Source organism: Ceratotherium simum, chromosome 34 (assembly GCF_057802395.1).
Source record: "Ceratotherium simum simum isolate JZ-2026a chromosome 34, ASM5780239v1, whole genome shotgun sequence".
NCBI classification, from domain to species: Eukaryota; Metazoa; Chordata; class Mammalia; order Perissodactyla; family Rhinocerotidae; genus Ceratotherium; species Ceratotherium simum.
Genome location: NC_141933.1, coordinates 710,935 through 828,858, shown reverse-complemented (window position 1 = coordinate 828,858; position 117,924 = coordinate 710,935). Strand labels below are relative to the sequence as shown.

The 117,924-nt window shown below is 57.1% G+C and overlaps 2 protein-coding genes across 2 annotated transcripts; one reads left to right on the top strand and one right to left on the bottom strand.

The window, feature by feature from the left end:
- Nucleotides 1-16,093: 16,093 nt before the first annotated feature.
- MUC5B (mucin 5B, oligomeric mucus/gel-forming) lies at nucleotides 16,094-55,571 on the top strand. Its single transcript, XM_087422932.1, is given in 57 exon segments — nucleotides 16,094-16,163; nucleotides 16,267-16,372; nucleotides 16,465-16,574; nucleotides 18,602-18,673; nucleotides 19,557-19,607; nucleotides 19,945-20,206; nucleotides 20,329-20,443; nucleotides 20,595-20,685; nucleotides 20,948-21,054; nucleotides 22,223-22,424; nucleotides 22,937-23,062; nucleotides 23,189-23,306; nucleotides 23,424-23,562; nucleotides 23,918-24,031; nucleotides 24,306-24,375; nucleotides 24,842-24,979; nucleotides 25,374-25,538; nucleotides 25,951-26,045; nucleotides 27,199-27,325; nucleotides 27,600-27,855; nucleotides 28,256-28,311; nucleotides 28,448-28,548; nucleotides 28,705-28,856; nucleotides 29,350-29,488; nucleotides 29,574-29,687; nucleotides 30,721-30,900; nucleotides 31,369-31,608; nucleotides 32,564-32,720; nucleotides 33,044-33,172; nucleotides 33,262-33,406; nucleotides 33,535-33,578; nucleotides 33,661-33,858; nucleotides 34,104-35,061; nucleotides 35,410-36,991; nucleotides 37,838-38,081; nucleotides 38,084-38,754; nucleotides 39,433-40,350; nucleotides 40,930-41,046; nucleotides 41,169-47,856; nucleotides 48,068-48,252; nucleotides 48,569-48,740; nucleotides 49,176-49,432; nucleotides 49,724-49,910; nucleotides 50,119-50,335; nucleotides 50,437-50,606; nucleotides 50,677-50,746; nucleotides 51,027-51,127; nucleotides 51,417-51,448; nucleotides 51,730-51,910; nucleotides 52,269-52,373; nucleotides 52,468-52,505; nucleotides 53,016-53,132; nucleotides 53,521-53,607; nucleotides 53,721-53,843; nucleotides 54,067-54,115; nucleotides 54,218-54,326; nucleotides 54,624-55,571. Coding segments are annotated over 57 exon segments (17,763 nt in total). The 3' UTR covers nucleotides 54,820-55,571.
- Nucleotides 55,572-69,465: 13,894 nt separating this feature from the next.
- On the bottom strand, nucleotides 69,466-101,631 carry TOLLIP (toll interacting protein). The gene is made up of 6 exons (XM_087422396.1): nucleotides 101,495-101,631; nucleotides 88,125-88,274; nucleotides 82,563-82,745; nucleotides 80,684-80,836; nucleotides 79,912-80,002; nucleotides 69,466-72,251 (listed from the first exon to the last, which is right to left on the bottom strand). The coding sequence occupies exons 1-6, from the start codon at nucleotides 101,525-101,527 to the stop codon at nucleotides 72,037-72,039; spliced, it is 825 nt and encodes a 274-aa protein (XP_087278522.1). The 5' UTR covers nucleotides 101,528-101,631; the 3' UTR covers nucleotides 69,466-72,036.
- Between the last annotated feature and the right edge of the window lie 16,293 nt (nucleotides 101,632-117,924).

The window sequence follows — 117,924 nt, the reverse complement described above, 5'->3', positions numbered from 1 at the left end:
CACGCCAGAGTCCCAGCAGCTGGCCCAGTCCTGGGCACACGCAGGCCGCAGCTCTGATCCCTTCAGCCACAGACCTGGGCTCTGGGCAGCGGGCTGACTCTCAGAGAGACCAGGGGTGTCCGGCACCTGCCTGGCTGGGGGCAGAGCGATGGACACAGTGGTGTCAGGGGTAGCCAGCTACACCCTGGAAGCAGAGACCCGAGAAGGATGATCTGGTTGCCGGGTGAGGACTTTCTGGCTTGGGGCAGGGGCAGGAGGGCAGGTGGCAGGCGCTGGCCAGCCACCCCGTGCACAGCTCCTGCTGGATGCTGGACACACGCATCTGCCCTCGCGGTGCACCGGGTGGCCAGGATGGCCTTACAGATGGGCGAGACAATGAGGGTCGCCGGGCTGGCAGCGGGCCGGTCCCTGCGTGAGGCCTGGACACATCTCAGCCCAATGACACACCTTGTGCGCAAGAAGCTGCAGGAGAAGCGACCGCCTGAGAAAGCTCCGGAAGCAGCGACAGCTGGCGCGGCCGGACCCCAGGCAGCCCCGAAGTCAACGCCGTTTCTCCACACCCTCTGACGCCACGGGAATGCCGTCAAAACGCACCGAGCTCTCGGAACAGGAGCCGAACACGGCAGGCGCGGCTCCGAGCGTCCCCGTGATTGAGCGTGTGCCCCGACGAGCTGCGCGGGCGCGGTCCTCCGAGGAAGCTGGCAAACTCATTGCAGAGTCTGCGAGGACGTCAAAGATCCTCAAATATCCGGGTCAGCTGTGACAAAGAAGAGCAAAGAGGGCGCTGCCTGCCAGCCGGCGGCTTCCCGCCAACCTGAGAAGCAGGGGGCCCTGGAGGTGTGCAACATGGTGGCCCCCGTGGACTGAGGGAGCCACTGCCCCGAGGGAGAGCCTGCTCACCAGGTGGTCGCCGGCTCCTGTGCCCCTGCTCGCAGACCCCGGAGTGCTGGGTGCGGGGGTCACAGCGCGAGCCGGGCCAGCAGAGTGGACAGATCACTCGGAAGAAGACCATGTGCTGGTGCCACGGGGAGTTAAGCGGGAAGGGAGAACTGAGAAGCTGGGTGGATGTCTGGATTCGGCGGCCGACCTATGAGGGCGGGAGGGAGCCCGGGCACGTCTGGGGTGGGAGGCAGTGGTCTGGGTGGAGGTGATTGAGCTCTGCCTTGTCCTTCAGATGACCTCCTCCCCAAGATTGGGCAGCTGGGGGAGGGGCTTGGGGGGGGACAGGAGCTCCACTGATCTCTAGACGTCCCAGTGGATGGGTCGGGTGGGCAGGTGGATGTGTGGGTCGGCGGCAGGGCAGGAGCCAGGACTTGCTGGGCTGTAAAGATAGAGAATGTTGGAGATACGTGGAGCTTACAGCTCTTCAACTGTGGGGTCCCCAGAGAAGTGAGTGCAGATGGAACAGAGGGAGGGGAGGGGAGAGGGGAAAGAAGGGAGGGAGGGAGGGGAGAGAGAGGGAGGGGAGACTCCGGATGGGAGCTGGGAGGGGAGGGGAGTCCAGGGGTCAGCGTAGGAGAGGTGGTCTGGAGGCAGAGCCGGGAGGAGAGGAGTGCAGGTGGGTGGAGCGGCCAGAGGGCAGGTGGGCCTCCTCCCGCTCTGGGCTCCAGGTTATTCAGGACCTCGGAGGGGAGGACCCGAAGCCACAGAGATGACGTGGGAGGCGGTTTCTGTGACCCGGAAGTGGGGAGCGCTCCCTTCATGGAGATTTAAAACATGTGCTGTACACAACAACTGCGGGCTTTAATGACGTAAGCCACAGATTTGTGTTCACGTCCCAGTGCGCAGGGTGACCCGGAGGGGAGAGGCCAGGAGCAGGTGTCTGCGGGGACGCTGTCTGCATCGGTGACTTTCTCACCGTAAGCTCATAAGTCACCTGGAGGCTCCCAGCCAGGTTTCCGCTTCTTTACAGACAGAATGAGAATAAAACTTCGGTGTCTCTGTTATAAAGCCTGTGTGTCCCGGGAAAAATGTATTTATGACTGAAGTTCCAAAGACTGTGGACCGCGTGACCTGGAAGATGTACAGAGCTGCAAATCAAAACTGACCTAAAACCACACAGAGGGTGCAATTTTGCACGTTTCCGATGGGGGAGCAGGGGCTGGGGGGTGACGAGATCGTGAGAAACTGCCTGACCGGTGACCAGCCCCTGGGGCTCAGGACCTCCGCTTGCCCAAGGTCCACCCTAGGGGCCTCAGGGGCCCAAGCAGGGAGCTGCCTGGGTGGGGCTGGCAGGAGGTGTCCAGGGAGGGTCCTCAGGACAGGTCAGAGCTGACGCAGCCAGATGCCAGCCGGCCCCACCTCCAAGGCAAACAACCTGGGCAGTCCCCAGTGGGGCTCAGGAAGTCGGTGCCTCGGGCAGAGAGTGGGTGGCTGAGCCCACTCCCCAGTCAACAGGCTCCGAGGGGGCCGCCCGTGACCGTGCCAAGCTCAGGGCACCCCTGTCCTTCTATGAGCACCCCATCCCCATTCAATGAAGGAGCAGATAGGGTGCCCTCAGGGCCCCCAGCCTGTCGGTGAGTCCAACCCACCCTCAGGGACCCCGTCTGAGCAGAGGACTCTGCCCACTCGCAGGCCACGAGGGGTCAGAAGTCCCCGGGGCATGGGCAGCCCCTCCTCCCTGCCTGCCCCCTCCAGCCCTGGGAGCACCACAGCTGAGCACTGAGCACGGAGCCAGCCTCACGTCCCCTAGACTCAGTCCCTCGGGGCCCACGTTGAACCCATGGGAGGGGGACTTCCTGCCCTGTCTCCAGACCTGGTCCCTTCCTGCACCCCCAGCCCTTGGCCTCCAGCCCCACGAGGGCAGCTCCTGGTCTCAGCAGGAAGCCGGGGCCAGGGGATCCACCCTTGGTATGGGGTCTGTATTTCCCGCTAGCCCCACCATGGACGAATTTCCTCTCGTTCAGTGGCCATGCTCTGCCCTCCGCTGGTGGCTCCCAAGCTTCCGCAGGTCCACAAGAGGACCGTTCGGTGTCTTGTGAAAACCAAGAACTCACATCCTGCAGAGAGCAGCCCTGGCAGGGACCCCCACCTGTGGGTGGTCTGGGAAGTAGCCCCAGTGCAGTGAGGTGGTGCCACGGTCCCCAGAGCGTGCAGGTGGCAGGACCTGCCCTGGGCCCGGAGCCGAGCCACGGTCCCAGTGTCTCGCCCCCCACAGCAGGCCGTGGCCTGTGCCCGACTCTTGAGGCCACCTGCAGCTCCCCCAGGACCTGCCCCTCCTCCCAGGGGGGCCACAGACAGTGGTCCCGGGTGGTCCTCGTTACAACTCTGGGCATCGGGGAAACCGAGTCTCTCCAGCAACGGCCGGATTGGGTTTGCAAACTCTATTTCTGGAAAAATGAGGGCAGTTGCTCACTTGTTTGCACCCGGGTGTGCACATCACTCACCCCAGTCCCTGGCCTGATGTGCAGACGTGGACACGGGGGTGGGGGCACCAGAGCCCCAGGAACGAGGGCAGGGGCTGCTCAGTGAGGCAGAAGCCCCTCCTCCAGAGACTCGGCCAACCTACGCTGGGCAGAGAGCCTGGCTCTGGTCCACCCACACACTCACACACATGCGTGTCCGGCTCACTGTGCACGCCCCTCGGGGCCTCCTCTGACCACCAGGACCCCGCCGTGTGCCGCCCCCTCCTGTGAGCCTCTGGCAGAGAGCCTCTTACTTGAACACTTACAGTTCAGAGTTCAGGTTTTCTGACCGCTTACCTCGGGCCACTCTGACCCCGGCCTGTAGTTTCATGGCCCAGGCACTGGGGTGTAAGCTCCTGTGCCCCCTGGTTCGTTCACCCCACACCCACTTACTGAGCATCGGCCACGTCCCAGACGCTGGGTCACGGCAGGGCCCTGACAGAACACACACAAGAAGGTATCCGGGCGCGAGGGGACCCCCGTCTGCCTCCCCAAAAGTGCAACAGAGCAAAGTCGGGGGCTGGGGGATGGCCTGCAGTGCGGGGGCTGTACCCTGCTTCTCGGCCTCCCCACCCTTGGGCCTGAACCAGGACGAAGGTGGCGTGGCCCAGGACGGTGCCATGTCCCTGGCCTCCCTCTCCTGTCGCTGGTGACCACTGGTCACTGGGCCACGAGGCTGGTGGGGGGGGCCGGAGGGGGAGGGTGTGGAACTAGGCGCCTCTCTCAGCACCGGCTGGGGGGAAGGTGGCCCTGGGCCATGTGGGGCTGCGGCAGGGCCCCTCTGCCAACCCTGTGGGTGCTGAGTCAACACTTGGGTTCCTGGAGGGAAGGGAGGGCCTGTTTGCCCACTGACAGTTGGTAATCTCTGCCGGCGACCAGGACATCACAGCCCCCTCTGTTTGTTCTCCCTCACACTGTCTTAATCCTGAGCAAACGTGGGCCCTGGGGCCTGCCTCTGACCTTCTCCTCTGTCCACACCTGCCCTGCCCACATTGGGGTCACACTGGGCCATGTCTGCCCCCATCGCCCAGGCTCTGCTCCCTGGGGCGAACCCCTGTGGAGCCTCCCAAACCCTGGCCCTGTAGGAGACTCACCAGGGCTGGAGGGGAGGGGGGGTAGGGGAGGGAGCACCTCTTGCACCTGCCTTAGGACCTGCCACGTCACGGGCCCCTGGAACCACGGGGCCTCTTGCACGTCTGCTGCCTGCTCAGGCTGGCTCTGCCCAGAAGATAGAGCCACTGCCCCTCCCCCATTCTCCTCCTCCCCCCTCCTCTCTCTTTCCCCTTTGCCCTCCCTCACTACTCATCGCCATGTCCACGTCCATGTCCAGCTGGAGCTGCTGCAGCGGTCCCCCACTGGCCTCCCTCTAGTCCATTCTCCAAATCACAACCAGCATGGAGCTTTCAGAGAACTTTTTATTTTGATATGATTTCAAGTTCATGGATAAGTTAGAAATAGTAAAAGAGCCCCGTCTGCCCATCATGTGGACTCAGGAGTGTCTGCATGTAGCTCCATTTGCATTACTCTTTGCTTTCGCACGTGTGTGTACATCCTCCCCCCCGCCCCCTGTAGTTACATGACTTTTCTGAACCACTTGTGTTTAAGAAGCGTGCCCTTCACTCCTAAATAGTGGGTGTATGTCCCCAGAAACAGGGCAGGGGTCACACTCAGCTGAGTCAGCAGTAACATGACATCACCCTCCAAATCGCAGCCCTCAGTGGTCCGAACCCCTCAGCCGTCCTGATTGTGTCCATTGCAGCTGCTCATTTTCCCAGTCCAGGACTTGATCCAGGACCCCATGTCACAGGAGCGCTTTCTCTTTAGTCTCCTTTAATCTGGAATCTGTCCTCAGCCTTTCTCCGTGTTTCTTGACCATGACCTTTTGGAGGGGTGCAGGCTGGTAATGTTGTGCAGCACCCTCAAACCTGGGTCCACCTGCAGTTTCCTCATTCTTAGGTCAGAGTATGCACTTTAGCAGGAACAACACAGAGTGAAGCTGTGTCCTTCTCAGTGCATCATGTCTGGAGGCACATGATGTCAATGGCACCCATCACTGGGATGTCCACCTTCATCACTTGGCTCAGGAGTGTCTGCCATGTTTCTCCACTGGAAAGTAACTATTTCCCCCTTGGAATTAATAAGGGTCTTGTGAGTTGCTTGGGGACCATGGAAGTGCCCCACTCCTTCTCGGCCTGTCACCACCAGTGTTAGCACCCATCAACACTTTCCTAATCACTTCCACTTTTCTTAGTTGGCATTCTGCTGTAAGAAGAGCTTTCTCTTCTCCCTCATTTATTTTTCATTTATTCATTTATATCAGTATAGTCTATGAACTTCTATTTTCAGAATGCATCTTTTAAAAAATAGAAATCAATCAGGAAAATGGTGGACTAGGAAGCGCTAAGCTCTCATTCCCCACAGAAACATTGAAAAAAATGAGAGAAACTGTCTGAACCAATTTTGTCAGAGCTCTAGAGGACAGTCAAAGGTTTACAGCAACCAAGTTAACATCCCATCAAGAAAAAGTCATCTTCAAAATGGGAGGAAAGTTTTGTGGCATTTTTACTCACCTTTGCACCATCCCAGTGCAGTGGCAGTTTTGGTCTTGAATTGCCAGCCAAGTTCCCATTCTCCCCTCCAAAAAGAACTCAGAAGGAGCAGAGAATATCATATGTGCAAATTATTGTGGACATCTGTTCTAACCCATCTAGTGGATAACTGAAGGACTGATGCAAGGTGCTCATCTCCGTTTTGCTTAACTTGGGACTCAGGTGGCAGAAGCAGCATGTACTGCTCATAAAAGCTGCTCGGTTACTACAGACCCACAGACTCCTGGGCAAGAGATTACAGGTGGGGACATACAGCAGTCCATCTAAGGCCTGGAGAAGTTGAAGCAGGACTCTTTGGGAATTTAGGACATTCGAAAGAAGCCATGTATATGCAGAATTTAGAAAGCCACACTCATGCCCAGGCAAAATTTCACCTTGGCTGATCCCTAGGCTCAGAGCAAGTCGACCTGAGCGTTGAACGACTGCCTCACCACAGAGCCAGGCTGTAAAGACTGAGAAAGCTTCTAATATTCAAGGAAACTCTGCAAAAACATTAGCTGAACAGGAGCTAAAGGAACAGAGACTTCAGTGATCACACAAGACAAGGAATATTCTGTAAAAATTGTTTGGAAAAGTCTCAGAAGAAATGGACCACTATGGCCTTCAACAACAGAAAAAGAAAGAAAGAAAGGCAGGAAGGCAGGAAGGAAGGAAGGAAGGAAGGAAGAGAACAGGAAACACGGGAGAAGGGGAGAATCTGACTTCCAAGGTTATCACATTACAATAGTCAAATCCTCAATTTTCAACAAAAACTTACAAGGCTTACAAAAAAACAGGAAAAGATGGCCCATTCAAAGCAACAAAATAAATAGACAGAAATTATCCCTGAAGAAGTCCAGATATTAAGCTTACTAGACAAAGACTTTAAAACAACTGTCTTAAGTATGCTCAAAGAGCTGTAGCAAAACATGGACAAAGAATCAAAGGAAATCAGGAAAACGATGCATGCACAAAATGAGAATATTAACAAAGAGATAGAAATTATTTTTTTAAAAAAAATAGAAATCCTGGAGCTGAAAAGTATAATAACTGAAATGAAAAACTCACTAGGGGGGCCACCCCTGTGGCGTGGCAGTTGAGTGCGCATGCTCCACTGCTGGCAGCCCGGATTCAGATCCCGGGCGCACACCGATGCACCGCTTGTTGGGCCATGCTGTGGCGGTGTCCCATATAAAGTGGAGGAAGATGGGCATGGATGTTAGCTCAGGGTCAGTCTTCCTCACACACACACACACCCTGAATAAATAAATAAATATTTAAAAAAAGAAAGAAAAATTCACTAGAGGGGTTCAACAGCAGATTTGAGCAAGCAGAAGAAAGATTCAGTGAACTGGAAGACAGAACCTTTGAAATTATTAAGTTTGAAAAGCAGGGAAAAAAAGAATAAAGAAAAGTGAATAGAGCCTAAGGGACTTGTGGGACACCATTAACCGGGCCAACATATACATGATGAGAGTCCCAGCAGAGAAGAGAAAGGGGCAGAAATGTTATTTGAAGAAATAATGGCTGAAAACTTCCAAAGAAGCTCAACACATTCCAAGTATGATAAACTCAAAGATATTGACACTGACAATTATTACAATCACACTATTGAAAGACAAAGACAAAGAAGATACTTGAAAGCACCCAGAGAGAATCAACTCATCACATACAAGCCATCCTTAATAAGATCATAACTGATTTATCATCAGAAATCTTGGAAAATAGAAAGGCAGTGGATGATATATTTGAAGTGCTGAAAGAAAAAACAGTCAACCAAGAATTCTACATCTGTCAAAACTGTCCCTCAAAAATGGAGAAATTAAGACATTGTCAGATAACAAAAGCTGAAGGAGTTCATTACAAGTAGACCTGCTCTACAAGAAATGCTAAAAGAAGCCTTTCAGGTTGAAATGAAAGAACACAGGACAGTAAATCAAAGCTGTATGAAGAAATAAAGATCTATAAAACTAAATATGTGGGCAAATATAAAAGCCAGTATTACTGTAATTTTGGTTGTAACTCCACTTTTTATTTTGTACAGGCTGTAAAAGACAAATGCATAAAATAACCATAAATCTGTGTTATTCGGCACAAAAGGTATAAAGATGTAATATTTACAAATACTATAAATATATAAATATATAGGAGCAGAGGTTTTGTTTGCAACTGAAGTTAAGTTGGTATATATTCAATAAGACTGTTATAACTTTAGGGTGTTATATGCAATCCCACATTAACCACAAAGAAAACATCTATAGAATATACACAAAAGGAAATGAGAAGAGAATCAAAATTTGTCACTACCAGACATCAACAAAACACAAAAGGAGGCAGTAATGGGGGAAATGAGAAACAAAAGCTAGAAGACATACAGAAAGCAAATAGCAAAATGGCAAAGGTAAGTCCATCCTTATCAGTAACTACTTTAAATGTAAATGGATTTAAACTCTCCATTCAAAAGGCAGAGATAGGCAAAATTGATTAGCAAAAAACATATATCCAACTATATGCTATCTACAAGAGACTCACTTTAGAACTAAAGACACACAGGTTGAAAAGTGAAAGGTTGGAAAAATATTCCATGCAAATAGTTACCAAAAGAGAGCTGGAGTGGCTACACTAATACCAGACAAAGTAGACTTTAAATTTAAAAAGTTTACAAGAGACATAGAAGGATATTATTTATTGATAAAAGAGTCAATTCAACCAGAAAATATAACAATTGTAAACATATATGTACCAAACAACATAGCCTAAAATAAGTGAAGCAAACATTGACAGAATTGAAGGGAGGGATAGATAGTTCTACAATAATAGCTGGAGACTTCAATATCTCACTTTCAGTAATGGACATAACAACCAGACAGAAGATCAATAAGGAAATAGAGGACTTGAACAAAACTCTAAACCAACTAGACCTGACATAAATATATAGAACACTCCACCTAGCAATAGCAGAATACACATTTTTCTCAAGGGCATATGGAACATTCTCCAGAATACGTTATGCTCCAAAACAAGTTTCAATAAATTTTAAAGGATTAAAATCATACAAAGTATCTTTTCCAACCACAAAGGAATGAAGCTACAAATCAATAATAGAAGGAAAACTATAAAATTCACAAATATGTGGAAATTAAACAACACATTCTTAAACAACCAATAGGTCAAAGAAAAAATTAATAAACACTTACTTGTGTGTGGTGACGGGTTGTAATTAGTACTTGGGTGGTGAATATGATGTAATCTATGCTGAAATAGAAGTATAATGATGTAGACCTGAAATTTATACAATGTTATAAACCAATGTTACTCCAATAAACAAAAATTAAAAAAAAAAGAAAAAGAAACACTTAGAGATGAATGAAAACAAAACTAAACAAAACAAAAACACAACATACCAAAATTTATGAGATTCAGCAAAGGGAGTGCTGAGAGGGAAATTTATAACTGTAAATGCTTACATTTAAAAAGAAGAAAGATCTAAAATCAATAATCTAACTGTATACTTTAAGGAACTAGAAAAAGAAGAGAAAACTAAACCCAAAGCTAATGAAAGGAAGGAAATAATAAAGGTTAGAGCAGACATAAATAAAATAGAGAATAAAAAACAATATGGAAAACCAACCAAACCAAAAGTTGGTTCTTCTATTTGTCCAAAGATGGGTAGCAATATTTGTTATCTATTTAAATACTTTCTGGAATTTTGGAAAGTGCATATCTATAACATGATATTTAAACTTTTAAATGAATTAATTTTAAGTGTAATTGCCATTCTAACTTTGTATGTGAAGTCAAGTTCATAATAAAGCTGTTACCATATATTAAAAAAAAATCAACAAAATTCACAAATCTTTAGCTAGATGGACTAGGAAAAAAGAGAGAAGACTCAAATTACTAAAATCAGAAATGAAAGTGATATTATTATCAATTTTACAGAAATAAACACATTATAAGAGAATACTATGAAAAATTTTATGCCATCAAATTTGATAACCTAGAAGAAACTCACAAATTCTTGGCAACACACACTCTAATAAAACTGACTCATGAAGAAATAGACAAACTGAATAGAACTGTAACTAGTAAGGAGATTGAATCAGTAATCAAAACCCTACCAACAAAGAAAATCCCAGGACCAGAGGGCTTCACTGGTGAATTCTATCAAAAATTTAAAGAAGAATTAACACCAATACTTCTCAAACTCTTCCAAAAAACTGTAGAGGAGGGAACACTTACTAACTCATTCTATGAGGCCATCATTAACCTGACACAAAAGCCAGACAAAGACTCTATAAGAAAAGAAAGCTACAGACCAGTATCCATTATGAATATGGATGCAAAAATCCTCAACAAAATACTATCAAACCAATTCAGAAGCATAGTAAAAGGATTATACACCACGGTCAAGTGGGATTTACTCCTGGAATGCAAGGATGGTTCAACATACAAAAGTCAACCAATCACCACATTAATAGCATGAAGGGAGGAAAACTCACATGATCATCTCAATTGACGCAGGAAAGGAATTTGCCAAAATTCAACACCCTTTCATAATAGGAAAAAAACACTCAACAAACTAGGAATAGAAGGAAACTATCTCAACCTAATAAAGGCCATATATGACAAGCCCACAGCTAACATACTCACTGGTGGAAGACGAAAGCTTTTCCTCTATGATCAGGAACAAGGCAAGGATGCCCTCACCCACCAGTCCTATTCAATACAGTCCTGGAAGTTCTAGCCAGAGCAGTTAGGCAGGAAAAAGACATAAAAGGCACTCAGATTGGAAAAGAAGTAAAACCGTGCCTGGTCACAAATGACATGCTCTTATATGTAGAAAACTCTAAAAATTCCACCAAAAAACTGTTCAGGCTTGTTGTGGTCTGAATACATCCCCCCAAATCCATATGTTAAAATCCTAACCCCCACAGGTGATGGTATTAGGAGGTGGGGCCTTTGGGAGGTGCCTACATTGTGAGAGTGGAGCCCCCATGATGGGATTAGTGCCTTACAAAAGAGGCGCCTGAGAGATCCCTCACCCTGCCGACTTTGCAAGAAGTTGCAGTCTGCAGCCCAGAAGAGGGTCTTCACCAGAACCTGACTTTGGGCACTGTTGGTGGGAACATAAAATGTTGCAGTTATTGTGGAAAGTAGTTTGGTGATTCCTCAAAAAGTTAAACATAGAATTGCGATATGATCCACTCATTCTACTCCTAGGTATACACTCAAAGGAACTGAAAGCAGGGACTCAAGCAGATACTTGTCCACCTATGTTCACAGCAGAAGTGTTCACGACAGCCAAAAGGTGAAAACAACCCAAATGTCCATCATGGATGACTGGATAAACAAGTTGTGGTCCATCCATACAGTGGAATATTAGCCTTAAAAAGGAAGGAAATTCTGACAGCTGCTACCACATGGATGAATCATGAGGACATTATGCTCAGTGAATAAGCCAGACACAGAAGGGTAAATATATATGATCCCACTCGTATGAGGGCCCCAGAGTTGTCAAATTCATAGACAGAAAATAGAAGGGAGGGTGCCAGGGGTTGGGGGAGGGGGATTGGGAGTTAGTTTCATGGGGACAGAGTATTTGTTTGAGATGATAAAAAAGTCATAGAGATGGATGGTGGTGATGGTCGTACAACACCGTGAATATGCCTAACACCACTTGACATATACTTAAAAATGGTTAAAATAGTAAATTTTATGTTATGTACATTTTACTACAAAACAATCGTCCCTTATGGTTTCCCTGCTTTAAATGCTCCAACACACCCCACGTCCCCAAATTCGGAGTAGACCCAAGCCCCTCTCCTCATCTGACCTTGGCCCTCCCAAGCCCTCTCTTCTCCCTGGGCCCCTTCCCAGCTGCACCAGGGGCCTACAGACCCTCCAATGGGCCATGTCCATCCCTGCCCCGGGGTCTTTGCACCTGTTGTCCCCTCTCTGGTGGAGCTGTTCCCCTAGTTTGCAGAAGCCTCCCCTTCCTTCCTCTCAGCTGTCGCCCCATCCCTCACAGAGCCATCCTCTCTCTTGCTTCCTTCCTTGCTGCCCTAACCCATCACGTGCATTGTAAGCTCCAGAGGGGCAGGAACTTCGTTCTCCTTGTCCATGTAGATCCCCACTGCCCTGGCAGTACCACCTGGGGCTCATCAGAATTTCCTGGAAGGAAGAAAGGAAGGAGGGAGGGAGGGTGGGAGGGAGAGAAAGAGGAAGAGAGGGAGGGAGGGGAAAAAGAGAAGGAAAGGGATCTGTGTGAAGACCAGGAAAAAGGAGACCTGGTGGGGTTCTTCACACGTGGCGGGGCATCCTGGGGGAGAGGATCCACGTTCCTGTGCCCCGGGAGTGGGGTTGGGGGAATGGGCACCACCCTCCCCACAGTGGGCACAGCTTCAGGGACTGGGTGCCAGGTGGAACATGACCTGCCCATCCCCCCCACAGCTCACTGCTCCCTGGGAGACGCGGCCCCCCAGTGGGGCTGTCACGGCCACCTCACTGCACCTCGCATCCCCGACACAGGGTGGAGAGCTCAGTCAGGTCTGTCGACGGACAAGCAGAGGGTCTGGGGGACCGTGATGGTCCAATGCATCCTCCACCTGTTTCTTCTGGAGCAAGCTGGCCCCCGAGTCTCATTGGAAAGGCCCTGAGTGTGTTGGGGGCAGGGATGAGGCCCTGCCATCCCAAAGCCCAGGAGAGAGGGGCTTGTCACCCACACGTGGGGCCTGGGTGCTTCCCCACCGGATTACCCTCCCTGCCTAGTCATACCACTGGGCTGCTCAGCTCATGGGGAGTGTGAGCCCCTCGGGGCATAGACCAGGGCTGCTAGGAACCCCATGGTTCCCACCTATCGTGGCCACACAGCCTTCTAGGGAGCAGGAAGCAGCAGGGGTAGAAGGCCCCATCTCCAGGACAGCCCAGGGTCCCCATCTTCCTGGACCCTCCACGGTGCCAGAGGTGGAGCTGGGCAAACAGCCAGCACTCAATAAATGCCTGAGGCGTGATGCATGCCAGGACCCTTGTCCTGAAATCTGCGCTGCTGTGGTGGGAGACGGAGGAGGCACGAGCTGAGAAGAGGCCCTGGTCTTGCTGGGTGATCCCCAGCACCTTCCAAGCCCTTCCAAGTCCACCAGGGTGGTGGGCTGGGCTGGGGCAGTCTGCCTCTGTGGTGAGGGGTCTTTGTCCACGGGTGGGATCACGTCTACGTCTGAGTTGTGTGGTCACGGGTCTGTCCACAGGTGGGATCATGTCCACCTCTGGGCTATGAGTGGTCAGGGGTCTTTGGCCACAGGTGGGATCATGTCCACCTCTGGGCTATGAGTGGACAGGGGTCTTTGTCCACGGGTGGGATCATGTCAACCTCTGGGCTGTGTGGTCAGGGGTTTTTGTCCACAGGTGGCATCGTGTCCACATCTGGGCTATGAGTGGTCAGGGGTCTTTGTCCATGGGTGGGATCATGTCCACCTCTGGGCTGTGTGGTCAGGGGTCTTTGTCCACGGGTGGGATCATGTCCACCTCTGGGCTGTGTGGTCAGGGGTCTTTGTCCACGGGTGGGATCATGTCCACCTCTGAGCTGTGTAGTCAGGGGTCTTTGTGCACGGGTGGGATTGTATCCACCTACGAGCTGTGTGGTCAGGGATCCTTGTCCACGGGTGTGATCATGTCCACCTCTGGGCTGTGTGGTCAGAGGTCTTTGTCTGTGGGTGGGATCACGTCCACCTCTGGGCTCTGCGTGGCGCAGTGCCATCCTCTGTCCTGGCCGCCCTCTGGACTACATGGGCTGAAAGAGGGACAGGGCGTGCCCATGTGGGGCAGATTCCTGGCACCGTCCCTGACAGAGCCCTCCCCGAGCTCCAGGAGGCCGCTGGCCCCAGTCCTCCTTCCCGGCAGCGGCTCCCTCCTTTATCCTCTGTTCTCGGCTCCCTCAAGTGTGAAGAGGTAAAGACGCTGAGCAAACAGGCTGGGCTCCCAGCCGCATCCGGGATGTCCCAATAGCTGGGACCCTGACGGCCCCACCGCCATCGCTGCCCGAGGATGTGCTCATGGGAGGGATCAGGGCAGCCTCTGCCCCGTGGCACTGCCGGGTCCTCTCCTCACTCATTCTGTGCATTTACTGAGTGCCTGCTGTGTGCAGCTGTGCACAGATGGGAGAAGCCCCTGCCCGCAGGGAGCTCTCCTTCAGGGTGGGGGTGGCGAGGGACGGGTGATGCCCTGAAGAGATAACGTACATTTGAGCCCTGAGACCAAGGCGCCCAGGGCTACTTGCGTGTGTGGAAGGTGAGGGCTGCCCCGAATGGGGCTGGTGGGTCCCTCTGAGGGCTTCGGGGTGCTGCCTGTGTCAGGCCACCAAAGCCACAGCTGGGGGTCCAAAGATCCCCCTGCTTCCTTCCTCTGGTGGAGGAGCCAATGGTCCAGGCAGCGTGCACTCCCCACCCACAGGAGGGACTAGGTGCCATGGCATTATCGAGCACCGGCTGTTTGCCCAGCCTGTGCCTGGAACACGGGCAGGAAGGCCAAGGAGGACAGGATCTGTCTGGGGCCCAGGCACAGCCACAGCTCAAGAGCACAGGAGGGCCGGGCAAGGTCTTGAGCCCACCCACCAGGCCTGTCCTTCAAGGTCCCCTGGCCCAGATCTCCCTCGGAGGCCCCTCCAGTCGTGCCCTTCTGCAGTGGGGACAATGGGGCTGGATATTGGGACCCCGAAGACCCCAGCCCCTTGGAAATGACAGTGACGATGAGGGGGGGAGCTGGCGGGTGGCCTGAGGTCCCCGGGGTCCCGGAAGTGCGCAGGGAGCAGTTCCACGACTGAGATCCCCGTGCCTCCTGCCTCAGCCCAGGGCCCAGGTTTGCAGTGCTGCGGACACAGCAGGCGTCCGGGCGCCAGGGAACGTGGGCCACCTCCAGTGCAGGGGCACCCTGCTCCTAAGACACCGGGACCCAAAGTGAAGAGCATGTCCGGGCCTCCTGCAGGCCTCCGAACACGTGCGGCCTGTGCAGCCGGCGGCCATGCTGAGGGGTGACAGTTGGCAAAACGCGGCAAAGCTTTTAAGAAGGGTTTTCCCTTTACCCCAGAAATTCCACATCTGCAAATTCATCCTCAGAAAGACGCAGGAGGAATACCAGGTGCTCCCCCAACCTGGAACCTGCCCGCGCCCGGGTTGGGAGGGGGGCTGGTTACAGCCATGGGACCCTGCGTGTCTCCCCGGCCATCCTGCGGGCTGTTCTCAGACACGCTCAGGAGTTGGGGAAGGATGCCAGCATCCCAGCGCACCACGGGAGGGGAAAGAAGACAGGCTGATGGTGGCCTCAGGGCCTCCGTCTCCCCTTGAACTTGAACTTGGTGACAGAGAGGAGCCCAGAGACCTGCAGGGGGCACTGCTCAGCACAGCTGGGGTCTCTGGGCACGGAGCCTCCTCCCAGGACCCTCATAAGCACCGCAGACAGGCGCCCCGCCCTCCTCACATGGCCATACGCTCCCCTAGCTGAGCAGGAGCCCCAGGGCCTCTGCTTGCCAGGACGAGCGATGATCTCACAGCCTCACGGCCCCCTCCCCACTCCTCGGGGACAGTGAGCACCTCGGGCCAGCTCCCCCAGGAGCGGTCGGCCCCTCCCCTTCAATCCCACCTCTCGGCCTGGTCAGGCTGCCCAGAGGAGCGCGACGCAGGGCCTGCTGACCACCCTCCCTCTTCAGTGAGCGGGGCTGCAGCCAGGCAGGACCCCGGGCGGTCCGAGGCGGCCCTGCTTTGTAGGGAATTTGCCATCTACAATGGGCCGCCAGCACCACCTTCCTGGCCCAGGCGGATGGCCTGTCCCCCCTCCCTTCTGATTCTCAGAAGCTTCTGGGGGCGGGGGTCCTGCGTCTCCGGGGCCCAGAGCCACAGATTCTTCCTCCTACAGGCCTCTTGCCTGCCACGGCCCCTCCCCAAGAGCAAACACACGTGGCTGGCGCGGGGGAGAGGACGGCGCCCTGCGCAGCCCAGGAGCTGGGCGCCGGGCCAGGGCTTCCTGCTACTTAAGCCCCAGGGCCCCCAGGGGAGCGAGCACCTTGCCTGACTCCCTCCTCGCCTCCCGCCCACCATGCCAGCCCCCGGGATGGGCGCCCCAGCAGGGTGCCGGGCGCTGGCGTGGGCCCTCGCGGCCCTGCTCTTGGTGCAGAAGGCAGGTAAGGCCGACCCCCCGGCTCCACCTTCAAGGGGTGGACGGCTTCTGCAGGCCACGCGCCTGGGGGTTTCTCCCGCTGAGAATGGACAGTGTGTCCTTGACAGGCCCTGCACAGCAGGGACACCCAGCCGCCGGGGCTCTCAGCCTTCGTCAGGAGAAGTTGTGTGCCCGAGGGAAACCACTCGGAGATGGGATGGGGGTGGGCGCTGGGTGAGGAAGCCGAGGCTGGGGGTCTCTCTGGTCCCCATGAGGTCCCCATATCAGAGGCAGGGACAGCACCCAGTATGGATCCCTGTCCACAGGGGCTGCACTTTCTCCACTCTGCCCTTCGAGAATGGCCTGGGGTACGAGGGCAGCCCCCACGGTGGCTCTGAAATACCTCCTGGAAATAGGGCTGCCATGGAGCCAACAGGTGCAGTGCCCACCTGGCAGCAGGGGAGCCACCCCTGAGCCCACTGTGGCACCTCGCGCCACGCCCACCGTGCGGCCTTTTCAGCGGCCTGTACCTGTTGGTTTTGTCTGTTGTCCCTCGGGCCCCAAGGCTCTTAGCATCGCAGGGAAGCGCCAGGAGCCCTAATACTTACTGTCAACACAAAAGATGCGGCCCCAGGGGCTGCCTGGGCAACACCCAGCAGGGCTGGCCTGGAGCTCTGGCCACCAGAGCCTGCCCTGCCCGTCCCCAGCCGCACTCTGCTCCTGCTCCCCACGGAGCCTCACCCTGAGCCCGAGGCTCTCTCCATCTGAGCACAGGAGGCGGTGAAGGGGAGAGGACCGTCTCCCAGAGCACGGGGAGACGTGTGAAGTCACATGAGTCCCCTTTCTTGGGGGGCAAAGGTGGTCCCTACAGCAACTCCCAGAAGGGGTCCTGGGACGCTGCCCAGTGCAGCGACCCCCAGCCTGCAGAGTGGTTTAGGACGCCAGTTCGCCAGTTTGCACAGCCGTGTCCCCGCTCAGCCGGGCTCTTTCGGGCCAGGCTGGCCTCAGCTCCGCACACCTGAGCAGTGGGCCTGCCTGTGAGCCTACCTCATCCTGCACTTGCTTCCCTCTTGTTGGGGACAAATCCCTCGGATGGGGGCGCATCTTGTCATGAGACACTGGTATCCCCAAGCCAGAGGCCCTCTCAGGGGTGGGTAAGGGTGGGCCCTGAGTGGGGGAGCTTCATGTCAGGGGGGATGTGCACCCGACCACGGCGTGATGGGGTGGTCGGCGGCGGGCATTTCTCTGGCCAAGTGATGGAGACCCAGATTCACTGGGCCTGTCACCCGCCCAAGGAGGGCCCTGTGTTTAACCAATTTGTGTGGAAATGGCCCTGATGGAGAGGAGGGATGCCGTGTACCCTGCATCTGTGTGGAACCCTCTGGTTTCTTCACGGTGGTGTGGGGCCAGGGGCTGGCAGCAGCTGGCCCCGGCCAGGCACAGGTGGGAGGGGCTGTGGGTCTGGGGTCAGGGGTGGTGAGACGGAGCGGCTATGCTCCTGGGAAACGCAGTCAGCCGGGGCCCCTGAGAGGAGAGAGAGGTGCCGCGCCAGGACCTGCGGTTTCCACGCATCGGCGTTCCCACCGGGAAAGTGGAACAGGATGCAGAGCAACCCAGCACCCCTCGCTGAGCGCCGGCCCCACCAGGGACATCAGGACACGGCCCCACCTCCCACTCCCCATGAAGCACAGGCTTGGGCTGAGCATGGAGACTCCCGGCAGACGCAAGGAAGGAATTCCAGGGCCGCGTAAAGGGGGTGCCCCTGCCCCAGCCCAGCAGAGAGGGGTCTGAGGGGTCAGCCTTGTCCACTGAGGCAGTGAGAGGTCGTGGGGGCCTGGCCACTGGAGGGGAGCACCTGGCTTGGCCCCAGTCAGGCTGGCGGATGAGGCCCTGCCTAGAGGTGGTGGACACACAGGTGACCTGTGGCAGCCGTCCCAGCACTAGGTCCCCAGGCCTCCCACTTGCCATGATTGATGGTTCTAACGCGGAGCTGGCGCTGGTCTTGGGTTTCTCCTAAGTCACACCTGGAAGCCTCCCCGAGTGCGTGTGCCCCTCTCCCCAACAAAGCTGGTCTTTGTCCTTCTCTGAGGGACGCACGGGATGGGGCCAAACCCTCTCTCTGGGGTGGCCGGGGTCATGGGCGCCAACGCCTTTTCCTGATTCCATTCTCCTGCCCTGAGCCAGCTTCCCTGTCACAGGGCGATGAGGCCCCACCCTGAATTCATGGACAGGGAGGGTGGGGGTCAGCGCAGGGCCACTGAACAGCTGCAGCTCTCTGCCAGAACCTTCCATCCCGGCGGAGGCCTTGCTCTCTCTCACACTGGGTGATGGGGAGGCCTGAGCCATCACGTGGCCGCCATCCTGCAGCCCACGGAGACCCGCCGCCAGTGCCCCGAATAGGCCGCCGAAGGAGGGGTGGCTGACTGTCTGCTTCTCACCGACTCCCGTCCCCTCTTCCCGCAGAGACCCAGGGCAACACGGAGCTGAGCTGGGCGAGCGCAGAGGCTGCCGCGGACGGTCAGAGGGAGGCTGTTGGTACGCGGCCCAGGCTCCTGGAGCAAGTGAAAGGGGCTCCGGGCGGCCGGAGGGGGCCAGAGCCCTCTCCACATCACCCACATGTCACACAGAGACCCTCCCCATCCCATCTGCCCAAGGAGGTGGCAAGGAGGGGCCAAAAACCACTGAGGTGCAGAGCAGAGAGGCTCACACGCTCACACACACTCACACGAGTGCACACACATGTTCTCACACACGTGTATGCACATGTTCATATTCACATGCATGTGCACACATACTCATGCTCACAGAGTGGTCGGGCACACATTCACACTCTTGTGTGCACACTCATGTGTGCACACACACGCATACCCACTAATGTGTCCAGATTCACACACTCACATGTACACTCACTCCCACACACTCATACATGCACACACATCCACACACTCAAACGTTCGCACACTCACACTTGCATGCATGTGGGCACACCCACACACTCACATTCACACACTCACACATGTACACTCACATCCACACACTCATATGTGCACACACGTCCACACACTCACACAGTCACATACATCTCACACACTCATTCACACACGTGTACACACTCACACTTGCAGGCATGTGGGCACACCCACAAGCTCACACTCACACTCTCACACACGTGTGCATACACACACCCACAGGGCAACGACCACATGGAAAAACTCAGGGCAGGAGCACGTCTCAGGCAGACAGGAGGGTCCAGCAGGGGACACCTTAGTCCTGGGGCTCCCTGGGCTGGGTCAGTCCTGGCCTGTGGCTCCCTGCTGCCCCAGGGTGGCCAGAGAGGAGGGTAGGGGTCCCAGGAAGGGGTGTCCCCAGCCAGTCCCTGCCTGGCTGAGTTCCCGGAGTGACCTGGTTTTCTCTGCAGCCCAGCACATGATCTTCATCCCACCCATCACTGTCTTCCCCACCATGAGCCGTAAGTGGACACCACCCATTGCTAACGGGGGCGGGGGTGTTTGCCAGGGGGTCACAGATCTGGATTAAAGCTGGCACAGTGTGGGGCAGCCGGCAGCTGGGTGGCCGTCCCTGTGGACAGTTCTCCTGGGACTGACTCTGGGGTGCTGGGCAGGCCGTCACGGGTCTTGGAGAGAAGCAGAGGAGCTGAGGGGAGGAGGCAGGTATGTCGGATAGAGGCGGCTGCCCTTCTGGCTCCCCTTTCCCAAATTGGGCACCTTGTCCTGGGGAAGGCGCCTGTGGGCAGCTGGGCATGGGCAGTGGCGTCTGGCGGGGGCCCCACCATGTGCTCCCCACAGCCGCGAACCCGGCGCACAACGGGCGGGTGTGTAGCACCTGGGGCGACTTCCACTACAAGACCTTCGATGGCGACATTTTCCGCTTCCCCGGCCTCTGTAACTACGTCTTCTCCGCACACTGCGGCGCCGCCTACGAGGACTTCAACATCCAGCTCCGCCGCAGCCTGGCCAGCTCCAGGCCCACTATCACCCACGTCGTCCTCAAGACCCAGGGGCTGGTGGTGGAGATCTCCAATGGCTCTGTCCTCATCAACGGGCAGCGGTGAGCCCGGGGCTGGGAGGAGCCAGGACTCCGGGGTGGGCTTGGGGCTCAGAGCCGGAGGGGGGGGCACTGGACGCCGTCCCACACCCCGGCCGTGGGAGGACCAGAACTTTCCGCCCCAGGGAGGACCTACCCTACAGCCGTGCTGGACTTGTGGTGGAGCAGACCAGCGTCTACGTCAAAGTCAACGTCCGGCTGGCGCTGACCTTCACGTGGAACGGGGAGGACAGCGCTCTGGTGAGGATGCCCCAACCCCAGGCCCCTCTCAACACAGCTGGGGGAGCCCCCGCAGGTGGACAGTGGGAGAGCCTTGCGGTCCCCCGGGGTCAGTGGGGATGGGGCCCTGCCTGGCCAGCAGAGGCTGGAGCTGCCCCTCCCATGCCCTCAGCTGGAGCTGGACCCCAAGTATGCCAACCAGACGTGCGGCCTGTGTGGGGACTTCAACGGGCTGCCTGCCATCAATGAGTTCTACGCCCACAGTGAGTGCTGCCCGGGGTCAGGGCGTGGCAGGCAGCCGAGGGCCAGACAGTCCCAGGGAGGCCAGGAGGGCCAAGGGGGGGTGGCGTCACCCAGGCCGTTGGCAGGGAGCAAATTGGAGTGGAGGCAACGCTCAACCCAGTGATGCCCCAGAATGAAGTTTCAGGGGGTCCTGGGCATGGGCAGGGGGTCCCCTGGCAGCCATGCCCCACACTGCCCCCAGAGCCCCTCAGCGCCCCCACACCAAGCGCCGCGTCTCTGCAGACGCCAGGCTGACTCCTGTACAGTTCGGGAACCTGCAGAAGCTGGACGGGCCCATGGAGCAGTGCCAGGACCCCCTGCCCTCCCCAGCTGACAACTGCACCGACGAGGTGAGCGCCTCTCAGGGGCCCGGGCTCCCTGTGGCCCCTGTCCCCAGGTGTGGGGATAGCGGGGCGGGGACTCACCTCCTGGGGGTGGGACCTCGGGTGTCCAGGCGAGAGAGGGTCTCCTAGCCCCGGGCGGCAGAGACTTGGCCTCCACTCTCGAGGCACACCCTCTGCACCCACACGCCTCCGCGTGTGTGCCACTGCCACACATGCTCAGCATGTGGGCCATGTGCTTGCGGGAGTGTGTGTGTCTTGGGCTGCATGTGTGTGCAAATCTGTGCCCATAAACACAGTCCCACCAAGAGTGGGCACTCAGGGGGCCCAGGGCAGGAAAGCCCTTCCAAGGACCCGGGAGGACCCCACCTTTGGAAATGGCCTGGAAGCTCCAGGATCCCCCAGAACCAGCAGAATCCCCAGGCCTGAAATCAGGACGTGGGCCTGTGGCCCACTCCCAGCCGGCCGGGGGGTGGGGAGGGAGGATGTTCATCAACAGCCAGCACTGACTCTACGGGGGCTGCCTGAGGGTGGACGGGCACCTCCGCCTCCCCCTCCTCTGAGCCACCTCCAGGCGCAGAGTCTGCACCTTTCCTGGTTGTTGACACCATGGGCAGGGGTGTCCTGGAGCCCTGGATGGGTGGGGGGAGTCCAGTGTCATGGGTCACTCCCCAGAGCCAAGCAGAGTTCAGCACCCAGCAGTGGCAAGTTCACAGTGGTTGACTGGATGGATGGGTAGGTGGGTGGGTGGGTGGATGGATGGATGAAAGGATATCTGGATGGATGGATGGGTAGGTGGGTGGGTGGATGGATGGATGGATGGATGGATGGATGGATGGATGGATGGATAGATGGACGGATGGAGGAATAGGTGGATGGGTGAATGGGTAGGTAGATGGACAGATGGATGGATGAATGGAGGGATGGGTGGATGGATGGATAGGTGGATGGAGGGATGGGTGGATGGATGGATAGGTGGATGGAGGGATGGGTGGATGGATGGATAGGTGGATGGAGGGATGGGTGGCTGGAGGGATAGGTGGATGATGGATGGGTGGGTGGATGGAAGGAACCCCAAGAAGAAGAGGCTCCCTGGCTGGGGTGGGGAATGCAGGGTTGGTGTCCCTGCACGATCCTGCGTGGAGGGCAGAAGGTGCCTAGCCTTTGTGCTCCCCAGGAGGGTATCTGCCGCCGCACCCTGCTGGGCCCGGCCTTCGCCCAGTGCAATGGGCTGGTGGACGCCGATGTGTACGTGGCCGCCTGCACCCAGGACCTGTGCCGCTGCCCCACCTGCCCATGTGCCACCTTTGCCGAGTACTCCCGCCAGTGTGCCCATGCGGGGGGCCAGCCACAAAACTGGAGGGGCCCTGACTTTTGCCGTGAGTGTCCCCCACCAGGGCCTGGGCTGGGGCCCCAATGGGGGCCAGCCTGTGCCCTGTACCCACGCTGGGTCCCTGGGGAAGGGGTGAGGGATGAGACCCTTGGGTCTGGCTGGGGACACAGGGCAGGCAGAGCCACTCAGGGGGCCCACCAGCAAGAGGGTGGGCTGGGGAGCAAAGGGGGATATGCAAGGCCAGGGGTGTCTGGGGGCCCTGAGGAAGGACCCGGCCGGGGCACAGTGAGCTGAGCTCACCCTAGACCCTAGGTGGGCATGAGAGGGCTGTCCCAGGAGACACTGGGCCTCGTGCTCCCTTCGCCTCCCACCTCACCCAGAAGACGGCTGGGGGCCAGGACAAGTGGGGCCACGGCTCCTGAGAAGAGGGGCTCCCTGGGCCCAGCTGTGGCTTTGGGGACCCCTCGTGGCACATGGAAGACAGGAGCAGAGGTGTCTGTCTGCCTGCCGGGTGCCTGGGTGGCCTCCTGAGGGCCCAGCGTTGCCTCTTCCCTGCAGCCCAGATGTGCCCCCTCAGCCTGCAGCACCAGGAGTGCGGCTCACCGTGTGCCGACACCTGCTCCAACCCTGAGCACTCGCAGCTCTGCGAGGACCACTGCGTGGACGGCTGCTTCTGCCCCCCAGGCAGGTCCTCCTGGCCCTTGAGGACTGTCCTCACCCGGGACCTTTGCCCCCACCCCATGGCTGCCTCCGGTCACTGTGTTTCCAACACCCGCCCCAGCCTCGGCTGACCCACTCCTGCCCCCCCAGGCACAGTGCTGGACGACGTCACCCACACGGGCTGCCTGCCCCTGGAGCGCTGCTCCTGTACCCACAGTGGCCGCATCTATGCCCCAGGGGCCTCCTTCACCACCAGCTGCAGCTCCTGGTAGGCCCCCAGCCGGCCCTGCCCCTGCCCCTGCTCCTGCCTAGGGCGGGGGTGCATGGGGTGGGGTCCGCCTCCGCCTCACTGTGCACCCTCTTCTCACGGCCTCTTTTCCCCCAGCACCTGCTCCAGGGGGCTGTGGCAGTGCCAGGACCTCCCATGCCCAGGCACCTGCTCCGTCCAGGGCGGCTCCCACATCTCCACCTACGATGAGAAACTCTACGATGTGCACGGAGACTGCAGCTACATCCTGTCCAAGGTGGGTCCCGCGGGGCTGCGGACATCAGGCCCCACCTGCTGGGCCCCTCGGCCTCCTCTGCTCCAGGGAAGGGCCCTATGATGGCCGTCAAAGTGGGTGAAGCCCCTGCGGCCCCCTCCCATCCTGAGAGAAAGGCCCCAGGCTCACACTCACGGGGGCTGAGGGGCCCCCGGCCCTGAGGAAGCTGCCTGGAGATGACCGCAGGTGCCAGAGGCCACCACGAGCCACTGGCCGCCTCCAACCTGCATGGGCGTTCCCGGGCACAGGGGCACCACACACACACACACATGCAGCCCCTCTCTGCCGTGTGGGGGCCGGCTGTCCCCCAACGAACTGGTGGGCTTTGCCTCGTCAGAAATGTGCAGACAGTAGCTTCACCGTGCTGGCTGAGCTGCGGAAATGCGGCCTGACGGACAACGAGAACTGCCTCAAGACGGTGACACTCAGGATGACCGGCAGTGGGGACACAGTAAGGGTCGGGGACACAGTGAGGGTCGGAGAAACGGTGAGGGTCGGGGCCGGAAGAAGGGCAGGGATGACAGGACAGAGATGGGGAGGACGGGCTCCAGCTCCCTCCCTAGATCCCACAGCCCCAGGGACCACCGCCCTCCCAGCCACACGGAGGTTGAGGGTCGGAGGGGGTTCGGAGGTTCGAGGTTGCAGACAGGGTGGCCAGCGCTCCCTCGTCTGTGAGCTGGCGGGCCCCTCCCCACACTGACTGCGGCCCTGCCTCCTCTCGCCAGGCCATCCAGATCCAGGCCAACGGCGGGGTGTTCATGAACTCCATCTACACACAGCTGCCTGTGTCAGCAGGTACGCGGCCCCTGGGGCAGCTGGGCCTGTGCAGCCAGGCAGGCGCCTCCAGAGTGACCGTCCACTCCCAGAGCCTGAGCAGAACCAGGCTGGGCCCTTGCTAGTTCTTTGTGGCCTCGGGCAGTTTCAGAACACCCCATGGTTGGTTTCTTATCTGCAAAGTGAGGATGTCAGTGGTCCTACCGAGGCTGCTTTGGGGACCCTGTGTTGAGCACACTTGGTGGCCGGCCTCTCAGGGAGCATCAGCAGTCACTCATGACCCGAGCACACATGTGAGCTCCTGCCTGGCTCCAGATCCCAGGGTGGTGGCTGGGGTCCACCAGATACCTGACTCACTCCAGCCCATCCTCTACGGGCCCATCCCCGCCTCCTGGGCCGTCCTGGAAGCACGGGGGCTCAGGCATCGGTGGTCAGCCTGGCCAGGCCTGGCCTCCGTGTAGCCTCTGACCACCCCCTGCATCCACAGCCAACATCACCATCTTCAGGCCCTCGTCCTTCTTCATCCTGGTCCAGACGGGCCTTGGGCTACAGCTGCAGGTGCAGCTGGTGCCTCTCATGCAGGTGTACCTCAGGCTGGACCCCTCCTACCGAGGCCAGATGTGTGGTAAGACTCGGCGGGAGGGCTCGGAGGGGCAGGGGCAGTGGGGATGACTCAGCTCCAGGCTGCAAGCAGCAGGGCGGGCAGAGTCTGGCAGGAGATGGGGATCAGGGAGGCAGCTGCTCCCAGAGACCCCTGCACCAGCCCAGGGCACCCGATGTCTGGCCCGTGGCAGGAGGGAGGTGGCCCTGGAGGACAGTGAGCAAGCCACGCAGCCCTCACTTGGGCGGGCTGTGCGCAGGGGCTGACGCCCACCAGGGCTTATCTGCAGATGGTTCTGGAACCAAAACCCTGGGTTGGGGCTCTTGGCCAGTCTGCCTTGTGGCGGCACCCGGAGGAACTGCAGGGCAGGGGGAGTACGGCCGAGCTGGACGGCCAGCTAACGTTCCCCCGTCCCCAGGCCTGTGCGGGAACTTCAACCAGAACCAGGCCGACGACTTCCGGATCCTCGGTGGCGTGGTGGAGGGCACAGCCGCCCCCTTTGCCAACACCTGGAAGACCCAGGCCGCCTGCCCCAACGTCAAGAACAGCTTCGAGGACCCCTGCTCCCTCAGCGTGGAGAACGGTAACCCACCCCTGGGAGCCCTAGGGTTACCCCGGGTCCGGGCCTGGGGGCTACCCATCTTCGCAGGAAGCCTCATCTCACCCGGGCTCCGGAACTGGAGGGTCTGGGGAGACCCCCATATCCAGGCGTGCATGCAGGCGGGAGGGCTGGGGGTGAGCAGGGAGGGGGCGCTGAGAGCCCGTCTCTGGGAGCAGCACCTTCCCGCCCCGTAAGCAGTGCCCACACGGCACGGTGGGTGAGCCCCAAATTCCAATTCAGTTTCCCAGGGCCGAGGGGCCCCCACAGGCCTGTGTGTTCGGAGCGGAGGCTGCTGGAGGTGTGCGGGTGCACGGGGAGTGAGGTGGGCACAGGGAGCCGGCGGCCGCTAAGCTGTGCCCAGTGACCATCAGCCCGCCCGCCTCCCCTCTTCCAGAGAACTACGCCCAGCACTGGTGCTCGCTGCTGACCCACCCTGCCGGCGCCTTCTCGCCCTGCCACACCATCGTCAACCCTGCACCCTTCCACTCGGTGAGACCCTGGTGGGCTGGTGCTGGAGCGGGACCTGCCCCGCCTGGAGCCGTCCCTCCCCAGCCACCCCTTCGGGGTCCCTCTCTCACGGACGGCCCCCGACACAGCGGGCCGGGCCAGTCAGTCCCACTCTCGGCCATGCTCTGGGCTCTGGGCTCTGGGCACCAGCACTGTTGGTGTGTTTGTTGCCGTAACTAAGGACCACACACTGGATGGCTAAAACCTGGAGACATTTATCCTCTCACATTCTGGAGGCCAGAAGTCCAAAGTCAAGGTGTCACAGGGCTGTGCTCTCTCTGGAGGCTCCAGGGGAGAGTCCTTCCTGCCTCTTCCAGCTTCCGGGGGCTCCTGCGTTCCTGGCTTGTGGCCACTGCACCCCAATCTCTGCCTCGGTCATCACATGGCCTTCTCTCTGTGTCTGTCTCTCCCTGTGTGACTGTGTCCAAGTCTCTTATAAGGACACCAGGCATGTTGGATCAGGGCCCACCCTAATGACCTCATCTTAATTGCGTCTGCAAAGATCCTATTTCCGATAATCTCACGTTCACAGGCCCCGGGGGTTAGGACTTCCATATACCTTTTTGGGGGACACAATTCAACCCACAAAGGCCAGGTCACAGGCCACTTTTCCAGAAGCGAAAGCCCTAAGTGCACATGACTCCAGCCTCAAGGAGTCTGTCTGCAGGTGGAGGACCCAGGCCACCTCTGCCCATTTGGGGGTGGCGCACCTCCACCCTGCCGTCCAGCCTACCCCACCTCCGGCCGTCTCTTGCCTTCAGTCTCTCCCCACCCCACTCCATTCACGCCCTCACATGCAGCACCACCAGTGACAGATCTAGAATTCAAGCTGGACCCTGCCCTGCCCTTCAAGACCCCTCCCCAGACCCCATCCTCAGCCCGGCTCCACGCCTTCCCGCTGGGCCCGGGCCCAGCCTCTCCCACCACAGAGTGTGCAGCTTGTCTCCCTGGTGGCCTCGCACAAAGCACAGGGGGCTGTCCCCCAGGAGGACCCACCGCCTTCAGTCTGCGCCATGAGCCCTCCTGGGGGGTGGAGCTCCCAGCCCAGCTGGCCGTCCCAGGAAGGACAGACTGGGAGGGGTGGGACCCTGGTGGGCTGGAGTCCCTGACGGCCCCCTGATGTCCCCGTCCCCAGAACTGCATGTTCGACACGTGCAACTGCGAGAAGAGCGAGGCCTGCATGTGCGCGGCTCTGTCCTCCTACGTGCGGGCCTGCGCTGCCAAGGGCGTGCTGCTCCGCGGCTGGAGGGACGACGTCTGCAGTGAGTGCCCCCGCGCCGTCCTGGCTTCACCCGGCAGGGGCGGGGGGCGCTGGGGACCCCGGGGGGCAGCGACCCCCACCCACATGTTCTCAGCGAGGGCTTGGCGCTTCCTCCTCCGGTCCAGCCAAGAACCTTGTGCCCTTACCATCCCGAGTTCCAGAGGGGGAAACCGAGTCCCAGGCCACTTCAAACCCAGTTTGGACATGGTAAAGCGACGCCAGACAGGGCCACTCAGCCACTGACCCCTGTGTCGCCCTCCACACCCCACCTCTAGCCAAGTACATGAGCAGCTGCCCCAAGTCCCAGACCTATGCCTACGTGGTGGACGGCTGCCAGCCCACCTGCCGCAGCCTGAGCCAGGCCGACGTCACCTGCGGCATCGCCTTCGTGCCAGTGGACGGCTGCACCTGTCCCTCGGGCACCTTCCTGGACGACGCCGGCGCCTGTGTGCCCGCCGAGGCCTGTCCCTGCTACTTCCGCGGCTCCGTGGTGGCTCCGGGAGAGGTCGTGCACGACGACGGCGTGGTGTGGTAAGGGGCCGGCCAGGCCAGCCCTGAGCCCTTCCGGGAAGAGGAGCCTCTCCCCTGGCCCGGGAGGGTGTCCTGAGGGCCGGGGACCACGGAAGGTGCGGCGCGTGCGCGGCGGGCGGCTCTCACTCTGGGGCCGGCCCGGGGTGCCCCCCATCGCCTCCCCGGTGGCTCCTTTACCAGCTGAGGCCACGTCCTCATCTTCGAGTCCAAGCTGCCTTCTTGCACACCTGTTGCCCGTTTACTCGAGCACCTCCGCGGGATTTGGGGCCTCGCTGCGACCCTGGCAGTGGGCACCGTCCTTTCCTCAGACGAATCCTGGCGGGCCCAGCCGGCAGAGATCCGGGTGGGGGTCTGTGGGCAGTGGGCAGCGGGCCCAGACCAGGTTGCCCATCTCTCATAGCTCCTGTGTGAGTGGGAAACTGAGCTGCCTGGGAGCCGAGGAGGAGACGAGCACAGGTACCTTCCTCCCTCCGAGCCCTGCCTGGGACCCCCGGAACCCCACCCGGGGTGGCAGGGGGGTGCTTCTGTTGGCCTCAGGGTGGGGGTCCTGCCCACACCAGCGGGCTCCTCCCAGTGTGCCATCCCTCCGCAGGGTGTGTGGCTCCCATGGTGTACCTGGACTGCAGAAACGCCTCAGCGGGCACACCCGGGGCCGAGTGCCTCAGGAGCTGCCACATGCTCGACGTGGACTGTGTGAGTTGGCCAGGGAGGGCACAGCCCCTGCGCTGCCTGGAGAGCATGCCCACCCCTAAGCCTGGGCACCCCTGGGTTGGGCAGCGTCCCCTCCCCTCGGTGTCCCCCGGGCCCCAGCAAGGGACGAGCCACTGACCATTTCCCACTCGTCCACAGTTCAGCACCCACTGTGTGTCTGGCTGCGTCTGCCCCCCGGGGCTGGTGTCGGACGGGAGTGGGGGCTGCGTGGCTGAGGAGGACTGCCCCTGTCTGCACAACGAGGCCACATACAAGCCCGGGGAGACCATCAGGGTGGACTGTAATACCTGGTGGGTCGAGGGGCTGCAGAGGGGAGGGCGTGGGCAGAGACCACAGGGACAGCGGGCCTGAGCTGGCCTCAGCGAGGGGGGTCCTTGGCAGGGAGCAGGAGAGGAGCTGAGGCCTGGTGCTGTCCCCACCCCTTAGAAGCCCTGGGCAGTCCCGTTTGTCCTCTGGGAGGTGCCCCAGGGGCCTGGCCTCCTCTGCCCAGCAGATGGCAGGGGCCAGTTAAAGCTGACACCAGGACCACCAGCCCTGCACCCCAGGCGCCAAGGGCTGGGGAAGCCTCAAGACAGAAGCGCCACCGGCAGGTGGTGGGTCCTGTGAGCCCCACACTCACTGCTTCATTTGACCCCTCTCGAGCGTGGGGGGGCACCCCATGTCCCCATTTTATGAGCAGGGGCTGGGTCCCCGTCCTTGTCATGGAGGGGACTGGCTTGGCCACAGCGGCCCAGGGGGTAGGCTCCTGCCCAATGAGCATCGTGTCCTCCCCTCGCCACGCAGCACCTGCAGGAGCCGCAGGTGGGAGTGCAGCCATCGGCCCTGCCTGGGCACCTGCGTGGCCTACGGGGACGGCCATTTCATCACCTTCGACGGCGAGCGCTACAGCTTCGAAGGGAGCTGCGAGTACACACTGGCCCAGGTACGCGGCCCCCTCGCCCCTCCCAAGGGCCGGGCTTGGTTGGCCGTGACCCATGTTACCCAAGTCTCACCTCTCCCCGTCCCAGGACCACTGCGGGGGCAACGGCACCACCAACGGGACCTTCCACATCATCAGCGAGAACGTCCCCTGCGGGACCACGGGCATCACCTGCTCCAAGGCCATCAAGCTCTTCCTGGAGGTGCGAGTCCACCAGGAACCTTCTCCCTTCCTCTGCAGCCCACCCTGGCCCTCCAGCTGAATCCCTGGCCCTCCAGCTGAATCGTGTCTTGGGGCCGCCTAATAAATGGCCACACCCCGGGGACTTAAAACCAGAGAAATTCATTCCCTCACGGTTCCAAGGCCAGGTCTCTGACATCCAGGTGTCACGGGGCCGCGCTCCCTCGCAGGCTCCAGGGGAGGGTCCTGCCTGCCTCCCTCAGCTTCTGGGGCTGCAGACGTTCGTTCCCGGGCCTGGGGCTGCACTCCTCCTGTCTCTGCCTCATCTTCCCATGGCCTCCTCTCCGTGTGTCCTTTCTCCTTCTCTTCTCTTATGGGGACACCTGTCATTGGACTTAGGCCCACCCTAAATCCAGGATGACCTCATCTCGAGATCCTTCACTTAATCACATCTGCAAAGACCCTTTATCCACGTAAGAGCACATTCACAGGGGCCGGAGTTTAGGATGTGGACATGTCTTTTGGGGGCCTCCCTTCAGCCCACCACACCTAGAGATGCCCACTTCCGGCAGAAGAAGATCAGAGTTCCCAGGGCAGAGAGCAGAGCGGCTGGCTGGGGGGCGTTTCCCCCGAAAGAGTGGAGGAGCAGGAGGAAGGCAGCAGCGCTCAGGGATCAGCGGAGGCGGGGGGGTGGGGGACAGCCGGAGTTGGGGGCGGCAGGGGGTGAAGTGCTGGGCAGGGGAGCAAGGCCTTGGCCACAAAGAGCCTGAGGCAGCCACGCGGGCTCCCGCAGCCTCGCGCTGTGCCCTCTGCCTTCCTCTGCTCGCCTGTGGCCCCCAACTTTCCACGCAGCCTCCGGGCTCCCAGCACACCCTGCCCAGCCTCTCGTCCTGCATTCGCCGACTGTACCAGGAGCCCTGCTCATCCGTAACACCAGCCCCATGCTGGTGCTCTGGGGCCCCTGAGCACCCGTGGAGCCCCTGCCCTGGGCCATGGGGTGGGCTCTGGCCCCAGAGCTGGCCCCTGCAGCAGCTGCTTCCCCTGTGCCCTCGCAGAACTATGAGCTGATCCTCCATGAGGGCACCTACAAGGTGGTGCAAAGGGGGTCGGGCGGAGACCCGCCCTACAAGATCCGGTACATGGGCATCTACCTGACCGTCGAGACCCGCAGTGGCATGGTCGTGTCCTGGGACCGGAAGACCAGTGTGTTCATCCGGCTGCGCCAGGATTACAAGGTGTGGGCAGGCGGGCTATGGGATCCTCTCGGGCCTGGACAGAGCCCCCACTCCTAGACCTGGCCCTGCGGGGACCGTCTGGAAGCTGAGGGTCTGCTGAGGGTCAGCTGAGGGCTGGGGCCAACACATGCACAATGTCAGGTTCTGAAAAGGGGCATGTTCAGACCAAACCAACAAATGGGTGCGTCAGAGTCCTGGTTGGAAAGCCGCTCTTTGCTCTGTGGTCTCCCCACTCAGCAATACCACACCTGCTGGGCTGAGGTTCTGTGGGGGAGCAGGTGCCCACCCTCCTGCCCCCTGCTCACCGAAGGACCCTCCGTGTACCCCATCCTCCTGCAAGTTCACAGGGACTGCCCAGGGGAACCGGGTGCCCTGAAGTCACCCCTCCTGGGCCAGACTCTGTGCTGCTCCCTCGGGCTGCCCCCTGCAGCCCCAGCCCCCATGACCCAACTGTCCCTGCATCTGCAGGGGAGGGTCTGCGGGCTGTGCGGGAACTTCGACGACAACGCCGTCAACGACTTCACCACACGGAGCCAGTCCGTAGTGGGCAACGCACTGGAGTTTGGCAACAGCTGGAAGTTCTCCCCGTCCTGCCCGGATGCCTCGGCCCCCAAGGACCCCTGCACTGCCAACCCATACCGCAAGTCCTGGGCCCAGAAGCAGTGCAGCATCATCAACAGTGCCACCTTCGCCGCCTGCCGTTCTCAGGTGGGCTGAGAGGCGGGGCCCTGGGCTTAGCGGGCAGGGGCTGGGGGCTGACAGGTGTTGGGCTGCCTTCTTCCCTCCGGCGGGAGCTGGGTCTGGCCTGGGCTGGGCCTCTGAGGACAGTGGGTCATGGCCTTGACCATCGCTCAGAGCACACCTCTGGACCTCCCACCAGGCAGGCGCCCGCCTCCCCAGTCCTGGCACAGAGTCCCCTCTGCTTTCCTTGACCACACTCAGCCTCATTCCCTAGAAACAGGGCTCCGAGCCCCACAGGCCCTCAGAGTCACCTCCCATCCCCCCCACACTCTCCGACCTGACGGGAACCTTAGCGGAGCCTCCAGCCCAGCCTCACGTGTGCAGAGGATGTGACGGGCCTCAGACTCTCTTCCCAAAAGTCCTTCTTGAACGAGGACATGGTCTCGTGATCCGGGACCTGCACGCTGACGGGAGGGCGGCCTGGTAGGAGCGGCCTGCAGCTGACCAAGGTGTGGCTGTGCCAGGCCCCGACCCCTCTCATCCACGGCCCCTCTGGGTGCCCTGTCCGAGGGCTCGGAAAGTCCTATGTGAGCCTGACAAGCCATCCTTGCCCCAGGTGGTGCCATCAGCAGTGGCAAATTCGAGACTTGGGTGCCCTCTGGGCTCTGCCATCTGGGAGGGAGGAATGTGGTTGGGGGGCTGCCCCCACCCTGAGGAGACAGGCAGCCCCCCCATTTGTCAGGACAGGGTCACCAAGCAGTTGCGGGAGGGCTGGTCCGCAGAGGCAAGGGTCAGGGACAGGGGTGAGGTCAGAGGCCACCAGGGGCAGGAGTGAAGGTGTCCCGGTGGGCAGGGGACTCTGGCCCCAGCAGTCACCGATCTCAGATCACAGATGTGGGGGTTGAGGTCCAGACGGCTGTCCCATGACCTGAGGGGCGCACTGTCTCTCCTGGCTGAGCGGTCCCTCGCCCCCTGCCCTCAGGTCGACTCCACCAAGTACTATGAGGCCTGCGTGAGCGACGCGTGCGCCTGCAACTCGGGAGGCGACTGCGAGTGCTTCTGCACCGCGGTGGCCGCCTATGCCCAGGCCTGTCGCGACGTGGGCGTGTGCGTGACCTGGCGGACTCCCGACATCTGCCGTGAGTCGGGCTCTGTCCGTGGTGCTGAACGGCAGGCGAGGGGTGGCCGGAGGAGGCGAGGCAGCACGGGCCCCAGTGCCTGACCGCACACGTGTGCACACATGCATACCCAACACGCATGCACTTCAGGTGTGTGCACACGTCCATGTGCATAAAAACCAGACAGACAGGTTGCCCCAAACGAGATGGCTCAGTGAGGGACAGCAGTTCCGGGCGCAGGGCTGAGAAAGGAAAGGAGCAAAGGGCGGGCCCAGACCCCTGCACGCTGCCCACGGTAGGGACAAGGCCTGCAGGCACCCTTAGCCTCTCTCCTCCCCGCCCAGCCCTGTTCTGCGACTACTACAACCCACGCGGGGAGTGCGAGTGGCACTACGAGCCGTGCGGGGCCCCCTGCCTGAGGACCTGCCGGAACCCGAGTGGGCATTGCCTGCTGGACCTGCCTGGCCTGGAAGGTGAGGCCAGGCCATCCCGGGGGAGCCACCGGGCAGCACAACCACCTGGCCCGAGGGAGTGAGTCCGCTCCTGCCTGTGCCCACCCCAGGCTGCTACCCGAGGTGCCCACCCAGCAAGCCCTTCTTCAGCGAGGACCAGATGGAGTGCGTGGCCCAGTGCGGCTGCTACGATGAGGATGGCAACTACCACGAGGTCGGCTCCAGGGTCCCCACGGCAGAGAATTGCCAGAGCTGGTGAGCACGGGCCGGCTGGGGTACAGGAGCCAGCCGGGGAATGGGGGCAGGGCTGAGGTCAGGCCAGGCCGGGGCAGGAACACCGGCCCTGGCCCTGCTGACCCTCAGCTTGTCTCTCCTCCTCCCAGTGACTGCACCCCTGGCGGCCTCCAGTGCACGTACAGCCTCACGGGTAAGGAGGGGCCTGGTTGGGCTGGGGGCTGGGGGCTGGGGGCTGGGGGCTCGAGTGAGCCCTGTCCCTGCGCCTCTCCCAGCCTGCACTTGCACCTATGAGGGCAAGACCTACGGCTACGGGGACGTCATCTACAACACAACCGATGGACTGGGCGCCTGCCTGACTGCCATCTGCGGAAACAATGGAACGATCATCCGGAGAGTCGTGGAATGTCCTGGAACCGTGTCCACGACACCCTTCACCTTCACTACCACTGCGGCCCCGCTGTCCACGACAGGTGAGCCTGGCGGTCGTGCCACTTGTCCTGCCTTGCTCTCTCGAGCCCCTGGCCCCGGGTGATGGTCTGGATGACGAGGGAAGACCATGCAGGTGCTCGGTGCAGGCATCCTGGGCACAAGGGACTGCCAGGGTTCCGCAGAGGCCTGGGGGCCAGCCCTGTGGGTTGTGTCACCCCTCCTCCCAGGCACGGCTGGCGAGTGGGCAGAGGAGGCTGACTGGGTCCCCTGCCCTGTCCCCCCACAGGCCCAGCTCCCACCATCTCCACTGTGTGTGTGCACAAGCAATGCCACTGGTCTGACTGGTACGACAGCGGCCGTCCAGAGCCCGGCATGGGAGGGGGAGACTTCGAGACGTTTGTGAACCTGAGGCAGAGGGGCCACCAGGTCTGCCCAGCCCCTGAGGGTGTCGAGTGCCGGGCGCAGCAGCTCCCCGACAAACCCCTGCAGGAGCTGGGCCAGAAGGTGGAGTGTGACATGGCTCGGGGGCTCACGTGCCTCAATAGCGAGCAGAGCCCCCCGCTCTGCCACAACTATGAGTTGCGGGTCCTCTGCTGTGACTACGTGCCCTGTGGCACCTCCCCGGCCCTGGGCACCAGCCCCAGTCCCTCCCCCGGCAGCACCACCTGGGTGTCAACCCTCAAGTCCCTGCCCACCCCCACCCAGACCACGTCAACGAGAGAAAGCCCCCTCGGGTCGACGGCAGCCTCCACCTCGCAGACCCCACCTGCCATGCCTGCCACAACTGAGACCCAGGAGGTCGGCAGCTCCTCAACCCCGGCTGCCACCACCTGTCAGCCCAAATGTCAGTGGACAGGGTGGTTCGATGAGGATTACCCCAAGTCTGAGAAGGCCGGGGGGGACATCGAGTCCTACGACAGGATCAGGAGTGCGGGAGGGGCCGTGTGTGAGCGGCCTCAGGAGATAGAGTGCAGGGCCGTGCTCCTCCCCAGCATGCGCCTGGAGGACCTGGGCCAGCGAGTGCACTGCGACCCTAGGTTCGGCCTGGTCTGCAGGAACGAAGAGCAGGAGGGCGTGTTCAAGATGTGCTTCAACTACAAGATCCGCATGCTGTGCTGCAGCGACAGCCACTGTGGGGAAGCTGCCTCCACCTCCACTGCCACCACCGCTGCCACTGCCACCTCCACTGCCACCACCGCTGCCACTGCCACCTCCACTGCCACCACCGCTGCCACTGCCACCTCCACTGCCACCACCGCTGCCACTGCCACCTCCACTGCCACCTCCACCACCGCTGCCACCTCCACTGCCACTTCCACCACCACTGCCACCTCCACTGCCACCACCGCTGCCACTGCCACCTCCACTGCCACATCCACCACCACCACCGCCACTGCCTCCACCACCATGATTGCGACCACCGCCTCTACTGCCACCGCCACTGCCTCCACTGCCACTGCCACCACCACCACCACCACCGCTGCCACCTCCATTGCCACCTCCACTGCCACTGCCACCTCCACCACCACTGCCTCCACTGCCACCACCACCACCACCATGCCACCAGCCACAGAAACAGGCACATGGCTGGGCAGCAGCCCAGGGGTGACCACTGTGGTGCCTTTCCTCTCGACGAGATCAACATCCCAAGCCACATCCCTAAACCCCAGCCACACGGCCACACACAGGACGTCTGCCACCAGGAGCCTCACGGCTCCTCCAGGTTCCACAAAGCCCACCACCCCAGAGAGAGCCACGTCAGTCCTTCCAACTCGCACAACCCTGCAGGGGACCACAGGGGGCACCTCACAGGGACCCACCTCCAGGGCTCACGCGACTACAGGAGCACCAGCCAGCACAGCCAGCACCATCTCAACCAGCCCGCCACCCACCTCACGCACCAAGACGAGCACATCAGGAGCAGAGACGCCAACAGGAACTCTGGTACCAACGGCCACGACCGAGGCCAACACCAACCAGGGCACAACCAGCTGTCAGCCCAAGTGCGAGTGGACGGAGTGGTTTGATGTGGATTTCCCAACCTCGGGGGTCACAGGAGGCGACATGGAGACCTACGACAACATCAGGGCTGCGGGGGGCAGGATGTGCGCGGAGCCAAAGAGTATAGAGTGCCGGGCGGAGAATTACCCCGAGGTGAGCATTGACCGGATCGGGCAGGTGGTCAGCTGCAGCCTGCAGGCCGGGCTGGTATGCAGGAATGAAGACCAGCAGGGCAACTTCAACATGTGCTTCAACTACAACATCCGCGTGCTCTGCTGTGACTACGGCCACTGTCCCAGCACCCCGGCCACCACCACAGTCACTCCCCCGGGGACCACCCTGGGACTGACCTCCCCAACGGCCAGTGGCACCAATGCCCAGTCCATGACCACCCCGAGCCCCAGCACAGGCCCCAGCACAGTGACCTCCGGGTGCCAGCTCTCCTGCCACTGGACCAACTGGCTGGATAGTGACCAGCCCTTTCCTGGCTACAATGGGGGTGACATCGAGACCTACTATCACATCGTGGGTGCAGGAGGCCAGCTCTGCTTGGAGCCAGTAGCCATCGAATGCGAGGCCGTCCTCTATCCCGAAATACCCCTCGGGCAGCTGGGCCAGGTGGTGCAGTGCAACGTGGATTACGGGCTCATCTGCAGAAACAGCTGGCAGAGCGGAGGCCAGACCTGCCTCAACTACCACATCCGCGTGCGCTGCTGTGATGACTACAGCCACTGCCCCAGCTCAGCTGCCTCCGAGACCACCACACCATCCCTCAGACCCTCCACCACCAGCACCAGCACGGGCACGTGGTCATCGGGAGTGACAGGAGTCAGGTCCACAGCCACCACCCAGATACACCTCTCCTCCACAAGGACCAGGGAGACAGGACCCTCCTCTCCCAGGACCACCCAGAGCGTCTCCATCCCCACCGCTGAGACAGGTCCCTCATCTTCCGGGACTACTCAGACTGTCTCCACCACTCAGACACCTCTCACCTCCCTCAGGACCACTGAGGTCACTGTACTCAGAACTGAGACAGGACCCTCCTCCCCCAGGACCACCCAGAGCGTCTCCATCCCCACCGCTGAGACAGGTCCCTCATCTTCCGGGACTACTCAGACTGTCTCCACCACTCAGACACCTCTCACCTCCCTCAGGACCACTGAGGTCACGGTACTCAGAACTGAGACAGGACCCTCCTCCCCCAGGACCACCCAGAGCGTCTCCATCCCCACCGCTGAGACAGGTCCCTCATCTTCCGGGACTACTCAGACTGTCTCCACCACTCAGACACCTCTCACCTCCCTCAGGACCACTGAGGTCACTGTACTCAGAACTGAGACAGGACCCTCCTCCCCCAGGACCACCCAGAGCGTCTCCATCCCCACCGCTGAGACAGGTCCCTCATCTTCCGGGACTACTCAGACTGTCTCCACCACTCAGACACCTCTCACCTCCCTCAGGACCACTGAGGTCACTGTACTCAGAACTGAGACAGGACCCTCTTCCCCCAGGACCACCCAGAACGTCTCCATCCCCACCACTGAGACAGGTTCCTCATCTTCCGGGACTACTCAGACTGTCTCCACCACTCAGACACCTCCCATCTCCCTCAGGACCACTGAGGTCACTGTACTCAGAACTGAGACAGGACCCTCCTCCCCCAGGACCACCCAGAGTGTCTCCATCCCCACCGCTGAGACAGGTCCCTCATCTTCCGGGACTACTCAGACTGTCTCCACCACTCAGACACCTCTCACCTCCCTCAGGACCACTGAGGTCACTGTACTCAGAACTGAGACAGGACCCTCCTCCCCAAGGACCACCCAGAGGGTCTCCAGCCCCACCACTGAGACAGGTGCCTCCTCCCCAAGGACCACCCAGAGGGTCTCCATCTCTAGTCCCTCTCCCTCCCCTGGGACCCCAGCCACAACCACCCAGCCAGCCCCATCCAGTGCCCCCACCAGAACCCACATAATGACCACCCCTTGGTCCCCACCCACTCAGTCTCCCTTTCAGACCACGCTGCCCTCTAGCTCCCCACCGCCCAGCTCCCTCACATCCACACCAGCCACCTCACCCTCCGAGGGATGCAGGCCACAGTGCGCGTGGACAGACTGGCTGGACCAGAGCTACCCGGTGCCGGGGGCCTCTGGGGGGGACTTTGAGACCTATGCCAACATTCGGGCGACCGGCGAGGCCATCTGCCAGCAGCCCCTGGACCTGGAGTGTCGGGCTGAGACGCAGCCCAACGTCCCGTGCAGGATCTGGGCCAGGTGGTCCAGTGCAACCTGAGCTTCGGGCTGGTGTGCCACAACCGTGACCAGAGCGGCCCATTCAAGCTGTGCCTCAACTACCACATCCGCGTGCTCTGCTGCAACTACAGCCACTGTCTCAGCACCCCGGCCACCACCACACTGAGCCCCCAGGGGACCAGCCTGGGACTGATCTCCCCAGCGGCCACTAGCACCACTGCCCAGCCCCCGACCAGCCCCAGCACTGCAGGCCCCAGCACAAGCCTCAGCACAACGACCTCCGGGTGCCAGCCCGCCTGCCACTGGACTGACTGGCTGGACAGTGACCGGCCTCTGCCCGGCCGCTACAGGGGCGACATCGAGACCTACTACCACATCGTGGGCAGGGGAGGCCAGCTCTGCTTGCGGCCGGTGGCCATCCAATGCGAGGCCGTCCTCTATCCGGAAATACCCCTCGGGCAGCTGGGCCAGGTGGTGCAGTGCAACGTGGATTACGGGCTCATCTGCAGAAACAGCTGGCAGAGCGGAGGCCAGACCTGCCTCAACTACCACATCCGCGTGCGCTGCTGTGATGACTACAGCCACTGCCCCAGCTCGGCCGCCTCCGAGACCACCACACCATCCCTCAGACCCTCCACCACCAGCACCAGCACGGGCACGTGGTCATCGGGAGTGACAGGAGTCAGGTCCACAGCCACCACCCAGATACACCTCTCCTCCACAAGGACCAGGGAGACAGGACCCTCCTCTCCCAGGACCACCCAGAGCGTCTCCATCCCCACCGCTGAGACAGGTCCCTCATCTTCCGGGACTACTCAGACTGTCTCCACCACTCAGACACCTCTCACCTCCCTCAGGACCACTGAGGTCACTGTACTCAGAACTGAGACAGGACCCTCCTCCCCCAGGACCACCCAGAGCGTCTCCATCCCCACCGCTGAGACAGGTCCCTCATCTTCCGGGACTACTCAGACTGTCTCCACCACTCAGACACCTCTCACCTCCCTCAGGACCACTGAGGTCACTGTACTCAGAACTGAGACAGGACCCTCCTCCCCAAGGACCACCCAGAGGGTCTCCAGCCCCACCACTGAGACAGGTTCCTCATCTTCCGGGACTACTCAGACTGTCTCCACCACTCAGACACCTCTCACCTCCCTCAGGACCACTGAGGTCACTGTACTCAGAACTGAGACAGGACCCTCCTCCCCAAGGACCACCCAGAGGGTCTCCATCTCTAGTCCCTCTCCCTCCCCTGGGACCCCAGCCACAACCACCCAGCCAGCCCCATCCAGTGCCCCCACCAGAACCCACATAATGACCACCCCTTGGTCCCCACCCACTCAGTCTCCCTTTCAGACCACGCTGCCCTCTAGCTCCCCACCGCCCAGCTCCCTCACATCCACACCAGCCACCTCACCCTCCGAGGGATGCAGGCCACAGTGCGCGTGGACAGACTGGCTGGACCAGAGCTACCCGGTGCCGGGGGCCTCTGGGGGGGACTTTGAGACCTATGCCAACATTCGGGCGACCGGCGAGGCCATCTGCCAGCAGCCCCTGGACCTGGAGTGTCGGGCTGAGACGCAGCCCAACGTCCCCGTGCAGGATCTGGGCCAGGTGGTCCAGTGCAACCTGAGCTTCGGGCTGGTGTGCCACAACCGTGACCAGAGCGGCCCATTCAAGCTGTGCCTCAACTACCACATCCGCGTGCTCTGCTGCAACTACAGCCACTGTCTCAGCACCCCGGCCACCACCACACTGAGCCCCCAGGGGACCAGCCTGGGACTGATCTCCCCAGCGGCCACTAGCACCACTGCCCAGCCCCCGACCAGCCCCAGCACTGCAGGCCCCAGCACAAGCCTCAGCACAACGACCTCTGGGTGCCAGCCCGCCTGCCACTGGACTGACTGGCTGGACAGTGACCGGCCTCTGCCCGGCCGCTACAGGGGCGACATCGAGACCTACTACCACATCGTGGGCAGGGGAGGCCAGCTCTGCTTGCGGCCGGTGGCCATCCAATGCGAGGCCGTCCTCTATCCGGAAATACCCCTCGGGCAGCTGGGCCAGGTGGTGCAGTGCAACGTGGATTACGGGCTCATCTGCAGAAACAGCTGGCAGAGCGGAGGCCAGACCTGCCTCAACTACCACATCCGCGTGCGCTGCTGTGATGACTACAGCCACTGCCCCAGCTCGGCTGCCTCCGAGACCACCACACCATCCCTCAGACCCTCCACCACCAGCACCAGCACGGGCACGTGGTCATCGGGAGTGACAGAAGTCTGGACCACAGCCACCACCCAGATACACCTCTCCTCCACTGGGACCAGGGAGACAGGACCCTCCTCTCCCAGGACCACCCAGAGCGTCTCCATCCCCACCGCTGAGACAGGTCCCTCATCTTCCGGGACTACTCAGACTGTCTCCACCACTCAGACACCTCTCACCTCCCTCAGGACCACTGAGGTCACTGTACTCAGAACTGAGACAGGACCCTCCTCCCCCAGGACCACCCAGAGCGTCTCCATCCCCACCGCTGAGACAGGTCCCTCATCTTCCGGGACTACTCAGACTGTCTCCACCACTCAGACATCTCTCACCTCCCTCAGCAACACTGAGGTCACTGTACTCAGAACTGAGACAGGACCCTCCTCCCCAAGGACCACCCAGAGGGTCTCCAGCCCCACCACTGAGACAGGTGCCTCCTCCCCAAGGACCACCCAGAGGGTCTCCATCTCTAGTCCCTCTCCCTCCCCTGGGACCCCAGCCACAACCACCCAGCCAGCCCCATCCAGTGCCCCCACCAGAACCCACATAATGACCACCCCTTGGTCCCCACCCACTCAGTCTCCCTTTCAGACCACGCTGCCCTCTAGCTCCCCACCGCCCAGCTCCCTCACATCCACACCAGCCACCTCACCCTCCCAGGCCTGCAGGCCACAGTGCGTGGACAGACTGGCTGGACCAGAGCTACCGGTGCCGGGGCCTCTGGGGGACTTTGAGACCTATGCCAACATTCGGGCGACCGGCGAGGCCATCTGCCAGCAGCCCCTGGACCTGGAGTGTCGGGCTGAGACGCAGCCCAACGTCCCGTGCAGGATCTGGGCCAGGTGGTCCAGTGCAACCTGAGCTTCGGGCTGGTGTGCCACAACCGTGACCAGAGCGGCCCATTCAAGCTGTGCCTCAACTACCACATCCGCGTGCTCTGCTGCAACTACAGCCACTGTCTCAGCACCCCGGCCACCACCACACTGAGCCCCCAGGGGACCAGCCTGGGACTGATCTCCCCAGCGGCCACTAGCACCACTGCCCAGCCCCCGACCAGCCCCAGCACTGCAGGCCCCAGCACAAGCCTCAGCACAACGACCTCCGGGTGCCAGCCCGCCTGCCACTGGACTGACTGGCTGGACAGTGACCGGCCTCTGCCCGGCCGCTACAGGGGCGACATCGAGACCTACTACCACATCGTGGGCAGGGGAGGCCAGCTCTGCTTGCGGCCGGTGGCCATCCAATGCGAGGCCGTCCTCTATCCGGAAATACCCCTCGGGCAGCTGGGCCAGGTGGTGCAGTGCAACGTGGATTACGGGCTCATCTGCAGAAACAGCTGGCAGAGCGGAGGCCAGACCTGCCTCAACTACCACATCCGCGTGCGCTGCTGTGATGACTACAGCCACTGCCCCAGCTCGGCTGCCTCCGAGACCACCACACCATCCCTCAGACCCTCCACCACCAGCACCAGCACGGGCACGTGGTCATCGGGAGTGACAGAAGTCTGGACCACAGCCACCACCCAGATACACCTCTCCTCCACTGGGACCAGGGAGACAGGACCCTCCTCTCCCAGGACCACCCAGAGTGTCTCCATCCCCACCGCTGAGACAGGTCCCTCATCCTCCGGGACTACTCAGACTGTCTCCACCACTCAGACACCTCTCACCTCCCTCAGGACCACTGAGGTCACTGTACTCAGAACTGAGACAGGACCCTCCTCCCATGGGGCCACCCAGAGGGTCTCCAGCGCCACCACTGTGACAGTTCCTTCCTCTCCTGGGACCACCCAGAGGACCCCCCTCCCCATCCCTGTGACAGGTCCTTCCTCCCCCTGGACTACTCCTAGGGTCTTCACCACTCTGACATCTCGTGCCTCCCTCAGCACCACGGAGAAGGTCACTGTCCCCACTCCTGTGACTGGTACCTTTTCTCCCAAGACCACCAAGGTGACAGTCCCCAGTACCGAGACAGGACCCTCTTCTCCCGGGATCACCCAGAGCCTCCCCGTCACCACCACTATGACAGGACCTTCCACTGCCAGGACCCCCCAGGGAGTCATCATGCCCACCACTGCGACAGGTCCCTCTTCTCCCGGCACCAAGCAGAGGCTCTCTATCCCCACCTCTGTGACAGGTCCTTCCTCTCCCGGGACTACTCATAGGGTCCCCACCACTCAGACACCTCTCACCTTCCTCAGCACCACAGAGAAGGTCACTGTTCCCAGCCCTGTGACAGGTCCCTTCTCTCCCGGGACCACCCAGAGGGTCTCCATCTCCACCACTGAGACAAGATCCTCCTCTCCTGGGACCACACAGAGGGTCTCCATCCCCATCCCTGTGACAGGTACCTCTTCTCCTGGGACCACCCTGAGGGTCTCCATCGCCACCACTGGGACAGGTCCCTCCACCCCCGGGACCACCCAGAGGGTCTCCATCCCCACCACTGTGACAGGTCCCTCCACTCCGGAGACTACTCATTGGGTCCCCACCACTCAGACACCTCTCACCTCCCTCAGCACCACAGAAAAGGTCACTGTCCCCATCAGCCAGACACGTCCCTTTTCTCCCAAGACCACCGAGGTGACGGTCCCCATCCCTGTGACAGGACCCTCCTCTCCCGGGACCACCCAGGGGGTCTCCATCTCCAACACTGAGACAGGTCCCCCTTCTCCCGGGACCACCCAGAGGGTCTCCATCCCCACCACTGCAACAGGTCCCTCCACCCCCGGGACCACCCAGAGGGTCTCCATCGCCACCACTGCAACAGGTCCCTCCACCTCCGGGACCACCCAGAGGGTCTCCACCCCCACCAGTGCGACAGGTCCCTCAACCCCCGGGACCACCCAGAGGGTCTCCATCGCCACCACTGCAACAGGTCCCTCCACCCCCGGGACCACCCAGAGGGTCTCCATCCCCACCACCGTGCCAGGTCCCTCCTCTCCGGGGACTACTCATAGGGTTCCCACCACTCAGTCACCTCTCACCTCCCTCAGCACCATGGAGAAGGTCACTGTCCCCACCAGCCAGACAGGTCCCTTTTCTCCCAAGACCACCAAGGTGACAGTCCTCACCACTGAGACAGGACCCTCCTCTCCCAGGATCTCTCAGAGCTTCTCCATCAGCACCACAGCGACAGGTCCCTCCATTCCTGGGACCACTCAGAGGGTCTCCATGTCCACCCCGGTGACAGGTCCCTCGTCCCCGGGGACCACCCAGAAGTACTCCATCTCCACCACTGAGACAGGTCCCTCCTCTCCCGGGACCACCCAGCGGGTCTCGATACCCACCCCTGTGACAGGTCCTTCCTCTCCTGGGAGCAACCAGAGGGTCTCCATCTCCACCACTGGGACACGTCCCTCCTCTCCCAGGACCACCGAGGAGACTATCCCCACCCCTGTGACAGGACCCTCCACTCCCAGGACCACCCAGCAGGTCTCCATTCCCACCTCTGTGACAGGTCTCTCCTCTCCTGGGAGCACCCAGAGGGTCTCCATTGCCACCAGTGTGACAGGTCCCTCTTCTCCCAGGACCACCCAGAGGCTCTCTATGACCACCTCTGTGACAGGTCTCTCCTCTCCCGGGATTACTCATAGGGTCGACACCACTCAGACACCTCTCGCCTCCCACAGCACCACAGAAAAAGTCACTCTCAACATCACTGAGACAGGTCCCTCTTCTCCAGGGACCACCCAGAGGCTCTCTATCACCACCTCTGTGACAGGTCACTCCTCTCCCGGGACTACTCATAGGGTCGCCACCACTCAGACACCTCTCGCCTCCCTCAGCACCACGGAGAAGGTCACTGTCCCCACCTCTGTGACAGGTCCTTCTTCCCCCGGGACCACCCAGAGGTACTCCATCTCCACCACTGGGACTGGTCTCTCCTCACCCAGGACCACCCAGAGGGTCTCGATCTCCACCACTGAGACAGGACCCTCCTCCCCCGGGACCAGCCAGAGGGTATCCACACCCACCAGTGACACAGGTCCCTCCACTACTGGGACAACCCAGACGGTCTCCATCCCCACCCCTTTGGCAGGTCGCTCCTCTCCCGGGACTGCTTATAGGGTCCCCACCACGCAGAAACTTCTCACCTCCCTCAGCACCACAGAAAAAGTCACTCTCCACATCACTGAGACAGGTCCATCTTCTCCCGGGACCACCGAGAGGCTCTCTATCCCCACCTCTGCGACAGGTCCTTCCTCTCCCGGGACTACTCATAGGGTCGCCACCACTCAGACACCTCTTGCCTCCCACAGCACCACGGAGAAGGGCACTGTCCCCACTCCTGTGAGAGGTCCGTCTTCTCCCGGGACCACCCAGAGGTACTCCATCTCCACCACTGGGACCGGTGCCTCATCTCCGAGAACTACTCATAGTGTACCCACCATTCAGACACCTCTCACCTCCTTCAGCACCACAGAGAAGGTCACTCTCCCCACTAGCCAGACAGGTCCCTTTTCTCCCAAGACCACCGAGGTGACGGTCCCCACCACTGAGACAGGACCCACCTCCCCCGGGATCACCCAGAGCTTCTCCATCACCACCACTGTGACAGGTTCCTCCACTCACAGGACCACCCAGAGGGTCTCCATCCCCACAGCCGTGACAGGTCCCACCTCTCCTGGGATTACTCATAGGACCCCCACCACTCAGACACCTCTCACCTCCCTCAGCACCACTGAAAAAGTCACTCTCCACATCACTGAGACAGGTCCATCTTCTCCCGGGACCACCCAGAGGCTCTCTATCACCACCTCTGTGACAGGTCCCTTCTCTCCTGGGACTACTCATAGGGTCCCCACCACTCAGACACCTCTCACCTCCCTCAGCACCACAGAGAAATTCACCGTCCCCACTCCTGTGACAGGTCCTTCTTCCCCCGTGACCACCCAGAGGTATTCCATCTCCACCACTGGGACAGGTCCCTCCTCTCCGGGGACTACTCACACCGTTTCCACCATTCAGACACCTCTCAACTCCCTCAGCACCACAGAGAAGGTCACTGTCCCCACCAGCCAGACAGGTCCCTTTTCTCCCAAGACAACCGAGGTGACGGTCCCCACCACTGAGACAGGACCCTCCTCCCCCGGGACCACCCAGAGCTCCTCCATCACAACCACTGTGACAGGTCCCTCCACTCCCAGGACCACCCAGAAGTACTCCATCTACACCCCTGAGACAGGACCCTCTTCCCCCGGGACCACCCAGAGGGTCTCCATCCCCACCACCGTGACAGGTTCCTCCTCTTCTGGGACAACCTATAAGGTCGCCCCCACTCAGAAACCTCTCACCTCCGTCAGCACCACAGAAAAAGTCACTCTCCCCATCACTGAGACAGGTCCCTCTTCTCCCAGTACCACCCAGAGGCTCTCTATCACCACCTCTGTGACAGGTCCCTCCTCCCCCGGGATCACCCAGAGCTTCTCCATCCCCACCACTGTGACAGGTCCCTCTACTCCCAGGACTACTCAGCGGGTCTCCATCCCCACCACTGAGACAGGTCCCTCCTCTCCCAGGACTACTCATAGCGTACCCACCATTCAGACACCTCTCACCTCCCTCGGCACCACGGAGAAGGTCACTCTCCCCACTAGCCAGACAGGTCCCTTTTCTCCCAAGACCACCGAGGTGACGGTCCCCACCACTGAGACAGGACCCTCCTCCACCGGGATCACCCAGAGCTTCTCCATCACCACCACTGTGACAGGTCCCTCCACTCCCAGGACCACCCAGAGGGTCTCCATCCCCACCCCTAAGACAGGATCCTCCTCCTCAGGGACCACCCAGAGGATCTCCATCCCCACCACTGTGACAGGTCCCACCTCTCCGGGGATTACTCATAGGATCTCCACCACTCAGACAACTCTCACCTCCCTCAGCACCACAGAGAAGGTCACTGTCCCCACTCCTGTGACAGGTCCTTCTTCCCCCGTGACCACCCAGAGGTATTCCAGCTCCACCACTGGGACAGGTCCCTCCTCTCCGGGGACTACTCACACCGTTTCCACCATTCAGACACCTCTCAACTCCCTCAGCACCACAGAGAAGGTCACTGTCCCCACTAGCCAGACAGGTCCCTTTTCCCCCAAGACCACCGAGGTGACAGTCCCCACCACTGAGACAAGACCCTCCTCCCCCGGGACCACCCAGAGCTCCTCCATCACCACCGCTGTGTCAGGTCCCTCCACTCCCAGGACCACCCAGAGGTACTCCATCTACACCCCTGAGACAGGACTCTCTTCCCCCGGGACCACCCAGAGTGTCTCCATCCCCACCACCGTGACAGGTTCCTCCTCTCCCGGGACTACTTATAGGCTCCCCTCCACTCAGAAACCTCTCACCTCCCTCAGTACCACAGAAAAAGTCACTCTCCCCATCACTGAGACAGGTTCCTCTTCTCCCGGGACCACCCAGAGGCTCTCCATCACCACCTCTGTGACAGGTCCCTCCTCTCCTTGGACTACTCATAGGGTCCCCACCACTCAGACACCTCTCGCCTCCCACAGCACCACGGAGAAGGTCACTGTCCCCACCCCTGTGACAGGTCCCTCTTCCCCCGGGACCACCCAGCCGTTCTCCATCTCCACCACTGAGACAGGTCCCTCCTCCCCTGGGATCACCCAGAGCTTCTCCATCCCCACCACTGTGACAGGTCCCTCTACTCCCAGGACTACTCAGAGGGTCTCCATCCCCACCACTGAAACAGGTCCCTCCTCTCCCGGGACTACTCAGAGAGTCCCCACCACTCAGACACCTCTCACCTCCCACAGCACCACGGAGAAGGTCACTGTCCCCACTCCTGTGACAGGTCCTTCTTCCCCCGGGACCACCCAGCTCTACTCCATCTCCATCACTGGGACTGGTCTCTCCTCCCCCGGGACCACTCAGAGGCTCTCTATCCCCACGCCTGAGACAAGTCCCTCCTCTCCCGGAACTACTCATCGGGTCCCCACCACTCAGACACCTCTCACCTCCCTCAGCACCACGGAGAAGATCACTGTCCCCACCAGCCAGACAGGTCCCTTCTCTCCTGGGACCACTGAGGTGACAGTCCCCACCACTGTGGCACGTCCCTTTTCTTCCAGGACCACTGAGGTGACTCTCCCCACCTCTGTGACAGGTCCCTCCTCTCCTGGGACTACTCGTCGGGTCCCCACTACTCAGACACCTCTCGCCTCCCTCAGCACCACAGAGAAGGTCACTGTTCCCACCACTGTGACAGGTCCCTCCTCCTCTGGGACCACTGAGAGAGTCTCTGTCACCAGTCCTTCCTCCCCCTTGGGAACCCAGACCACAACTGTCAAGCCAGGCACGCCCAGTGTCTCCCCAGCCGCCTCCCTGGTGACCTCCCGCATATGGACCACCCCAGCCATCTCCAGCAGCTTGCCACAGTTCAGCGTGTCCACCACAGCTCCCTCCATCCTCACCACCCTCAGGCCCACCGCCTTTTCCAGCCCACCCATCTCTACCACAGCCTGCTTCTGCCAGGCATTTGGACGGCTCTTCTTACCTGGTGAGTAGAGAGCCTGTCTCCTCCCTGTGCCCCCGCCCTCTACTCCCTCCCTGTGCGCCTGCCCTGTGGCCTCTCCTGTGACAGGTGCTCCCTCCTGCCCCCTCCCTGTGTCCCTGCCCTCTGGCCCCTCCCTGTGACAGGTGCTCCCTCCTGCCTGCTGTCTCGGGCTGACCCAGGCATGTCTCTGTCTTGGTGACTTGCTCCTCCACAGGGGACATCATCTACAATAAGACAGACAGCGCCGGCTGCCAGTTCTATGCCATCTGCAACCAGCACTGTGACATTGACCGCTTCCCAGGTGCCTGCCCCACCTCTTCACCCCTGGAGACCTCGAAGACCCCGGCACCACCGACCTCCCAGCCTCCTGGCTGCGACCTCATCTTCCCTCCCCGACAGGTGCGCTCCCCCACCTCCTCTCCCTGTTGTGTGCCCTTCAGGATCATGGTCCTGCCTTGGGCTGCTGAGGGCTCCAATTGGGCATGGCCCCTGGCACCTCACTGACCCCTCCATGGGGACCTCTGGCTGGAGGGAGGTACATTGGGTCTAGGGCCAGGGCAGCGCCTGGGGCCGGCCAGGTGGTAGCAGCAGCCCTGCCCCAGGCCAGGCGCTCAGGGCTTGAGGCCATCGGGGACCAGAGGCTGTGGCAGGGCGATGGAGTGGGTTGCCGTGAGTGCCCCCAACCCCGCTGAGCACCGTGTCGGATGTCTGCCAGGTGAACGAGTCCTGGACCCTGGAGGACTGCACGGTGGCCAGGTGTGAGGGCAAGAACCGCATCATCCTGCTGGGGCCGCAGCCGGTGGCCAACATCACCTGCGTGAACGGGCATCTGCCCGTCAAAGTGTGGAACGAGAAGGAGCGGTGCGCCTACCGCCTGGAGTGCGAGTGTGAGCAGCGGGTAGGGCGTGAATGGCCCTGGGAGATGCGCTCTCCTGGTGGCACTGAGTTGGCCAGAAATGCTGCCAGCTCGCCCACGGGAGGGGGACAGGCCTGGGTCTGCTGTAATCTCTGCCTCTGTCATCTGTCACACGACCTCCTCTGTCTCTTCTCTCTCATGAGGACACTTGTCATGGGATTTAGGGACCATCCGGTAGTCCAGGATGACCTCCTCTCGAGACCCTTAACTTAACTCCAGCTCTGAAGACCCCCTCCCCAAGTGAGGTCCCACTCGCAGACTCTGGGTGGACGTGTCTGTGGGCCACCATCGAACCCACTACACCCATTTTACAAAGGAGGCAACTGAGGCCGCGGGGGGCTGAGTGACACCCCGAGGTGGCAGGTTTGGGGTGGCGCTGGGTGAGGGGACCGTCCATGTCCCACAGGCTCCTGCAGTGGCTGGGGGGACTCCCACTACACAACGTTCGATGGCACCTCTTACTCCTTCTGGGACAACTGCACCCACGTGCTCATGAGAGAGATCCGCCCACGCGACGGGAACCTCAGCATCTACATCAACAACTACTACTGCGGGGCTGCCGCAGCTACCGCCCACTGCCCCCGCGCCCTCATTGTCCACTACGAGTCCATGAAGATCATCCTCACCACCACCACGGGCGCCAACGGGCAGGAGAAGAGCCTGGTGAGTGCTCCTGCTCCCAGAGCAGAGCCCATTTTCCCCTGCCCGGTGGTCAGCTCCACCAGGGGCCTCAGAGAGGGCAAAGGGCGTGCCAAGATGCAGGCCCCCCCAGCACAGCAACTCCTGGGAGCAGGGAAGGCCTGTGGGGGGTGCCCACAGCCGAGAGCGCCCTGAGAGGAGCAGCTGTGCTTTGGGGTGGCGGTGCAGATGAGGGGGCCCTGGCGCTTGGGAGACAGAGGCCCAAAGGCAGGCCCCACCACCTCCCGTTATGGGTCCCCCCGGATATGTCCCCAGATCCTCTTTGACCAAAGGCCGGTGGGTGAGGGCTTCAGCAAGAATGGCGTGAACGTGTCGGTGACGGGGACCACCATGATGCGCATTGACATTCCTGCCATCGGCGTGAGCGTCACCTTTGACGGGCGCGTCTTCCAGGCCCAGCTCTCCTACAGCCACTTCAACCACAACACTGAGGGCCTGTGCGGTGAGCCAGATGTGGCGGGACCTCCACCTGCTCCCCCTGCCACCTGCCCCCGGCCAGACCTGCCTCAGTAGATGGTGTTTCCTAACCGAGTGACCACCAGGGAAGTGGGGGGATGGAGAAGGGAGAGATCATGAAAGGCTTGAGAACCAGATGGTCGCGCTGCCCAGCCTGACCCTGCGGTGACCCGCCCTGTCCCTGCACTTCCCAGGCACCTGCACCAACAGCCAGACAGATGACTGCCGCCGGTCAGACGGCACTGTGGCCCCCACCTGCAAGGACATGGCCAGCTCCTGGCTGATCCCCGACAGCAGCAAGGAGAGCTGCCGGGCAGCGCCCCTGCCCACCAGCCCCCCGCCCTCCACACCTACCATGTCTGCCTCCACCACGTGCCCCCCAGCGCCCCTCTGCACACTGATGCTGAGCCAGTGAGTCCTGCCTTGTGGGTTTGGCAGTCCTGGAGCAACGACCCCCACCCTGGCCCAAGACCTGGCTCTCTGCTCTGGCCTCTGACCGCCCCTGCCCGCAGGGTCTTCGCTGAGTGCCACGGCCTCATCCCTCCTGGCCCGTTCTTCAGCACCTGCATCAGCGACCACTGCCAGGCCAGCGACCCCTGCCAGAGCCTGGAGGCCTACGCGGTGCTCTGTCGTGCCCGGGGCGTGTGCAGCGACTGGCGCAATGCCACTGGCGGGCTGTGCGGTGAGTAGGGGGTGACCGCCGGGAGCTCTGGCCTCCTTGGCCCGCCTGACACCTGTCTCTGTGCCCCCAGAACTCACCTGCCCACCTGCCAAGGTGTACAAGCCGTGTGGCCCTGCGCAGGCCGAGTCCTGTGACTCCAGGTTAGTGCTAGCCGGACGTCAGGGACAGTGGGCCCCTCGGGCCTCCCAGGCTTGTCTGGAGGGTCTGGGGGGAGCCAAGAGGGGACCCACGAAGGGTCCAGGACCCTCAGCCCAACATCTCTGGGGCTCCCTTCTCCCTCCCCGACCTCTGACCCTTGACCCCAGGGGCGGCCCTGGGCAACCAGCCAACCCCAGCCCTCCACATGCCTGCCGCCCTCCTCCCTCTGACTGCCTGCTCACAAGCATCAAGGGTCCCAGGACTGCCCTCCTCATCTTGCAGGAGCCAGAGCCCAGTGAACAAGAGGCTGGCGGAGGGCTGCTTCTGTCCAGATGGCCACATCCTCTTCAACTCCTACACGGACGTCTGTGTGCCCCAGTGCTGTAAGCCCAAGAGGGAGGGGGAGGGCCATGGGCCGGAAGACCACTCACTGTCCCGCCAGCCAAGCTCGATCTTCGGCCAGCTCTCACCCTGTTCTGCCAGCAGCGCAGTGAGGCCTGGAGCCCTGCCAAGCTCCCTCCTCTGTGACACCCCTCCAGTTCTCTGGAGCTTCTGTCCCCAGCAGGAAGACAAGGCCTCGGCTCGGGGGGTGGCCAGGCCCACAAAGACCCGTGGCCCCACCAGGCCGTGAACTCCAGCCCCGCAGTGACCCTCTTTCTCCTTCCCTTCCAGCCTGCGTGGGACCAGATGGGTTTCCCAAACTCGTGAGTGTTCTACCCCTAGCTCCCTGCCCTCCCTCCACTGGAGCAGAAGGAGGGAGGGAGCGCCCCATCCCCAGGCGGCGCCTGTAGCGGGCTGGCGAGGGGTGCCCCAGTGTGAGACATGTCCCTGTCACCCGCGCTGCTCCAGAGGTGGCAGCTTGCCGGGGAGGCCGAGGGCTGACCTGGCCACGCTGAGGGCTGGGCCCAACCTGCTGCTGGATGCAGCCGGAGAGGCCAGGACACTGCCTGGGAGCCCTAGGGGACCCTGACCTGGTCTGTTCCAGCCCGGAGAGCGGTGGGTCAGCAACTGCCAGGACTGCGTGTGCGACAAGGACTCCGTGTCGGTACAGTGTGTCCCCGTGCAGTGCAAGGCCCAGGACCAGCCCCCGCAGTGCAGCCAGGCCGGCTTTGTGACCGTGACCAGGCCCCTGGCGGACAACCCCTGCTGCCAGGAGACGCTGTGCGGTGAGCCCTGCGCCTCAGTGGCCGGGTGCGGCAGGGAGGGAGCCGAGGAGGGTGGTGGGCACAGGCTGCCTGGCTGGCAGGGTCTGCAGGGCAGAGGAGGACCACAGGGTCCTGGCTTGATGGCAGCTGGACCGCTGAGGCTGGTGACTCTGGTCTGCCCCAGGACAGCCCAGGGCCTTGGGGAGGACTGGGGAGGTGACAGTGAGGGGACCTGGAGAGGGCAGCCCCCATAGGAAGAATACATCTTTGGCTCCAACCTGGGGAAACTCCATGATGCCAGGAACTAGCAGGCCAGAGAAAGGAAGCGGTGACCAGGGAAGGCAGGGGCACCTCTGACAGCGCCCTGACTCTCCCACAGTCTGCAACGTGACCACTTGCCCCCGGAGGCCACCCACATGTGGGCTGAAAGAGGAGCTGACCAGCACCCAGAATGAAGGCGACTGCTGCCCCACCTTCCACTGCCGTGAGTGGGGCTGAGGGCTGGGAATTCTCAGGGTGGGGCTGTCTCCACTTCCTCGCGTCACCCAGCAGGCGCTCAGCCCTCCCTTTCCTTCCAGGACCTAAGCTGTGCACCTACAACGGCACCTTCTATGGGGTAAGGGCCCAGTGGCCAGGCGGCCAGGCTGGGTGGGTGGCGGTGGGTGGGGCCCTTGGCTTGGCACGCTCACCATGGATTCCCCGTGTTCCTCTGGACCTCCACTCCTCGTCTCGACATGCCCAGCCCTGTCCACACCCTCCTGCCACGCGAGCAGATCAGCCAAGGGGCTCTGGGCGCTTGAGAGTCAGGTCGGGACATGGGGGTACAGGGGTGGCACCTCTGTCAAGAGCCTGGGAGAGCAGTGGAATCCACACCTTCAGAGTCTCCCAGCAGCTTCCTCCCAGCAAAAGCTTTGGGGCAGGACCATGCCCTCCATGCCCTCTCCTGCCTGCTCCAGGTCCTGCCTCTGCCCCAGGGGGCGCATCTATAATTCCATTTGAAGAAGAAAGAAACTTCTTTCTGTGGGCCTCACCTTTTCCTGACCCACCCAGCTGCAGGAAGGGGTCCTGGCCCTGATGCCCCACCCAGTGCCCTCAATGTCACCTCCCCTCACCCCGTCCACTGCAGGTTGGTGCAACCTTCCCAGGGGTCAAGCCCTGCCACACATGCACCTGCCTGTCCACGGACACACAGAACCTGACTGTGCAGTGTGAGGAGAACGCCTGCAACACCCCCTGCCCCCAGGTGAGCCCATCCTCCTGGGAAGACCCAGGCCCCACTGTGTGCCTGCCTGGTGGCAGCCTGGTGTCACCGGTACCTGGGCTCCAGGAGGGCTCTCTAGCTCAGCCTTTGCTGGGGTCTTGTTTTTTCCCAAAGGGGGGGTGCGAAGCAGGAGGAGGGTGGAGGGGGTGTGGCGGGGGCCAGGGCCTGCAGGGCACTGAGGACTGGCTTCTGGTTCCAGGAAGGCAGAAGTGGATGGAGAAGGTGCTGGAAGCAGGCGTGAGGCTAAGCTGGGACAATAGGGCTGGGGCAGCTTCTGCCTTGGAAACCCTGGGCAAGGACACAGGCGGGGGCTGCTAAGGCTGGGGAACCAGGCTAGAGGTGTGGGATGTGACCACTCCTCTGTCCCCAGGGCTTCGAGCACTCGAAGGTGGTGGGGCAGTGCTGCGGGGAGTGCGTGCAGACGGCCTGCCTCACGCCTGACGGCAGGCTGGTCCAGGTAAGGGGGCTTCGGTTCGTCTCAGCCCCCAACCCGGGGGACCCTCCCAACCAGCCCTTCTCGGCCCACCAGGTAATCCCCACCCGGCCTCCACTCTCCCCCTTGCATTTCAGCCCAACGAGACCTGGGTCAGCAGCCCCGTGGACAACTGCACCGAGTACCGCTGCCAGGAGACGAACGGGCTCCACGTGCTGATCCTGAGGCCCGCGCCCTGCCCGGAAGTGTCCAGCTGCATGGTGTGTGTCCCCCAGCTCCCGCCAGTCTGGCTGCCCTCCGCAGGCCAGCCCCACCCCGCCCCGGAGGCCCCGCCCCCAGCGCCCGTCCCCGCCCACGGCCTGCCACTCCGGCAGCCCCGCCCACACCACGCCCCAGGGGCCCACTACGGAAGCCCCGCCCACACCCCCGCACCCCGGAGCCCCCGCCCCCGGAGGCCCCGCCCCAGCCCCCCTGTGTCCGCAGGGCGTCCTCCGGAAGAGCGGCTGCTGCTACTCCTGCGAGGAAGAGTTACGTAAGTGGAGGCGCCTTCCCGCCCCGCCCCAGAGCCCCCCTGAGCACGGGCGGGGGACGCCCGGTGGGTCCTCAGACCCCTGTCCCTCCTGTCCCCGCCCAGACTCCTGCCGCGTCCGCGTCAACAGAACGGTGCTGCGGCTCGGGGACTGCACCAGCGGGGCGCCCGTCAACGTCTCCTCCTGCGAGGGCTCCTGCCCGGGCGTGTCCGCGTGAGTAGCCTGCGGGCAGTGTCCCCGTGGCCGCAGTCGGCCAGAGAGGCGGAGGAAAGGCCGTGCCGGCTCTAGGCCCAGGAAGCGAGGGGGGCGCGGGGGGCCTGCCGGGGTCGGCAAGTTTGGGCAGCTGGGTGGAGGAAGAGCGGGGTTCAGAGCGACCCTGAGCGCCGCCCCGGCCCGGAAGGAGACGCCCCGCGTGCTCAGAGAACCAGCGCGGGGCCGGCGTCTCCAGACCCCAGCACAGGAGCGGTGGTGGGCCGGCGGGCGCGTCCTGAGGGCGCTGTGTGTCCGCAGGTACTCCCTGGAGGCCCAGGCCATGCAGCGCCGGTGCACCTGCTGCCAGGAGACCAGGGCCCACGAGGAGGCGGTGACCCTGCAGTGTCCCAACGGGACAGCTGTCCAGCACACCTACATCCACGTGGACGCGTGCAGCTGCACCCCGTCCTGCGCCCCCTCGCCCGAGGCCAGCACCCCCATCCACCTGCTCTAGGGGACCACCACTGTCTGTCGCCAGTGTGCCCCCGTCCCACATGCCCTCCCCGTCTGGAGCCAGAACTTGCACCACCCAACCACGGAAACCTCGCGGGACCTGCTCCAGGAGCCCACGCACACCTTCTGTGACTCCCACTGCCCCGCCCACCTTCCACCTGCCCCCAGGTGAAACCTGTGCCCTGGAGGGGGACAGCACAGCGAGAGTCTGCTTGAGGAGGGCGCCAGCCGGGGGCCCAGCCCTGGGAGCCCCTCTGCCTGGTCTTGGTCACCTGCCCAGTCATCAGGGCCTGCCCCTCAGCAGAAACGCAAGTGCCCACTCGGCCCAGACTCACCCCTTCCTGGTGTCAGAGGGACGCCCTGGAGCAAAACCGCGTATCTATCGCTGTGCTGCTCCCCACTGCAGCCCCCACCACTCCTTGAAGCCCCATGGGGCACAAATTCCCACTGGCCACCTCCCGCAGCAGACTGCAGACTGAGGCCTATCCAGGCAAGGCGGGCTGCCTCCAAGAGGCGGCGTCAGGCAGAGTGGCTGCCTGCCCACGTCTGGACCTGGACCTGAGGCTTCGATGGCCGAGGTGTGGGCGGGGAGGGGTCGGCAACCCGAAGCACCCCCTTCTCTCACCCAGCCCCAATCTAGCAAATAAATGCTGAGCACTGTGTACAATTCCTGGTCCTGGCGTCTCTTCCTGCCGACTGTGTCCCCAGGTTCTGCCCTGTCCGTGGGGTGGGCGGCCCTAGGCTCCCCAGACTGTATAGCACCCCCAGGGTTCGTGCTGGACCCTCTGGGAGGCACAGGCGGGGTGGGGGCAAGGAGCCCCGGGGTCAGTCACGGGCTGTGGAGTAATGGCAGCAGCCAGGGATCAACCAAGGCCTCAGCAATGACCTCGCCATTATTTCAAACACACCGGGCTCATGAGGAAACTGGTTCACAGATGTAGAAAGATCAACCGAGACAACGGGGGGCCATGGAGGCAACCCAGGCTGTGTCAGTGCAGGAAGCAGCTGCCCCGTAGGCCAGGGGTGCGCAGGGCGGACAGGGTACATGAAGCTCCCTCAGACCCCGAGGGAGCTGCCCACGGCTGTCCCCGCTGCCCACGGCTGGCCCCCTCCCCATCCTGTCCACGCTTCCCGTGGTGTACTTTCTCCAAGGCTCTTGTCTCACTGGTAATTTACATTTACCGAGCTCCTGCTCCCCCGTGGGCTGGGGTCCCCAGCTCGTGGGGAAGGTGGGCCTGAGGTCTCAGTGAGGAGGGCCTGAGCTCTCTTTAGTGGCCGCTGCCAGTCCTCTGGCCTTTCCTACCCAGCTCACCAAGGTCAGAGCAGGCCACCCTGGGACTGGACCGGAGATGACCTGGGGGCTGACTAGGTCGCAGGTACACTATAGTTGAGGCTGGCCAGCCCCCTGGTTACCACTGGGGTCAACTTCTGTAACTTATGCTATGTCTCACTGTGATTTCCTGGGGTGATGTGGCCTGGTCACACCCCACCTGAGTCTCTGTTAACCCACGCACAAAACAATAGCGTTTCCTAAACCTCAGTCATTCTCACAGCATGATCATCTCCTTAAACCCGTGTACCTCTTACAAAATCTAAACGTGTCCCTGAGGTACCAGGAATACGAGTGTCACTCGCACGGACCAGAGCTCACGTGTATGAAGTGTGTCAGGGTATGTTCTCATTTAACCCTGACAACCGCCCCATGCAGTGTGAGCAACTCCTTCTCCCACTTCACAGATGGGGAAACCGAGGCACAAAGAGATGAAAAGACTTGCTTCAGGAAGGGGTGAAGCTGGGCTCAAGTCCAAGCAGTCTGACTCCAGAGTCCACTGTTGCCCTAGAGGAGGTCACTGTAAAAATCAACACAATGAATAAAACAAAACAACGTTACCCAAACTTTATTTTTAAAAAGGGATTTCTGGTTCCAGGATGGAAAACTGGACGTATCGTCCCCCACAGACACAAAAACCATGACAATGATAAAAATTTTAAAATAGCAGCAATTGAAAACAAGAAAGTGAATTATCTGTAAACCCAACAGACTTCCCAAAAAGAAGGAGGTTTCTGGGAAGCCCCAGTGGTGGGAGGGGGCCAAGGCCACAGGGCAACATTTGAATAGACAGTAACAAGGGTCTCTCAGTCTGAAGACAGGAACTCTTAGACTGAAAACACCCAATGATTGTCAAGAAAGAGAAAGAAAAAAGGCACCCATTCCTAGATACCTGGGAGTGAGATTTTGGAATATCAAGAGACAGAGAAAACCTCACAGCTGCCAGGGAAGACACAACAGCTTACCTACAAAGGAATAAGAATTAGATCGCCAGCAGGCTTCCCATCAGTGACACCAGAGGCAAGGACACTGTGGCACAATATTTGCAAAGTGCTAACTTTGAACGCTTAATTCTATACCCAACTAAACTATCATTGAAGAGTGACAATGAAAAAAAGACATTTTGGACGGACAAGGACTCAGAAAGTTGACCTCCCAGACCCTCTGGGAAAGAGCAACTAGGGGAATCTGAGCTCCAACAAGAAGAAACGGTACTCGTCACATCCAATGTAGTAGCATGCAGACAACCGTAAGCCAGAAAATCAGAAACACACACGTTACATCCAAACAAGAAGCAAACCTCACAGGAACCAACAGATCAAATACAGAAGTTCATAATTGTAATGGGCCAAATTTATCAGTATTTTTCTTCATGGTTAGTGTTTCTTGGTCTTATTTCAGAAAACTTTCCCCACCCTGGGATCAAAAATATGGTCTTCTGGATTATGTTTTTAAAGTCCTACAGTTTTGCCTTCTGCCTAAATTATTTTTATTGTGTAAAAATACATATAACATGAAATTTACCATCCTAACCATTTTTAAGTGCACAGTTGAGTGGCATTAAGCACATTTACAATTGTTGTGCAACCGTCACCACCACCCGTCTTCATAATTCTTTCCATCTCCCCAAATTGAAGCTCTGTTCTCATTAAACACTAACTCTCCACTCTCCCCTCCCTCAGTACCCACCATCCTACTTTCTGTCTCTATGATTTTGACTACTCTAAGTACCTCATGTTAAGTGGAATCATGCAGTATTTATCCTTCTGTGACTGGCTTATTTCACTCAGCATAATGTCCTCATGGTTCATCCATGTGGTAGCAGTGCCAGAAGTGCCTTCCTTTTTAAAGCTGAATAATATTTCATTGTCTGGATAGACCAAATTTTGCTTATCATTCATCCATCAATGGACACTTGGGTTGCCTTTACGTTTTAGAGCTATTGTGAATACTGTTGTGAACACCGGTGTGCAAATATATCTTCAAGACCCTGCTTTCAATTCTCTTGGGTATATACTCAGAAATGGAATTGCTGGGTCATATGGTAATTCTATGTTTAATTTTTTGAGGAACTGCCATACTGTTTTCTTTTCTTTTCTTTTTTTGTGAGGAGGATCAGCCCTGAGCTAATATTCGATGCCAATCCTCCTCTTTTTTGCTGGGGAAGATTGGCCCTGGGCTAACATCCATGCCCATCTTCCTCTACTTTATATGGGACACTGCCACAGCATGGCTTGACAAGTGGGGCATCAGTGATCGCAGGGATCCAAACCTGCGAACTCCAGGCTGCTGAAGCGGAGCTCACGCACTTAACCACTGTGCCACTGGGCCGGCTCCCTGCCATACTGTTTTCCACAGCGGCTGAAGCATTTTACATTCCCACCAACACTGCACAAGGGTCCCAATTTCTCCACATCCTCACAAACACCTGCAGTTTTCTGAGAGTAGCCCTCTTAACGGGTGTGAGGTCCTATCTCAGTGTGCTTTTGATTTGCATTTCCCTAATGATTAGTGATGTTGAACATCTTTTCACATGCTTATTGGCCATTTGTATGTCTTCTTTGGAGAAATGTCTATTCAAGACCTTTGCCCATTTTTGAATTGGATTGGTTTGGTTTTTTGTTGTTCAGTTTTAGGAATTCTTTATATATTCTGGATATTAATCCTTTATTAGATATATGATTTGCAAATATTTTCTCCCATTCTGTGGGTTGTCATTTTACTCTGTTGATACTGTCTTTTGATGCACAAAAGTTTTTAATTTTCATGAAGTCCAGTTTGTCTATTTTTTCATTTGTTACCTGTGCCTTTGATGTCATATCCAAGAAATCATTGCCAAATCCAATGTCATGAAGCTTTTGTCCTATGTTTTCTTCCCAGAGTTTTATTATTTTAAGTCTCACATTTAGGTCTTTGATCCGTTTTGAGTTAATTTTTGTGTATGGTGTTATGGAAGGGTCCAAATTTATTCTTTTGCATGTGGATGTCCAGTTTCCCCAGCACCATTTGTTGCAAAGACTGTGCTTTCCCCATTGAATGGTTGACACCCTTGTCAAAAATTATTTGACCGTATATGCAAGATTTCTGGGCTCTCTATTTTATTCCATTGGTCTATATATCTGTGTTTATGCCAATATTGTAGAGTTTTGATTATTGTAGCTTTATAGTAAGTTTTGAACTCAGGAAGTGTGATATCTCCAGCTTCGTTCTTCTTTTTTGACATTGTTTTGGCTATTCACAGTCCCTTGAGATTCCACATGAATTTTAGGATGGGTTTTGCTATTTCTGCAAAAAACGTCATTGGGATTTTGACAGCAATTGCATTGAATCTGTAGATCACTTTGGGTAGTATTAACATTTTAATAATATTAGGTCTTCTAATCTATGAATGTGGGATGTATTTCCATTTATGTCTTCTTTAATTTCTTTTGGCAATGTTTTGTAGTTTGTTTTGTAGTTTTCACTGTACAAGTCTTTCACTTTCTTGGTTAATTCCTAAGTACTGTATTCTTTTTGATGCTATTGTAAATGGAATTGTTTTTGTGATTTTCTTCTCCGATTGTTCATTGTTTATTTACAGAAATGCAACTGATTTTTGTGTGTTGACTTTGTATCCTGCACCTTTGATGAATTCATATATTAGTTCTAACAGTTAAGAGTTTTCTACATATAAGATCATATCATCTGCAAAGAGATAACTTAACTTCTTCCTTTCCAATTTGGATGCCTTTTCTTTCTTTTTCTTGCCTAACTGCTCTGGCTAGAACTTCCAGTACTATGTTGAATAGAAGTGGTGAAAGTGGGCATCCTTGCCACTTTCCTGATCTCAGAGGAAAAGCTATCAGTCTTTCACCATTGAGTATTATGTTTGCTGTGGGTTTTTCACAGATGGCTTTTATTATGTGGAGGTATTTTCCTTCTATTCTTATTTTGTTGAGTGTTTTTATCATGAAAGGGTATTAAATTTTGTCAAATGTTTTTTCTGCATCAATTGAGATGATCATGTGGTTTTATTTCCTTCATTTTGTTGGTGGGGTGTATACATCGATCGATTTTCATATGTTGAACCATCCTTGCATTCCAGGAATATATCCCACTTGGTCATGGTGTATAATCCTTTTAAAATGCTTCTGAATTGGTTTGACAGTATCTTCTTAAGGATTTTTGCAACAAAGTTCATAATAGATACTGGTCTGTAGTTTTCTTTTCTTGTAGTGTCTTTATCTGGCTTTGGTATCAGGGTAATGATGGTCTTATAGAATGAGTTAGGAAGTATTCCCTCCTCTTCAATTTTTTGGAAAAGCTTGAGGATTGGCATTAGTTCTTTAAATATTTGGTAGAATTCACCAGTGAAGCCCTCTGGTCCAGGGCTTTTCTTTGTTGGGAGATTTTTGATTACTGATTCAGTCTCCTTACTAGTTATACATCTATTCAGATTTTCTATTTCCTCATGATTTAGTCTTGGTAGGTTTTGTGTTTCTAGGAATTTGTCCATTTCATCTAGGTTATCCAATATGTTGGTGTACAGTTATTCATAGTATTCTCTTATAATCCTTTTGATCTCTGTAGAATCAGTAATAATGTCCCTTTTTCATTTCTAATTTTAGTATTTGAGTCTTCCTTTTTTCCCTAGTCCATCTAGCTAAAAGTCTGTCAATTTTGTTGATCTTTTTGAAGGACCAACTTTTGGTTTCATTGATTGTTTCTATTTTTTTTTCTTTTCTCTATTTTCTTTACCTCTGCTCTAATCTTTATTATTTCCTTCCTTCTGCTAGCTTTGGGTTTAGTTTGTTCTTCTTTTTCTAGTTCCATAAGTTGTAAAGTTAGGTTGCTGATTTGAGATCTTTCTTATTTTTTCATGTAAGCATTTATAGCTATAAATTTCCCCGTTAGCATTGCTTTCACTGTGTCCCATAAGTTTTGGTATGTTGTGTTTTCATTTTCATTTATGTCTAAGTATTTTCTAATTTCCCTTGTGATCTCATCTTTGATTCATTGGTTACTTAAAAGTATGTTGCTTAATTTTCGCAATTTTGTGAATTTTCCAGTTTTCCTCTTGTTATTGATTTTTAACTTCATCTTGTGGTCAGAGAAGATACTTGATATGATATCTATCTTTTAAAATCTACTGAGGGCCGGCCCCATGGCTTAGTGGTTAAGTGTGCGCTCCGCTGCTGGCAGCCCGGGTTCAGATCCCGGGTGCGCACCGACGCACCGCTTCTCCGGCCATGCTGAGGCCGCGTCCCACATACAGCAACTAGAAGGGTGTGCAACTATGACATACAACTATCTACTGGGGCTTTGGGCGGGGGGAATAAATAAAATCTTTAAAAAAAAAATAAAATAAAATCTACTGAGACTTAATTTGTGGTCCAACATATGGTCTATCCTGGAAGATGTCCCACATGCACTTGAGAAGACTGTGTGTGCTGTTGTTGTTGGGTGGAGTGTTTCATATGTGTCTGTTAGAGCTAGTTGGTCTATGGTGTTGTTTAAGCCCTCTATTTTCTTACTTATCTTCTGTATGGTTGTTTCATCCATTATTGTGAGTGGGGTATTGAAATCTCGAACTATTATTGTAGAACTATTTCTCCGTTCAATTCTGTCAGTTTGTGTGTGGGGGCGGGAGGGAAGATGAGCCCTGACCTAACATCTGTTGCCTACCCTCCTTTTTGCTGAGCAAGATTGGCCTGGGTATTATAACATCCATGCCCATCTTCCTCTACTTTATATGTGGGACGCCTGCCACAGCATAGCTTGATAAGGTCTGCACCCAGGATCTGAACCTGTGAAGACCGGGCTGCCAAAGCAGAGTGTGCGCACTTAACTATTACACCACTGGGCCAGCCCCATTCTGTCCGTTTTTGCTCCATATATTTTGATGGTCTGTCCTTAGGGGTGTAAATGTTTATAACTGTTATATCTTCATACTGTTTTGAATGTCCTTGTCTCTTTTAAACTTTGTAAATTTAAATTCCGTTTTACCTGATATTAGTGTGGCCACCCTGCTCTCTTTTGGTTACTATTTGCATGGAATAACTTTTTCTATCCTTTCACTTTCAACCTGATGGTGTCTTTGGAGCTCACGAGTCTCTTGCAAACAGCATAGAGTTGGGTCATGCGTTTTTATCCATTCTGCCAATCTGTGTCTTTTGATTGCAGAGTTTAATCCATTTACATTTAAAGTAGTTACTGATAAAGAGAACTTACTTCCATCATTGTGCTGTTGGTTTTCTATGTGCCTTGGAGCTTTTCTGTCCCTCATTTCCTGCACTACCGTCTCTTTTTTGTGTTTAGTTGATTCTTTGTAGTGAAATATGTAACTTCCTTTCTGGTTTCCTTTTGTGCATATTCTATAGCTATTTTCTTTGTGGTGACCATGGGGATGACATTGACATCCTAACATTATAACACTCTAATTTAAACTTATATGCCCTGGAGCCAAGCGTCTGCACGCGCTCTTTGCAGCCTTGCTCTCTGCCTCGTTCCAGAGGTCAAGGAAAAGAATGTCTCCATAACCCCAGAGTCACTGAGGGAGGGCTGAGAGATGCAGCATCTGCTGCTGGGTCCCCATCTGCCCCAGACCCTGCCCACTGAGATCCTGGGATCAAAGGGGTGCCAGCTGTCAGTCCCTGGAATGCTCTGTGCTCTCATCTTGCTCCTGGCAAGTCCCACCACGGGTCGGCCCAGTCCAGCCCTGAGTGCAAGGATCTTGTTGTGCCTCCCTCCTGGGCCTTGGAAGTCCCTGATTGATCAGAGTGGACCCCTGGAGCCCTTGCCATCTGCCTGGCCTTGTGGGCCCACCAGGATTCTGTGTGGGTTTCCACAGCTAGGCTGAAGCCTGGATATGACCGTTAGGTGAACCCAGCTCTACCACCAGGCTCATTGGAGGCAGGGGCCAAGAGCCAGGAGAAACCCCAGAGGCTTCCCATGTGATTTATGAAGGGCAGAGGGGTGGGGGGCCGGGGCAGGTCACAGCCTTTCCTAGAACTCTGTCAGTGAGCTCTTCACTCTGACGACTTGTCCCAAGCCCCATCCTACAAGGGAGGCTGCAGGATGCCCACTGGAGCTGAGCGACTGTCTTGTCGGAGTCCGGGTAATCTGGAGGTCATGTCATTGCTCTCTCTAATCTGCTCACTCGGTGACCAAAGCCACGTGGGTTCCATGACTCTTCCAGCCAGTCTGGGCCGTGAGACCGGGAACTGTGGAGGCAGGGGGCCCGGAGCTTCGTGGTGGGTCAGCATCGAGGGCGGAGCTCCCACCTGAGCCCAGGGCCACAGACCTGTGCTGAGCGGTGTGGCAGGGGGCCCCTGGGTGAGTGGTCCCTCCTCACCCAGCAGAGCCCCACCCAGCCCAGGGCCCCAGGCCTGACCCTCCACGACGCCTGCAGTCAGCACTGGACACGTCCCACCTGCACTGGTGTCAAGCTGACACGCTCTGTTTGTTCCCCGTCGTGGTGTCTCCTCAGCCCACCACTAACCCGAACGTTTGCAGGAATAATTGCGAACCAGCCACACGTTGAGAAGAGAAAGACCGACGACGGTACTTCCGTGTGGAGTCAACAGCTCTTGCATCATACTTTCTGTAATTTTTCACTATTCCATTTTCTCCTAAATGAGGTTTATCGCTCTAATATTGGTGACACCTGACAGCTAATAGGCACTGGAGGTGATTTTCTTATGACAACATTACACATTAGTAAAAGAGGGTGTTTTGTGTTCTGTTAGGTTGAATGTTTTCCACAACAACGCCTGCCGGCCAGGGGCTAAATGGGGCTCTGATGAACAGGTTATTTCTCACGTTATTAAAGAAAACTCACAAGCAAAAATCCCCACTTGATGCACTCGTCACCAGTAAGGCCACACACTTCTCTTCACTCCCCTGCCTTCCCCGCTCTGCTAACAAGGGCCCATGTCCTCCCGCTGATAACCGTGGGGCCGGCGTCTTCTCAGGGGCTGAACCAGCAGGACCTGGGCCTCGCCAGTTGCAGGGAAAGCGACCAGCAAGACGCATCCTTTTGTTTCCACATTTGAGAACTTCAAACCTCAAGTAAAACTTGGCTGCAGTTTTTGCTTCCACAAAGATTGTTGTTCAGTAATCAAGTTTAAAGGGATACTTTGGGAATTAGTTTTGAAAATAAAAATGGAAAACATAATAAAAAATCAGCTGTCTTCGTCAGGACCAGGGAAAACAGCCTGGAAGGGCCCAAGGTCTGCACGCCCTCAGACTGCTGGGGGGGCGGGGGGCACGCTCTGGGGCACGCGCCTGCATGCCCCCGGAGGCGATCCCCCAGCAATTCCCTGCTACTCTCGGGAGGGGTGATGAGGGGACTGACCCAGGGGCCTGCGGGGCACGGTGGGGCTGAGCTGGGAATCCCTTCCTCCACTGTTCGCTCGACACGTGCCCACTGAGCGCCTGCTGTGTGGGTGCTGGGGAAACGGGACAGCACAGACCCCGCTTTGGTGGGATTCCCCTCGAGGACCCCGCTCAGATGGGCTTCCCTGCGAGCCAGCATGTGTGTGTGGACAAACGATAAGTACGATACAGGAGAAAATGTGTCAGCCTGGATGTTCAACAGGGATGGGCCAGAGGGTGGCAGGAGCGGGAAGCTGCCCTGAGAAGGGCCACTGGAGCAGCATCAGGGGTGGCGGCAGAGGGAGAGGCCATGGGGAGGCCCTGGAAGGGGCTCTGGGCCTCACTCCAGTGAGACGGGGCTGCCGGGCGCTTTGAGGACCTGAGGGAGGCGATGCAGCCTGAGCAGGTGTGGAGGCAGACGCAGAAGGCTGGGAGAGATCAGAGCGGGACTCCCGGGGACCCCAGCCTCCCCCGTCCCCCCTCCCACACCCAGCATCCCGGGCCTTCCTTCCAGGTCATTTCATCCGTCAGCACAAGCATCCCTCCCTCTCCTGTCTCCGAAACGTCCCCTCCTGGATCTCCCCCCTCCGAGGCCCGTCCCGTGTCCCCATCCTCTCCTCTCACTCCCACCTCTCCCTTGAACCCCGCGTTGGGCTCTTACTCTTCCCGCCTGAGCGCGCCTGCCCGTGTGGCGGGACCTCCGGGCCATACCTGACACACTGAAACACTTCTGGGTGGGTCTCGATCACGCCCTCCCTGCCTCCACCTCCCAGGTCACTGCCTTGTGGCTGTTAGCACTCCCGCAGCAGAGAGTGCCCCCACTGCCGTCGCTCCATATCAGGAGGCCGCGCACACGTACCCCTCCTCTCTTGCGTCTCTGCCACAGCCCCAGAGCATGCACAGGCTGGCCTGCCGGGGCCTGAGACGCATGTGGATCAAGCAAGTCGCTCAGTTGTCCCGGCCGAGGCAGGAGGACCTCGCTGGCCGCCTCCTGTCCCGGCCCTCAAGCAGGAGGGCCTGTGTTTGTCCTTGGGCCCCTTCTCCTCTCCTGTGATCTCAGCCTGCCTCGGGCTTCAAAGGAATTGGCCACTACGTCCACTTTTGTGCTGGCACCAGTCGTGGGCATCGGAAAGGCAGACAGAAAGCCACCTGCTGTGGCCTGAACACGTCCCCCAAATTCAAACGTGGAAGCCTCACCCCCAGTGTCACGGTGTTTGGAGTGCCCACAGGAGGCAATCAGGTCCTGAGTGTGGAGCACCCATGATGGGATCAGCGCCCTTAGAAAAGACCCCAGAGAGCCCCCTCGCCCCTTCCACCACATGAGGACAGAGTGGGATGACGGGTTATGAACCAGGAGGCCCTCACCAGACGCCAACTGCCCGAGCCTTGATCCTGGACTTCCGGCCTCCAGACTGAGAATTAAATGTCTGGTTTAAGCCACCTGTTATGGCAGCGGGACAGACTGAGACACTATCTTGGTCCTCACAGACGTGATCATGTATACAGAGAACTCAAAACAACTGATGGAAAAACCACGACACACGGGGAGTTCAGAAAGGCGGCAGATGGTGGCAGGTCGTGAAACCAGCAGGCCTGTGCCACTAGCCTTCGTCCACCCTGACGAGACACGTCCACCCGGAAAACGTGGCAGGAACTGTCCAGAATGCGCCTGAGGGGAACGTCCTGGAGAGCGTTTGCCTGGGATGCGGGGGCTCAGGTCAGAGACCAGTGCCTGTGCTGTCTCCCTGGCACTCAGGAGGCATGGTGGGGACAGTGAGAAGAGACCGGGGACCACTGTCGTGGGCGCCCAGGCTGGCGACAACAGCCTCCAGATTTCTAGGTGGGCAATAAGGAGGCCCCTGGGCAGGCTGAAGCAATGGTCCTCCTGCAGCCCGAGCGCAGGAGGCTGAGTGCAGGACTGGGACCTAAATGCCAGGCCGGCAGCCCCTGGGGGGACGGCAGCACCTGCCTCTCCAGGAAGCCCCTGTGGTCACACCAGGCCAAGAGGGAAGGAGTGGGAGCCTAGACCCGGTGGGGCCCTCGGACCCCCACAGCTGCAGGGCCTGCTGCCCCCCAGACGTAGTCCAGTATCTGAAGTGGGGTCAGTGAGGAGGGCAGGGTGGTGCGGGTCCTGCAGGGAGGAGAGGCTGACCCACCGCAGCTGCAGGGGCTGTGAAGCATGACGGGGTCTGAGGAGTTCTGGGGCAGGCTGGGGTGGGGCCTGAGCACAGGCCGCGTGAGGGCGAGTCTGTGACTCGGGAGCAGGTGCCCGTGAGCTCCTCCACTTTGCTGCTGGGGTAGCTCCTGGAAGTCCGGAACCAACAGCAGTCCCCACTGATGGCGAGCCCGGAACACCCCTCGCGGATGGCTGAGGGGGGATCCAAGGGCTTGCCAGGGGACACTGTGCTCCGAAGGCAGTGAGGCTGCACAGGAGAGGGCACCGCAAGTTGAGAAGCCCAGCAGAGCTGCCCCCTGTGCAGCGCGCTGAGGACAGCAGACGCCATCACAGTCGGCTCCCCCGTTAGCAGAGGCAACGGAGTGGGGCGAGGGTCCCACACGGAGCACCAAGGTCAGAGGGCAACCAGAGGCCCTGACCGGCAGCTATGTGGTGACAGGCGTTAGACCAGGGGGTCCCCGGGGCAGGCTGGAAGGACAGCTGACAAGGACGCATATTCAGAACAGAACAGAAGGAGAGCAGAAGGTCGCCAGCCTCCTCCATGCAAAGCCGTGACCCTCCTGCAGCATCCAGACCTGAGGCAGTTCTCAGACCAGGACCAGAACCAGAACCAGAGGAAGGGCTGGGCTCCCTAAGGACACCCCCTCAACACCACAGCAGGTGTACAGGGCGGTGATCCCAGCCCTTCCCAGAGGGGCCCACGGCCATTTACCCCAACGTGCAGTGGAGAACGGACACGCCTCAGGACACAGGCGGCGACACCACTGGCACTAGGGGCCCGCAGCACCACCAAGGCCCCACTAACACTGGGGCTTACGGGGCCGCTGGTCAGCCCGCTGGTCAGCCCCCAACCCTGCAACGCACAACTGGGACAGACAGGCCCAGCTACCGGCAGAGCCCGGCCAGATGCCTCCACCTGTTTGGGAACAGCCACTGCAGTGGGAACCCCTGCACCCAAGCCAGACAACCCACCCAAACCACGTCGTGGATGGGATGGTAGAGCATGGCCCCCCAGATACACAGTGGGTGAAAGCGTCGCTCCCGTTACAGCCCCACTTAATCCATCTGTCCACCGCCTGCAGAAACCAGATGGTGCACAGCGGCTGCAGCGGGCTCTGCACGCCCACCCTGTTCCCAGGCCACGCCATGGACTTCCACACGAGGACCCTCGGGGCCTTGCGCACTGACGTCGGGCCCCGTTGTCTCAACGACGCTCTGTGCAGTTTAACTTAGAGACCGAGGTAACCGTTGTCTCCCACCCCTTCAGAACACAGAGAACCCCCAATGCCATCACCGCTGCCCTCCTCGTCACGGCTGCCCCCAAACTACAACCCTGACCCGCACAGACACCACTGCACAGTCCCCACAGCTCTGGCTCAGTGCACGGGCACGTACCCGTGCTCCTGGGGCCAGCAGTTCTTCTCTTTGTGCCGCTCCCCAGCAGATTTCTCCAGATCCCCCCCGAGTCCCTGTCCCGTCAGCGATGCCCAGTCTGCTGACCACTTGTCCCTTCCGATGGGAATTCCAGTGACCACGTCCTCACCTCTAACAGTTCCGTGGGGCTCTTTCCCAGCTCTGCAGGGGCGTTTTTCACAGCCTTCTGTCCTGTGCGTGCACTTCGTATCCCATCTTGTTTCCACATCTGAAGTCACTACTTGTTCCACGGAAACCCCCGGCCGCTGGGACCTCGCCGCTTCTGCTGAACCTCGCTTCCTGGCCGCTTCCTCTGACGCTGAGGTTTCCCGTTAAGGACACGTGGCTGCTTTGTGTCTGTGCTGCGTCCTGAGAGGCCGAGCCACAGCGCCTTCCTCCAGAGAGAGGTCTCACCCTGAGGCCTGCGGGCTGCAGTGAGGGGAAGGGCGGGCTTCAGTCTCCCTCTCTTCTTTTCCAATGAACCAAGCTGGCACCACAACCTTCAGCCGAGGCAGCACCTCCCAGCTGTTAAGACCTTAAGACGCCAGTGAAGGCCTGACACCCAGGACTGCAGCACCACCCAGCACCGCCTGAGCGCCGGCTGTGAGCTGAGCTCTGGGAAACAGGGGGAGCAGACAGAGCCCCGCACCCCATGGTGACGCCCCCCGTGAGACCGCCACCTCCCCAGCCAGAGGCCCCTTCCTCGTGGGATCAGCTACACAATGAGAACTTGTCTCCCCAGCACTCCTGGCCTCGTCCCGAGTCTTGCAGAGTGAGAAGCGCTCCTTGTTCCTTTGCATCGTGTCAAGCACCAGCACACGCACAACTCTTCTGCTGTTTTGGGCATGTGACACAGAGCGACTGGCAGAAAGGCTGCCTGGAGTGAAAACATGTTGCAGAAACACAAGACTGAGGACAGGGCGGGGCACACGCGGCCAGTAGCCGAGCCCCGGCCCGCCTCCCTGCAGGCGGTGGGTTCTCAGTGGGAGCATGGCTGCCCTCTATCCTAAGGTTCTGTTGAAGAAACGCCTCCTGGCGGCCATGTGATGTACAGTGTGTGGAGGTGGCGGAGGCCCGGGTGCTCGGCCTGCACCCTCACTGGAGCCCACTGTTTCGTCTGGCATCCAGGCCCTGAGAGGTGGGCTCGCGGTGCCCTCAGGATGGGAGACACCCTGTGGCCGTGCTTGACTCTTACTCCTAGGTGGGAATGGCCTGGAGAAGACGTTACAGACGCGACGAGAGAGAGACGGGAGGGGGGATGCCCATGCCCAGGGCCCTGTGGCGCACCCACCACCGCACCCGCCGTCACCACAGCCCAGCGCCTGAGCCTTTCCCATGGTAACTTGAATCAGAAAACATAAACTCACGCTCAGTACACAGATTTCAGGCTAGCGTTCTGAATCCAGCCACTAGATTTCACCTTTATTTATACAATCCTATAACAAGTTTATTAGTGGGTGAACTGATTCTGATTGCTTCATCAATCCTGTTTACTATGAGCAAAGTTAAAAAATACTCAGGAACAAAACTGGTAAACTTTCCTTGGAGGATTTTAATTCTCTGTTTTATATAGATCATTTATTAAATTAGAAGGCTGAAAAGTAAAAATATATTTTACAATCAAAGAAAACTCTGGACACTGGACCCCAACAGAATCGTCAGAAACAAAGCTCTGCGCATCACTTCTGCCCCCAGCGCCGAGCTGACCCCGGAGGGTGTTCTTACACGGGGCAGGGGGCACCCTCAGGAGATGCTGAAGAGGAGGGGCAGACCTGACTCCACAGAACCCCTCTCTCCTCACTCACAGGGTCTGGGGACTGAGGTCGGAGGAGAGGTCAGTGCACCAGCTCCTTTGGGCTCCGACCTCGGCCCAGGCTGAGCCATTCGGCCCCTGTGCACACACGGGAGATGCGTGTGGCTCTGCCAGTGACCTTCGAGGAGGCCTCGGCCCCCAGATACCAGCAGCCGTCCAGGTCTGGCCCGAGTCCCCGGTGGCCTCCGGTCTGCAGCTGGGTAACCAGCCTCCCCCAGGGCCTGGCGGGGGCTTCAGAGGAACGCAACTTCCCACCAAGAGGAACCGGCTGCCTCCAACAGTGAGTGCGCAAACACCAACGCAGCATAAGATGAAGGAAAGGAGAGTCTAATTTAATGAATGAAGGCCTTACAAAACGTGATCTTTCTTTGATCTATTAAAAAAATACAGTGTTCATGAAAAAGGAAAGTAGATGTGGCAAGTTTAGAGTTGTCTTAAAACTATCATTCTCCCTCAAACTAGGGCCCCCTGCAAGTGAGCGTGCCGAGTCCCACGTCCCTGCACGTCCCTGCGAAGGGCGCTCCCGGAGTCACACACGCACAGCCTCCCTGGCGCCTCGGCAAAGGTAAGGCAGAAAACGCTGGGCCAATGGGGACGGGGGCGGCGCTGCCCGTCCTCCACCACGTCTGTCAAGGGCCCGCTAAACAATCAGAGCTGCAGGACCGCCTGACGCCACCTCTGTCAGAGAAGAAATCCGCTCCCCGGGCACAGGCCAGATTGTCGGGAACGTGAGCTCGTGACGCACGAGAAAGTGGGGCTCGCCGAGTTCAAGCAAGTGGCCTGAAGCCCCCAACCAACAGCATGTTGCCCCACTCAGGAGCCCTCACCTGGCCCTTCACCACACGCCTCCTCAGCTAACACAACAAACCCTGCCACAGCACGTCGCCCAAAACACACCCCGCGGCGACGGGAAGCGGGATTCCAGCCGATATTCAACTTCATCTGTGTGAAAAGAGGGACAAAGACTGAGACGGAAGTGCTAAGGTCCTCGCGCCAGATCGTTCATGGAGGTCCCCTGCTGGGACCCTCACGGGAAGATCGTGTATCCGAAAGCTGAGGCAACGACTAGGAAGGACTAGTGTCCAAGACTTACGGCACACTGGGACCCCAGACGTGCACCCACGCATGCACGCTCTCAATGCAAGCACACTATTGAAAGTGCATCACTTCTGAGAGATTTCTCAAATTGGATTTTCACCAGCCAACCTGTCCCCAGGCTCTGTCCGTGGCTGGGGCCGGTGCGAGATCCATACATGCTCGCACACCGCCAGCCTCTCAGGAAGACGTTCCAACACCGACATTCACCAGGCTGCCGTCTCTGTCACCACCTGCAGTCACAGGACTGGGGCACAACGCCCACTGAAGTCAATGCCAGCAGTAAGCCAACAGCTCCTAAATACCCTTTAATACACAGATACAAAGGAGTGTATCTACTACTTTTTACCCCCAATTTTAGGTTCTGTTGCAAGAGAGAGGAGAAGCAACCCCTCGGAATTACATACCACAAAATTGGCGTCAAACAGCAGGAAAGGGAAGGGGATCCCCTGGGGGGTAGGGACGCCCGCTCAGGGTGTGGCCCGCCCAGGACGCCGGCGAGCAGCAGCCCAGTCCACAAAGAGCAGTCAGGGAAGGATGAGCTTCAGTTTGGAAGTTCTAAAAATAACCCCAAATCAGCTGTTAATGGATTCTATGTGCCTTAAATTAATAGGTCTATCCCAACGAAGTCAAATAACTGCATGCTATTAATCAAACCAGAAGGAGGCTCCCGGCTTCCTAAGGCCCTGGCAGAGGCAGGCGGCTCCCACGAGGCATTCGGGAACAGCGAGAGGAAGCGCAAGGCACTTGAGGACGTACGTCCCCAAGCAGGGGGAAGATGAGAGTGTGTACACAGACACGGCCCGTGTCTGCTCTTCTCCCAACACACAGCAAGAAGGAAAGCCACCCGCACCCCAACCGATGGTCGCGGGAAACGAAAACCCACATGCACCTCACATAGGGTGTGGACCAGGGCAACACGGACGTCCGAGGGAAGGGGCTACACAGGGTCTTGCTCGTTGGGATCGTGCTCCCTGGGGAACCCCTGGGTTGGCAAGTGGAAAGGGCAGAAGGACGGGGCAGCGAGGGGCGCGATCTAGGACTCTTCGCCCATCTGGAGCAGAGAGTTGATGGCTGCGTCCTTGTTCCCTCTCTGGGCTTCCAGCACGGAGCGGATCACCTCCGGGTCCACGCTGGGGAACACGTCCTGGATGGCTTTCAGGTCCTGCTCGTTACAGCGGGGCTGGGCGCTCACGGCTGCTGGGGGCAAGGCCACGGGCACCATGCCGGGGCTGCAGACAGCGGGCATTCCTGCAAGCAGAAGACGGAGTTCAGGGAAGACAGAATGTTACCAACGGGCAAGGCGGGTGCTGGCTCAAGGAAGAGCAGGAGGCCTTCTCCTGGCCTCCCTGATCGATGGGGTCCCCTCAGGTCTCACAACCACTGAACCGCAAGGACACCCAAGAAACATGACCTCAAAAACCAACCCACAAGAGAAAAAAACACTGTAACTCTGTATGGTGACGGATGGTGACTAGACTCCTTGTGGCAATCATCTCACAGTGCATATAAACATCGAATCACTGCCGTACACCTGCAACTGATATAACGTTATGTCAATCACACCTCAATAGAAAAACAAAACCAAACCCAGCCAGACACCCAGGGGAGAAATGAGGGGTGTGCAGTCCCTCTGTCTGCGACCCCTACTTCATTTGTTCACTCCCCTCCCACAACCAAACGCAGGGCTCACCTCTACATCTCACCAAGCCTGCTTCACAGTTGGGGGCGGTAAAGACGAGGGGCTCACACACTTTGATCCCTTAAGAACTCATGGATTTATGCCATTAGCATCGATTTTCACTGATCAAAGGCCACAAAACAATTCTCTTTGAGAACAAAACAGCAGACAAAATCTTTACCCAAACATCTGAGGTTCTCAAGTCCATGCCTTCAGCACACATTCTAGAATATGTGCTTTCCCAGTTTGGCACATATGTCGTAATCATACACTGACACGGCAGGCACTGAACGCCCGGGGAGGCTGCACGCTCACATGTAGAACGCACACAACACACAACCCAGGAAAATGCCCAGGAGACCCTGAAGCGGCAGGGCAGTGCATACGGACAAGTGGACAGGAGGCGCGGGTCTCTTCTGTGCGGTCTCCCAGATGTTCAGCACCGCTGATCCCATGTAGGGCCCCTGACGTCCCCTCCTCACACTAGCTGAGTCCCCTCACTTCCTCTGTTAGACGTGGGATGACAAACTCAGAGAAGCTGAGCACTTGGAATCTATGAAGAAGAGCCTGGCAGCATCCGACCTCTGGGAATTCACCAATCCCCACGCGCCTGGTGCAGCCTGACCCCAAGTCAAAGCCCTGACTCCTCCCGACACTGTTCCCTGAGAGAACACAGATGGACCTAAGAGGGGAAAGTGTTAACGAGACTGAGCAGCTAACACAGTACATCATTCCTGGTTAAAGCCCTCTCTAAAAAGCACAAAGGGATCTAAAACCACTACTACTTTAACTTCGAAAGCACAAACAATCCTCCCAACTAAGCCCATGGGAGCAATAGACTAAGAAATAATTTTAGGATACGACTTCTATCCCTTTTCTAAATTCACAAGATCCTAAAGGCAGCCAAACACTGTCTTTAACACCAAAATTGGCAGGGAAAACTGCCAAGTGTTGAAATAAGGTGCACGATGGAGGCTGCGTTGGCCACACACGGGCCGTCTCCTAGACAGAGGAGACGGGAGCACCAGTACTCACTGCTCAAGTCCGCTCGCAGAGGCCCCAAACCACCTCTTCCCAAATCCCTCTGGGCCAGGCCTCGCCAAGCACTTGCTTCCACTCCTGACCCACCAGACTTTAGTCCTGGCCGTCCTAAGAGGCCAGTCTTCACCTTGGTCACAGGTGAAGGGCGGGTCGTCACCTCAGGTCACAGGTCCAGGGCAGGTCATCACCTCAGGCCACAGGTCAAGGGTGGACCATCACCCCACCTCACAGGTGAGGCAGTCGAGCCTGGTGAGAACAGGTCACCCAAGTCGGACCGTGAGCAGGAGGAAGGGGATCCAAGCCCAGCCTCGGGCCCAAGGTGGTGCTTCCCACCTCCGTTCAATCACGAGGAAGGGAAACCACACCACACCCTCGCCATTTTCACGACACTGCAGGTGCAAAGTGACCCTTTCTTCCTTCTCAGATGGAGGACGAAGGGTCAGGTGACTGCCTGTCCCATCTCTGAGGCAAGTGCCCGGTCTGGAGTGACCCCTCACGGCCTCATGGTGGACAGACAGCCAGGCCCTGCAGTTGGCAGAGCCGGTGCACTTGGAGAGAGGGCCGCTGCCACGCACAAGACAGACAGCGTGCGGCAGAGGTCACGGAGCGCCAGAGGTCACATAGCGCAGGGACGTACGCCTCGCCCACCCGCTGCTCCTCCCACGGCTTTCCCAAGAGGGAACGTGCGCCTGCAGCTCCCACCACCTTTGCTGGCGTCCTCACAGGCGGACCTGCTCTTTCCGGTGTTTACCAGCCTGCAGGGGACAGGGAAGAGAAGCGGTGGGTGCCCCGACAATCTATAGTGAGGAAGGTACCATGATGGCCTGTCAGGCTTTAGGAAATCCGGCCTGCCATCACTAAGAGAAAATGCCTTCCCCGTTCTCAAGAGCAAGCCCCGGTCAAAGGGAACAGAGGACCGCCACGGCCTTGCAAAGCCCGGCCAGCACGTCTCAGGGATGGCTCCCGGGAGAAAGCAGCTCCCCCTCCTCCAGACAACTCCAAGTCTGTGTGCCCGAGCGTTCTCCAGGACAAAGCGGCCTTCCTGACCTGCCAACATAACTGAGTTACAGACGTGTTCATCAAATCCTCCTGTGAGCCACGAAAGCGGACGTGTTGGGTTTGGGCCCGGCCGGGGACTCTACAGGGAAGGGATGGACAAAGCTCTGGGCCTCAGTGGAACCCAAGGCAAGTGCCCTGGGGCCTGGCAGGCGGAGAGGTGCAGCGAGCCCCAAGGCCCACGCTACAGACCCCCGTGAGGACAGGGTCCCCCTTCACGTCCTGTCTGAGCTCCTGGAATGCACGCACTCACACCAAGGAGACGCTTAACCAAGGGAACAGAAGCAGCCTCCCTTGAGCAGCGGGACCTCAGCCACAATGTCCACACCGCAGGTCTGTGTAACATGTCAGCGAAATCAAGTTCTCAACTCAATCCAACAACGTCACCGGAAAATGGAAACAACTTTCTGTTTCAGAAGAGTCAATTCTTCAACCCGACCACACTCAGACCATGCAGGCACAAGCGAGAGCACGCAGTCCCACGTAACGTGACACGTGGAAGATCAGACATGACTTTATGGCCCAAGAAGGCTAGTCGGTCGCACAGATGCAGCGACAGCCAAGCTGCACGTGACACAAGAGCCACGGCCTCAGAGATGCTTCTTGTTGAGACAGAGAGCAAAGTGGAGCCTGAGGGACATGTGCAGGCGACCTTGCAGCTCAGAGACAGCTGTGGGCTCGTGAAAATCTCTCACACGATGGCGCACGCCAAAAAGAAGACAACCTAAGTGACTGTGGTGTTACATTTCAAACCTCTCGAGTCTGCTTGATTAATAAACTCATCTCACAAGGAGGGAGAGAATTCTAAGCAACAGCTTGGGAAATTACTAAAAACCCAATTCTCACTTTAAGTCAAACCATTTACGTATTTTAAATAGTGTACAGCATTCAGCTTCAAACTTTGTGCGTTTGTTGTGAATCCCACTTATGAGGGAGAAGGTGGTTGGGCCGGCACCTGGCTGGACTTCACCTTGAATTCAAGCGCGGTTCTAACGCTGGCAGTTTATGCCTCGGAAGCCGCCAGGCCGCCTCTCTCTAGACTCTGAGAGAAGCATCTCGGAGCTGCCAGGCCAAACGCTCCAGCAGGACAGAGGGCGCAGGTGGACACAGGTCAGCTTTGCTTTCGCACTCTGTCAAAAAGCATCAGCATCGACACCTCTGGCAGCTCTACAGAAACCACAGGACCCTGCAACACAGACGTGCCCCTCGGGGTGGAGGGTTTGAGCCCAAAGAGAAAAAGGAACAGGCGAAAGCAGCAAAGCAACCAAGTGCCAGAAACAGACCGTCTTCCCAGAGCGCATGGATTTCCAGACTCAGCCAGCAAAAGCGCACTGCCCACCGCTGCCCGCGCAGAGCACACCTCTTGGGCCCAGCTCAAGGCCCAGGGCCCCTCCCTGGCCCCCCTGGGGAATGGCATCCAGCAGTCACGTCTGTGCAGGCAGATAGCACTACAGACGGCCAGGACTCGGGTGGGGACAACGGCTCATCCACAGCCTGCAGAGATGTGGAGGCAGGAGGGAACAGGCAGGAACCATGCTGACTCGAGGCCACGGTGGAGGCTGCACACCAGGCTGGGTCCCTCTGACGTCAGCGCGCACGTGCAACCCGAGAGCCAGGCGTGCACCTGGGAACGTTTCCCATCCCAGGCCAGGCTGTGACATGAAAACCAAACCTTCCAATCAACCTTCTGCATGCTGCATGGAACCAGGCAGTACAACAGCAAGGCAAAGCATTCCAGAAGTCACACAGGGCACGAGACCGAGGGCAGCACGTGGCTCAGGTGCTGGCCCTCCATCTCACCGTCACTCTCTCCTGAGGACCCCTTTCCTCTACCAACTGGCTCTGCGACCCCCAGGGCTCTCAGGCATCGCTCTAGCTCAGAAAACCCTGCAGCAAGGCAGAGAGAACTTCTGACAGGCTCTCCCCCTTAACCGGCTGCCAGCTCTCCTCACTGGACACGGGCACTGGATCTCCCACGGGACCCCCGCCCTGTAGCGCACAAGCTCCTCGGCCTGGACCACCTACACTGTGCCCGGGCTGCCTGTGGGGGGATGGGGAGGAGGCAGCACCCACAGCGACCACACCCCAGGGTCCAGCCGGTCCTCCGGGAGCAGGGTCCACAGACAGACTGGTCCTCATACACGGAGAACGCTCTGACGATTTAGCAGCAGGCCCATTTTCACCCAACTGGTTTTCTCTCTTTCCATTCTGCAGTTCCCATTAAAGAGAAAGAGCTTCATAAAGTTACATGTTTTTTCCAGATGCATCACATTTAGATATTTCTTTTAAAATTAGGATTAAAAAAACCTACAAGCAGGGCTCCTTGGAGACACGGCTGATTCCCGGCCGGGGCAGGGAATGCCCACGATAAGCCTGGAGCGTCCTGGAGCGCCAGAGAGTAAGGCAGGCTCAGAGGACAACGGGGATGTGCAGAGGACAGACAGCCCAGCGTGACAGGCTCCCTCCAACCATGTCCGGGGTGACACGAGTGACAAAATAAACACTGCTAGTAACAAGTTACAATCACATAAGGAAAAATCATAATCCACTCGAGATCTGATGAGAAACAGGACACTTACATGGTCTTAAGCGCCTCCTGCACAAAACACTTCAGAGTTAATACTTACAAAGAAGGGAGGCTGCCCAGCGAGCAGGCGGGCAGACCCTGCGATGGTGTAGCGAACAGCAGCACCGCCAGTACCGAAGTGAAGGGACTCGAGAAGACCCAGCCCGCCCTAGCCACACCCTGCCAAGGACACATGCCCAGTCCCAGGAGGAAATATCAGGCCGACCCGCAGGATCACCAGCCTGTGCTCTTTAAACACGTGGAGGTGACCAAAGCTGGAGCTGCAGGCCGAGGGAGGTGCTCCTGCTCTGAGAGACAGTGAGGGACAGCGGAAGGCCCCAGACGCACTGGGCTCAGCGCCGAGCCCGCCTGTGAAGGCTGTACTGGGCAACAGGAGGACGTCCTCGTGCATAGGAAATGCAACTACAGTTGGGGTGGGGCAGGGATGGGCATCGGGTCTCAAAAGGTTCAGGCAAAAATTCTTTCCTCTCCTTTGTAACTTTTCTGTAAGTATGTGATTGTTTCAAAATTTACAAATGTATATCAAAAGTTCAAAGTCTCCATTTATAAAGAAATCTAATCTTTCCTAAATTAAACATCTTAGGGCAAACTTGAAAGGCATTTACAAGGTGAACTAAGGATAGGAACCAGAAAAAGACAAGCAATAAATTGTATTTCTTTCTTTGAAAGCCAACTTCCCATACGTTCATACGAATATGTTCTGGTGTTGGTAACTGTGTGGGCTGAACTACGTCCCCTACAAAGATGTGTGAAGTCCTACCAGGAACCTGGGGTCTTTGCAGATGACCAAGTGAAGATGAGTGTCCTTGTAAGGCGAATGTCCTTATAAAAGAGGAAATTGGGACACAGACACAGACACCTGACGACGGAGGCGGAGGATGTCTAGACCCCCAGACGCTGGATGAGCAGCAAGGACCCTCCCCCAGAGCCTCCAGAGGGAGCTCGGCCCTGCCCACACCTTGACTGAGGACTTTGGCCTCCAGAACTGAGAGCATAAATCCTTTTGTTTTAAGCCACCTGGTCTATGGGACTGTGTTACCGCCACCCTAGGATACTAACACCTTTGGTGGCCCCTACAGACTGCCTGTTCCTCCTCAGCCTCCAACTCAGGAAAATTAAACGATAAATCTCATGAAGACTCTGAGAGGAGATCCCAGGACGGTGGTTCTCAGGCTGACCTAAGCATGAACCAGAACCCCTCAGAGGCGACGGAGGCGCCCGCTGTACCTCGTGGCCATGACTCTGGCAGGCCTGTGTCATGGGGTAGTGGCTCCAGCAGGGCTAGGGTCACCACAACATGCTCTCCAGGTCAGACTCCCACCTGGTTCTTCTCTGACTCCCCCATTCTCTGCTGAGATTCCCTTTCTTCTCACTTCCTAAGAAATTCTCCTTTAACTCTCTGAACCTGTTATGGCTCCTTTATGGTTTCTGGGTCACCTGGGTCACTATCGATCAGCTTTGTCCTGACCGCGGTCACTTTCCTGTTTCCTTCCTGGACGGCGCCCTGTACAAACTGGACTCCATTATCTTCCTCAGACGAGCGCCACAGGCAGAACACCCTAAACCTGCGATGAACCATCTAACTTAGGTTGCTGCCTTAAGCTCCCCACACCCCGCCCGGGACTGGGCTGAGGTTGGCTTAGGGTCAGGGTGGGTCCACAGCAGGCCTGCTCTACGGCAAGGCCCCAACCCCGATGCTGCGCCAGGTGTGACTGCACCTGGCCTCTCTGCTCTGGTGGGGCGGAAACCCCAGAGCACCCCCCGCCACCCCCACCCTGACGCAGCACCCTGAGCATGAACAGCCGGGCCCCACGCGCACATCTCCTCTCCAAGGCCCTGCTCCACAGATGCCCACCACTTCTGCCGCCTGGACTCCGGCCTTGGCCTCCTAGGCACCCTGCTTGGACCCCGGCTTCCTGCATCACGACAGAGATGCTGTCTCAGGCAGAGGCGGGGTGACAGTGGGGCTCGCCCCATTTCCCTTCTCCCGGGAGCCACGGTCTCGCACTGTCTGTGGCCGCTGCCCGAAAACAGCTGCCGCCTCATCCCTTTTGCCCAGTCTTACGGCTGTTCATGGCAGGAGGCTAGCAGAGTCCAGTTACTGCCACAGCCAGAAGTGGAAGCTCACCAACAGACTAACATCAAGATTTGAAAATTCAAAGGTGTAAAAGCTACAATCCAACGTGATTTTGCTGTGTTGTCAGCAATTGCTAATTTCTAAAGGTAAATAATTTACTAAGGTAAATAAACATGATAAGAATAATAACATTAGAGCACATAGTTCATTTCACCCCACAGGAATGTGATCTTTTGTCACAATAACTCATATACGTTTAGAAATTACATTTCTACAGCTCCGTAATTTCACTTCACCTTATTCGTGTCAACAGTTAGGGGAAAACACGTTCCATTTCCCACACATGCATAAAAAATTCAAATATAACACCAGACCCATTTGGGAAGGATCTTTGCGCATCCTCACGCGCCTCCCTCCCTGCTCTAAGGCCCTCCCAGGAGCACCTCTCAGGGAGGGGAGGGGCACATACCTGTGAGAGGCACATAGCCGACGCCCTGCTGGTACACAGTGGGCATCAGGACCACGGGCTGAGGCGGCATCATCATGGCAGCCGGCAGGGACTGAAACACACCAAAGTCGATCCCGAGGTCACAGAAGAACACACCACACGTCAAAACCCCACCACTTCCAGTCTCGCCAAAGCCATCCTGGGAGGGACAGCATGGGGCCTGGAGCCCATGACGGGACCTGAGATGGAGGAGCGTCTGGCCAGCCACGGAGCCCCATCAAGCTCTTCAGACGCCCGCACTGACACCCCCCATGACTCTGCTGGGAGAGAAGGGGGTGAGTGACTCGCACTAGAAGACGCTGTAAGACTGACAGCCACGGCGAACAGACGTGATCAAAGAACGTGGCTCAAGAGTCAATGCAAGGATAAAATTCAGGATCAATGCCTGTAAGGTTTTACGAGACTCCTTCTAAGGTTTTAACTATGTAGTTAAGTGTAATACCAACTTCGTGTTGACATAAAAACGTAAACACGTTTACGTATAAGGGGGGCCACCGTGAAGAGCAGGGCGGCTCTTCTCGTGACCACCCCCGAAACCCACAGGCTTGCCTTTCTGTCCCCGCTGAGCTCCTCAGGGGTAAGCTGTTCCAGTGAACTAGAAGAGGAGGTGGCCACGAGCCACCCGGGGCTGGTGAGGCACTCACCGCGTCTGCCCGCCCCACCGTCCCCAGGCCCCCACCATCCCCAGGCCCCCACCGTCCCCAGGCCCTGCCCCACCGTCCTGGCCCCTCACCGTGTAGGACAGGACCAGGTTGATCATGCCCTCCTTGTCGTCCCCCTGCCGCCCACTCAGGCTGTACCATTCATCCAGCACCTTGCCCTGCTTCAGGGACTCAGGAATCGTGACATGCGTCCAGGCAATGCGGTCGTCCATGGAGAAGGCTCGCTGCAGGAGACAGCGGGGGAAGACCATGCCACGTGACCCCACCCCCACCTCCTTCAGAGCCCCTCCGCTGGGATCAGGCCCTCGGCTCCTCCTTCAGCCCTCCAGGTGGAAGGTAAAACCTCAGGGCCTGCCCCCCTCTATCACAAGAAAGGAGGATCCCACGGGGTCACCGCCCTCCCTCATTCCCATCCCTCTGGCCAACGAGGGCCACAGTCAGGCGCCTGGAACACGTGGCCCTTCCTCCCCACCCACTTGGGTTCCCTAGCAAGCCCCAAAGCCCAGTGAGACAAATGGAAGAAAGCGGGCGCTCTCCCTGCTAACCTCGCCCTCCACCTTTCCCTTACTATCCTGAGGGCGCAGAGGCAAAGGGAGGAGAGTAACGAGAAGGAAACTGAAGGAAGGGCAGAGGGCACGGGCACCACCTCCCGGCTTGCTACCCACCCTCACCCCCCAGCTCTCACCCTGCCGATCAGGCCTCCTGGGGCCCTGGCCCGGTCTCAGGAGGGGTGGGACACTCCCAGACAGGTACCCAGAGAACCAGGCTGGGAAGAGCCCTGTTGCATCTATCTGATGCTCCTCAGGGACAGTAGGGTGGGCTCACTGAGACTCCCACCACCAAGAACCCTATTCCCACCCAGCCCCGGTCGGACCCACTTTATATCCTACCCTGTCACAATAGTAGGCTGCCTGAATGTGCCTGGTTTGGGGGTGACGTGTCGACACCCCGTCTGCAGAGTGCTGGGTGTCTGCATCACTGGTGATGGGGTGCATGTGCCTGGTTTGGGGGTGATGTGTCCACACCTCGTCTGCAGAGTGCTGGGTGTCTGCATCACTGGTGATGGGGTGCATGTGCCTGGTTTGGGGGTGATGTGTCCACACCTCGTCTGCAAAGTGCTGGGTGTCTGCATCACTGGTGATGGGGTGCATGTGCCTGGTTTGGGGGTGATGTGTCCACACCTCGTCTGCAGAGTGCTGGGTGTCTGCATCACTGGTGATGGGGTGCATGTGCCTGGTTTGGGGGTGACGTGCTGACACCCCGTCTGCAGAGTGCTGGGTGTCTGCATCACTGGCGATGGGGTGCACGTGCCTGGTTTGGGGTGACGTGCTGACACCCCGTCTGCAGAGTGCTGGGTGTCTGCATCACTGGCGATGGGGTGCACGTGCCTGGTTTGGGGTGACGTGCTGACACCCCGTCTGCAGAGTGCTGGGTGTCTGCATCACTGGCGATGGGGTGCACGTGCCTGGTTTGGGGTGACGTGCTGACACCCCGTCTGCAGAGTGCTGGGTGTCTGCATCACTGGCGATGGGGTGCACGTGCCTGGTTTGGGGTGACGTGCTGACACCCCGTCTGCAGAGTGCTGGGTGTCTGCATCACTGGCGATGGGGTGCATGTGCCTGGTTTGGGGGTGACGTGTCCACACCTCGTCTGCAGAGTGCTGGGTGTCTGCATCACTGGTGATGGGGTGCACGTGCCTTGGTTTGGGGGTGACGTGTCCACACCCCGTCTGCAGAGTGCTGGGTATCTCCATCACTGGTGATAAGGTTTCTGAACATAAGTCGTGAGAGATCCTACAGAGGACATCCGCTCTTCACTATTGCTGGGGACACCAAAACACCCATCACAAAGCAATAAAATGCCTCGTGTCCAGCACACCTAAGCTTCCTGGAGCAGCCTAAACGGCCAGAACGACACGGTGCCTCTGTGCCAGGTGGGCCACCCCCTCACCTCATCAAAGATCTCCAGGTAGAAGGAATCGACACCCGGGGGCACGGTGCACTGGATGACTTTATTCCAGCGAGGGTTCTTGGCGCCGTTGTGGGCCGTGGGTGTCTCGTACACCGCGTAGCCCAGGCGCAGTCGGCAGTACGGGTCCATGCGGGTCATGCCGTAATTCTTTGCCAACTTGGCCTGAAATAAAGCCAACGTGAGAAAAACAAGGCAGCCCCCACCAGACTGAAAGCTCAGCGCTCCCCTAAGTGGTCTGGCCCTTCACCTCATCATTTCCAGCGTTTTCTGGGTTTGAATTCAGCCAATCAAATCAGCCGGTACAGGATCACGGCTGTGCTCCTGGGCACCAGGACCAAGAATAGAGCCATGGCTTGCGTCGTGCATCCCTGTGGGATAACACTGGGCGCCGGGCCTGACAGGCGCGAGGATGCTTGCGGACACACTGAGAGGGCTGCTGGGCCGGCCACAGCGGCTCGTGCTCCAGCATCTTCTCAGAAGAGGCCACGGAGGAGGTGATGACGGCAGGCTGCCCTGAGACCGAGCCAAGGCCCCCTGGAGAGGCGGGGCCTGGAAGGAGGACTTCAGAGCACCCGGACCAGCGACTGCGCTGGCTCCCCTCGCCCTGCGTGAATGGAGTGTTTCAGTGACCTGGTCCTGATCGCCGCCACACACAGCCCGGGGGCACAGCCAATCATCCTCGGTGTCACAGGTCTCCGAATCCCGAGGAGCCCACCCGCACCTCACATGGGTCATGAGCCCAACCTCCAGTGAGATGGGCAGCCTGGGGCAGGAGGACACATTTGCAGGGAGGAGAGTGTGATGGAGGGGGGAGTGATGAGAGGGAAGGCTTGGCTGGATTAGGTTATCAGTCAGCAAATATTTACTCAAAGTAGATTATAGGCTTCAACGCAAAAGCTAGAACCATAAAACTTCTGCAAGACAAAAACAGAAAAACATCCTTGTGATGTTGGGCGAAGATCTCTTAGATACGACAGCAAAAATACAACCCACGAGAGAAATCCTGACACACAAGACGCCATCAACATTACGAACGCCCGCTCTCTGAAGGACTCTGTGAAGAGGATGGAAAGACCAGCCAGATGGGGGAAAATGTCTGCAAATACCATGTTGTCTGACAAAGAACCTGAACTCAGAACACACAAAGAACACTCCAACCTTAGTAACAGAACACAACCCAATTAAACATGGGCACAAGAGCTGAAGAAATCCTGACGGCAAATGAGCACATGAAACACTGCCCAGCACCGGTAAGTCATCAAAGAACTGCAAATGAAAACCCCAGTGAGACCACAAGGAACCTCCTGGAATGGCTCAAACCCAACCCAACCCCAACACCCAGTGCTGGGCAAGCCCAGGAGCGCCTGGGTCCTGCACGCAGCTGGCGGAAGGAAGCAAAGGTGCAGCCATGGAGGCACCGGTCTGCAGCTTCTCAGAAAGTTCACCCACACCCACCACATGACCCAGGAATCCCCTCCCGGGCACTTAGCCAATCAAAAGGAAAACTTACCTTCACACAGAACCCTGGGCGTCGCAACTGCCAGAAACTGGAACAACACGGTGTCTGTCCCCAATGGGGCAACGGAGAAGAGACTGGCCCAGCCACACCACGGAACACCACCAGTGACAAAGAGGAACGAACGGCTGGTGGATGCGCGCAAACACAAAGCCAAATCTAAATGCATTACGCCAGCAAAAGAAGCCAAACGCACGCCGTCATGCACAACTCCAGAGAAGACTGCTCTGAGGGCGCTACTGGAGTAGGTGCTACTGAGCAGGCCAGGCTTGCTGGGGTGCGGGCGGGGGGGGAGGTGGTGTGCAACTGAGAGAGGACAAGTTCACTATCTTGATTACAGAAAACTCATCAAAACTCATGGAAATGTACAGTAACTAAAATGAGTGTATTTTAATGTATATAAATTATAGCCAATAAGGTCAATTTTTTTAAAAAACACAAAAACCCTTGCTGCTTGCTACCCTCTCCAGCCCCCCCCCCCTTTCTCCCTTGAGACTTCAGCAGAAGCCTCTCTTCTGTCTGCAAACCCTCCTCGCCCCCAGGCGAGGAAGTTGTGCCAACTTCACCAGAGCTCCAGCCAAGGGGGCCGGCCACACCCCATCCCAGAGCCTGCCGCCCGCCTCAGCACTGTCCTGTGGACACCCAGCCTCCTGTCTGCACTGTGGGCCTCTCCCTGCAGTGCACGACCTCCGGTCTCAGCCAGCTGCCTTGAAAGCATCCTCCACTTACTGGGTCTGACACTGAAGCGTCCATTTCCTTCCCACCTGTTCTTTCTGTAATTTTCCCCATTTTGGTCAATTCTCTGTCCATCTTCCAGGTGCTGGCGACAGAGGCCTTTGCGGTCATGCCGACCCTCCTTCCTTCACACTCGGGAGCAATCTACAAGTCTGCTGGTGCTCCCTGAGGAGCTCCCAGTACAGGGACTTCCACCCTGGCCCCACGACCTTCCCAACACAACAGCCAGAGGGAGCCGTGGAAACTCAGCTCCTGACAGGGCGCTTCCCTTCTCACTCAGAGTCTGATCCCCAGTCCTGCAGGTCGGTCCACAAGGCCCAGCCCTCCCCTACAGCCCATGTGGCCCCTCACCCCCGGCCCCTGCAGGGCTCTGCTAAGATCCACCTCCCTGGCCACCTCCACTCCCCAGCCCTCACCCAGGGGGTGTGCCACCTGCTCACGGGCTGCCTGTGTTGTTTCTGCACTGTCCACTGTCTGGCCCTCAACCCCACCCTGTGGGCTCCCGGGGGCAGGGCTCTGGGTCTGTCTGTTCATGGCTTTGTCCCCGCCTAGAACAGCTCCCGGCACAAGCTGGGGATTCGCACTTGAGTTCTACTTTTCATGAGTGAGAATTAACCTGGCCTGGTCAGTGCCCATCCTTGAATCTCGCTATCCATAATGTCCCTGTCCCTTCTTTCCATCAGGGCTTCAGACTCTGCCTTTGGCTTCCACCCCGCCCGCACCAGAGGGCCAGCCGTCGTCACGAGCGGAGGAACTCCAGCACAGCCTGCCCTCCACCCCTGCTCTCCCATTTCCTACTCCAGCTTCCCTGACTGTGTCTCTGCTTTCTGCCTCTGGATGGGTGGAACTATAGCTTGCTAACTTTTAACCAGCGGTGACTGGTCCTCTTAGGCCAAGACTTCTCTACTCCTGGGCCCTTCGCTTTGATCTACTTCTTAGGTGGTCGGAGCAGACCTGGAATAACGTGGAAGGCTCCTGGGTGACACACATTATTAGCCTTCAGATAGCTTCAAATACCCTTCTGTTGTCTTCACATATATTTGCTAGAGCAATTCTTAAAAACTGCTTAGAAACTGCTCTGTTATTTTCTGGAAAATGTGTAGCAGAAAGGTCTGAAACCAGCTTTTGATTTTCCCTGGCTTCCAAGTAACTGTTTTTATTTTGTTCCTGCCTAGCTGCTAAGATGTTTCTATCTTACTAATTTAAAGTTATCATCAATGCCCATCCACGATCTTTGCTTGGAGCGAGGCTGACCCCCGGAATTGGCACATGGAGGCTCCTCTTCACCCAGACATCGCCCTGACCCCGCGCGGAGCTCTGCACATGGTGCTGCCCTCACTCCTTGGAGGCCCGACTTCCTGCTACACCCGCCTCCCCTGCCTCCCCTTTGCACCCCTCCCGCTCCCTCCACCCCGTGGACGCAACGCTCAGGCTGTCCCTCACACTTCTCAGGGCTTTTCTGTGACGTCAGCTCGACTCCACTGCAGTCACAGTGTTGAAGGAACGTGGCTCACTCCCACACTCACCGAGCACGACTACACGCGAGGTGCTGCTTGAGGGTCTGCCGGGGACAGACAGACAGACGCTGGTCTCTGTCTCCCACAGCCACATGCAGCAGACACGTCACACACAGCAGGTCAGAAGGCACTGCCAACCGCAGGGAGTAACCAGGTGAGGGGAACAGAGCACGCTGGAGCATGGGATGCCCCTGAGGAGGTGAGCGAGCAAGCGAGGACACCTGGGAAAGTGCCGGGGAAGGAGGAAGATCAAGCAGATGGAGAAGGGCAGCCTGGGGAGGGCGAGGCAGGGAGATAACCGCCTGCAGCGCTCTGGCCACCTGAGGAGCTAGTGGCGGGGCAGGGTGGGCAGACTGCTCCAGCCTGGACCACTGAGGGTGAAGCCGTGAGCCTGCGTGTGGGGCTGCACAGGGTGTGAGACAGAGCCGTCGGGAAGAAGCCCAAGGGTGCAGGCCCGAGCTTCTAGAAGGATGGCACTGCTGCCTACTGAGACTGGGGAGAAGCAGGTGTTGGGGGCTGGAGGCAGGAGTTCCCTCGGGGCACGACATGTCTGAAATGCCTGCTGGACATCCAGGGAAGGCCCCGAGGGCCGTGGTGTGTACGCACGAGTCTGCAGCTGGGCTGAGCGGCTGGTTTGGGCCAGGAGCTGCTCACCCTGGGGCCTGTGGGCAAGGAGGGGAGAGGCTGGCTGGGGCCTGGGCCCCACGGCACTCCACCAGGCCCAGGAGACAGCCAGGGCAGATGGCCAGGGAAGGCAGACAGAGAAGCATGGCGCAGCCTCTGTAAGCCAAGGGAGAAGGGTTATCACAAAGGAAGTGGAAAACCTAAGAGGTCAAGCAGGTGAACCGGGAATGCTCCTGACACCGGGCTGGCACCACGGACAGCCTGGGTGAGCTTGCGGAGGGTACAGACAGGCTGCTGCATGGGCTCATGAGAGAACGGAGAGGGGCCACAGTGCCCCGCAGTCACCGCGCCCGCAGAAGGGGGGAGCACTCCGCTACGGTGGGGCCTGAATTCACTGTGACAGGAGGTCACTGAGCAGAGGAAGCAGCGCGTTATCTTAGAAACACATGCACAAGTGAGTCTGTGAGGTGCACGATGATGAAAAGGGGGCTTGACTGTGAACCCCAACAGCACTGAAGCGTGTTGCTGAGTGTTGGGGATGCTGTGAAGTGCGCACCTTAAAACTCCATCTCATTCCTGAGGTCCAACAGTGACTCTTCTGTCTGTGCATTTCTACAAAATTCACAATGATTTTCCTTTCCTCATTGTTTCACAGAAAGTTCTGATGACAAAACCATTTCACATCCTGACAGTGTATCTGGTTTTCACTCAGCAACCATGGGCATGTCCGGGCCATCAGTGCTGGGCTGCAGGACAGCTGGAGGGGCTCCTGGGACGCGGGCTCCGGAGCTGGATGGGAGAGCTGCAGGCCCCCAGCCCTCTCTGCCCACCCCGTTGTATGGAGCAGCAGCACCTCCACCTTCCCCAGTTGCCCTGAGGGTCAGGAGAGACCGTCCACAGGAAGGAACAGTGCCCGGAACAGAACAGACACGAATAAACGCTCATTACTAATTACTGTAATTATTTTTGGCAGAACCCTGGGTAATCATCAATATTTTTCATATATATATGTCTCAGGAAAAATTGGAATCAGAAAAAGTTCCACCTGTCCACCCAGAAAATGTGGCATAAAAGCCGAAATCATGTAACAACCCCATTCGCTCCTGCCCCTTCTCTCCACTACCACGTGGCCGCAGCCCTGACACCCACCTGCACCACGGTGATGCTGAGGCGGCCCACTGTGCCCACCGCTCCTCCAAACTGTAGCTGCTGGGCTGCCTGTGCGTCCAGCTGGATCTGCTGCTGCTGCTGCGTGGGCAGGATGCGGAGGAAGTCCTGCGGGAGCTCGCCGATGTACACCTGGGACAGGGAAGAGAAGACACCGTAGTATCAGTGAGGCTGGGGCCAGGGCAGAACAGGGCCAAACCCTGGGCATTTCCAGGACCCAGAGGCCTGGGCTGTGCTGCACCTCAGCTGCACCTCACCTATAAACGAGGGCCCACAGGGGTCAGGGTTTCCAGCCTGAGGGCCTGGAACCACCACCTTGCCCCTCAGCAGCAGGACTGCGTCCTCTGGCACAGGAGCCCTTCTCACTCAGCAGACACACACGCAGATCAGGATCTGTGCAGGCTTGCTACATTTCTGCCACTAAAACCAGGTTCTCGTGCTCTAAACGGGATTGTTGGATGGTTTCTCAGGTTGTTTTTGGGTTTCACAAGCGCTCTGTCCACATGTCCATGATCCGTTTTCCCTGGTGCCATTACAACTACAGGCAGGGCCCATGAGCTGCAGGGCACCGGTTCAAACAATGAATGAGATGAAACCCGAACCGTGGGTCTGAAGCTCTCTAGAAAACCCTGTCAAGTACTTCCATCTGAAACAGTGCAAACTCAAAACTGCCCCAAATAAGTGAACAGATTAACAAGAAGCCCCAAAGACCTCACCCTTCTGCTTCTCAGGAACCCTCTGTCCACTAGGCTGCTGGGCCTCGGAGAGAAGGGAGGAGCCTGAGGGGGCCCGGCCCCCAGGGCTGGAGGGGACACGCTCCTGAGGGACACGCAGGAGTGTGAGTTACGGGAGGGGCCTGAAGGGCTCCGGGAGGACAAAGTCTTCCAGGAAAAACTGCAGGAGACTATAGCAAGAGTCAACCGAGACTCATGGAAGCGGCCCCAGAAAAGCCTGACACGGCAGAGATGCGCAAGGCAGGGCCGGCCTGGGGCCCAACGTGGGAGGGCCGAGGACCCAGCCGAGCTCAACGAGCAGGACACCCGCCACTCTGCTCCTTCCTGGGCACGGTGGGTAGAGGGTCTGGAGAGGTCACAGTGTAAGATGCCCACATCAACGAACGGCTGATGAAGCCTGCCGGGCTGACAAATCCCCTCGGAAGGGGGGCCTGCCTGCTGGAGCCACAGCCACAGGGGAACAGGGGCTGCCTGCGGTGGTCCCAGGTTCTCCTCAGCCACCCCAAGAGGACATCACAAAGGGGCTCCCGGCTGAGGGCCTGGAAGGGCTGCTTGTTCTCAGGAAGTGCTGAATGCTAAACCCCAGTGTGTCACGGCGAGAGTTCTGGCAGACTGCATCCACTGACAGCAGCCACCAGGGACCACCTCAGATGTCCAGGAGGCTCCTAACACCCTAAGGCCTCTACTGCCAAGACCAGATGCCTGCTGGGCTTCCGGACTTCCCGAAGACGCGGCATCTGGCAGAGTTCCAGAAGGTCGTATCTGCTGAGCTCACGAGCACCCTGGGAAAGCATTTCTCTCCAAGTGCTCTCGTCGCCTTGCATTTCAAACACGCCTGGAAAGGTCTAGGTCCCCACTCGGCTCCCATTTCAGGCTTGGGGAAGTCACAAACCAGGCAGGGCTCCGTAACCAGTGGAGGCGAGCACAAGGGGAAGTCGCAGGCTCCAGAGCCAGCTGAGTGTTGAGAACTCAGGCCCCCGTTCCGGGGCTCCCCCAGCCACGCCCACCTCTGACGGGAGCGCCCATCAGCTTGGTGCTCCAACCGCTCTTCTCTAAGGAGCAAGAATGAGCTTCTCCTGGCTGTACGCCACACGCGACCCAACAGACCAGGACGTCTCAGAACGACCTCTGCACCATCAGAGGAGACGCTCCTGGCGAAGACAACACCTGACCCTTCTCTGCACCTGGAGCACAGGGCCCAGGCGGTGCGGCCCCAAGCACTCACTACAGACCGACTGGAAGGCAGCAGGTGCGGGAGGCCTGAAGTTGCCAGAAGAGCACGGCGCCCTCCCAGGGGGCGTCGAAGGCCGCGTGTCCCCTGGTGTGCTGCACAGGTTACCAGCAGGCCCCAGGCCACCCTGAGGAAGTTACCCCTTGGTGACACCCTGGGGCCGCACCCCCTGTGGAGGGTTCAGGCCCGGGGGCACTGCTGCTGTGAGGCAGACACCAGGCGCCAGTTTCTGTTGGCGACCCTGGAGTGAAGAAGCCCAGGGCCCTTCACCCACCTCCCCAGCACACTCACACCCAGAACTCTCGCCAGCCCACGAGACCCAGATGTGCCCCTGCCAACCACACACAGTCCCCACAGCCTGCGCCGCGGTCTTCTTTGCTGGCTCTGTCTGCTCGCCATAAACACGTTATCTTGCAGAAACAGACTCACGTTAACCAAGCTTAAGGGATTACTGCATACAGACCCAATTCCCACTTACTTATTCTGAGAAATACTGCCCACCATCGGCCACACACTACAGCTCTGAGGACCCAGCAGGGACAGGCGTGCTCTTGGTGGATACACTGCGGACGGCCAGTCACATGCGCAGTGACAGCAGTCAGTCAGGAGAGGCCTCTCTCTTTCATCGTTTCCATTTCCTGTCTGTCCCCATCACGAGAACGGGACTGGCAGGTATTACATTTCTTTTTATTGTACTCTTCCAGGTTCTCATCGAAGAGAATGCGACTGCTTTTTACTGGGGGAAATAAAATGATACCAAAAGGCCAAATGACCTAGTTTAACTATAGTTAGTTAAACAACTATAGACTAGTTAAACAAAGGTTTAACTATAAAAGTATAAATATGAAATGAGGATGTACCAACATGAATGAACAGTGCAAACAGAATATGAGAAGGAAAAACTAGCGGAGACACCTCGCCAACCACCTCAGCCAGGGGGTCCAGGCTGACACCAGCAATGACAGGTCAGGGAGACGGCAGGTTCCCGAAATGATGCGATGAGAAGGACCCTCCCCTCTGTGGTCTCCTTCCAACTGAGGGACAGACCACAAAATGCCTGACCAGTAGTCTTCAACCGTCAACGTCCCGAAAACAAGGGAAGTCTGAGAGATGGTCCCAGAGCGCAGGCAAATAAGGAGACGTGATGGCTAACTGCCACCTGGGCCTGGGTGGAGTCCTCGGACAGTGACGGGAAACTGGCTGGGACTCCGAATGAAATCCGGGGTTCCCAGTGGGGTACCAGAGTCAGGTTCTCAGTGTGACAAATGTGCCACGTGACACGTGATGTTACCAATGGGGACAGCAGGTGAGGGGACACAGGAGCTCTTTGTACTGCCTTTGCAACTCTTCCATAAATCTAAAATTATTCCAAAATTTAAGTTTATTAGAAAAATTTCAATTTAACCTAGAAAAAAAAAAAAGAAAGGAAAAGGAAACAGTGCACAGTCCTTAAGAAAGAATAAGCTCCTGATTATGCAACCGACACACCGGCCACTGGGGAAGACGAGGTGGCCGCTGCCGCAGTCCTGATGATGCTCACTCAGACGGAATCCGGCCACACGAGGAGACTCCGACACCTCAAAGAGCCACTACTGTTGACAAAAGCAGTCAACATCTGTAATGTGTCGTTACAGATAAGCGGTAACGTGAATCTGATCACTTCAGCAACCAGACTGGAAAACGTCATCAATAAACATGTATTCTTAACATATATTAAAAATTCAGTGCTGGTCCTAAAATTTATTTTTGCCATATTATGATGGAGGAAATGTTTGAAAGGTCACATCAAAACATATGCTTGATCCTGACTCAAAGACTTGGGATCAAAGAGAACAATTAATCTTGATAACAGATAAATAATGGATCCTATTTCCTAATATAATTTGGCTTACATTCACAAGATGACTACAGTGAGTCCAATACCGACAAGTAATTTCAAGTTCTTGCGTTAAGACCCACGAGTCCACTCCCAGGAGTAATCCTACGGAGGTGCTCACGCAGGATGCCAGCTGCCTCATCGCTGACACAGCCCAGGCACAAGGAGAAGGGAGCACCCACCATGGGGCCAAGGGACGGCCCTGACGGAGACCCACACAGCCCTGAGGAGGGAGCCCTCCCCATGCCTGCTCACACGAGATCTTGTGGCACCTGGAGGAGGGGCACAGCACCACCACTGTGCAAAAACCACAAAGGAGGTTTTATGTCTAAAAATAGTGTTTAAGAAATTAATGTTCAGGAGTGGAACTCAGTGGGCGAGAGAGAAGGGGAGGAGGCAGGGGAGATTTAGTTTTAATTTATTTATACTTTTATGTCTTGCTAGTAATTTTTAAAAGCAATTTTTTTAACCATGTACATGAATTACTTTTATAATAAAATTAGAACTTTCACTCCATGAACTCTCTGGGTTTTAACTTCTCTTAAAACTAAAAGCTACTTTCATAAATATTAGTCTTTTTAAAACATATTTGCAAAAACATAATTTCATATTTCTTAAAATCACTGCTTTTTCTACCCCATGGACACGCTCAGAGAGCCACAGGGCGTATTACTGACACCCACCCCCTCCCAGGGCTCTGGTCCACTGCAGGACACTTGTGCACAAAATAAAAGATTTGCAAAATCTGGTTTTATTTAGAATAAACACCCTTCCAAGTCCAAATGTTAATTTTGGCACAGAAACAGAGTTTAATTATTCTTTTTATCACGTAAGGTGTATGCTCACTACCTAAGCTAACTTTTCAGGTGCACAGAATCAAACAAGCACCTGTGAATACCTCGTAGTGACAAGCCTGACGGGAGGAACCAAGGCTGCACTTCCCAGCGATGAGGCCTGCCCACAGGGCCACAGAGGCAGGAGGCGCAGCCCAGACCAGCCTCTCCCGCCACGAGCCCCCAAGGTCACCGAGTAGCAGCAGCCACATACCAGGCCTGGGGCGGTGGATCTCCCGGCCTGCCTTGCATGACTGTCCTTTCCCTTAAGGAGCATTTTTAAATTACTTTTCCTCATTGCTGCCCCCATGAAACCATAGGACCGCAGACACACTGTGTGTCTGCCCATGGCCTGGGGTCTACTTGTGCCCTCTACAGAAAGAGAGCAAGGGGGCCGGCCCGGTGGCACAAGCGGTTAAGTGCACATGCTCCACTGCAGCAGCCTGGGGTTCGCCGGTTTGGATCCCGGGCGTGCACCGACGCACTGCTTCTCGAGCCATGCTGTGGTGGTGTCACGTACAAAGTAGAGGAAGATGGGCACAGATGTTAGCTCAAGGCCAATCTTCCTCAGCAAAAAAAAAAAAAAAAAAGAGGAGGACTGTCATCAGATGTTAGCTCAGGGCTGATCTTCCTCACCGAAAAAAAAAAAAAAGAGCAAGTATGAGGCTTTCTCTTCATCTAACGCACAGCGAGGAACAAGTAAATAAAACTTTTAAGTTAAAAGTTAGATTAAAAACTGAAAAGCTATTAACTATTAACTTTATAACTGCATTTGCTGAGCAACTTTTAATGTAATTTTTACTTACAAATTATAATGTATCAAATTACACAATTAGCAATCTATAAAATAGCAATGTAATCAAAATTTAAAAACTCATTCAACTGTCACTTTCCCAGCAAAAGCAAAGCATCTGAAAAAATTAACCTCTTAAAAAACATTTTTGGTAAACTTAACTTTTAACTTTGCTCGATATGAGGAAAAACTTTCTAACTAACTGTTACATGTTCTTTTTAGCACTTTGACATAGTTAGTCATGAGCTGAGTAACTTTTGTGGAATCAAAAAATAAAACGTGAATGGTTGTTATTCGATTCTCCAGGCACGAGTTGCACACACAAGCACTGAGGATCAAACACGAACACGGTGCTAGGCGGCCGGGGCCCCCAGCGCTGGTCCACAGTGAGGGGAGCAAGCCCCATCGCAGCCATCTCTCAACCACACGTCTGCACCTGAGCTTCTGTGTCTGTATCTTCCCCGAACTCCTTACGACACCCAAGAAGCCCCACAGGAGTGATGAAGCACTGAGGAACAAGAGTCCCAGTGGAGCCAAGCTTTGGAGGCCACGGACCACCATGAAACCGACCACTGGTCGTGCCTCCTCCGAGACCCAACTTTCACTCTCTGGGGGTCACACCACCCTGGTGCTGAGGATGCACGCGAAGGGCTCTGGAGCCCCCACAATGCGGTCTAGGGAGACCTCCTGGTCCTCACGCCCTGTGATCCAGAGCCACCCTGATGGCTTTAATTCAACATTACGTTCACAGCTGGAACCACGGCAGGGAGAGCCGGGCCAGGCTGAGGCCTGAGGGACAGAGGAACCAACAAAACAAAAACAAAAACTCCCACGGGACCCCGTGGAGTCTCCACATGCTTGTGGAGAGGGGTACAGCCTGCAGGCTGCAGTGGAGTCAGGATCCCTAGGGGAGGAGGAGCCCCGACACCTGGGACTCCCTCCGCTGGGCCCGGAGCAAGCTGAGCCCGGGAGCTGCCCCGCCAAGTCTGAGGAGGCTGCCCTGCTCCAAGGCCCTGCACGGGACACCCGCCACTAGGCTCACCCAGGGCCAGAGCTCAGCATGTCCTACAGTCTGGCCCAGGAGAACTGGCCTGTCCACCAAGAGAGCACACGAGGGGGTGGGGAGAGACGTGTGGGCTGGGAAGGAGGGTGGTGGGCGGTGGGCAGATCAGCCTCTGGCTCTGATGGGTGGCCTGGCCAGCTGGCCGAATCCTCACTGCTCAGCATCCCACGGCCCCCAGCACACTGTGAAGAAAGGAAGGCAGAGGCTCTGAGAGACTGAGTGCCAACCTGCGTCTGTCAGCAGGCCCCTACACTCAACACCTGGGGAGGTGAGGAGCCAGGGCAGGTGAGGGAATCGGCGGCAGGTGAGAAACCTGGGGCAGATGAGGAGCTGTAGCAGGTGAGGATCCTGGGGCAGGTGAGGAGCTGGGGTAGGTGCGGAGTCAGGATAGGTAAGGAGTCGGGGTAGGTGAGGAGCCGGGGCAGGTGAGGAGCCTGGGGCAGGTGAGGAGGGGGGGCAGGTGAGGAGCTGGGGGCAGGTGAGGAGCTGGGGGCAGGTGAGAAGCCGGGGCAGGTGAGGAACCTGGGGCAGGTGAGGAGCTGGGGTAGGTGCGGAGTCAGGGTAGGTGCGGAGTCAGGGCAGGTGAGGAGCCGGGGCAGGTGAGGACCTGGGGCAGGTGAGGAGCTGGGGGCAGGTGAGAAGCCGGGGCAGGTGAGGAGCTGGGGCAGGTGAGGAGCGGGGGTAGGTGCGGAGTCAGGGTAGGTGAGGAACCTGGGGCAGGTGAGGAGCCGACACGTGCTGCACCTCATGTCTGGCTCTGCCTGGCACCTGACTGCAGGGTGTAACAGCAGGTGGACCAGTGGAGCGAGTGTGACAGTATGTGGGCGGTGCAGAGGCTGAGAAAGAACCAGATTCTGGATCTGCTTTGAAGGCAGAGCCCGCAGGACTTCCTGAGGGATGGAGGAGGCAAGGTCATGTGGGGGTTCTGGTCTGAGCAACACAAAGGATAGAGTTGCCACCAAATGGGACGGGAAAAGGCAGTGGAGGGGGTCTGAGAGAAGGGGCCGGCTTTCCGTCTGCAATGTCCAGAACATTCTAGGGAGACAGCAAGGAGCAGAGGGGCAATGGATCTGGAGTTCAGGAAGAAGGTCTGGGAGTCACTGTCATGTCAGAGGCCTGAAGCCTGGACACCAGCTGACGCCCCAGCTGAGATCCCCAGGGGCTTGAGGACAGACAGGAAAGAGGAGGAGCAGGTGGAAGGAAACCCGAGGGAAAGCAGTAACCTCAGAGCAGGGAGGGGCTGCTGTCACCTGTGCCCTGGGCGGCAGCCCGAGAGGCCCTAGCACTCCCCCAGGAGAGTTTCCGAACACCTAAGACCAGCTGCTGCCATGCCCTCTGCCTGAAGCACGCTCCCGCCACCTGCAGTTACCTCCCGCAGTCCCTCGAAGTGCAGGCGGCTTCCTGTCCTCAGCTGATGCAGCTGCCCCTCCTGGGACCCACAGCCCCGCACAACCCAACCCCCCAGCACAGTCCAGCCACTGTTGAAGCAAGAGGAAACAGTAGGAGGCATGTAGATGGTAAATGGTGCACACAAAACTCCAGGCAGGGAGGGCTAGAAGAGCCGAGTTTTTTGAGACAAGAAAAATAATTCCTAGGGACCTAGAAGCTCCCACGTTCCAGGACTCCCCATAGGCCAGGGCTGGGGCAAACGCTTTACACACACTGACTCAGTCCATCCTCACAAGAACCATGTGAGAAAGCTTTATACAAGAGGACACCGAGGCACAAAGATGCTAACAACTGGCCCAAAGTTAGAGAGCTGTCACTCAAATAATTCACACCGAACACTCCCAGACAGATTTCACAGCCGCTGTCAGAGGAGAGCAGGGGCCAGAGGGTGCTGAATGCACGGAGACACAGACAGGGGAGGGGAAGGGGAGCCTGAGGAAAGGACGGCAACCACCGACTCCTCAGATGGCAGAATGAGACCTTCATGGACGAGAAGACAACTGTCGCCCAGAATTCCAAACAGAGCAAAAATATCTTTAAGGAATTAGAGAAAAGGCACTCATAAACAAAAACTGAGAGTTCGCCACCAAAGCAAGTTCTAAAGGATGAACCAGAAGCAAAAGCAAAGTGCTCCCAGATGGAAGGTCTGAGACGCAAGGAGGGACAGGAAAAGCAAGGAGCCACTACACACGACCAGCAGCACGGAGGCCGGGAAGAGGTCACATGAGGCAGCACACTCATCGGGAGGAGGGTAAATACGATGACTAACCTTAGGTCCCGATAAGCCTGTGTGTTCAAACTTCTAGGATAACCACCAAGAGAACAGAAATACAATATGTATTTTCCAAACCAGTATGGAACAAAAAATTGAATTAAAAAAACTATATTCAGTCAATCCAAAAGAAGGCAAGGAGAGAAAAAGAAAACCAGGACAAATAAAAGCACAAAAGGAAGTGTTTTAAAGAAAAAAAGCGTGTGTAACAATACATATAGAACTATTTAACACGTTCCAGTTAAAAGAAAAAGACTTAGACTTTGTCTAAGACTCCTCAGAAGTGACTTTCTAAAAATCCAGCCCTATGCTGCTGACAACAGACCAATCCTAAGCATAAATGTTCAGAAGGACGTAGTCAAAGAACGAAAAAAACCCCACCAGGCAAATACTCCCTCAAAGAAAGCACGCGTAGCCGCCTGGCATCACACCAGATAAGAAAGGCTCTGCGCGAGGCCAGCGAGGTCGCTGTTCACAGCCGGCTTACAGGAAGACGCTGCAATTCTAAATGTGGACACACTAACGACTCAGCTTCAAAGAATCCTGAGCAAAGGCTCACAGGGACGCGGAGAAACAGGACTCTCCACCAGCTGGTGGGGACGCTCACGGCCCGCCCAGGACCAGGGCCCACAGGAAGGCGCTGGCAGGGCAAGATGGGTTCATCTGAGCAAGAAGAGAGTGTCAGGGACTCGGACAGCGAACGTATGAAACCCACGGGTTTACAACAGTCTCAGAAAGGAGAAAGCCAAACACAATCCAAAAAGAAAACCAACTCCCTCCTCTGAATGTGGGAAATTAAATTAACCAAGCATTTATCTTGCCTTTCCCGTACAAACTACTTCAGGGCAGCCAGACAGCTCTGGTTGTGGAGAAAGCGCATCTTGATGAACAGCCCCAGTTAATAAATGTAGAACGAGTGAGAACACACAAATATCACCCTCTGCCACCCCTAATGAAGTCCCTGGTTCAGCAACAATTATCAACAAGCCAAGGCTGATGAGGATCTGGACAGTCACGGGCCACCAGCACCACCCACAGATCGCCCACAGGGCTCAAGACGGAAAAGGCAGCCTAAAAAGGCAGGGCCTCGCTGACTGCCCCAGAACTTGCAGATCAACCAGCATCTTCAAAAGCGGGACAAGTAGCTGTTATCAGTCTGGGCCCCCAACAGCCTGGACCACCCATCAGCCTGGATCCCCCATCGGCCTGGGGCCCCACCAGTCTGGACTCAGTGGGACACACCCACACATCTATGAAGGAAGCTTGCCAAAAAAGTTGAAGCTGCCCCCGACTAAGCCTCGACTGCCGTCCCCTCGAGCTGACTGTGCCGCTGTGGTTTAAAGCAGCATGTCCTGCAAACCTCCCAGCATTCTAACTCGAAGGCAGGAGGCCCCCACAATTACTCCTTGTAGGTGCCCACTGGGGGCTCTGTAATATTTTGTGGACTGGACAGAAACACTGGATAGAAAACGGTCGTCATTACAAAAACACTAGCGTTGATAAAGGGGAGCAAACACAGCTCAGGGTTGGGGCATGCCTCAAGGGCCACCCAGGAAAACCTATCCTGTGGCTGTAAACGCCACATCTCCTGAAATATAAGCAAAGAACCATATTAGCTCTGCGGAAGAAAGAGCAAACGGAAGGCACGGAGTCGGAGCAGCTAGTTTCCCACTTTTCCTCATCACGCCCACCTCAAGAGCCCCCTCAGGCGCCCTGCTCAAGGACAAAGGAATCTCCCCAGCCCTGTCAGATTGTCCTTCCTCCTCCAGCTTCCCAGGAGCTCTGCCTGTCACCGCTTTATCACCAGCGGGGGGCAATGGTCAGACTTCAGAGTCGCCTGAGGGAGCAAGCCTAAGTCCAGGCTCCGGGCTCCCTGGCTGAACGCCAACCTGTGCGGGCAGGGACCGGCCTGAAGGACGGCACGGGGCTAACAAAGGAGTGCTGCCCGCCAGGACCTAGCACAGTGAGCACTTGCCAAGCGCCACCTTCACTAGCACCAGCTGGGATCGCAGCGTCTTCCTGTTTACAAGCCAAGCGCCCTGCTCATCCCTGAACCTCGCTGGCACCGAGCACACAACGCAGAGTGGGGGCTCAATCAGTATCAAGCCAAAGCACGCTGGAAAAGGAAGAGCTGTCCAGATGCTAATACCTGGGAAGGGTCCTTACAAGTACTGGTTAACGAGAGGGTTGCAGGCTGGGCGGGAGAGGTGGAAAGTAAAGAGGGTGTGCCAGGCAAAAACATTTGAAAAACAATTTACACTGTAGTGACCTGATAACACTCAAGGGCCAAATCCATTTGCCAGCCGTCTAGAATAGCACCCGGGCCACAATGGCTGCTCCCTCACACACCAGCACAGGCACTGCCACTCAGCACCCTTCCCCGCCTTCCAGAGCCCGCCACACCCCGGCTCGTCAAGCAGGCCTCTTCCTCTCCATCTCCCAGACCGGCCCAGTGCTCCCCTCTCCCACCCACCCCACAACTCCTGCTCCTCCCTCCAAGAATCTTACTCACTCCGACCCCCACCCAGGGGAGGCCACTGCTCGAACTCGAGTTAAGATCCACAGACCTGGGTGTGCCCATCACCGCATGGCTCATCCATGTGTTTTAGGTGCTGGCCATTCCCGTGCCACACTGTAAGAACCCGACGGCAAGCACCACACCCGGTCCTTCACAGGACTGCACTGCCCAATACACTCATCAGGACCACTGGCAGAATGAGCACGTCACAAGTCCTCCAGTGGCACTCAAGACCCCAGCCACTGAGGACACCTTCCTGGAGCCCCCAGCAGCTCTGGCCCAGACCCAGCGTTACTGCCGTGGACAGGGCAGGGAAGTGCCCCAGAACCCCCGCTGGTCCACGTGTGCTGCACACCAATGCACATGGGCCACACGAGGCGCTGCAACAGAAAACCCGGGAAGCACCAGACACATGGACCGTCAGCACTCTGACGGCACGGGGCCCCGGTGGGACTCCCTCTGACGCTCCACACTCTCACGGCGGTCACAGAGCAGAGGTCTCCCTCAGGACAGGACAAGCTGACCTTTACTGAGTGCTCCCTTCGTGCAGACACTGAGCCCCGCATGGCGTGTTGATTCAGCCAGTCCCACCCACCAGCGAGGCCCCGGACCAGGAGGCTGAGGACACGTGACAGGCCCGGCCGGGCGGGGCTGCCTGACCACTAGGCCCATGGCTCCCCCGGGGCTGAGGAGGGAGCTGCGTGCTCAGTGCCCTCGCTTCTCTGAGCAGCCTGCAGTGTAGAAGGAAACACTGCTGGGCAGTCCCTGCTGTAGTTCCCCGTGACAGAATGAGGACGGAGAGACGGGAATCTCTCTAGGACTCTGGACGCTTCCACAACGAGCCCGACAAGAAGTGTGGGTCAGGTCCAATTCAGAGCCCTCAGGAAGAGCGTCTGGGCCCAGAGGGGCCCCTCCCAAACCCGGGACTTCCTGCACACTCAGGAGAAACGTCCTGTGGCGCGGATTCCTCCCCAGCCGGAGAGACACAGCAGGATCCTCAACACCTGGCCTCGAGGGTGAGGAGCGCTGGTGACCCGGACCTCCCGAGTGAGGGCGCTGATACTGTCCCTCAGAAGGACCTTTCTCCCTACTCAAAAGGACCAGAATGTTCCTCTGCTGCACGTTTTGAGCCTCTGTTGATAAGAACCTCACTGCTCATGACAACCCGACCCAGCCCAATGTGAAGGAGCTGCTGGGGGCCACTCCCCTGGAGCCTGCTGAGCGGGTCCACACCCGTCCTCCTGCCACGGCACAGTCAGCACTGAGCCGCATGGAAGCCCCCGGATGAGAGAGCTGGGGGTCAGAGGGCACTCCCGGGTTCTCGGCTCCCATCCTTTCATTTGCAAATGAAAACGCTGAGGGTTTGAGCAGTGGCCACTAACCCGGGACACAGCTGGGCCTCTGAGCCTCATTCTGCCCAGAGGAAGAGAGGGCGTCTGGGGACCCAAGGGACCATCGGGGTTCAGGTCCTCCTCTGTAAGGGCACAGTCTAGGAGCAACGTGCCTCCTCCATCTGCGGGACTGACTCCTGTGGGGGGCCTCCTCCACCTGGGGACTATCCGGGGTGCAGGGGGCCTCCTCCATCCTGGGACCCACCCAGAGTACGCGGATCTCTTCTACAAGGGGACCCACTCGGGGTTCGAGATCCTCTTCTGTTGGCGGACCCACCCTGGTGGGGGGCCTCCTCCATCCGGGGATCGTCCGAGGTGCGAGGACCTTCTCTGACGGGAGACCCACCCTGGGAGGGGGCCTCGTCCATCCGGGGACCCACCCGGGCTGCGAGATCCTCTTCTATCGGGGGACCCACCCTGGTGGGGGGCCTCCTCCATCCGGGGACCGCCCAGGTTGCGGGGACCTTCTCTAACGGGGGGACCCACCCTGGCGGGCGGGCCTCCTCCATCCGGGGACCATCCCGGGGTGTGGGGGCTCCTCCAACGGGGACCGACTCGGCCCGGCCGCCTCCCCTCGCTCGCCCGGAGCCCGCAGTCGGCCTCCCGGTGCGCCCCGGAGGCCGCGAGCCCGCCCACCGCCCTGAGGAAGAAGCCCGCCCGCCGCCGCTGGCCGCCTCCCACCCGGAGCTCACCGGGCCGCGCTGCGTGCTGACGGTGGTCGCCATGGCGCTGCGCCGGCCCCGCCGAGAGCTGCCGCGCCCGCGACCCACGGCGCCGAGCCGACGGTTGTGCCCGCGAGGCCGCCGCCGCCGCCGCCGCCGCCGCCGCCGCCGCCGCCGCCGCCGCCGCCACAGTCAGCTGACGTCGGCCCCGCCCCCGCGCCGTCCGCACGCCCTTTCCGGCACGCACGCACGCACGCACGCGCGCTCCCGGCGGGCGCCTGCGCAGTCCCTCGCCCCGAGCCGCGGCCCCGCGAAATGGCTCTTGAGCTGGCGGTCTGCGCATGCCCGCCGGCCGCCCGCGCCCGGGGTCAGGGGCTGGGTCCGAGCCCGTCGTCGGCCGGCGGCTCGCGGAGCCCAGCCCTGGGGTCTGCGGCCCCGAGGGGGCGGGCCCCGGGCGGAGGGCCACCTTCCGGAGGCCCCCGGGAAGGAGGGCGGCGACACCACGAGGGGCGGACGGGCGCCCGCGGGTGGATGTGGCTCCTACCCGGGGCACGTGTCACCCCCAGCCCTGGTTTACCCTGTACCCTCTCCGGGAGCAGCGTTTACGTTTAAGTTTCAGAAACCAGGAGTCAGGGCGCGTGTGGGCTGCAGTTCTCGGAAGACGCAGGGCCTGCGTGTTCCGGGGACACCGGGCGCGCCAGCTAAGCCGGGCTCCCACCCGCGGCAGAACTGAAGCGTGATCATCGACGGTGCTTCTTAGGGGAATTACCGACATAAGCAGAAATAGGGTGCTATTTCTAGAATATGCTGCTTCTCCATGTGTGTGTCAGGGATGAGGCCTAAATTGATAATCCCAGCTTTCTTCCTCCACCGTCGTTTCACGGTCCCCTTATTCTCTGCCCAGGCCTCAGCCCTATCTACCCCCAAGCTGCAGGAGATAAGGAATTCCTTTCAAGTCTCCGTAGAGGCTTCCTTATTTTCAGTCAGAGAAGGAAGGGAGAAAGGCCTCCCTTGTGCTGGGCCTGGAGTTCTGCTGTTGAACATGAGCAGTTTCACAAGATCAGACAAGTGACTGTCAGTAGAAAACCACGACCGCTCTGTAATCATGTGTGAACACAGACAAAAGACAAACACCGCCCAAGCCCAATGACAAACACCTCCCTATCCTGGCTGATTGGCCAGCTGCTGCTTACCAATTACACCTTACCCTCCCTCCAGTCTTCTCTCCTTCTAGATAAGAGTTATTAAGAAGCCTGATCATAGAATTACACCTGCTTCCTGGCAGCATCCAGTACAGAGCAGAACCCTACTTCCTTAAACCTTCCCCATAATCATGTATAAAAGCCCGAATCCTGTGAGTCCTTTCTAAAACCCTCTAAGTCACCCTGTGCATCCCCGTGATGTGTTCTCTTTCGCTGCAACAAGTAATAATCCCAACCTGAGTTATAGGTGTGTTCCTGGTGGTCTGGCTGGAGGGCACCGACACACCCAAGACTTGAATTGTCCTCTTCCTTTGTGTGCACTTTCCAGAGCCATCAGAAGTAGCCGGCCCCTGCCCCCACGATGTTTGTCATCACCGTATCTGCCACAGCAGCTAAGTCTCAGCTATGTGGCCACCCCCATTTGTCCTCCACTTGCACTACATCCTGTGCAGTGCAATTTTCGCCTTTGGCGAAAATTTGAGGAATTGCGATGCCACTGCATGACACAGATGCCCGTTGTTCGGTTTTCTCCTGGCAAGGATTTTATCCACATGCTCATCACATATATGAGCAACCCAATCCTAGCATCCCATTTTGAGAGTCTGTTTTCTGGGGCCACTTCTGGTGGCAATTACTGTATCAGTCAGGGTCCCAGCAAGAAACAGATGGCATGCTCAGAAAGATAATTGGAGGGGTTTTAATAAATGGGCTGTTTACAAAAGAAGGGCAGAGTTAAGTGAAGGAGCAAGGCATCGTAAAGCACCCAGGGATTCTTAGCTCCACGAAGCTGCTGCCACTGCTGGCCTTGAAAGGACAAAGGGAGGCAGCAGTGGCCAGGGAAAGAGGCTTGGCCTCTGCGGAGGAATGAAGCCACTGCCAACCTGCAGGCCTGTGGGGAGGGGTCTGGGGAAATACTCTAACCCCCACCCCCCTCAGTCTCCTGCAGGTGTCTCCCGTTGACCCAACCAGGTGGTGCAGTCTGTAGATGTCTGCTTCCTGGGGCACAAAGAGAAGCAGAGAAAGGTGGAGATTGGATCTGGGAGGGCAAATGAGACCATAGCACACAGGCATCTAAGTGTCGGCAATAGCCAGAGATGGAGTTTGGTAAAATACTGTTGAAAAGAGCAACAAAAGAACAGAAGGGCACAGAAATCAAACTTCTTGAACGTCAGCAAAAGTGTGAAGGAAACATCATAAACTTCATTGGAAGGCATTGAAGAAGACCTGGATAAATTGAGAACCATGTACCATATTCATGAATTGGAAGGCTAGTGTCAGAAATATGTCAGTTCTCCCCCAAATTGCCCTGCAAAAGAAATTCTCATTAAAATCCCAAAAGAGTTTTTTTAAGAAATTTGACAAACTGATTCTAAAATGTATATGGAAGAAAAAGGCTGAATAATTGCCAAAACATTCTAGAAGAAGAACGAGAAGGAGGAGACAGAAGGGAACAGTCCTGGGAGATATCAAATTGTGTCATCAGACTATAGGAATGGAGACTGTGATGTTGCTATGGGGATGGACAAATTCACCAGTGGAGCAAAGTATGACACCTTGATTTGTGAGAGTGCTGGCACAGCTGGGCAGTAGGGAAAGGAAATATTTTTCAAGAAATATGCTAAAACAATTGGCATATGTACTTATGAAAAAACTTAAATTGAACCCCTACTTTATGCCAAACAAAAAGCAATTCCTGATGGAATTGAGCCAATAAACGTTTGATGAATTCAATATCCATGTTGTGTTTGGAAAGGATAGAATCAGGAAAAGCTGTCACCTCTGCTCTGGTCCACCTGGGAAGGTCTGAGCTGGATTTGAGGTGTTGGGAGAGAACATGTGTGCTGACAGGAGAGCCAGACATGAGAGAAAGTGTTCACCAGACCAAGACAACCTGGTGGGCACTGACCAGACATCCCTGAGAAAGGCAGAGGGAGCTGATGGTTGGGAAAAATGAGTCGCGTGGGCCAGAAAAGGGGGTTTCAAACCTAGAGTGGGGTGTTAGGAGCCATCAAAGGTGTAACAGTGTGCCGTCATCACGGGGCTTTCAGGAGTGTAGCAGTGTGGCCACAGAGGTGGGCAGGGAGGACATCTGTGGCAGGAGAATTATAGAAGGGACAATGCAGGAGGCCACGGGTGCAGCCAAATGGATTTCTGTCTTAAGTGTAGACTGTGAAGGGGATTATAACTCAAACATTGGTTGCTCCAACTGGTTGCTTACGTCCCTCAGAGATCCAATGCCAACAGGGCCCCGACCCTGAGTGTCACCTCAGTGAGTCATCTACTTGTGGGACCGTCATTGCTTCCAGTGCATTTCCACATTGGCGTAGGAGGCCACACTCCTTGGCCTTTCTGTGTCCAGGTTCCAACTCGTAATGGCACATGTCGGCCTCGGCATTCGTGGAACATCCTAATGTACCAAGAGCCCCAGACGGGTTTTCTGCACACCTTTGCGTGGGATTCTTTGAGTAATGAAAATAATAAAATAACATTTCTGAGTGCTTCATCTGTGGTAGGTATTGTTCTAAGTGCGTTATACGTATTATCTCATTTATTTATTTATTTATTTATTTATTGTGTGTGAGGATGATCAGCCCTGAGCTAACATCTGTTGCCAATCCTCCTCTTTTTGCCGAGGAAGACTGGCCCTGGGCTAACATCTGTGCCCATCTTCCTCTACTTTATATGGGATACTGCCACGGCATGAGTGACAGGCGGCACGTCGGTGCACGCCCAGGATCTGAACCTGGAACCCTTGGGCCGCCCAAGCAGAGCGAGAGCACGTAACTGCTAGGCCACCGGGCTGGGCCCTGTATTATCTCATTTAATTTACACAACAATGCTATGGAGTCCATGCTTTTGTTATCTGCGTTATAGATAAGGATGACAGACAGATGAACACCAGCAAGCAATTAATGTCTACAGTGTATAAACACCTCCCATACGTCACAAGGGAAAAGGAGACCAGAAAAGTGAACTGATGTTGAAAATTGGCAGTTCAGGGGCCAGCCCCGTGGCTTAGCGGTTAAGTGCGAGCGTTCCGCTACTGGCGGCCCAGGTTCGGATCCCGGGCGCGCACCGACGCACCGCTTGTCCGGCCATGCTGAGGCGGCGTCCCACATACAGCAACTAGACGGATGTGCGACTATGATGTGCAACTATCTACTGGGGCTTTGGGGAGAACAGGAGAAAAAAAAAAAAAAGGAAAATTGGCAGTTCAAGGAGGGGAAGCCCAGATGCTTGACAAGTATATGAAGGGGTGCTGGAACTCGTGAAGAATAAGAGAAATAAAACAGCAACTAGGTACCACTTTTCATCCATCAGAACAGTAAAAACTAGGAAGGGTGGGACATCGGGTCTAGGTGAGAACTGAAGCGATGGGAAGCTCTTGTGTCGCTGGTAGGCCTGCAGACTGGAGGAGGCTCTCCAAGAAGCAGTGCGGCCGTGCTTAGCAAACTACATGTGCTCCATGAGCTCTCTCCTGAGAGATAGGCTGGAAACATCCTCACACTGATCCACAAGGGAACGCAGTCAAGGCTGTGTGTTGCACGGTTGTTTGTGTAGCAGAAGTTGGTAGTCTAATTAGTCATCTTTGCAGGAATGAATAAATAAAGTGCGATGGGTATACACTGTGGAATACTACGCAATGGGGAGAAACAGTAAGTAGATGTTTGCAGAACAACTTGTACACGTTATTTGAATCCACACAAAATATATTAAGCAGCCGTTTTCAAGACACTGGACATCCGGCAATGAAGGTCAGCGGTCCCTGTGAGACAGGAAACAAATGAGGTAAGCCCTAGGGCTTCCTCTGTGTACAGCCAGGAGAGAGTTTCCAGGCCGCTGTGCAGGGAGGGGGAACTGAGGCCAAGACCAGTGGTCTCCCTGAGCCGAGGCTTGGCTGAGACGTCAAGGAGGCTTGGAAGGCAGAGTTGGCGGGGCGGAGTACCAGAGGGGAGAGAGTGGCACAGAGAAAGAGCAACGGTGTCCGCAGGGGCTCCCCCTGGAGCCTGCGGCTGAGCACAGATCAGCGAACACCGCAAAGTGATAAAACTGCCCAAGGCTGGGGAAAGAACCCCTTGAAAGAATTACAGAAGTAATACCACTAGCCCACACAGGGCCAGTGGTAGCTCCCGTTCCCACCACTCAGAGTAAAAAGGCACATGACCTACGGGACGCTGAGTAGAATACTCGAAGCTTTGCCCAAACGCTGCCAGGATGAAAGGGTCATCTTACAGTGATGCAGGGATAAACATATCAAATGGACGTAAAGACCCTAAAAGTTTATACGTCTGGAATACTTGGAGCAAAAACTGACAGAACTGCAAGGAGAAACAGACAAGTACACGACTGTAGTTGGAGATTTCAACACCCTTCTCTCAACAGTCGATAGAACAAATAGAAACTGAGAAGGGTATAAAAGACTGAACAACACTATAAACCACTTGACCTGATTGGTATTTATAGAAAACTCCATCCAATAACAGCAGAATACACATTCTTAAGTGTACACTGAACATTTACCAAGAAAGACCATATTCTGGGCCAAAAAACAGTCTAAAATGATTCAAATCGTACAAAGTATGTTCTCTGACCAAAATGGAATTAAATTAGAAATCAGTAATAAAGATCAACAAATCAATAATCAATAAGAAAGGTATCTGGGAAATCTCCAAAATATTTGGAAACTAAATAACATACAACTAAATAACCCATGTAACAAAGAAACCAAAAGGAAAATAAGACCGTATTTTGAACTGAAGACACATCGTGTTTTGTGGGGGTGCAGCAAAGCAGTAGGTAGGGGCCCCAGGCTGGTGTTAGACAAGAGGGAAAGCCTCAAGTCACTGACATCAGCCATCATCTTGTAGACTCGAGCAAAAGAAGAGCAAATTAAATTCTAAGTAAGCAGAAAACAAGGAGAAAAGAAAGGTCATTGAGGAAATCAGTGAAATGAAAAACAGAAGAACAGAGAAAATTGTTGAAAACAAAAGCTCATTCTTTTAGAAGATCAATACAATTGATAAACCTCTGGGCAGACTGATCAGGAAAAAAAGAAGACACAAATCACCAATACGAGGAGAGAGAAAGTTGGCATCACTGCAGATTCCAGAGATATTAAAAGAATAACAAGGGAGTGTTATGAACAGCTTCACTTAAATGAAATGAAATGCAGTGAAATAGACAAATTCCTTGCAAGGCACGAATTATCAAAGTTCAATCACAAAGAAATTGATAACCCGAATAGTCCTTTACCTATTAAAGAAGGTAAAAACCTTTCCACAAAGAAAACTCCAGGCTCAAATGGCTTCACTGGTGAATTCTACAAATATTTGAGGAAGAAATAACATCAATCCTACACCAGCTCTTCCAGAAAATAGAAGAGGAGGGAATACACTCCAACTCATTCTGTGAGGCCAACATTATGCTGGTACCAAAACCAGACAAAGACATTACAAGAAAAGAAAACTGCCAACCAGCATTCCTCATGAGCCACAGCACAAAATTCTTAACAAAACTTTTGCCAAATAGAATTCATCAATATATAGAAAGAGTAATACCTCATGACAACATAGCATTTATTTCAGGAATGCAAGGGTGGTTTGACACTTGAAAATCATCATCCAATGTAATTTGTATATTAACAGAGTAAAAAAGAAAAACCAGATGACCTTCTGAAGAGAGGCAGAAAAGCATTCAACAAAATCCAAGCTCCATCCTAGGTATTAACTTTCTGCAGAATAGGAAGGGGAAGGGAGCTCCTTCAATTCGATACAGCGTATCTACCAAAAACATGCAGCCAACGCTTGATGGTGAAAGACTGAATGTTTCCTGTAAGATCAGGAACAAGGCAAGGATGTTCTCGCTCACTACTTCTATTCAACGTTGTAATGGAGACTGTAGCCAGGGCAATCAGGCAGGAAAAAGAAATGAAAGGCGTCCCAGTTAAAAATAACAAGTTAAACCTTATTTAGTCACAGACAAAATGATTGTCTTTGTGGAAAATCCCACAAAATCTACAAAATAGCTAGTAGAATTAATTAGTGAGTTTGGAAGTTTGCAGAATTTAAGGGAAGTAAACACAAATCTATTGTATTTCCACATACTAGCAATGAACCATCAGAAATTGAAATAAAAAACAATACCATTTACAATAGCATCAAAAAAATCAAATACTTGGGGGTAAATCCCGTGGATGCATGGTGTAGTTGAGTCCAACTGTGTCCCGACTGATTTTCTGCCGACTGCATAGCCCATTTCTCAGAGAGGATTGTTGAAGTCTCCATCTCTAATTGTGGATTCGCCTGTTTCTCTTGCAGTTCTGTCAGTTTTTGCCTCACATATTTTGACACTTTGTTGTTAGGTGCATACACGTTCAGGATCATTATGTCTTCTTGGAGAAGTGACCCCTTTATCATTACATGATGCCCCTCTTCTTCCCTGATAACTTTCCTTGCTCTGAAGTCTTCTCTGTCTGAAATTAATATAGCTACTCCTGCTTTCTTCCGATTAGTATTAGCATGATACATATTTCTCCATCCATTTCAAAATGGGTCCTTTGCCCTCCCTCTGCCAGAAGCACAGCGGATTTCTCTCTGATATTTGCTGTGAGAACCTGATGGAGCTCCCGGAGGTAAATCTCACAATGTCGTGGGGCTCCTATGACGGGGTCCCCCCGGAGTTTTTGTCTCTCGGGCTTGTCCCCACCGAGCCTCCAGCTGCTCAGCAATTACAGTTCAGGTTTCCTACCAGCACTGGTTCCCGTGGAGATAGCTGCTCCAGGGAGCCCCGACTCCCTGTGCTCACCTGTCTCTCTCTCCAACTTGGGGGCAGCAGCTTGCCCTGTGACCTCACTTGTCCTACGGATCAAAGAAGAGTTGTTGATTTTTGTTTTGTTCAGTTTTCCGTGGGTTTTTTTTGGTGAGGAAGATCAGCCCTGAGCTAACATCTGTGCCCATCTTCCTCCATTTTGTATGTGGGACGCCACCACAGCATGGCTAGATGAGCAGTGTGTAGGTCTGTGCCCAGGATCTGAACCCGCAAACTCTGGGCTGCCAAAGTGGAGCACGTGAACTTAACCACTACACCACTGGGCCACCCCTGTTTTGTTCAGTTTTTCACTTGTTGTTTGGACGGGTGGCGACGTTCAAGCTTCTTACATGCCGAACCAGAAACTACAAATTGGTTAATTAATTTTTGACAAAAATGCCAATGCAATTCACTGGAGAAAGGATAGTCTTTTCACAAAAGTGCTGGATATCCATATACAATTAGGTTTCCATATGCGAAAACGTTAACCTTGATCCATATCTTGCATCATATAGAAAAATTAACTAAGAATGAATCACAGATCTGTGTGTAAAATGTAAAAATATAAATCTTCCTCAAGAAAACAGGAGAAAATCTTTGTAATCTTGACTTAGGTAAGGATTTCTTAGCTACAACAGCGAAAGCCCAATCCATGAGAGAAAAAAAATGATAAGTTATACCTCATTAAATTTAGTAGATTTTGCTCTTCGAAAGACACTGTTAAGGAAATAAAAAGACAAACCATAGACCAAGAGAAAATACCTGTGAATCATATATCTGATAAAGGATTTGTATGCAGGATATGTCAAGAACCCTTCAAACTCAGTAACAAGAAAACAAACCACCCAATTAAAAATGGGCAAAAGATTTGAACAGATACCTCATCAAAGAAGATATATGGATGGCAAATAAGCACGTTAAAAGATGTCCAACATATTAGGCTTTAGGGAAATGCAAATTAAAACCGCAATGACATGCCACTACACACGATTAGGATGCTGAAATGAAAAAGACCGACCTTACCAAGTACCAGTGAGGAAGTGGGAGAGCTGGGACCCTCATGCAACGCTGGCAAGATGGTGAAATGGTGTGACCCCTCTGGAAGGCAGGTTAGCAGTTTCTCAAAAGGTTTTGATTCCTTGTTATTGAGTTCCTTAAGAGAATAAACGTATGCCTGCCAAATGATTCCACTCCTGGGTCTTTCCCTAAGACAATGAAAGCACACGTCCTACACAGAATGCTCACAGCGGCTTGAATTGTAATGATCTGACACTGGAGACCACTCGAATGTCCATCAACCTGCGCACAGACAGATGGGGGTATATCCACCCAACGGGATGCTACCCAGCGACCGAAGGAATGGGGTCTTGCCACAGACAACAACACGCATGAATCTCAAAATAATTTTGCTGAGTGAAAGAAGCCAGACGTAAAGGAGTGCGTACTGTATGGTTCCACATGCTTAAAATTCTGGAAAATGCAAGCTGACCTGTGACGTCATAAAGGGGATCCGTGGGGAGGGGCGGGCAGAGAGAGGGTGGAGAGAGATGTGGGGGAGGACGACAAAGGGGCACAGGAAACTTTTGGGGGGTGACACATTCATTATCTTGATTGTGGCGATGCTTTCCGGGTCATTTGCAAAAGTCAAAACTTACCACTTTAAACGTGTGCAGCTCAGTCTATGTGAGTTATATCTCCGTGAAGAGGTTTAAAGAAACACAGAACACCACACGCTTCACAAAGGCACGTGCACAGTAGGGGGCGTGTTCCCCGTGCTCCAAACAAGCTTAGCAGGTACATCAGGGCTTTGGGGAGTCCACGAGGGACGAGAGATGGAAGTACAGACAGGAGATGGCCACTCGCCAGTGATGGGGAAAGTGAGAAGGATGACCGACCCCGCTCTGCACCTGGGACCCCCAGAGGTTACAGCACAAAACCCCACGAATCCACGGGTGGGACAAGGAAACAGAGAACCAGGGAGAGGGACAGGAGCTAGGTTCTGGGAAGGCTGCCCCAAACCTGAAAGGTTCAATCTCTTATAAAGAAACAAAGATCTACAGCAGGCGTGGGGAACACGGCGGCGGCCAGCCCGGTCACCGGGAGCTCCTTGTGCCACCGTCTGTCTCCTACTATTTCACTGAAAAAGGAGACAAACCGGTGCTGACCCGGGCTCTGCACCACCCGCTGCATGACCTGGCGCCAATCGGGGTCGGGGGGGCTCTTCAGACCTCGATTTTTCACCCGTGAAAACGAGAGAATATCTACCCACGGGACCCGTAAAGGTCACACACCAGAAGTCATTTTGGTCCGGCGTCTTAGGAGACCCGGGCACGTGGTCAGGAAATGTGAGCCCTGGGATTATCATGAAACTGGTGAGGAGAACCAGGACCCACCAAGTGGACAGAGGGCAGCCGACTACCGGGGATTCCGGATGGGCTCACCCTTGCCCTGCAGACAGACCCACGCGTGGATAATCCCATGTCCGTCAGATCATCGTCGTTATGGCCAGTCGGCCCCTTTGGGGACACGCTTGGGATGGGGGCTCCCATCACACATGTTTATTCTCACAGTCCTGGAGGCCGGAGTCCGACATCCAGGTGTCACAGGGCCCTGCTCCCTCCAGAGGCTCCAGCGGAGTGTCTTTCCTGCCTCTTCCAGCTTTTGGGGGCTTGAAGCGTTCCTGAGCTTGTGGCCACATCACCCCAACCTCTGCCTCATCTTCACGTGGCCTCCTTCTCTCTCTCTGTCTCTTCTGTCTCTTCCCTGGACACTTGTCATTGGGCCCACCCAGGTCATCCAGGACGCCCTCCTCCTGACATCCTTAACTTAGCTACAGCTGCAAAGACCCTTTTCCCAAATAAGGTCACCCACAGGCTCTGGGGGTTAGGCCGTGGACACATATTTTGGGACCACCAATAACCTGCCACACCTCCCAGAGGTGGGGCACCCTGACCCCGAGCACCTCGAGTCCTTGGGTCAGGGTTTCTGACACCTGGAAACACACACACACACACACACACACACACACACACACACACACATGTTTTCCCTTGGAAATGTCACACTGTCCCTAAGTGCACTCCTGCTCAGCCTTGCTGGACAGGGAGCCCCTCAGCCCTTGGGTGATCTGAGCTGTGACAGCTGTCACTCTGCCTGCATTGACCTTAAGGTTTAACTCCTTCGTCTCTCTCGTCTCACACATGCCCTGATTCTGGGCTCCCTGCGTCCTGTAGCCTTGGCTGGGACATAGGAGGGGGTGGTTTGAGGTGGGCACGGGGTCCTGAGTCGGATTGGACACTCTGGGTTCACGTGCGGGGGGCGCCTGGGGGGCCATGAGGTCTGGAGTAACAGAAGACCCGCCTGCAGACAGGCTGGTCAGGTCAGACCCCGGGAGTGGGGGCGGGGCCCGGGGACACCAAGAAACTGACAGTGAGAGACAGCCTTCCACGGGACGTAAGAGGCCGGGCTCCTGGGAAGCACAGGGCAGGACGCCTCTCTGCTTTCTGCACAATGGAGGAGAGGGCATCTTAGCATCACTGCTGCCCTGGGAAAGCCTGGGCCCCCGAGAGGAAAGTGCCAGGAGCAGCCTCTAAACGCCAGCCAGCACCTTGGGCTGAGGCCCCTGCAGAGTGGGAAACGCCGTGCCGCGCCAGCATTCAGGTCCTTCTGGAAGCAGAATACCTTCACCCCCGCCCCCACCCCGGACATCACCAAGGTCCTTCCCCGTTCCAGCATCAGTTCCAAATCCAAAAGCTCACCCAAATCTCATCTACATCGGGAGTAGGTGAGACTCGGGGTTCTCGGGGTGAGACGACCATCCCGGGGCAACCCTCTCCCCCAGCTGTGAACCTGTGAGGCCAGACACCACGTCATGTGCTTCCAAGATGCGGTGGTGGGACGGGCATGGGACAGACCCTCCATTCCAAGAGGAAGAAAGTGGAAAGAAGCAAAGGGCACAGGCCCCAGCAGTCCTAAACCCTGCAGGGCAAATTCCATCAGATGTTAAGGCTGGAGAAGAATCCTCTTTGCCTCCAAGCTCTGTCCTCCCGGCCCACTGGGGTGGCTCTCCCTCTGGAACTGGGGAGATGGACTCGCCACTGGGGGAGCCAGCTGGCCAGCTCGGCATCTGGCACAGCGCTTCCCGTGGCTGTGGGTCGGCTGCCCTCCCCTGCATCATGGTGGGAGTTGGGCTCAGTAGGGAAAACTGCCCGTGGATGAAACCCTTTAGGGAAGACCACCTAGCACAGGAGCACTGCCCTTCCATCTAATGCCCACTTCACACCCCTCAGGTCACATTTGCCATAGATAAGAGGCTCATTTGGAGCAAAACAAGGATAAACAAGATGTGCTCCACCCACACAATGGGACATCACTTACCTTAAAAAGGAAGGAGTCCTGACGCCCACAATGTGGATGACCCTTGAGGACATCACGCTGAGTGAAGTAAGCCAGTCACAGAAGGACAGATCCTGTGTGATCCCACTTCCAGGAGGTCTCCAGAGTCGTCAAATCCACAGAGACAGAAAGTAGGATGGAGGGGCCAGGGGCTGGAGGAGGGGGAGTTAGTGTTTACTGGGGACAGAGTTTCAGTTTGGGAAGATGGAAGGTTCTGGAGACGGTGGTGAGGATGGTTGCACAACACTGTGAATGTGCTTAATGCCCCTGAACTGTACATTTAAAAATGGTGAATTTTGTGTTATGTGTATTGTATCATAATGAAAACAAAGGAGAGAAAACAAGAAACAACATACCACTGGAGACCTCTCAGACACAGCGCCCTGTGCCCCATTGCTGTGGGTGGGTTTCCCATGGAAGAAATCCTTAGCACACCAGCCCATGGTGGAGGCATAACACCCAAGCCTTAGAGCCACTGGAGGGGGCAGGGGATCAAATCGGCACCATTGGAGACCCACGATTTGATCTCTTTTGACTGCCTGCTCTCTCTCTGGTTCCACAAAAGTAACAAAAACACCTTAATATGCACCCGGTACTGTCCTGGGGGCCAAGTGGCACACTTTCAAGGCCCGTCTAGGTAACACGATGGCTCACACTGTGGGGTCTGTGGCAGGGAGGCAGTGACGCAACTGGGGCAGACTTCAGCAGCAGAAACTGGGACAGCACCACGAGAGGCATTCTAAATATAAAACGAGGGTTCTAGGTGACACCGGCAAAAAGGGCGCCATTGATGATTCAGTAGCTGGGGACTAAAGACTAAAGTTTTTTTCCTTTTTGCCTTTACTGACTATAGCTTTTAGCTGTTTACCTGCCCATTGTTAACTGTGCTGTTTAGGCAATATGCTATCTGACTCCCACTAGATTCCTAGAGATAACATCTCCTTGAAGCCTGGGTCACCAGAGTAATGGATGTTTGAGCTGTTTTTCAGGAATTTGAACCCTTGTCCACTTCAGGCCGGTTGAGACCACCAACCCATCAACTGGGCCCACACAGATGTCTGATACGTGACCTTTTGAAGTCAAGAAGCTAAAAACTCCACCCTCGGGTCATGCCAACACCGCCATTTTGTGAACATGCATCCTATGAAGAAGCCTGACTACGCTTGGGCAGATCATCAATTACCTCACCTCTCCTCACCTCCAATCATCTATCTCCACATTTCAGACCACCTTGCCCCCTTCCAAATAAATATCCTTGAGTCCCTGTTTTCGGGGAAGCAGATTTGAGCCTCGTTCTCCCGTTTCCTCACGCGGCTGCCCTGTGATTAAACCCTCTCTCTCTGCAATCTCGTCGCCTCGTTGATTGGCTTTCTGGGCGGCAGGCAAAACGAACTTGGTGCAGTAACATGGTGGGTTCTTTCTCACGGGACGGTGGCGCATTCCCGAGAAGAACGCGTCTTGTCTCATTTCCTTCCTCAGCGCTTGCATGTTGGGAATCCTGCCGTTGGCCACGGCTGCCGTGAGAGCCAGACCACAGGCAGTGACCAGCGGAAGCCTGCCAAGGGCCTCCCAGGCCGCAGAGGCTCACATCCCTGGCGCAGGACTGGCCTGGACGCTCGTTCTGGAAGTGATTGCGAGGGAAGCCCTGGCAGCCGGGAGAGGCAGGAGTGGAGCAGTGACCCGGGCTGTGCGCAGACGGGCAGCCAGCTGCACCAGGAGGGTGGCCCTCCGAGCAGGGACTGCAGGAGGGACCGAGTTCACGGACTTGGTCCAAGGAGTCTCAGACAGCGGCTCTCTGCCCTCCCCTCTACGAGCGTTAGGCAAAGACGCTCTTTTCAGGTGCCCTGTTGCCTCAGACTCTCCACGCTCACGGCCAAGGGGGTGCAGCACCCTGCTTCTCTTCCGCAGCATTTCAGTACGGGGCCGCCGCTCGGGATGTCCGTGAAGTGTCCCTGCCTCTCCAGGGCTTTGGTAAAGCCGTCCCTGGCAGAGCGGCAGAGGGCCCGCCCATCTCTCGGCCAGCTCGGTCTCCCTTGTGTCAGCACGCAGGGTTCCATGGGGCTCACTGTTTTTGTACCAAATGTCTTATGTCGTGTGAATTGTGTCCCCACAAATTCATATGTCAGAGTCCTAACCCCAGGAACTGAGAATGTGACCTTATTTGGAGATAGGGTTTTAAAGAGGTAATTGAGCTAAATGAGGTCACTAGGGTGGGTCCTAATCCAGCATGACTGGCGTCCTTATAAAAGGAGATCAGGACACAGACACACACAGAGGGACGACCACCTGAGGACACAGGGAGAAGACGGCCATCTACACACCCAGGAAAGAGGCCTCAGGAGGAACCAGCCCTGCCCACATCTGGATCTCGGACATCCAGCCTCAGGACTGGAGACAGTAAATCTTGAGGTTTAAGCTTCCCACCTGTGGGACCTCGTGACGCGGCCCAGGACGCACACACACTTCATCTTATTCCCAATCACGGGTTACTTCCACGCCCTGGTTCTCCGGGCCCTGAACAGCCCAGTAGAACAACGCACCTCTGTCCTTCTACCCGGAATCTGGAGAATTCCGTCCACCACAGCTCTGGTCCACTGTTGTTCCAGATGCTTCTTCTCAGACTCCGAGCCTCACGGGGAAGCCTGCACCCAGGTGTGGAGCCTGTGATTCTCCCCTCCCACGAGGAAGCAGCACCCGCAGAGGCTGCTCGCTGCAGGGTCTGTGGAGGGTGACGCTCTGGTCTTCGGGGTCTGTGTTCCAGTTGACGGACGGCCTCATTTGACTGCTCTCAGTATCCTGGGGACCTCCCCCAGGAGTCACGAGTCACAGAGGGTCCTGCACTCCCTTGTGGTCAAGGCTCCGTGCGTCTCCCCAGCATGAACTTGTACCTTCTCTAGGGAAAGAAATGACCCACATCCCAGGAAAAGGACAGAGGCCCGGCCAACGCTTGGTGAGTCCCCCGGCCTGGGGCTGGCGCACAGGGGGCACGTCCCAGCTCTGGCACGTCCAGAATGAACGCCTAAGAGGTGAGCAGCGAGTACATACAGGAAGGAAGCCCCCAGGATACCGTGCGCGGAATGTGGGGTTTAACAGAGGAGGCCACTTTCAGAGTCTTGCTCATAAACCACAGGTGGACAGCTGCAGGAGGAATTCTGCTTCTGGGCATTAGTCGAGGAGGGCAGAATTCACGCCGGGGTCAAATTAAAGAAAAGGAAAGTCCAGCGAGGCGAGAAATTACAAATACGACCTTTAAAATGTGCACAATAAAGATTTTCTGCTGCGACAGCTGCCAGACCCAGAGGAGTGCGTGTCTCTCTCGCAGGCCTGTTGGGTCCTGTGGCGCTGCCTTCCTAGGCGTGGCCCCCACGGTGCAGTAGAGGGGACCGGACACCACTGGGGCGGGGGGGAAAAGGAGATGGCCACACACCCCTTACTGTCAGGGCCGGCCCGAACCTGCTCACTCATCCCCAGTGGCTGCTGTCTTTACGCAGACCAGGCACAGGCTGAGCTCCTGCAGCAGGAGCCCCCGGGCGCAGCGGCTCAGACTAGAGAGTGGGTTAGCTCTCACAGGTAAACCTTCACAGGTGGGCAGCCGCGAGGCTCCACCAGCCTGCCTGGCCTTGGCCCCTGGTCCACTGGCTCCCTGCGCCCCATTCCTGCTTCTGCCCCAGAAGAGGAGAGAGAAGAGGAGGCAGTAGCTTCCTTCTAAGTATGCAGGATGCGACCCACAGGCAGTGCAGCACGGAGTCGCCGGGAAATGTGGTTCCCAGCCAGTTAGCCGTGGGCCCTGGTATTGAATGGAGCAGGGAAGGAAGGATTCTGGGGGTCAGTTAGCAATCCCTTCTTCAGTATTTATCGTCGTGGTTCACAGTCCCACCAGATCCCGGCCCTCCCCCTCCTTCCACAGCCACCACCCACGCCTGCGTCATCCTGCACGTGGTCATCCCAGCCCTGCGTGGTTCCCAAGGTGCCTCGGCTCGGCCCAGCAGGCCGCGCCAGCCTGGGCCTGCTCCCCTTCTCTCCCGTTCCCCCTCCCTCGGCTTTATTGAGATATAA

Coding starts and splice junctions, on each gene's coding strand:
- TOLLIP (XM_087422396.1), bottom strand. CDS start 101,527: ATGGCGACCACCGTCAGCACGCAGCGCGGCCCG. Junction 88,275..101,494: donor TCAGCACGCAGCGCGGCCCG/GTGAGCTCCGGG, acceptor TCCCTGTCCCAG/GTGTACATCGGCGAGCTCCC. Junction 80,837..82,562: donor ACCTGGAGATCTTTGATGAG/GTGAGGGGGTGG, acceptor TGTCTCCTGCAG/CGAGCCTTCTCCATGGACGA.